The 142142-nt window shown below is 35.0% G+C and overlaps 18 protein-coding genes across 27 annotated transcripts in view; 7 read left to right on the top strand and 11 right to left on the bottom strand.

Moving 5' to 3' along the window:
* The window catches only part of LOC140824233 (serine/threonine-protein phosphatase PP1 isozyme 3), a 5489-nt gene extending 3606 nt beyond the window's left edge, over window positions 1–1883 (top strand). The window contains exons 3-4 of one of the 2 annotated variants that reach the window (XM_073185832.1): window positions 1–68; window positions 1654–1883. The exon at window positions 1–68 is cut by the window's left edge and continues 148 nt beyond it. In XM_073185832.1, the coding sequence (XP_073041933.1) occupies window positions 1–23 (23 nt within the window). In that variant the 3' untranslated portion in view covers window positions 24–68; window positions 1654–1883. Of the gene's footprint in view, window positions 69–1082; window positions 1621–1653 lie in introns of those variants that run through there. The other variant, XM_073185838.1, reaches the window with a different exon arrangement.
* A 676-nt stretch (window positions 1884–2559) lies between these two features.
* On the bottom strand, window positions 2560–5956 carry LOC140824225 (proline transporter 1-like). The gene is made up of 7 exons (XM_073185822.1): window positions 5686–5956; window positions 5354–5578; window positions 5063–5157; window positions 3795–3984; window positions 3586–3710; window positions 3297–3512; window positions 2560–3017 (listed from the first exon to the last, which is right to left on the bottom strand). The coding sequence occupies exons 1-7, from the start codon at window positions 5783–5785 to the stop codon at window positions 2640–2642; spliced, it is 1329 nt and encodes a 442-aa protein (XP_073041923.1). The 5' UTR covers window positions 5786–5956; the 3' UTR covers window positions 2560–2639.
* A 2792-nt stretch (window positions 5957–8748) lies between these two features.
* On the top strand, window positions 8749–9363 carry LOC140823813 (uncharacterized). The gene is made up of 2 exons (XM_073185351.1): window positions 8749–8808; window positions 8974–9363. Exons 1-2 carry the CDS (start codon window positions 8749–8751, stop codon window positions 9361–9363), a joined length of 450 nt encoding a protein of 149 aa, XP_073041452.1.
* Window positions 9364–10728: 1365 nt separating this feature from the next.
* On the top strand, window positions 10729–12125 carry LOC140824220 (ras-related protein Rab2BV-like). The gene is made up of 3 exons (XM_073185817.1): window positions 10729–10836; window positions 10963–11138; window positions 11457–12125. Exons 2-3 carry the CDS (start codon window positions 10974–10976, stop codon window positions 11940–11942), a joined length of 651 nt encoding a protein of 216 aa, XP_073041918.1. The 5' UTR covers window positions 10729–10836; window positions 10963–10973; the 3' UTR covers window positions 11943–12125.
* Window positions 12126–21701: 9576 nt separating this feature from the next.
* Window positions 21702–24940, bottom strand: LOC140824208 (wall-associated receptor kinase-like 20). 2 transcript variants are annotated; one of them, XM_073185811.1, is made up of 3 exons: window positions 24082–24940; window positions 23807–23857; window positions 21702–22909 (listed from the first exon to the last, which is right to left on the bottom strand). In XM_073185811.1, the coding sequence occupies exons 1-3, from the start codon at window positions 24845–24847 to the stop codon at window positions 21858–21860; spliced, it is 1869 nt and encodes a 622-aa protein (XP_073041912.1). In that variant the 5' UTR covers window positions 24848–24940; the 3' UTR covers window positions 21702–21857. The 2 variants fall into 2 exon arrangements, with proteins under 2 accessions (XP_073041912.1, XP_073041907.1); XM_073185806.1 differs by having other exon boundaries at window positions 23807–23863; window positions 24082–24938.
* A 1413-nt stretch (window positions 24941–26353) lies between these two features.
* On the bottom strand, window positions 26354–37093 carry LOC140824199 (phosphoglucan phosphatase DSP4, amyloplastic). Its single transcript, XM_073185798.1, has 14 exons — window positions 36925–37093; window positions 36749–36818; window positions 36621–36659; window positions 35688–35787; window positions 35209–35285; window positions 35051–35127; window positions 34797–34877; window positions 33385–33517; window positions 29732–29791; window positions 29396–29452; window positions 28930–29025; window positions 28296–28355; window positions 26888–26995; window positions 26354–26633 (listed from the first exon to the last, which is right to left on the bottom strand). The coding sequence occupies exons 1-14, from the start codon at window positions 36948–36950 to the stop codon at window positions 26499–26501; spliced, it is 1119 nt and encodes a 372-aa protein (XP_073041899.1). The 5' UTR covers window positions 36951–37093; the 3' UTR covers window positions 26354–26498.
* A 3476-nt stretch (window positions 37094–40569) lies between these two features.
* LOC140810673 (probable membrane-associated kinase regulator 4) lies at window positions 40570–41662 on the bottom strand. Its single transcript, XM_073168544.1, has one exon. The coding sequence runs from the start codon at window positions 41617–41619 to the stop codon at window positions 40642–40644; it is 978 nt and encodes a 325-aa protein (XP_073024645.1). The 5' UTR covers window positions 41620–41662; the 3' UTR covers window positions 40570–40641.
* Window positions 41663–63995: 22333 nt separating this feature from the next.
* LOC140824183 (uncharacterized) lies at window positions 63996–67457 on the bottom strand. Of its 3 annotated transcripts, none has more exons than XM_073185789.1 (7): window positions 67222–67457; window positions 66650–66759; window positions 65257–65468; window positions 65094–65185; window positions 64884–64986; window positions 64634–64776; window positions 63996–64403 (listed from the first exon to the last, which is right to left on the bottom strand). In XM_073185789.1, exons 1-7 carry the CDS (start codon window positions 67420–67422, stop codon window positions 64383–64385), a joined length of 882 nt encoding a protein of 293 aa, XP_073041890.1. In that variant the 5' UTR covers window positions 67423–67457; the 3' UTR covers window positions 63996–64382. The 3 variants fall into 3 exon arrangements, with proteins under 3 accessions (XP_073041890.1, XP_073041885.1, XP_073041881.1); XM_073185784.1 differs by having other exon boundaries at window positions 63999–64407; window positions 65275–65468; XM_073185780.1 differs by having other exon boundaries at window positions 64000–64407.
* A 927-nt stretch (window positions 67458–68384) lies between these two features.
* Window positions 68385–75262, top strand: LOC140824176 (SWR1 complex subunit 2). The gene is given in 13 exon segments (XM_073185773.1): window positions 68385–68671; window positions 68784–68931; window positions 69016–69085; window positions 69448–69519; window positions 69614–69657; window positions 69740–69784; window positions 69786–69993; window positions 71616–71691; window positions 71798–71917; window positions 72054–72122; window positions 72500–72542; window positions 73334–73399; window positions 74754–75262. Coding segments are annotated over 12 exon segments (1053 nt in total). The 5' UTR covers window positions 68385–68671; window positions 68784–68872; the 3' UTR covers window positions 74935–75262.
* Window positions 75263–77060: 1798 nt separating this feature from the next.
* Window positions 77061–94539, top strand: LOC140824159 (phosphatidylinositol-3-phosphatase myotubularin-1-like). 4 transcript variants are annotated; one of them, XM_073185757.1, is made up of 19 exons: window positions 77064–77300; window positions 77437–77505; window positions 79331–79405; window positions 81580–81651; window positions 82153–82222; window positions 82473–82522; window positions 84873–85162; window positions 85270–85343; window positions 85423–85486; window positions 85659–85721; window positions 85969–86068; window positions 86192–86305; window positions 86908–87077; window positions 88565–88649; window positions 89307–89528; window positions 91852–91911; window positions 92003–92067; window positions 92901–93180; window positions 93705–94539. In XM_073185757.1, the coding sequence occupies exons 1-19, from the start codon at window positions 77172–77174 to the stop codon at window positions 94221–94223; spliced, it is 2571 nt and encodes an 856-aa protein (XP_073041858.1). In that variant the 5' UTR covers window positions 77064–77171; the 3' UTR covers window positions 94224–94539. The 4 variants fall into 4 exon arrangements, with proteins under 4 accessions (XP_073041871.1, XP_073041858.1, XP_073041860.1 ...); XM_073185770.1 differs by lacking the exon at window positions 92901–93180 and having other exon boundaries at window positions 77061–77300; window positions 93705–94031; XM_073185759.1 differs by lacking the exons at window positions 77064–77300; window positions 77437–77505 and having other exon boundaries at window positions 79393–79409.
* A 619-nt stretch (window positions 94540–95158) lies between these two features.
* Window positions 95159–99220, bottom strand: LOC140824154 (uncharacterized). The gene is made up of 3 exons (XM_073185753.1): window positions 98982–99220; window positions 97014–97351; window positions 95159–95599 (listed from the first exon to the last, which is right to left on the bottom strand). The coding sequence occupies exons 1-3, from the start codon at window positions 99177–99179 to the stop codon at window positions 95419–95421; spliced, it is 717 nt and encodes a 238-aa protein (XP_073041854.1). The 5' UTR covers window positions 99180–99220; the 3' UTR covers window positions 95159–95418.
* A 656-nt stretch (window positions 99221–99876) lies between these two features.
* Window positions 99877–101987, bottom strand: LOC140824149 (glycosyltransferase BC10-like). Its single transcript, XM_073185748.1, has 2 exons — window positions 100600–101987; window positions 99877–100112 (listed from the first exon to the last, which is right to left on the bottom strand). The coding sequence occupies exon 1, from the start codon at window positions 101693–101695 to the stop codon at window positions 100601–100603; it is 1095 nt and encodes a 364-aa protein (XP_073041849.1). The 5' UTR covers window positions 101696–101987; the 3' UTR covers window positions 99877–100112; window position 100600.
* A 359-nt stretch (window positions 101988–102346) lies between these two features.
* LOC140824140 (UDP-glucosyltransferase 29-like) lies at window positions 102347–104154 on the top strand. Its single transcript, XM_073185741.1, has one exon. The coding sequence runs from the start codon at window positions 102534–102536 to the stop codon at window positions 103950–103952; it is 1419 nt and encodes a 472-aa protein (XP_073041842.1). The 5' UTR covers window positions 102347–102533; the 3' UTR covers window positions 103953–104154.
* A 791-nt stretch (window positions 104155–104945) lies between these two features.
* LOC140824134 (protein GLUTELIN PRECURSOR ACCUMULATION 3) lies at window positions 104946–115335 on the bottom strand. Its single transcript, XM_073185734.1, has 16 exons — window positions 115158–115335; window positions 114917–115014; window positions 113405–113543; window positions 113286–113314; window positions 113100–113196; window positions 112959–113014; window positions 112759–112866; window positions 111983–112039; window positions 111701–111792; window positions 110122–110206; window positions 109290–109442; window positions 108467–108543; window positions 107459–107620; window positions 107262–107374; window positions 105924–106014; window positions 104946–105424 (listed from the first exon to the last, which is right to left on the bottom strand). Exons 1-16 carry the CDS (start codon window positions 115223–115225, stop codon window positions 105329–105331), a joined length of 1521 nt encoding a protein of 506 aa, XP_073041835.1. The 5' UTR covers window positions 115226–115335; the 3' UTR covers window positions 104946–105328.
* A 4940-nt stretch (window positions 115336–120275) lies between these two features.
* LOC140824128 (phytol kinase 1, chloroplastic) lies at window positions 120276–123472 on the bottom strand. The gene is made up of 6 exons (XM_073185728.1): window positions 123049–123472; window positions 121486–121553; window positions 121277–121408; window positions 121072–121187; window positions 120889–121003; window positions 120276–120580 (listed from the first exon to the last, which is right to left on the bottom strand). Exons 1-6 carry the CDS (start codon window positions 123352–123354, stop codon window positions 120394–120396), a joined length of 924 nt encoding a protein of 307 aa, XP_073041829.1. The 5' UTR covers window positions 123355–123472; the 3' UTR covers window positions 120276–120393.
* A 3842-nt stretch (window positions 123473–127314) lies between these two features.
* On the bottom strand, window positions 127315–128944 carry LOC140824122 (beta-D-glucosyl crocetin beta-1,6-glucosyltransferase-like). Its single transcript, XM_073185725.1, has one exon. The coding sequence runs from the start codon at window positions 128904–128906 to the stop codon at window positions 127548–127550; it is 1359 nt and encodes a 452-aa protein (XP_073041826.1). The 5' UTR covers window positions 128907–128944; the 3' UTR covers window positions 127315–127547.
* A 4478-nt stretch (window positions 128945–133422) lies between these two features.
* Window positions 133423–139633, top strand: LOC140824107 (ribonuclease H2 subunit A). Of its 3 annotated transcripts, XM_073185715.1 has the most exons (9): window positions 133423–133599; window positions 133692–133758; window positions 135092–135220; window positions 135305–135392; window positions 135953–136090; window positions 136369–136456; window positions 136540–136660; window positions 136969–137145; window positions 137317–139633. In XM_073185715.1, exons 1-8 carry the CDS (start codon window positions 133563–133565, stop codon window positions 137141–137143), a joined length of 843 nt encoding a protein of 280 aa, XP_073041816.1. In that variant the 5' UTR covers window positions 133423–133562; the 3' UTR covers window positions 137144–137145; window positions 137317–139633. The 3 variants fall into 3 exon arrangements, with proteins under 3 accessions (XP_073041816.1, XP_073041810.1, XP_073041808.1); XM_073185709.1 differs by lacking the exons at window positions 133423–133599; window positions 133692–133758 and adding an exon at window positions 133926–134336 and having other exon boundaries at window positions 135097–135220; window positions 137295–139633; XM_073185707.1 differs by lacking the exons at window positions 133423–133599; window positions 133692–133758 and adding an exon at window positions 133928–134336 and having other exon boundaries at window positions 135097–135220.
* Window positions 139389–140490, bottom strand: LOC140824116 (uncharacterized). Its single transcript, XM_073185720.1, has one exon. It carries the CDS (start codon window positions 140400–140402, stop codon window positions 139641–139643), a length of 762 nt encoding a protein of 253 aa, XP_073041821.1. The 5' UTR covers window positions 140403–140490; the 3' UTR covers window positions 139389–139640.
* Between the last annotated feature and the right edge of the window lie 1652 nt (window positions 140491–142142).

Genomic DNA, 142142 nt, shown 5'->3' with positions numbered 1-142142 from the left:
CCGAAAAGAAAACAAGTTCATGATGTCAACAAAAATGTGACACACATAACCACTTTTGAGTATTCAAGGTCAGCTGAATCTAGTGCTCTAGTTCCTAGTCCTGTTTCTTGTTGTCTTCTCTTTACCCCTCATTTTTTAAGGCAAAATTGTAATTTTTGTCACATATGTTGGTCTCAATGCTATTTTTGTCCCATTAAGTAGTCAAATTTAATCTCAATCCGATATTTTTGCTTTTTATTCAATTTTGTTTTTTTCCTTGAGAGTGCTGATGCAATGCTGGCGTGACTTTTACCATTGATGACATGGCGCTTGGTATTGTCGACATGTCCGACGCCACGTAATCACCCGCGAGAGACTAATCTTGTCAAAATTTGAAAGATACAAAAGTTGCTATTCCGCCTAATTTTAGTGATTTTTCCTCCATCCTTTCTTTTGAATATTTTCCCATCCAGTGATGTTAATTACTATGATGATCTAAATAAAATAAAACTAAACTAAACAAAGTTATCTATCTATTTGCTGCAAAGAAGTTTCAACAATTAATAAAATGTACGGTCACGAAAAAATAAATTTCAATCAAGGTGCCCAACCTTGGTATTAAAAATGTAACAATATTTTTATTAAAAGGATAAGTGCGAAAAAGGTTATGTTAAATCTCTTTTTGTAATATCTATTATAATGAATACTAAAGCTGTTTGATGTAAATTGAAGATGAGGCTCACGCTAAAGTTTTGCAGTTCGCTTCCTCGTATCTCAATAAATGTAAACACCTGAATAGATAGCTCAACTCTTTTGGTATATGGTTCTTAATAAAACATCCAGCTTTCAAAGAATAAGTTGATTTCCTGAGGTTACTGTTTGGGGCTTATCTCTTGCACTTCTCATAACACGGACCTGTTTGTATCTGTTTCCATCTGATGATGATACTGGAACAAAATTCCATATTGTTCTTTATGGTTTTCTAGTATAAAAACTTCTGGATTCTGTTAATAACAAGACGAGCATTCAAAATTATTATTTCTATTGTAGTTATAGTGCCTTGTGGTATAACAGTTAGTCAGTCGTTTCCCTTTTCCTTTAAGGGGCTTTCCTTGGTCTGTTGGGAGATGTGTTGAGGTGGTTGGATGCCTAACATCTACCTAAGTGGATCACTTTGATTTATGAATCTTTATTTGCACCATTGACGCGTGGTACCAGAGCTTATTTCTTCTAATTCTCGCCACCTGCAAACCAAAGGCATTTTGGTGCTTAACGGGAAGGTCATCTCTTCGTCTTGTTTTTTACTACATCTACATTACATTCTCAACCCTGTGATTTAGAGCTCTACTGTTTTGATATTATGTAATGTTGAATGAATTAAGACAGAATGAGTCCATCTTTACTTTCTTAACTTCTATATCTCAGCACTCTTAAGTTGATTCATTCAACCAAGATGGACGCCTGCGACTAAGAGAAATCTGAACTATATTTGATTAACTTTCCGGCGGTTATATTTTTTCGCTGATGTCTTGTTCACCCACTTCTTCAAGAATTCATTAATGTTCATATATTAATGCCCATATGTGGGAAACTATCTCTAGATTTGTGAAAATCATTTCTTTCTCCTTCTACCTGATACCAGGATTCCCCATTAAACCTTGCTACTTGCTGCAGGCGCCGGACTGAGGTAGAAGAACATGCTGCTGCGGCCGGTTCGTGGATACGACTGACTTAGCTTTAATTTTTATGGGTTTGGTGTAGTTGATGAGCTTCCCCAAATTCGAAGATGTAATCTTCTTCCACCCCTCTTAAAAGGGTGTGTTCCTTGTAGATAAAATTTGTTTGGATTGGGTTATGGGAACCAAGACAGTGGCATAACCATGAAAATTGGCATATTTCAATGAGTTCTCGGTGTGTTTTTTTTATTTGCCAAAATATGTACAAGTTTGGACTTGTATCATCTGTTTCACTACCTATTTCAAGCATGAACATTGTGGAATATAAAGGTTTTTTAAAAAATTAAATAATCATTAAATTTATTTAGAATTATAATATGCTAAATTTTTATATTTAAAAATACCTATGTATAATCTTCAGAACGGTATCTATCTTGTTGATGTATTTACCTTTGATCTTAGATTAAGAATTCACCAATTTAGATGTTTGAAAAAATAAATTAGATATGACTAAAATATTTTGTATTATTGTAATTTTTACTTAATATGTTATGCATTAATTTATATTAAAAATGTTCAATGTTAATACTTTAAATTATAATTTTCTAATAACAATTTAATCTAAATTGTAATATTTTAATTATGTTTTGGGTATTCATGTAAAGAAAATAGATTAGTTAATATATTTGAATTAAAAGATAATTTTTTGAAATAACTGAAAAATCCAGTTCTTGATTTTAAGGTAAAACCTTTTAAAATAATCTTATACCTCAAGTTAAATAGGCCGAGTGATATCTTACTCTAAAAACGAGAATGACTCGAATTCGAGTCACCCCGACGCAAATCTAGAAAAAAATAATCCCTTTAATTTATGCATGCTCGTTTCTTGTGCGCCATATCTGTTAATCTTTCTAACATTCCAATTTCATTATCTTTAAAACAGATATGGATGAATGAATCAAAGTTTCATTACAAGAACATAAATTACAAATCTGCAAAAACACTGTAAGTTTTAGAGTCCACAACAATGAGCCTTACTGCAGCAACAGCAGCTGCAACAGACATGCAGCTGAAGAAAATCACATTAAGCCAATGCCAATTCTTCTGCAGAGGAATTAGCTTATTTTTCTTCGCCACGAGATACATGTGGTTAGCAAGAATGAATGTCAGAGGGAATGTGCTGACAGCTCCGGTCAGGCTCATGAAATCTCCCAAGAACGGAAGCAATGCGGCCACCAACGTAGTTATTGCCAAGTAGCCGCCTCTCACGAGGATCCGGAAACTCAGATTGCGTATAGACAGAGCGCTTCCGGTGATTCCATACTTCGTATCCACGTACTCGTACATCGGACTTGCAAAGATCTTAAAAACAAGTAGCAGTTAGTGCATTTTCCGCTAGCATGTTAGCCAATAACAAAGAGCAAGCTAGGATTAAAGCAAAAAAAAAAGCAAACTTACACAATTTTGACTAGTTTAAAAGATCGAAATCCAAAACAGTCCTCTATCCACGTACACACATCGGTTTTCGAAAGGACTCAATCATGCTAAGTTTAGAACTATGAAAAGTTTCAGGCTTTTGCAGATTTTCACGAGAGTGGAAACCAAGAAAAGTAGTAAATTGAATGAAGAAGGGATGCTTACATGCAAAGAGATAACAGTTTGCAGGAAAGCTGAGATATTAGCCAATGTCTTCACCCAAACCGGACCACTCACACTGTTGAGCAAGTAGGTCGATGTACCCGATCCATAAGCCCAGTAACCCATAAACGTGATTGCAAACATCGGAAGAACTCCCACTGTGAACTGAAAATACAGTGCTCTCATCATGTTCTTCACAACTGGTTGCCTAACCGTCGCCTGCCAAATCGTAAGCGTCAGTAATCTAGTCGAGTACACGGTCAGTGCCGGATCACTAGCTTCTATATCTAACCTGTATTTCTGGAAGCATTCCGGTATTGAATGCGAAAACAAGATTTGCAGATGCACCAATCGTCGTAAATATCCTGTTCGTCTTTGATCCTGGGATACCGTAATCTCTGGAAGACGCTTTGGTACCTGATAGAAGACGTATTCTATACACGTTCTTGAATGTATATATTTTGGATCGTGGAGTGTCAAGAATTTGAAAACATGACTTACCATCTTTTAGCGCGAGCCCGAATGCTATAACGATGTAGATGAGACTGAAGAGAGTTGAGAATGCAAGCCAGACCCGGAGTGCTGACAAATGAGGTATAGAAACGGCGAAGAGAGCGCACCCGAACCCGGCTAAGGCGATGAAATATGGAAGCTTCATGTCATTATTGTCCTGGAATAAAACATACACAGCCTGTACGTGCATGTTTCACCACAGTCAATTAATTAATCGAACATAAAATAAAAAAAATATGTACATTTGGGAATTTGTAAATCATTCGAATTTTATTCTAATTTGACATTCCTGAAAAAAAAAATCTTAATCTTATTTACCTTTCAAAAAATAATTAGACAAAAACTTGTGTGAGACGGTCTCACGGATCGTATTTTGTCTCTTATTTGGGTCATCCATGAAAAAGTATTATTTTTTATGATAAAAGTATTACTTTTTATTATGAATATCAGTAAGGTGGACACGTCTCACAGATAAAGAGTCGTGAGACCGTCTCACAAGAGACATACTCAAATAGTTCATCAGAACCATAATTAACCTATGATTTTAATTTTTTCATAATAATGATTAGAAGTTAATAATAATAACAACTTTTATTTTAATTTTTAAATAAATGATAATTTCTTAATTAAAAATAAATTTCATTCCATTAATACCATTATTATTTTAGATTAACTATTATCTGTATACTTTCTATATTATAGCTCAATGCTAGACAGCCCAAAATGATAGCGATGGTATCATGGTATGACCCCTCACCCAATTGTAGTACAGCCGTACCCCTAGCCAAATTGTAGGTAAAATTTTACAAATATAATAAATAATATTTATATTTGAATATAAATCAATTTAATTTATTTTTTTAAAAAAAATAAATTAAACCCCTACACTGTCCAAAGGAAATAGTCAAAAGCTACATTCAAAATATTGTGTTGACTAGACATGTGTTGGATTTGGTCCGACGGCAGCATTTATGTTAGAATAAATTTTCTTAAAAAAGTATGTTCAAATTAAAAATAGAAATATTTTTAATACATATTTCATGTAATATCAGAATTTAGTAACGTAAAAAATATCACGCATGAAATTTGAATATAAAAAAGCTTATTTATTTATGTTTCTATCTTCAAGCCAAAATCCACCAATCAATCCCAAGAAGAATTCAAATCCCTAGGCTAATAAATATATGTGCAATAGTTGACTTGAAGAATCAGTGCTTGTGATTGGGGAAATCAACCAAAACAAAGGGCAAATTTACCTTAAGAGCCTGACCAGCTAAAATAATATATCCCACGTTGATCATGAAAAGATTCACATATTGCAATCCCCATGTCAGCTTATAAGCCTTTCTACCTGCAAACCCAACCAATTAAATCATTCTTCATTCATAATCAAGTCGAAAAAATTACTAAAATCGTTCATATTTAACATAAAAGAATCGATTTATTATATCAAGATCGAATTTTGACAAGTTAATGATTTGCGGAAACGGAAAATACGACATATATATATATATATACATATAAAACCAACATGTAGCTAGAATTACCATAAATGAATCCTGCAAGATCTCTGTATCTAATATGTCTCTTCCCTCCATGTTCATGTAACTTGGCAATAAGAGAATTGGCGTAGAGAGATATGGCGGCGGCCAAGATAAGCCCAATCACGCCGCCAACCCAACCCAGCGGGACCATCACAGTACCGGAATATCCAAGAACATACGCGCTGTTGATCCCAGTGGTCAGCACAAATCCCACTTGGAACCAAGAATCTAACACCCAAAACACACACACATATTCAGACCAATTGAAGTTAAAAAAAAAAAAAATCTGACCAAATAAACGACAGATTTTTTAAAAAACAAAAAACAAAAGAAACCATGGCTGATTTGATGAGCAGTTGCTGGGATTTGAACCGCAGAATCATCGGCAGAATGAGTCTTCCCACCACCAGCACCGGAGCCATCTTCGACATCCATTTTCTTCTTCTTCTTCTACTTCTTCTTGTATTTGTTATATGAACATACGAGAAGGAAAAGGAAATCAAGGGCAGCTGGACCACGTTGATCTCTTCGTATCTCTACTGCTTGATTTAATTCGCTGGCTTTATTTATTTTGACCCGGCAATATAAAAACCCATCAACAGAAGAATAAAATATATTCACATATCATATATATATATATATACGTATATACGTATATATTTTTTGAGAATCAGATATCATATATAGTAAGCTTTGTATAAAATATTCTGAAATTATAAATTATTCAGATGTCATCCTAACAATCAATTAATATTTTATCGTACAAGTGACAATACCGACATATAACTAAGCAGACATTACAAAGATTTGGTTTGGACGTGTGAACAACCAGCCGTGTTTAAATTTGTATGAAGAGGTTGAAAAAGCAAATGACAATTTCAGTTCGTCGGGGCGTTTCGGCGCGTACGCATTTCCATACTAAATTGTTGAAAAATAAAAGATAAATAATTAAAATTTATCCTTTACCAACGAAAAAATAAATATCAACTTCGAGGTATATATTGTCATTTAGGATGGAGCCATTGTCATGGAAAAAAAATTAAAATTTTAAGTAAAATAATTTTTTAAAAGATCCATATTTGGTCTCTTAAGGTTATGTTTGGTAACGACTGAATCGAAAACATTGGAATCGAACAAACTGATTTCTATTTTCGACCAAATGAAACTATTAAAATCGATTCAACCAACTCATAAAACATCGGTTATTTCATTCCGCAACCGAAATAACTATATTTATAAAAAAAAAATTAAATATACTTTTCATATAATTTTTTAAATTCAAACACTTGATAAAATCAAATAAAATAATAAGTTGTGAATAAATATAAGACAAAAACTTGTGTGAGATAGCTCGAGTTTTTTTTTGGAAGAAAAAGTATTTTTTCATTGAAAGATAAAATGCAATTTTTTATAAGTAAGCCTCTCGTTAAATAATTTCATAAATTTATTTTTAAGAGACAAATCAACTTGATTCATGTATATAGTAAAAACAATAATGTAACATAAAAAATAATTTTTTTTTATAAACCGAAACGAAATTACGTGTCTGATTTTACAATAAATTTAAAAGATTCCTCTAAAATTGGGAAAGATATGGTCCAATCATACAGGCTTGTGATTGACGGGACTCATTTCTTACTTGATGGGTTATATATCGCCACGTGACGAGAACGTGCGCCGACCCGCACGAATAATTTTTGGACACAATAAGATCACGAAAATTCCGAGAAGGTGAGTGATTTAATTTCCATTTTTTTATATTTATATTATAATATATATCATTAAAATAAGATATATATTATATACTCGTAATAAAAATTCGATAAATTATGTTTATTCGTACTCGGTAATCTCAACGCATCAATATTTTTGGGATCTCCTTTGACTGAATGGTCCAATCCAATTTTATATTTAATTTTCCTTGTTTTTTAGGCATTTAATTTTCTTTGTTCCGTACATCAAAATTACACATGATGTCGGGGAAGTCGACTCAAATCATTTCTTCAGGAGATTGTATTCGATCTTGGAAATTTAATTATTTTTATTGATTTTTGTAGAGTTTAAAAGTCTAGAAGTATTGAATATAGACTTTTATAAACTTTACAAAAGTTTTGTGGTATGCAAATTAGATTTTTCTAGAGTCATGAAAAGTATAGTGATATTCAAACTTGACTTTTTAAAAATCTATAAAAATCTATAGGTATCCAATATTTCCATAGATTTATAATGATTCTAATATAATTCTCTATGTACAAACCTTAAAACTCTAGGTACAACTATAAAAACTCAAAAATTGTCTTGTACTCACCCTAGAGATTTTAGGTAGACTTTTAATAGAATAAAAAACAACGTTTTCTTATTCTCACCCATATATCTTTCTTTCTCACTCAAAAAACGGTGTTTTCTCCTCTCTAAAGACAAATCAAGGGTTTCTTCAAATGTTAAAGGTATGAATCTTTTCTTGAATTGTTATTGATTTGATAAAAAATATATTATGATGTCTATATATTCAAATCATGGTGAGTTGATGGATTTTCCACGAATCTGAGAGAAAAAAAGATGGCGCCATTTGAAAGAACACTTGAAAATGTATCACCCCATCTGTATACTAGAACGACAAAGATTTGAAAAGATATGAGAAGCTTTTTGGTCGTTGGTATACTAATTTCTTGGAAGGAAATAACGTCGGGGCAACTGGACATTACTCGACCAGGGGAAAATATCTGGTTTTCTATCTTCTCAATAATTATTAACGATTGTTATTACGGATGGGAAAATAAAATGGGATTCATATGTTATAGTTCGTCTTATGTTAGGATATTTTATATTTCAAATAATTATGTGAAATTTTGATAGTAACAATTTTTATGTCCTATCAGTTTTTGATTGATAGTAACAATTTTTATGTCATATCTTTCAATCTTAGCGGATGATTTCACAGTGGTCAGGAATTAGGATATAAAAATCTATTTTAATTTTATATGCATCTATATCTTGGAAGGTGAGGAGGAAATACATCATATGATGATGCTTTGTTTTCTTAAAATAAATTTTTATATGCATCTATTTCTTGCTCCTCACCTTCCAAAATATAATGACATATGAATGAATAATATATATTTGAATACACAACACACACATGTTGTTAGCATATTGTTATATCTTAGCCGATGGTTTTGCAAGATATAACAATACGCTAACAACATGTGTGTGTTTTGCATTCAAATATATATTCTTCATTCATATGTCATTATGATGCCCAAATTTCCTAACAATTTTTGAATAGCCTTGAAAGAAGGCACGTTATCCAGGAGAAAACCAATGCTTCCCAAATCTAGTAGCTTGTAACTTTGATTTAGAATTTATTTATGTGCTCAGTGTGTGGGAAGGATCTGCCCATGATTCAAACATATTGGCAGATGCTTTATCAAGAAATAACGGGCTTAAAGTGCCACAAGGTATGTTTTTTGTTCTATATGCTATGCATCTAAAATTTTTGTAATTTTTCAAGATCATATATGTTATTCATTGGTTACTTGATTCTACAAATAATGTTCGATAGGTAAATTTTTTTTAGTGGATTGTGGATATGCAAATCGACGTCAATTCTTGGCTCCTTTTAGAGGTGTTCGTTATCATCTCCAAAATTCACTGGCCAAGGTCGTCACCCTGAAGATGCAAAAGAGTTGTTCAATCTTCGTCATGCCACTTTGAGAAACGTCATTGAAAGGATATTCGGTATATTTAAATCGCGGTTCAAAATATTCAAAACTGCTCCTCCATTTCCATATACAACACAGGCAGAGCTTGTATTGACTTGTGCCGGATTGCACAATTTTCTTCGAAAGGAGTGTTGGTCTGATGAATTTCCAGTTGAACCAGAGAATGAAGTTCCACAACCTTCATCAGAACAAGTTTACGAGGATAACAATTTTGATCAAATATTTGGCACTGAAGAACAACAACGAGCAAATGCAAATGCATGGAGAGATACTATAGCAAACAGAATGTGAAGTGACGTCGATCATATTTACAATAACAACCTTAGATTTTTTCATGAAAAACTGCTTAAAATTTATCAAATTTCATAATTTTTTGATTAGCTATTTATCTATATTGATTAAATTTATTTATATATGCTTATAAATTTAAATTTTATTGATTAATTATTTATGCATGTTGAATAGACATGGGGATTGAAATTTTAATTTTGTTAAATTGAATTGTGATTTTTTTCATATATTAAACATATTTACTTTTTAAATAAGTAAATTTATTTCAAAATGAAGATGTTATTTATGTTAAATAATTACGAGTTCGAAGAAATGATATATATTGAAATTTTGATTTTGTTAAATTCAATTGTAATTTTTTTTTTGTCAAAAGTCTACAAATATCTATCAAAATCATGTAAAAAGTCTACAAAAGTCCATGGAATTATATTTACAAGAGTAGGTCTCATGTGAGACCGTCTCACGGATATCAATCTGTGAGACGGGTCAACCCTACCCATATTCACCACAAAAAGTAGTACTTTTAGCATAAAAAGCAATACTATTTTATGGATTACCCAAATAAAGATCCGTCTCACAAAATTTGATCCGTGAGACCGTCTCACACAAGTTTTTGCCTACTTACAAATATGTGAGATTCTACAAAAGTCAATAAAAATCTATCAAATCTATGGAAATCTATCATTTAAAAAAAGTCAATGAAAGTCATTAAATCTCTACGTTGAATACACCCCACTTAAATAATTTACGATCCATTTTTTTGTTTTAAGTTTTGGATTTAAAAGCTTAAACCATTTTTCGAATAGAAAATTCGTAAGAGTACTAAAATGTTTATATAAATGCATTGCATTTCATGGTTAAAAAAACATTAAATTTATTATAAATGCACGGTGCATGTGCTATGTTTAATTTACTCTGTCGTTATATGAAACGAAAGGACGTCGGCAGAGGGACAGATATATAGGACTCTCGTGAACAAATTATATATCCTTTTGTTATTTCCATTGTCAAAATACAAAATAATACTTTAGAGTGGATTATGTTTTTTTGTGAGACGGACGGTTTAACGTATCTTTATTTGTGAGACGAGTCAATTTTACTCATATTTACAATAAAAAATATTATTTTTAGCATAAAAATAATATTTTTCAAATAACCATATCACAAAATTGACTTGTAATTTTTTTTGGGTGGAGAATAACTAATTTTGTAGCAATATAATAAGAAAGTTTTAAGAGAGGTGAAAACCAGAGGTTCAAGATCCACTTAATAATCACCCAACATTGGCCATTTAAATTGCTGTTATTACGGTTGGTCAGTTTTGTCTTTGCCAAAAAAATTGAAAATTTACATCTATTTTTCCTCTTACTTCCATCGAACACTTTTCCTTATTTCTTTCTTCTCTATCTCAACAAAAGATTTCTTACAAATTGTATGACAATGATCAACCAGATCAGGACAGGTTGATTAGTGGTGAGTTTGATCCTATTTGTCCATTTCTTTGTTTTCCGACAAACGCAATTCGGGTCTTTTTTTAAAACAAGTTGTTTTGTTTTTGTTTCATTGATAATCATTGATGATATTACTTCTAATTCGTAGGTGGAGGAAGAATGGCGTACAAGGTGGATCATGAGTACGATTACTTGTTCAAGATCGTGCTGATCGGAGATTCCGGTGTCGGAAAATCCAATATTCTGTCGAGATTTACCCGAAACGAATTCTGCTTGGAGTCCAAATCCACTATTGGTGTCGAATTCGCGACCAGAACTCAACAGGTTCATTTCTCCTTTCGTTGTTCAGGTACTTTCATTTCGGATGTAAAATCAGGCAACATTCAAGATTTTCCTGTACCATCTTCAAATTGAAAATCTTGTAATATATATGTATTTTTATTACATTTCATAATTGCCACTCTCACCTTTGTGCCACCTATTTTCTTCATCTATATCTATATCTATATATATAAAAAAGAACATCAACCAACAATATATAATCATAAAGAAATCATGAATTATTAAATAATTTATTAAAAAAATTTTATGTGAAAATGCATGATGCATGTTTTATATTGACTTGTTATTATGTACGTGCAGGTGGAAGGGAAAACAGTCAAGGCACAAATATGGGATACGGCGGGACAAGAGCGCTACCGTGCCATCACGAGTGCCTACTACCGCGGGGCCGTGGGTGCACTCTTGGTGTACGACATAACGAAACGACAAACGTTCGAAAACGTGCAACGATGGCTACGAGAGTTGAGGGACCATGCGGATTCCAACATAGTCATAATGCTCGCGGGTAACAAGTCCGACCTCAACCACCTCCGAGGAGTGGCCGAGCATGACGCTCGCCTTTTCGCCGAGAAAGAAGGCCTCTCGTTCCTGGAGACGTCCGCCCTCGAGGCACATAACGTTGAGAAAGCGTTTCAAACGATTTTACTCGATATCTATCAGATTATTAGCCGAAAGGCGCTAGCGGCACAAGAAGCCGATACCGTTGTCCCCGGACAGGGCACCGCCATCAAGGTTGGGGATTATTCCTCCAACTTCAGTAAGAGAGCTGGCTGTTGTTCTAATTAAAATGACGGATGAATGAAAGAAATTAAGTTTTGGTTACATTCTAGACTATTTAACTGAGTAAAAACATATGGATAATTTTATACAGTAAGAATTTGTAAACTTTTTGTCTGTTTTTGATGTTGCGTTGGTACTGTTACGTTGTCTCTTTTCCATGTTTTTATTTTTATTTGTTATTTTCTTATGATCAAGAATCAAGATGTTTTTACCATTCTGATTAGATTGTATATCCTTCTGTTATTTTCTGTCTTAAATAACAAATAAAATCCTAAGAAAACTAATTAACGAGTACTTAATTTGACTCCTGATCTGCTCTTTCGTAATATTTCTACGAACATATTATCTTAAAAGATCAGAAAATTACAGTCACGATTAATGGCTATGCTTTTGAAATCTTTTGTCCCACAATACAAACATAACCAGCTAAAGCCAGAAAAACAAAAGCAAGAAGAAATTAATTTTACAATTTTCCAAATAATCGTAAATTTCATCCCAAAAGTAAAGTAAAATTGTTGATCCAATAGCTGTTAGTTTATATATATTCTGTTGATGCGGATGGCTTATTGCATGGGAGAACTTATGGGAAAATTTGCGAGCCTAAATTTGAGTAGGCTTGCGATGAAATTATAACAATTGAATCATGTGAAGGCCCCTGCAAAGGAAACTTCTATTGCTAGATCCAGGATTTACTATTTGTTAATTGGTACATTTTGTTAACATTTTATTCGTGACATTTATCAAGTTTCGATTGCTCCTCGTTATAAGCATGTCTTCGACATAAATGCATAACTTTACGTAGGAATTTTGTGTGTATTTGAGGTAAATAAATTTATCACGTTCGTTGATCTTTAAAGTTATTTAACAACATAACTTTGTGAAATTTTCCATGTCATTGCTTAACTGCTTGCTTAAACCCATATAATAATTTAACGGGTTGGCACAATTTCTTTTCTTGAACGTGAACAATTAAAAATTCGGGATGACCTATACGGATCTCTTCTTCTAAGTTCTAACTCATCATTGAAGAATGTTGTTTTGACATTAATTTAGTGTATCTCAAGGTTATGCAGAGCTGCGATAATAATAAGTACACAAATAGAAGTGAGTCTTGAGATTGGTGAGCTGATGTCGAAAAAGGTTAAGACCTTCATTTTGTCTATATCTTTTAGCCACAAGTCGAGCTTTGTATTTTTCAACCAATCTATCAATTTTGTATTTTTTTTCAGAATTCATTTGCATTCCAATGGTTTGATACTCGGTGGAAAATCCATCAATTCCCAAGTGTGGTTTTGAAAAATGAAATCTATTTCAGAGTTGACGGCTGCTTTCTAATATAGTGTCTCAAGGCTAGACAACGCTTCCTGCAAGGACTTTGGTTCATTTTCCAGCATGTAAATGAGAAAATCTAGAGTAAATACTTCGGAGTTTTGGCCATTTTGCTCCGTCTAGGTTCATCTTTCAATATAATGAAATGATGGCTTGATAATTTTTTCTTCAACACGTATCTCACATTTATATGTTGGATCAATATCATATTTAGGAAATAACTCTATATTCATTAAGCATCGCTAAATATTATAATTTAGGTATCTTAAACGAATATGTCATAAATCAGAACAATCAACCAAATAAAGATAATCCTAAATTTTATTTCCGTCAAACTCGTGGTGAATCGTTATTACATTCATTTTGAATAGGCTCTCATCAAGATATTTACTCCCCACAAAATTATCGTTCTTGGTCAATACAAATTTTGACCAATGATGACCCGATACAAGATTCTTCTTTATTTCAGAAACATGTAGCACATCGACAAGAGTCACTTCCATTCCATACGTCACTGTCAAGATCATATTTCCAAGTCCAATGTCTAACATGACAGAATTTCCCATATAGAGCTTTTTCCTATAAATCTGAGTATATGTGGATAACATATCTTTGTCAGAGCATATGTGGCGAGTAGCACTGGTATCAACCCACCACTCATTCGGTTTGTCCACCATATTTGCTTAAAAAATAATTGCTAACAAATCCAATTCAGATAAATCAATTGGCACTGAACTCTCTTGAATCAGGTTGGATTGCTCCTTCCTTTTCTTGGGACGTCTGCATTCCTTCTTCTTGTGGTTCGGTTTCTCACTATATTAGTAATTTCCCTTCAACCTCTTTTGAATTGTTTTTTTTTTTGTTCTTTCCCTACATGAACTTCCTCTTCCTCTTCCTCCCTTTTTTGTCACCTGATTCCACCATATTCACTTTTGTTTTCATCTTCTTGTTGTTGTTTTCACTGTTACGATTGCCGTCTTCTATCCTAAATCTTACAATCACATCCTTTAGACACGTTTTTTTTTGTTGTGCTTCAGATAAATGTTGAAATTCTTCCATAAATGATGGAGTTTCTCAATCACGTACAGAAGTTATTTGAAAGGATTCGATCAAACTCGTCCCGCTGCATGAAATCTCGTGTAAGATTACTTGCAGTTCTTGCACTTGACTTGCAACATATTTGGTGTCTGTCATTTTGAAGTCAAGGAAACATCCAGCGATGAACTTCTTCAGGCTCGTGCGTAGAAAATCACTTTGATTCCATGCTTCAAACATTGTTCTCATGCTAGGTTCGACTTCATCCTCAGGAATGCAGGGGGATCTTCCATGAGAAACCTTTACAAACTCAAGGTTGTGAGATAGAAGAGCATCTTTTGCTGTCATCATTTAAAGTCAATGCCAATGAAATTCTCTGGTTTATCTCCATGTGTCACATGATTATTTGTTGTTGATGTGGAAGATATCTTCAAATATCAATAATATTTTTTGGACAATCGACAACGGTTTCCAAAGACAACGGTTTTATAGAACCATTGTCATTATAAAACTGTTGTCATTGACCCTAAAAACCATTGTCTTTGACTCCCAAAAGATTTTCTTTTGCTTAAAAAATGCCATACGGTTTTAGTGAAAACCGTTGACGTATGTATGTTGTTGATTATTGAATTTCTTGTAGTGTCTCTTGGTGCTTCGGAATGTAACACCATTCTCCCAATATAAAACAATTAAACTTATGATTAAAGCACAATAAACCGCAAGTTCATAAACCAAAAAAAAATTACAAACCCTTTTGATAAAGAATGAAGGAAATATGAGCAACATGAATGCATATTTTCTATTTTATGTTTTATATCTATATTGCATGTTGTGACTACTATATATGTGTTATTTCAATCAGATGAAGCCTTATTGAAGTGCAAAAACTAAATGAAAGCACTTTTTTTCTGAACAGACACTACTGGTGACCCACAACACTTCCCGAGCCACGACACTTTACGAGCGTGGGTGCACTCACCCTTCGAAAAATTGACAGAAAAAATTATCTTGTGGCGCCTCCGTGCCACTTCCCGAACGCATGGGCATTCTCGCGTCGAAAAACACACCTTGAAAAAATTCTTGGTGGCGCAAAGGTGCCCAAAAAATGGTACCCCACGTTGCTATAATATCGCAACTTTTTTTTTCGAGCCTCGGGATTTTCCTCGTATCTTACTTTTCTAATATTCTTTCATTAAGCTTCCCAACATTTTTTTATTGCAAAAACTATTAAATATATTAATGAAGTTTAATTTTTATGGAAAAAAAGGCTGATTATGTCACAGGGATGTTCATTAGACGGTTTAAACTGAAAAAACCGACCGGGCCATAAATTTCGGTTTTTTTTGGTTCGGTTTAAACGGTGTTCTGGTCGGTTATGGTTCGATTTTTTGTACTTTCGGTTTGGTTATCGGTTTTTGAAATTTTAAAACCGAAAAACCGAACCGACCATTTAAAATATAATAAATAATAAAATAATTAATATAAGTAATTTAATAAATAATAAAATAATTAATATAAGTAATTTCATTATGTTTACTATTTTACTGTCTTGTTGATATATAGTTGTGACTTACAATCAGGTTTTTTAAGTTGATCTAATTTATATGAACTTATTCCTTTTCATAATAGGTTGATATTTTAATTTCCCTACGTATGATGATTTTTGTTGCAGGAGTCGATGGATCCAATGCTGAAATTATTCACTGTCAACATATCCAAATTCCAAATTGCTTACGATTGTCATAGCTATATTTTTTATTATTTTATTTTGATGTTTGTGATATACTTAACAAATTGGTTAGAAGAATTATAGCTATGTCTCTGTTTTTATTACTTTATTTTGATTTTTGTAAGATAATCAAAACCAATTTGATTGTGGATTTTTATTATATTTTTTTAAAATTTATAACGTACAACTTCATTTATAACTAAATTTATTACACAAACTGTAATAACCGACTGTAATAATCAAACCGTAATACAAAAAAACCAAACCGGACCGAATTAAAATGGTTTGGTCTAGGATTAGGCATTTGAAAAACCGTAAACCGAAAAACCGAACCGAAGTTTATTACAACCGAACAAAACTAACCGTTTCACACCCCTCATTATGATGTCTTCGTACAAGTGCATGGCTTGTTACATTTGATCCATTCACGATAGGTATCGCAATACATAACGAATTTGTGTGAACTAGAAAAAAAAAAGTTTCAGAAAACTAAACCAAACGGTCGTTGAATTATCGGAGAAAACAAAATCATTTAATTTCATATGTATATCAAATTATTCAAACCAAATTTGCCCGAAAAGGACAGAAATGTGATGCACTGATTTGATTGAATAAATTTGATGCTTCCCATTTTTCTCATATGAACAATACACAATCAATTCTAGTTAGATTCGACATAATTAATTTATTTGATTCTATAATCAAAAAATTTATTTGATTGATTCACGTAACCATTTTTTTCATTTTGGTCAAACAATTTAAATTTATTATATAAAGACATCATTGGCTAGAATTCGTAAGTACGAACTACAAAATTACAGTTACAATGGCTATGCTTTTGAAATCAGTTCTGGTGATCCTTGCAATCGTTGCTCTTACATCGGGTTTCAAATCTCACCACTACTTCATAGCAGCTTTGATAAATAAATTCGATTCGATTCGATTCTATTTGACTCGTCTTTGTTTTTCCAAGATTTGAGTCACACTGTTATCCGATCTAGCTTGTCACTAACTATAACTTTTGTTGTTCCCCGAATAATAGTAATTTTCAACCCAAAGTATATATTCTGTTGATGCAGATTGCTTAGTGGATGGGAGAACTTATGGGATATTTGCGAACTCGATTTCGATTACGATTGCGACGAATCGATGATTGAATCATGCGAAGTCCCGTGCAAGCGCAAAATTGCTTACCCACGAGGTTTCATTTCGAGTGAATGTACAATTCCCTTGACTCCAGCTAAACACCAATGCCAGTGCAAGTACTATTGCTAGATCCAGATGATTCACTATTTCATTGTAAAAACTAGCAAATTAATATATCAATGAAGAAGATTTATTTTTTATGGCTGGTTACGATGATTTTCCATGTATACGTACGAGATTACGTTTTGTTTCCGAATTTTTACGTTAGAGAGCGACGACGACGACATCTCCGGTATCGATTAATTGAATCTTCCGCTCCAGGTATCTTCAAACAGGGGGCTTATTGCTCTTGATTCGATGATCCCCATAGTCTTCGGTGCGACACGAACTTTGTCGACACATATAAATAATGAATACAATAATCAAGATTTTGGTTAGATATTGAAACTATTGCTATGATAATGTAACCAAATTATGTAATCAAAAAATTAATCTGTTATGTACATTTGTAATAAAATTAAGTTCTTTGACCACAACTTTTTTTTTTTTTTACAGATTACCAACATTTATATTTTGACTACACTTTTAGAAATATTATTTAAAGAGGTTTTTGGCCAGAAATTCTATAAACATATATTATCTTAAAAAATATCAGGAAAAGGAAAAATTATTCACTATGACTATGGCTTTGAAGTCTATATTGGTGCTCATTGTACTTGTGACCCTTGCATCAGGTATCATCAACTTTCAGTCTTCCTAGAAAGTTCAGTCATTTTTTCACGTGACGTCGATGTGTTTGTTTCGTGTCACGTACGCACTCCGATTGATTAATTAAAATCGCAAAAGAGATTACCAAAAAAATCTTCTTGTGATTGAATGCAGATTGCAGGTTGGTGCATGGGGGACTTTTTGACAGAATTTGTTCGTTAGAAGTTTTGTATCCATGCAGTCCAAGTCCAGGGGTATACGAGGATTGTCAATTCGCCTGCAAACAAGAATTGCTTAATCCACGCGATTACATTTCGAGTCATTGTGCTCTTTCGACATTCACAATGTATTATTATTGCATGTGTACCTACCATTGCTAGACCCAAATTATGTTATTTTACTATTAAATAAAACATGAAGTAATTTTATAGTATGTATACAATAATAAAATTGAGTTTTACATAATTTTATTTAATTTTTATCTATTTCTAAGGTATTATTATTGTTGTTGTTGTTGTTGTTTTTGTATTATAAATGGATTTATAAATTAATGAAATTATATTTTGACACCGAATAACAATGAATTTAAGACAAAATTAGAGACGAAATTAAATTTGAAGATAAACCATTTGATCGAATTAGAAACTAATTCGTATACGGTTTTATAATCATTCTCTAAAATTAGAAACAGAATCTTTCATCTCCAAAATCAGAGAAATGGATTTTTGAGACGAAATTTTCATTGAAAATTCGTCTTACAAAATTGATTATGATTATTATTATTATTATTATTATTATTAATCTAGTTTATATATTATTAATAATATATTTATATTTTTATTATGTTGAATAAAAAAATACCTTAATTACTTATTTTAGTGCATAATATTTTAGGCTCAAAATAATTTTTTATATTATGATATATTTAATATGAAAATATATAATTATATATATTTTTTGTTATTAATTGAATATAAATAGATTTTAACTTTGATAACATTTTTTTCTAAATATTATTAATATAAAGTTTGAAAAGTAATTTTAACGATTTAGTATTTTTAAAAAGTTTTATTGTGTATTTAAAAATGTAAAAATTATATAGTTTTTTAGCGTGTCTAACACTGATTCGACCCATCGGATTTACAGGATGGGTCTCGAGTTTGACCGAACCCATCCCAGACCCCCAATTGCCATTATATATCTTAGTGAGATATTGTAACGTTCAAACTATATAATTGAATTTGATTTTTTTATGCAATTTTGGAATAAAAGTAATTTATTTACCAAATGTATTAACCCAATTGACTACACAAGGTGTAATATGCTGATTTAATTCGTTTTTTATCCTCTCCTACTATCTCTGCAATATTTCATGCATCAAATTAACATTGAGTATATCTTTTGTGAGACGGTCTCACGAATCTTTATCTGTGATACGGGTCAACCCTACCGATATTCACAATAAAAAATAATACTCTTAGCATAAAAATTTATTTTTTCATGGATGACCTAAATAAGATATATGTCTCACAAAATACGTCACACAAGTTTTTGTCGTTAATATATGGTATTGTTGGCTTTTGATTCTCATTGTTTGGCAAATAAATCTTTATAGATAATTGAAATCATTACACCGAGACATACTCGTGCGACAGAAGATCTCTTCCCATTTTCAAATTTATGGACACAATCGCTAAATATCTACTCAAATGCAGCATAGTCGTTGGATCAGTGGGAGCCCACCCCATATTTTCTGATCCAAGGATTATTAACACACTGCCTAATCAATATATTTATTAATATTAATATTACTATATTCGGAGCAGATTGTCAATATTTATTTATTACTTTGACCAAATTGGGTTCAAAATATTATTTAAAGAGATTATCGGCCTGAAAATTCATAAAACATAAAAGATCAGAAAATTGAAGTCATAAATGGCTGCGCTTTTGAAGTCTGCTTTGCTTGTCATTGTGCTCGTAGCTCTTACGTCAGGTATGATACTAAAATAACATACTTTTGTTCGAGTATAATGGAGCTCGGTTTTTATATCTACTTTGATGTTAGATGGACTATATAAATTATTAGTTTAAACTAATTTTTTTTTAAAAAAATCTTTTTTTACGTAAAATATATTAAAATAATTGGATCTGGAACACGGGTTCGGCTAGTTCGGCTAGCACCATCCGTGGGGCGAAACAATTGGCATGCCGCATGTGGTTCGTGTGTTCTGGCTAGCATCGCCTATCGATCAAGCCATTAGATAACACATAAAATTTTTGGGGAAAATCTACATGAAATTGTATTTAAATTTTGAATGGTACTTCAAGATCAAGGACTATAATAAGCTTGCTCACTCCTATAATCCCACCACACGAAAGAACGATAAAAAGAAGGGAAAATGAATTTTATTAATAATTTTTCGGACAATCGTCGTTAATTTCAACCCAAAACATAAAGATTTTAAAATCTTTGGATTTTTATCGTTTAAAATTTTCCATCCACTCGTGGTTTAATTTTATTTATTTAAATTGGGAGATCGTTTCAAATATGAGATCTTGATGACAGAAAAAATCATCGTCTTTTTTTCGTTGATACAGATCACTTAGTGCATGGGAGAACTTATGGGAAGATTTGCACTGCTAATATTTTGTATCCATGCAAGGAAGAGATGACTGAATCATGCGACGAGCCCTGCAAGAATGCCATTAGTCACGGATCGTTTGCATTTATTTCGAGCGAATGTTTACTTGCGACATCATCAAAAGATCATTACTGCCATTGTAGCTTCTATTGCTAGGAAATCAGTGAATTACTGGACTAAAATAATGTTATCTTGTTGATTGTTTTAATAAAATTTGTTTTTGTGTCGTGATCCAATGTTTTTTTTTTCCGATTTTGGCTTTTGATGTTGTCAAAATTCAGTTTTATTATGTTATATTTGGTTTTATTGCAATTAAACTTTTATAGACATTATGTTAATGTTACATCAATGCAACTTTAAGGTGGTGCTGATATGTGTAGTGTCACATCATAACTCTAATTGGGAAAAAATAAAATTTCAAAAATTAGAAGAGACGTTGACTAAAACTGAATTTGATAAGATGTATGACGATCAAAATCGCAAAATAACAAAATTACCGAACCGAGAATGCAGTTTTCCCACCCCATTGTTGAAAAGATGACTATGGCGATACTTTGACGTCTATAATGTATCTTTGTGAAGTATGAATTTGTAAATTTCAATGTCACAAATAATGAAATATTCATTGTTTAGGATTCAATTGTATAATATTTAAATAATAATATTTGTTGGCGTAAATTAAGCACCAAATTTGGTGATGCGCAAAATATTATTTTTAAAAAATAATAATGTTCTAAATACTAAAGTTATCTATTATTATTATGTATATTGCAAATTAATTTTATTGTTCATCATTTAAATTCTTTTAACAACAATCTACTAAATAATTGATAGCAAAAATATTATTTCTAAAAATATAATATAATATTTTTTACTTACTAAAAATATAATATAATTGAATAAACATCCTAAATTGACTCTATATTAATATTAAATATATTTATGTTCAAAACTATAACTTATTATATATGTGCTTTTTTTTCTACTCTATATAAAATAGTTGGTGTAATTTTAAAATCTCTAAAATATTTCTATTTCTTTTTTTTAGCTCCAATTATTTTTTTCCATTAAAAATTAATTTATGTAAAAAAAAATCAATTAATTTTTAAAAATTAGAAAATTTTAAATTTTTTGAGTACTTGTAGGTGAAAAAAAGTGACTGGACACCGGAACTAAACACATAATGTTACAAGGAAGAAACCCAAATGTCCATAAAAATACATACTAGCAAACCAAACCAAACCAAAACAAAGTAAAAGGGTCAAAGAGAAGCAAAGTACATCCATTCGCATATAAAATTAACCCGCAGACATAAATCTATCTGATATTTTACATATCTGCGGCCTTGGCAGTTGCAATACTGATGATGTATTCGATCTCCTCCGTCACCTCTTTCATGGATGGCCGGTTTTGCCGACGTTCTTCTAAGCATCCGATCGCCAGAAAACCAATTGCCTTCATGGTTTCCAGCTCTACCTTGCTAGCTCCCTCTTTCAGCAATGGATCAGCAGCATCCATGATCCTATCCTCTTCCACCAATCTCTGCACATAAACCGCCAGATTCACATCATCTGTTGGTCTGTTGAAATCAATCGCTTTCTGGGATGTCAAGAGCTCCAATAAAACGACCCCAAAACTGTATACATCACTCTTGTCAGTTAGCTGATAGTTCCTGTAGTATTCAGGGTCAAGGTATCCAAGAGTGCCCTGAGCACAAGTGGATACGTGGCTCAGATCCGTGTGAGCTAAACGAGACAGCCCGAAATCAGAAACCTTTGCGTTTAGTTTTTCATCTAGTAAGATGTTGCTAGACTTCACATCACGGTGGTAGATTGGTGGAGCTGCAGCGAAATGGAGGTAGGCTAGTCCCTCAGCAGTTGCGTGGGCGACGCTGAGACGATGATTCCATGAAAGAAGACCCCTGTTGGGGCCTTGTAAATGGTCCAGGAGAGTTCCATTAGGAACATATTCGTAAACCATCAGTGGCTGCTCGAGCTCAACGCAACAACCAAGGAGCCCCACAAGGCTCTTGTGATTCACTTGACATAGTATCCGTACTTCATTGAGAACTTGATCGGTGCCTTTCGTGTTACCAAGCTTCGCACATTTTACCGCAACAACCGTTCCATCTTGAAGAATACCTTTGTACACTTCACCATAGCCGCCGACTCCAAGAAGCAGGTCCTTGGAAAAGTTATTTGTGGCCTTCTTTATTTCTTTCCCACTGAAGATTTTCGCAAATTTGCCGCCACCTGAATTAAGGATCTCTTCGCGCTCTCGAGTAATACGTTCTTGCTCCTCTTTGATGCGACGGTGGCGCTTGTAGACGAAAAATCCAATCAGTGCTGATACGAGTGCCACGCTTAGGCCTGAAGTTAAGCCTGCACATTCAACATTTATCAATGGATCAAAAATCATCACCTCATTGATATATTAGACAATTAACAACAATCCAATCATGAATTTTCATCTTTTATTCAAAAATTTCATGTCAAAATATATTCTTTTAAATTTTATAATTATAATTTATTGCACAAGCATCGTGTGTTTCCATTGCAAGATTAACACGTATTACAGATAAAGATCCGTGAGATCGTCTCACAAAAGATTTACTTCTTTCTTTTTACATAAATAAATTTAATGTGTGAATAATTTTCAAAGTAGATTGACCGTAGATGACAACCTGATAACCGCGTTTTTTTAGTCAATCACGCAACATACAAAACTACATAGGTCCACAATTAAAATAACATTATTTCTTTTATTAATTATTCCTTATAAATATATAATACAACGTAATATTATTTATATTTTGAGGCAAGAAAAATTCACAACATATTTTTAAAAAAATAAAAAACTATAGAAATAGAATATTATCATTCCGAAGTTCTAACTAAAATATTAGTAGTACAAATATATAAATTAATATTAGATACATTCATAAATTTTCTAAAATAAATTTATTTTCTCGGTCTAAACTTAGGTAAATGAAATAAATTAATAATTTCGATAAATTAATAAAATAATAATTTTACTATATTCGTTGATATAATTTTTATTATTATATGTTTGTTATTTCATGCATGTCATGTTATTATTAAATTTCTATATTTTTTTCTTTTTTTTTTACAATTTTAATTATTTCGTTTATATATACATGTATATCGACAAATATATCAATATCATATTAACGTCACGTCGACACAAAAAATAATTAAAATTATATTAAAAAAAATGTGAAATTTGATAACTTAAAAATAAAATAAAGTAGAGCGTACCCGCAATCAGGGCAGTTCTGTCTTTACCACAGCCATCTGAGTCTCCACACGCTGGCTCTGAGTACCAAAACGAAGCAAGAAAATCAAATCAACACACAGCAAACGAAATGAAATAGATCGATAATGTGAATTCTCAAAATTATAAAAAAATAAAATAATAAACTAATAATTTTTTTATATATAATAAACAAATAATTTTGATTTTAGTATTTCATATTAAAAATATAAATTTTACCATAAAACAGGAAATTAATATTTAAAATATAAAATCTCACCTTGAGCACAGACTCCTCCAACTGGATCCCATCGCAATCCAGAATTGCAGAAGCATCTGCGGATCCCCTCATTCGAGTTCGGGTCCGGCCCACACGCGGAACCCGACCCGCAATCACCCTGGCCGCCACACGTCGGCTCTCTCGGCAATAGCCATTCCAATTCCACGCCAGGCTGCGGCCACTGGCTAGCCGGCAGGTCGTAGTCCAGGTTCACGAAGCTCCGGTACGCCTGGCACCCCGAATCCCTGACCTGTATCCGGTACGCCGTCGTGGATCCCCCCGCACCGAAAGCGCAGCAGAGGCGCGCGTCGGCGCAGTCGCGCCCTGCGCTGGTCCCGTTGGCGTACACGTGGCAGAGGCTGTTGGAGGAGCAGTTCAGAGGCGAGCGGATAAGGCTTTCGGAGCAGTTGAGGTATAAGATGGTGTTGCTGCCGGTGATGTTGAAGGGCGCGGACGCGTTGAGCTGGAGGCCGTTGGAGGAGAAATCCCGCGTGATGCAGGTGTTGGGGACGAAGGGAGCGGGGGAGATCACGAGGCGTTGCGTGTCCGGGGAAATGGAGGTGATCGGGTATGTATTGTTGATGGAGTCGAATAAGAGTGTGGAGGAGGCGTTGCAGCGGACTTTGTATTCGGGATCACCGCAGCTGGGGTCGGTGCTCAGTGGGTAGGGGACGGCGGTGGAACCACAAGGAGGACAGGGACTAAGGGAGAGTGCGCATGGTAGCAGAGCCGCCGCGAGGAGGAGGAGGAGGAGTGGATTGGCCATGATGGCTGTTGGGATTACTGGAAAGAGACGGGGGGACTGAATTTAATATGTGCGTGTATTGACTTTATTTTAATTTTGGAAGTTGGGAAGAAAATTAGGCTGAGAGAATATATTTATTACTTTCTACTTGATTTCTTTCCCATCTTTTCACACTTGTTGATTTTGTTCGTGAGATATAATTTTTATTTGTGAGATAGATTAATTCTATAATAAATATTAATATTTTTAGTATAAAAATTAATATTTTTTATGGATGACTTAAATAAAATATTCGTTAACAAAATATGACCCGTGAGTCCGTCTCACATAAGTTTTTATTTTTTATATTTTTATAATTCCAACTATTGAATCGAATGATCAGTCAATAATAATCTAATAAATCCAAATAGCAAAAGACGTGACCTGAATCCATTAACTATGTTAAAATGATCTTCAAAAACAAAATTACTTGAACAGTAAAACGAAAGTTTACTTCGAGAAGACTTGTAGCTCTAATTTATCGACTTTCTCAAAGACTATATTAAATAAAATCAAATTTCATATCATTCGAAATGCCAGCTTCATTTTTAGTTATATAACAAAACCCATAATTTTATTACATTTTTTTAATATAAAAAACATTTTCATTAGGAGTCAGCTTACTGCTTACCTAACCAAATGAATAGACAGTGTAAAAAATTACACAACTTTAGTTGACTTCATTCCTTCTAGAAGACCCAAAAAGTCTTCCTCATTTATTATTAAACTCGTGTAAACGACTTATTAGAGGTTAGAATTTTCAAAGATCCTATAATCTTATTTTATTATTATTATTTGATTTTAAATTATTTCGATACTTTCGGTAAGTGGATGGATATTTCAAATCAATTTCTTCTAAATTTAAACTCTACTAGTGATAATAAATGTGATGGATTAAAAATTAATAATAGTATCATTCAAAATTTCAAATTTTAAACACATTTATTTAAAATAATTATGAGAATTTCAAATACATCGTTTATCATTTTAAAAAAATGTGTATCTAAATCAATTTCTTTGATATATAACAAAATGAGGTTGCGTTTTCCGAATGGTGGGGCCGTCAAATCTCCACACGATTTATTTCTTCCATTCAGACGGCCGTAGTCTTCCTCAACAAAGATTACTCTATCATCTCTTTCTTCCTTTTCCCTTTTTTAAAATTTTAAATTTTGAAATATTATTATATATATATATATATATATATATATATATATTATTTCAAAATTTAAATCAATATATTTGATCATACAACTTCTATTAATCTTCTATATAGAGACAATTATTAATCCTCGACAATCATTTTTTTCCGATAAATGCATTATCTTGAGATTTGTGAGAATTAAACATGTGGTATTGGCTATGATTTAGAGAAGTAATTTGAATCAATATAAGACTGATTACTCTGATTGAATCCAAGAGTTAAAAATAACTCTTGGATACTACAGGACCCTGAATATAATAACTATTTTTCAGAAAAGTGTTGACTTCTACAAGCAATTTATTTTGGTGATTAAAAAAAACAGGGGGCGTGATGTTCTGTTCATTGCCCATAATGTTATATTATACAGTGTATGAACAAAGTTGTATAATTTTACATTTTGTAGTGATTATTACACTCACCGATTTGCAGTCAATCAGCTTCATCTGGGAAGGCTTCAAGAAATTGTCTGATAATGAGCCTTTCGTTCGGCGAAAGATCAGATTCATCATTTGTTAGTCTAGCGCGAATTGCAGCACTCTCGTTATTGCGTTGATCATCGGAAACCTGCATATCACAGCAGGCTCGTGGTCATTCTTAACGAACCAACACCGAATAATCAGGCAACGTGATAGGATATGATTTTCGAGTACACTTGTCAAGAAAAGTCTATTCTTTTTAATCTGATGCAACAATCTAATATAAAATAACAAATGCGTGCAAAACAGAAAATAATTTAACAATCTCAGGATTTTCTTTTAGATTCAAGAAGAATTTTGGGAACTTTAAGAGATTTGCACATTTGGCTAAAAATGACGCACCTGAACATAGTTGTTGACGTGGCCATCCTTGTTGGGACCAATGACAGGTTCGTACTCATTGCACATCCATTCACCATCCACAATATACTTGTATTCATAATGTCCTTCCTGTCCAAAGCAAGAGCTTGAGCACTTATCGGCTACTAATCCAGAATGCATCCATATTTTCTCTCCCAATTTTTTTTATGAATTATGACACTTAATGGACAAACAAGAGTTAAATCAGATAAAAGGCGATGTCATCTACATAAATTTATCCATAAAATTCATTCCCATGCTTGGAACATCACCAAGAGTTTCTCTTGGGAATTATAATGCGTGCAATGTGGTGGAAATCTTTGATAATATTCAACCAAACAAAATAAAATTCAAGGTCGATAAACATCATTAAAAATAAAAAATATTGGGAAGTGATCTAAGATCGGGATCGATACAACGATTAGCCCTATTGTGTACTGGAATCACATCAGGATGTTCTGAAGAATATAATCCAAAAGCAAGGGCCAAATATTTATTAAATATGGAATTGGTTGCTCGGTGATGGATAACATGATAAAAAAAATCCTATTGATCTCCCACAAGTTTAGAATTTACTATGCATTGTTATTTCTTGGTTATTAGAGAATTATTAACGAGGCCCTGGTCTGTCTCACTATATAAAGAGGCTCTTAATTCATGTGTATAGTTATGAGATTTTTAGGTGTGTCCTGCAGTCCTGCTGAATATAGCAGATCCTTATCGACTCAGAGGATCAGGTGCAATGTCAGGTCTCATTAATCTTTGTTCTTTTTCTTTTGTGTTTTATTTTGTCCAAATAATCTTTGTTCTTTTCTTTTGTGTTTTATGTTGTCCCAATAAATATTTTTCAGATACAGTTAACAATTCTCTTGTGAGAAAAAGTAAATCACTATACTGCAGAAGACCAAACAATTTTCTAGTACCATTTTATGAGGTAATGCAGAAGATAAGCTCATTAAGAATTAACAATATCTAGCAAAAAAGAGCTTAAATCGGGTATCCGCGAGCAGTCAAAAGGCATACATGTGTCAAAGGTAAAACCAGAAAAATTGCAGGTCACAGGGACTTCGAAAACCCACATGCAATAGAAAATTCAAACCTTCAACAGCATGAATTCCTTGTGCTAAACTGAAAATCTGTCTCAAATCTAATGGGATGAAAAGTCACCCAATTTCATCAAATAGATGGTATAAGAACCTGTTTATAATACCATGACTTTACTATCTCTATCTATCCATGTAGAAAACTGTTCAAAGATTAATTCACATATTGAAAGCACACAGCATTAGGTTTGAAGGGGGAAAAAGAAGTTCCTTAAGCATTAAAAACAATTTCATTTAAAAGCACTAATACAGTTTACAAGCTTAAAAATATAGAACAACGTACTTACAGGCAATTCCCTATGGAGATTCCATAAACCGTGTTCTTCATCATACGACAAAGGTATTCTCTGCATAGGAGGAACAGTACATTAAATTGCGAGTGGAAGACTTCCAAGAATCATAAAAAAAACATTTTTATGCATAAAACGAGTTAAGCATTCAAAATGCGAAATGGAACTAAAACATAGAATAATAGTAAAGTTTAATGGTGGATCAGACTTCGGAAAAAAACATGTAGGCGTAACTATGGTAGTAATGAAAGTGAAATAGCTTGCAAATAAATAATAGTTAAATCACCAGATTTGGCATCAACACTATTGTATGAAAAAGGAACTCAATATACTGCAGATTATTCTACTCATAATTGATGCTAGGTTCAGAGAACAAAGCATATAACTAAAACAATAAACATTATGAATCAGTAGAGTAATGTAAGCAAGGACTTGGTCATAAATATAGCTAAATCATAAGTTTTAAATAAGACATGATTCTCAGCGACCAAGAAAAGTTGAGTTGCATTTTATATATTCAAATTTAACAGCAATTGGGTATCATGTTGTATCTCACAGGAAACATTCATTTACAACTAGTTCTCCACAATTTCCAGAGTATTTGTTACTAGAAAGTCAGAGAGGCAACTACCTGACCCCATCCAATGTCGAGTCCAGAGATTTCCACTGATGAATTATTCTCTCCATACCACGTTAATTTCACAGGCTTCTTTATAAGGCCTGTAAGCTTTAAACAAAAGGAAGCTTGCGTTGGAATTTCATGGAAGAGGTTTAGCACTATTTGGACTCTTAATTAGAAAGGTAAGAACAAAGTACAGATGCAAAACAAACAGCTCCAATGACCATTAAAGGACTCCGAGTGTAATACCACAAGTCACATCATGAAGAACTTCAATAAAAACAGCTTCTGCATCGGAAGAGGAATAGAAATAGAGAACACACCAGAAAAGCTACAGAAACTGTCATGCCAAATTTTTTAAGTGATATACCACTTCAACAGTTATGGCTTCATGCTTGACATTAGCTTTATCAATAAATTTTTTATGTTTTTCAGACTGATTTAATACAATTAATGGACAAGGGAAACAAGGACTCACAATATCAGCAGTTGCACTTTTGATGGCATCTAACTTTGGAAAGCAAGGGCGCTTACTCTGCGAACAAGTGGAAAAGATATATTTAACATCTTCGTTCATACAGATATCCTCTTAGAAAATCCTGAGATGATTTTATGACCCTTCAAAATAATTTTTAAGATGTGTAATGAAGCTTTGAAAACATAATCAAGAGGATGATCAGCCAAATGAGTGCCACTGATGATTTCACAAAATAAATCTTGCTTGGGAAACTGAGATGTAATAAATTATTTGTGGTGATGATATTAGTCAATAATAGATAAGTACTGAGACAAAACATGAAAAATAAAATAATACCATAAGTAGTTTATGTGCTTCACTCAGCTTATAGTCTAGGATCCAAAACATGTAAGCCAACTGCACATAAAACAAAAAACTTGTTACATTCTTCATGCAAGTCAATTGGTGTTAGATTTTAGATACAAATATTGTTTGATGTTAGATGGTAAATACTCTTTATCAGTTGGAAAAGGGGAATAGAAATAACCATGCATTCTTCGTTAACGGCTATGTTGCATGGATACGGATACGAGTATCGTATCGAATATGATACGGATACGGCGACACGTCAAATTTTGAAAATATAAGACACGATACAGCTAGGATACGACAATCATTAAAATTATATATATATATATATATATATATATATATATATATAAATTTAGTATTGAAAAGTAAAAATTATGGAGATAGATTTAATATTTCATTAATCATAATATCTTAATTACAAAATATTAAATGTAAAATCCATCTTAAGCAAGGAAAAAGAAATCAAACATCCATATCGGTTGAATTGAGAGCCGCTTATGTAGAAATGGAATGTAAGAGATGGACAAATGTATTTAGGGATTTAAAAGCCCAACCCAATTTATTTTAAATTAATTATTTCCTTTTAGTCCCTAGAAATTTTAATTTTTTTTAATTAACCCCTACAACTTTTAAATATTTGCAATTTTGCCCAAACGTATCCGAAAAACGCATCCATGGCGTGTCCAAAACGTATCCGGATGGTCAACCCTAAACAAAGTCAACGATACGGATTTTGAGGTATCCGACACGCGTATCCGCGTGTCGTATCCGTATCCGATACTTCAGAAAAAAAATTTAAAGTATTCGTGCTACATAGGTTAACGGGGTTGAATTCTTAACTATAAACATCATAAAGAATCAAAAATAGTGGAAAACCAATTGAAACCGAACATCTAGATTCTCTCTCATTGAATTCTCATTATAAATGTGTGCTTGATTCTAATTTGCTTTTAAATAATTGATCAAAAACTATTCTGAATTTCTAAATAAAGTTGAGATTATTTTAATTAAAGTAATTGATATATTTTTAATAACACACTTCTTGTGATAACAATACTTTATTCATCATAATGCACTTAAGAGCAAAAAGCACACAACAATATTATCTACCAAAAAAAATAATTGTCAGGATTTTTGTAACATAAAAGAACAAAAATGTTGTAACTTGTAAGATACATTTCATGCGGCTATAACCTTTCTAAAGCATTATCATAGAACACTTTTCATTTATGGGTGGGCAGTTGGTAACTAATTTGAACTTGAGAACTCCCCATACCTTGACCATGATACTATGTTGAACAAATGACGAATTCAAAGTTTAAGCTGTAAAAGATATAAAACATTTGATCTTTATTATTCCTCTTAACAAATTTCTACGAGGTTTAGGAAAAGAAATTTGTTCAATCAATGCGTGGAACTATCTGTCTGTTCACCTATAAATAAATAAATATAAATATACGTAGATATATTCTTATGTAGGATATATGAGGTTGAAAGAATTTAAGGCAACTCTTATGCTATCCGAACATGGATGTCATTTCAGAAATGCTTAGATCAGGACTAATAAAAGGTGTAATATGTAAGCCAAAAGAAAAAGAAGGGGGAGAAGCCCCAGCGAAGAATGGGCAGGTTGATAGGACAGAAAATGGAATACAACATGTAAGTAAGCATGTATCTTAACTAGAGAGATGTCGACTTTGAAGGAATATCAATGCCATTGCCTTCCCCCAAAACCCCAAACAAAAGGAAAATATAAAGAGTATGAAATGGAGGAATGAGGGTTATGTCAGCAAACTAACAGCAGTTAGTTTTTTAGGAGTAAAGTTGCATCGATTTTTAGTGTAAAATAGTGTGATGTGAAACTTAGGTGACTGAATAAACTATTTCCTAGTTCGACTAGGTGACTGAAATATCTGAAAGAGAAGATAGAGTGCCCTACTGGGAATTTCAAGGCCTGATTTGATTTTTATTCATTCATATATTTGTCAAGGAGAACAGGAAAGAAACTTGTGGATAGGGCTAGTAACTTGATTTGAAGAAATGAGCCAGATTAATTAAAAGCAGAAGGTTTAGCTAAACTTGACGGGGCAGATTTCTTTTGATCTCATGAATAAAAAATATTCACAAAAGTTGGTAGACCAACAATGGGAATATTAGGAATTAATGGAATAATAGGTGTATTAAAATATCTATTTTAGATAAGTGCAAAAATTACTCAAATTTCTATTCTTCCAGAAATAATTAATCAAACTCGTATCCTAGACAACGACTTGTATTACAAACTAAATTGCACCTATTCTCATCAACTTCAATTAATTTATTTAAAAAAACCACCAGTCGGGCAGGGTCAAGACTTAACATGGAGCCAACCAACATAAAATAAATTCAGAAAGCACACAGGGTCTTGAGCATGACTTCCATAAAAAAGATACAGATTGAAGGAAAGTGAAGAACAAAAAGACAGCACAGTGGGCCAAGAGTGCTATCGAGAGATGGAAAGTTTGCACAGAAAATTTTGGAAAAGGTCATGAATTTAATGACTTGAAAATGCCACACTGTTCCAACTTTTGCCAAATAAAGGGAGATCAATAAATGTGAATAGAATAAATAATTGAAGTACAGTCGATGCAATAAAAAGATGTCCAGATTTAGGCAATTTAAGAACTAAAAGCAAACTGCCATACTGAGGTGTCATAGGGGTGACATTGAAGGGTATAGCAATGCCCCCGCTAGGAAGTTTGGTTCTGCAAAGAAATAAGAGTTTTCAAGGAGTTCAACCTCACTTATTTGCCTAGTTAAAATTGTCCGGTATAACCAGAGTGTGCCGACGGGAGGATTATTTGCAAGAAAAAAAGTAGTATCACTTAAATCAGTGTGCGGGATGGAAGTGTTGGGAGAAAATGACCCACGAGGAATGGTTGCGGCTGAACTAGAAAAGGCAGAGCCAGAATAGTAGCAGAAGGCAGCATGAAATTGTTGAATGCTTTGATGTTGAAGGAGTTGCAACCAGGATCAAGGCATGGAAGAGCCACAGGGGGCCACCCAAAAGAGACAAGTGGACAAGAGATTAACACCTGCAAATGATGACAGCTGGGGATGCACAAGCCGCATGAGATGGTAAAGGGATGTGTTACAGGCTTAAATATATTGGCTCACTCTATTATTTCTATTGTAAAGAATATACTAGATGCAATAACTTGGGTAAGGGGAAGGGTTTTGGAAGGGAGATGGAAATAATATAAGGGGGAGTTTGTTGGAGGGAAAAACATTCTGGCTTATATTTTTATGTCGAAGGCTAGCTTTAGCTAGGGCAAGTAGAGAGAGTACTTTCCTTGTGAGAGGGGGCAGGGATAGAAAATCTTTTCTTCTTCTCTGTTTTTGGTTTTGTTATTGTAATTGGAAAAGTGTCATTTTGTGTTCATAACTCAATGTTAATATGTTAAATATCATGTTTTTCAAATTATTGTCTACAACACTACACAGGGAGATTTTGTCTTTCTTTATTTCTTTCTTTTTTAAAGGCCTCCTTCAAGCCCTCCTACCATCACCCCAGAAAGAAAAAATAACAGGAAGGAAAGTGATACTGATTCTAAAGATTTTTAATACATAAGAACTGAGAAGGCCTGAAATGCACATACAGCAGTTGCAGGAGCTCTTCCAAGACCAGCAGTACAATGTATATAGGTCACACCTCCATTCCGATTAATGGCCTTTTGCAGTTTACTTACCACTGCAGGTAGCCGGGTTCTCAGATCAAAGGCATCAAAATCCCTGCTTAAAAGTAAATAAAGGTATAACTGAGCATAAAAATGCACTAATGTTGAAAATTATGCACAGGTCAAGTGATTTCCATGCGAGTAGAGTAGTTTCTTAGATGTGCCAATGTTCCACTACAATATTTAGCCAAATACAACCACACTTGGACATGTTTGTTCCCATTCTACCGTCTTACTACATAACCAGTATTTTTCCACCATCCGCAGTGTTCTAAAAGGCGCCGCCTAGCACCGCCTAGGCGGCGCCGAGGCGGTGGGCGGTTGCCCACCGCCTCGATTTTTGTCTGGGCGACGGGGCTGGGCGCTGCCACATTAAGCGGCCGCCTAGGCGGCCTGGGCGCCGCCTAGGCAGGATGGTCGCCGCCTGGGCGGATAGCGCCTAGGCAGATTTGTTTTTAAAAAAAAAAATTGGGCCTTTAAAATTTTACTTTTTATCCAATGTTCAATGTTTTCAAATGGGCCTAAGAGAGGAATGAGAAGCACCACCACGAAGAAGAATTTGTATCGGATGAAGAGGAGGAAGACGCCATGGATTTTGAGTTTGAATCTGATACAGAAAAAGTGTTGGAAGAATATGGAGATGAACAAGAAGAAATAGATGTTTAGACTTAATATCTATATATTTTGTCGGAAAATGTTGAAGTATCATGGACGATACGAAGGTTGTAGCAAACATATGATAGTGATTGACCAATATCTGTAATATATAAAAACGTATTAATATATATATACTAAATATTATTAATTTATTATTGCATAGAAAATCATAGTTTTAGACATAAAAGTTGTATTTTATAGTAAAACTCGTATATGTCACAAGATTTTTGGGCTTAAAAAAAAACCGCTTAGGCGGCCGCCTAGGCCCCGCCTAAACGCCTAGGCGCTAGGCGGTAAGTGACCGCCCGCCTACCGCCTACCGCTTTTTAGAACACTGACCATCCGTCACATTACAAGAACCGAGATAAAATTTACCAGCAGCAAAGCTACCATCCCAGGTTGTGATTTTCCTACAGAGGAAAGATTCAATTTACTCCTAAATGAAATCCCTTTGTAAGACGCTAGATAAAGAAACTATGGTACAATAATTGCACATTTAGAAAAGAAAATAAAGAACCGAAAATACTTGTAGCCAAGGAGAAAAATTAATTTCACATACTATTTCAGGAAATCAAGTTTCAGCTACTCCAAAAGTTTCAAAAGTGATGTTCACCAACTTAATGAATGAAAATAATAGCATTAGAATCTCTTCAGAATAATATAGTTTTGTCACCGACCTAATTTCAGCACGCAAGTGTTGAATGTCACCACATTTGTTGGCATATTCACGAATGGAAGCAATATCAACCCCAAAGTATCTGAAGAGATGGTTTTAAGGGCAAAAAATTAGCAGTGAAACTCATTCCAAGAAAAGGGGGATTAATCCATGTCAAAAGCTTCTTAAGCACAATTAGCAGGATCATCCATTGATTATCTATACCGTCAATAAATTTTCAGCGCTGAAGTAAATAAAAAAGGCTAGTTTGTGTACTCAAGATCTGAATCCTGTTGTAAGCAAAATATAGTTTTTACTCCAATGCTGCGAAGCTTGTCAACATCCTCCGGAGTCTGCCAAATTCCAAGTGAAAAAAATCAGGGAACTTCTAGGAAATACAGCCATCTCCACCTTAGAGAGCTAATAGTTATCACCTGTAGGCATGACCCCACAATAAGATCTGGCAGAATGAAGTTATAGTTCATTCCAAGTTCATGCCTATAAGTTAAAACTGTATCCACAAGAATTACAATGTTATTGTCAGCCAATGTATGACTTTAAGATACGGTGATATAAATCAGTAGCAGAGATTAATTATGTGTATACATCAACAAAACTTTAAGGTAGTATTCCAACTAGGGTACAGGTTTGAATATAGGTCACAAAGAAAACTAATGCAGATAATTTGCCACCACAAAAGCAAAAAACATGAAGAAATCACTTCATGATCCAACAAAACAGACAGACTGCACGGGTGAAGTTGATAAGAAGCAGTGGCCACAGTATGTAAACTAAGAAAACGGGCAAGCACCTAATAGCTTTTGTTTCAACATGTTAGTTAACATTTAAGACGTTCTGAAGCATTCCCTTTCGCAACAAAAACTAGTGTACATCAAATAGATTCTGTGTTTACCAGCTCCCATAGCTGCAGTCATGTCTTCGCTATATGTTTCAGATTTTTCTTCCATCTTAGATGCGTTGCTTTCTGTACTTGGTGCAGAACCAGACACGGCCTAAAAATTGTTTTGCCAACAAGAGATTTCAAAGAAAAGATTCTGCATCTTGTTGCACAGTTAAATGAAATTTGAAATAACAACAAAGCCAGAAAAGAGGCAAAAGTGTATTCAGCATGTACTGCTAAACCAAGTACGACTCCACCTTGAAAATGAAAAAAGAAAAATTAAAGGAGGTTAATGCCTACTCGCACACCTAATAGATTAATCTTTTGGATGAAGCATGCTATTTAGTTTCAACACGGAACACTGACGCTCATGTTGCAAATAAACACGACAGAAGAGGCCATGTAGTTTTAAGTATTCACATCGTAGTTGAATTACAGTTCATGCAGCCAAATTTGATAGGTATATGAAAGCTGATCAAATTACAGTAAGGATGTAAGCTTGATGGGCAATATCGTTAAAAAGGGCTACACATAAGCGATTGCAAGATGATAGTTAAGATTGGGAGGTTACCCCCCAAAAAGATAGTCTTTTAGCTTGATGACCCAAGTTTTAAGTGCTAAGAAACGACCTAGTTTGCCATGTATCAGACTCCAGTATGAGGCAAACCCGTGCAACCTATTGGGAACGAAGCTCAACTTTGAATTTTCAGAAGACAAAATTCAATCAATAAAAGATTTTGGCATTTTGCAGGATATAAAAAGATTAAAGTAAACAACCTCAAACAGATCTTCATAATATTTAGCAACAAAAGCTGTTTCATCATGAAAAGCAAAAAGAGATATATGAAAAAGAAGAATCTAATCTGTAACTCGAGATTAAAATTACATCAAACTCAAGAAATCACGCGCAAAAAAAAAACCCTTTCCTCAACAACCAAATCTTACCTTGACCACAGCAACTCGGGACCTAGACAAATTCGTTCCCTGAATCCAAACAATAATCAAGAAAGAGTAACATCAACTCTCATCACACTCACACACACACACACACATATTATATATTTCAGTTTTACCAGCAAAGTAACACGGCATGAGGGATTTCCTAAACGGGTTTTGAAGCTCTGCATTGGCAGAAGCAGGGATCTGAAAAGCCAGTGATTAACGCATATCACAGATTAATCATCAATGAGAAAATGAAAACTATAAAGATGATGAATGTTATTAAGAGTGAAGAATCAGAGTACAAAACCTCGGGAGATGCTGAAGGCAAGCCATCCCAGAAAGCAGTCAGTGCAGCTGAGTGAAAATGTTCGGTGATCCAACAAAAAATAGAAGGAAAAAAAAAATCTTTTGGGATATTCTCTGGATTTCGATCAAAAGAAACCAAACCTCGGTTTGCGTGACTGCGTGATTGGTACGTATTTATGGGAAACATAAATTATTTATCAATTAAATACAGAATTAATATAACTTTTTATCATGAATGAAAAGAGGAAAAATACGTTTTCTAATTGAGGAGAAAAATATATATGAGACGGTCTCAAATATTGTATTTTGTCAGACAGATTTTTTTATTATGAATATTAGTAGGGTTGGGTTTATTCAACTCACAGAATAAAGATTCATAAGATCTTTTTACAAAAGTCCTATTCTCAGACTTGTTAGTCGATTTATAATATGTTATTTTTTATTTTAATAATTTATTTATCTTTTATACATCGTCGTAAAATGATAATGTGTCCAAAAAAAATTTTGTTACGACAATACACATAATTATCATATATGATGTCATGTTAACATAAAGTTGAAAAAAAAATGATAGATTAAAATAATAAAATGACCACCAATTATATGTCAATAATGGAAAAACAAGCGACTTACATTAATAAACATTTAATTTCCCCAAAATGCAAAAAATAGGGAGAAAAAACTTTGAGCACACTTAAATATATCAAAATAATACTTACCAATAGATGTGGGAAAAAAATAGGATACTAACTAATAGTAAGTTCAACAATATTTATTTATTTTTTAAAACTTAAGTTAAAAAAATAAACAAAACCAAAGACTTAATTTTAATTAAATTAATAAATAAAAGGTGAGTTTAAAGTGACAGATAAATATGTTAAATATTTGTTAAATAAATCAGAAACAACTATTGATGTAAGAGATTAATATAGTTCAGTATCTAACTACATTATGTTTGTAATATAATTTAAGATAAGATAGTTTTTGTAACCTCTAAAAAAATATTATTAGATTTTATTTCACAACGACTCTCTCAAATAATGGAAGTGAAAAACATTGTATAATTCACCTGAAACTTTTTTAGATTAATTCATACTCGAAATGTAGAACTAATAAATCTATTTTATCAGTTTTAAAAAATCTATTTTATAACATTTAACGATACCATAGGATTAATTAGATAAAAACATATTGATTATCAATCAATTTTCATTTTCACCCAAAACTCACCCAAAAAAATGAACTACTTTGCTCCATCTTCCAAGGCCTTTTTTTAATATTTTGAAGCAAATCTTAATCTATTTATTATCAATCTGGAGAGAACTAACCCAATTATCCACACACGAAATCATATGAGTAGGTCGATACGATGAACATTCGTAGTTAATAATAATATTTTTTTACATAAAAATAATATTTTATTATTTTTTTACGATTCAAACCGGGTCGAGATCTGCACAAAATTGACATGGAAAACCGTCTCATATAAATTCTTATAAAATAATAATAAAGTATTGTTCAAACCATTAAAATGAAATCACAAAACAATAAAAAAAAAAAAACTAAGAGAAGTGTCGGTGTTGGGTACTGGAATCTCCGAATTCCTTCTTTTAAGGCCGCCTAAGATTATTGAAAAGTAAATACAATAAAAAATATCTATAGATTGGCTTGTCAACTTCTCTAGAGACTACACTTGGCTTTCGATCATACTTGAGCAGAAGAAGAAATAAAAAAAAATTTAATCCAATATTAGGGAAGGAGAATGAATTGAGATTTGTGTTCTCCTCTCATTTTCTATACTAATTAGTTAATTATGGTCTATAAATTGGTGATATGATCCGGGTGAATAGGGTGAGTTGGGTCGGTCAATCCACCAAATCTGATAAGAAGTTGATGAGGGAAAAATGAGCAGCAAGATATATTTCAAGTTGAGAGTATCCCTGCAATGATGTCCTGAAAACAAGAAGACAAACACGTGAATGAGTGCCGGAGTGGTGTCCGGCATAACCATTTTTATGCTTAAGTCAGCAGGTGAAGATGAAGAAAATCAATGTAGTTTTTTAGAGAACAAAAACGCCACCGGTGTATATATATGTGAATATATGTGTATCTATATTAATTTAATGCAAAGCAAACATGCTATTTATAGGAAGGAAATCCATGATCACTTTGTCTTCAATGTCCACTTACTAATTAAGGCAAGATGGTTGTTCATAACCTTTTGTCTTTTTCTAATAACTTCTCTCACACGTCAAATTTCTGTGATTTTGACGGTAATGATTACCAAAATAAGGTATCACATACTTGCGCACTCGAGTGCAGTGCTACTATCGAGGTAACCCGAGTAGAAAGTCATTATCCGAGAACTTTTCTAGAAGCCTGGACTTCTATAGCCGGGTATATGCCCGGCTGATAATAGTCCGGTGAGATGATGTCTCAGACATAGATTTGCTAGCTATTTGTCAGATTAGCTCAAAAATTCTCGTAACCTGATCCATGACCCCATATCATCTGTTACACAAGACCCAGGCCTCCCCGGCTATCACCAATTTGTTTTATAAGTAAATCAAAAACTTATTATGACTCGATATTTTTCGTGCTTACGGGTTCACTTTATATTTTAAGTATTTTAATTTTTATCCAGTATTTTTGTAGTTTGATCTTCTTTTGGACGTTGAGGAGTTACTAATTTGAAAGTTTTGCATATGATTAGATGTAAAAATTGCTATAATAGAAAATTTTATTATGTGCTGGCACTTATATCATATTAGGTTGCATCAACGAGAGTTTCATAATTTAAACAAAAAGAATTTTGACTATCATAATTCTCGATTGAAAAAGAAATGTTTTGACGGCTAGATTATACAGATTTAATATATATTTTCGCTTTTGAATCAACTATATGACTGAGTAGTGTTTATGTAATTTTTTCAAATATTCATTGACTTATTAGTTATTGATGTAATATATTGTTTTCAATATATTTATATATATATTTAATGTATTTTTTATTCGCAATAAAATGGACGATTTTTAATTTTTTTGCCTCACGGAACATAGGTACGACTATGATAATAACGTCTTTATTTTGATAATTATTGTGGATATATTCGGTTATATTTAAGTTTGAACCCTTAACAGAAGTGTAAGAACATAAATATATGTCTACTAAAAGGAGAATAAAGCTCTATTAGCCGGAAGTTGAACATAATTATTGAATGATAGGGTAGACATCCAGCTGAGCACAAGAAACATCAGAATACATTATAAGCAGGTGATGGCACAATCAAATCATGCGATCATGCCATGTTTGCATATAGAATCACTCAACTTGCTCTGATACCACTTAAATATAACGATGAAGTTCACAACAGAAGTATTGATTGATAGGGTAGTCATCCAGTTGGGCACAATAAACATTAGAGAACATTATAAGCAGCTGACGTCATAGTCAAATCGTGCGATCGTATCCTGTTTGTATTTAAAATCACTCGACATGCTCTAATACCACTTAAATATAGCGATGAAGTTCACAATAAATGACTGATGCAAATCGATTGACTAATTATCTCAAAATTCATGTTAATCAATGAACAACATTAATTTCTAGACAGAACTTTGTATTTATACAAAATTTGAGGTTATTCAAATAAACATGTTTCATAGTATTCTTCGACTATCTCAACAGTTGTTTAAAATTTTTATTAATGCATAGTTTTCAACCCCTGCAACGTCCCGTTCTTTCCTGGTCATCGAAAACGACTTGGGAAGAAGCTGGCATTGGACAAAGTATCTGTTCACCAGCAATACTTTTAGAAGGAGGCTGGTTTTGAGATCGTTTACAATGAGCAATCGCGGCCTGGATCGAGTTCTCGAGCTCCAAGTTTGGGCCGCAGCTGTTCTTGACACCAGCGGACCTGGAATAATCAGACATGGAACTAGCCGACTTCGATAGCCTTTTGAAGGCCCCGGAGAACGATCTCCTGTGACCTGCTTGACCATCTTCTGTTACATTGTTCTCTTTGTTACTTAAAGATGGCATCATCTTTTTGTTACTGCATTTAACCGCCTGGATTTGCCCGAACGGTGGCGCTACGTTCTTGGTGGTACCTCTCTCACTATCTCTGGTCTTTGGAAGTGATTTCTTCGCATCCGCAGCAGCAGCAGAAGATTCGTAGGAGCAACCGGATTTGGTAAACAGAGATTTAAGAAAAGCCCGTTTGAGCTTCGAACCGATACTCGACGACTGTTTGATCAGCTTCAACCGTTTGGTCCAAGAATACTTCTTCTCCTCGAACGATGTCGAGTATTCAAGGAAATACTCATTCCGGTTCAGCTCTCCACTAACTTGGCAAGACTCCACAGGCGAGACGTTGCATGATTCGAATGGCGAGTTGGCTGTGGAAGTGTTGGATGCAGAGAACAGTGGAGTACTAAAGGATTCATTGTCGAATTCGTAGCTCGACTTAGAAGACGTTTGGAGGATTTTGTCAAGCATCTGGAGGCGAGGTGGGAGATGAAGAGGGAGGAGTTTTCCCATGTAGAAGAGCTGATCAGCTGAACAGATAGCGGCGCGATTCGTCTCCGAGGAATCGGCGAAACTTTGGAACTCAAATTCTTTGTTGGAGTGGCACAATATGGTGGCTAATGGATCAACTTCTATGTTAATGTATTCATGATCTTGTACTGACTCCATTGTTGAGCCTTTTTCAAGAACACTCGTAAAATAAAGTTAGAACTCAAAGGCTGCAGGGGTTATAGCATTATATAATATATGAGCTTTGATTTAACCGAGGAAAATATATCTTCTTTTGGCATTTGAAATGACAAAGTAGCTTAGGAGGGATTGTTTCGCTTTCTACTGTTTGACTTTTTATGAATAGTTGGATTTCCATCTCTCAATTCTAATAAGAAAATTCACATTATTAGTTTTTAAAAAACAGAGAAAGAAATGGCATACATATATTTATATTGAGCCATGACGAATAAGAGTTTTCGGGTTTACGCAACAAATACGAAAATAGATGACACAAGTTGTTGTACGAGTCGATCGTAGATACTCATTGTAACCTGACGTGAGATGAGATATCACAAAAATAATATCACTGAGAATTTTATGTACTCTTCAAAACATTGCACCATATTATTTAAAACGTATCTATACTTCTATAATATTTATATTATTAAATTTGAGGTATCTACAATAACTAATTTTGATATAACGTCAAATTTTAAAAATACCAACCATATTCGTCTAAAATTATCAAATCACTCAATTTTTATTTGATAAAAATGTTACAAAAATCTATTTCCGTAAATGATTACATCATTTTTAATATAAATTTTTTATAAGAAAATATTAACTTAAAAATAACAAAAAAATTAATACAAAAATATCGCATGTATGCACATAACGTATGCAAAAAGTGGCTAGTATATTCCTAAAGTGAGAAGACAATATATATATAATTGGTTTCATTTTCCAAATACAATCTCACTATTATTTCTATACTAAAAAGAATAATATATTAAACTTTGGAGTAAATAAATTGCTTCAATATCATACATTTAATATACACTAAATTATATTTTATATTAAAATTATGTCATTTATGATCTTGTTCAAAGAAATAAACCTTTGAAAAATCCAAGGGCCAAAGTTTCCTAATTTTGAAATTGATTTAACATAATTTTACTTTAATGACGTGACCGCAAGTAAAATGTGGCGATTTTGTTATCGTAATTGAGAATTAATTAATAATTTGTTTATTTTTTAATGGCAAAAACTTGTGTGAGACGGTCTCACGGGTCGTATCTGTGAGACGGATATCTTATTTAGGTCACTCATGCAAAAGTATTACTTTTTATGCTAAAAGTATTATTTTTTATTGTGAATATGGGTAGGGTTGACCCGTCTCACAGATTATGATCCGTGAGACGGTCTCACATAAGACGTACTCTTTTTTAATTTATAAAGTGAGTTGGCAACACAAATCTCCACTATCCATGATTTAAGGATGCAAAAATCAAATCATTGAAAACATAACATTAATGCTACTTATAATACTAATCCCAAGTCCTCCAATCTACGGTTCTTTGGCAAAATAAATCAAATAAATTTCCGTACGAGTGAGGAAAAAGTGGATTGAATGGGCAGATTGTAAGATGCAAATATGACAAAATCACATGTTTTATGATAATTTATAATACTGAGAAACTATTATGAAATAAATAATAATAAATAAGAAAGAAACTTTTATAAAAGGAAATAATAATATATTTATTTAAAGAAACCCAATACTTTGCTAGTTTTGTGCCCATAAAAAAATAATAAATGGAAAGGGAAATGAGACATTTAAGTTTCCTTTCCCCAATATAATAATAATGATGAGAATTATTATTATTATTATGTATGGAGTGATTTGTCGTATTATTACCAGTACAAGTGTGGATGATGCAAATGCACTAGTCAACACTTTCTCATATATTGATCGAAATAAAAATTTGTGTGAGACGGTCTCACGGGTCATATTTTGTAAGAGGAGTCTCTTATTTTGAGTTATTCATGAAAAAATATTATTTTTTATGCTAAGAGTATTACTTTTCATTGTGAATATCGATAGGATTGACCCGTTTCACAAATAAATATTCGTGAGACAGTATCACAAGAGACATACTGATCATTGATCTAATATTGGAAATTTATATTACAAATATAATAGATAATGTCGAGGACGGATCTAGCTCATGTCAGCTCTGAGTTTTAGTTCACCCCAAATTTTTATTATTAGGTTTTTCACTTAGCTCAACACTCTTTTCACGCTCAAAGCTCAGCTCGTCTATTCGATTATATGGCACAATTTTATTGAACAATACAATGTAATGATTTTTTTGTATTATATAAAATTTAATACATTTTTTGGTAATAATATATGATTCATTATATTAAGTTCAAACTCGTGTCAGTTCTAATTTTTGGATCCGTCCTTGACACCGTAATAACAAAATTATTATATACCATTTGCACGAGTAGGCTTGATTTTAATAAAAAAATATATGTATATATATACCACAACTTTACCTACTTCGTTACTGGATTCCAGGATCTAGTCGTTTGTTCACTCTGTTTTTCTACTGTACCCATAAAATTTTTGTCCTCACACACAAAAAAGGGGATCACTCATTTGTTTTATGCGATAATTAAAAGGTCAGATTAAAATTAATTGTCCCCATAAAACAAAAACTACATATGTTAGAAAAGTACTTCATATTTTGATTTTTTTTTTCCAGACATACATAATTAGGAACATACAAGTTTACATTTAACTCTTATATGAACAGACACTTGTTCAATTAAAAAAGTTGTACCCATTTTTTCACTCAAAATGTACTCTCGTGACATATACATTACAAATCATGCATTTAATTAATTAATCGATAGACTTATATGTGAACATCGATGTAATGACAAAAAATAAAATAATCTCTAAATCGCCACCCGAAAGTTATTTACTATCAAATATAAATAGACTAAACTATTTTATATGAAGACTGTTGGTTTCATATCATATAATGAAGACATGTTAGATAAAACGTATTCACGATGTTCGAGTAAGTGGAACAGTGTGTGAACAGTTGACTAATAATTGACAGAAGTTCTATTCTCCTTACGAACATCATTTGAGGCAAGTCTGTCACACAAGACTCGTCTAGTGTGGTTTACCTGTTAGCGTAGTTGCATGTTATCGTGTTAGTCCCCAGGATTACACAGTGCGTACTACTGGATGGTGACTGCAGTTTCAACATCATAAAAAATAGATAAAATAGATTGAACTCACATGAGAATTGAATTCAAACTTTTGTATCTGATTTCACAAAATTTGATATTTTATTTATGTGTTTATATTCTCATATTAAACACATTTTTTTTATAAATAAAAAGATCACAAATTACTATTGGCCAAGAGTGTAGAATCTTTCCCAACTCTAAAAAGAAACGAAAGGACACCACAATTAGTGCCACGAGGAATACATATTGACCCACAAATACCACAAATTCTGGATGGTACAAGCCATAGTGCTCTCCCCTCTCTTTTTCAATAAATATCACAAATAGTGCAATTTATTACTATATTATTCAATTTCTTCATTACTTTAACATTCTAGAAATTTTTTATAAACAATAAAATCTTTATAAAAATGTTACTAAATCACATATCAAATATTATATATATAAAAAATCGATCGTTCGAACGTAACAATGTAATATCAATTTTTTTATAATTGGCAACCAAGATATAGACCCTTTGCAGAATTTATGTGAAAATTGAAACTTTACATAGCCATCACATATTTCAACTCCACCTAAATTTGTAACCTGTTTTGTATACACTCGGAAGCCCCTACCAATTATGATATCCTTAAAAAGTAGAGCAAAATTAAACATTACAAGTGTAAAGAATTTTCACTTGTAAAGTGTGTGTTTTCCTCATAGGTGACACACAATTTTGATAAATTAATATAATATATAGTTTTGCTATTACGTGTAAAACTTGACAGGGAACTCTAAAACACATAAATAAAATATAATGGAAAGGCTTCTTTTTCACTTTTTCCAAAAAAAAAAAAAAAAAAAAAGTCCACTTTTATAAAAGTTGCACCACCAAAGAATAATATTAGATTTTATGTTGTATTTGAACTTAACGATTTCAAATTATTAATAACAAAGTTATTGGTTTCTTTAGGTAAATCTACTTGACAATGAATTTCAAATCTCAACAAGTTATTTGTAGTCATTTTGATGGATTTCAGGTTTTTCTTTCAAACTCCAACAAATCAAAATCTTTCGATCTAAATATAACATTAGTGATCACATATAATTTACGTCAAATATTGTCGCTTATGTTTTTAACATAATATCCAAAATTCACTTTGCATAAAATCAATTGTGTTTTCATGACAAAAAAATGATAAATTATGGTGATGCAATATGGATAATCTAGAGATCTAAGACCACAATGACGATTTATATTAACTGATAAACCCACACGACAATTCGCGTCCATGAATTTTTGACTTTTTTTAAAAACTTCTTTGAGTTATTAATTATAATTAATAATTTTTTTAGTTATTTTTATAATATACTATATGATGTGATCCGGGTAAAATGGATGAGCAGTGTCGGGTGCTCCACCGGGTCAAATCAAGAATTTATAGTGTTGTTTAGGAAAATGAGCAAGGTAGATGGCTTCGATCGTGACCTGCAAACAATGAAAGGAACTCGTGAATGGGCGCCGGAAGGGTGTCCGGCGTGACCACTCCGATGCTTAAGTCAGCAGGGTTGTCGAGAGGGAACTTAAAGCAATATGTATGGATGCTTGAGAGTGAAGAAATTTCAGACCTGTAGAATGTCAACGATACCTGCTATTTGAAGAGAAGCTAGGGCTACCTTGATGCGCGTGCTCACCTACTACCTGTACCCTCGGACGTTGACGGCCTGTCGGGTCCCTTTCTACCCGATAGCTTCGTGGGTACTCCAAGAATAAGGGACGTTGACTGTATGTCCAGTCCCTTTCTTCTCCATATTTTCGGGGATACGTTCAGGCGGAAGACGTTGACTTCCCGCCCAGTCGCTTTCTGCCTTACAATCTGTAAGATCCTCTAAATAAGTTACTCGAGTATTGAGCCCTCGGCTTCAGCATGAAAGCCCGGTCCCTAGTTGCTCGGGAGGTAAGTAAATACCCGGTCATGCATGAAGCGCCCAGTCGCGTGGGTAACAATCGCCCTCCCGGTTTCTATAGGGGCTACTCAATGACATTTTCCGGGTCCTCCAGGACCCGAGCCCTTATAGGGATATCACCACCCATCCCTAAAATAGTCGGGCTAGAGTCTCACTCGCTGTCCCGATTGGTGTGAAATAATTCACGGTGTATAATAGCATCAGAGCCTTTAAATATCCCGTAGAAGAGATGTCACGCCTGGATGATTTGTCTCCCGGACCCTAATGAATTGTTATCCAGCCCCTCTGGATGTTGCATTCGTTATAATGAGATGCACCCACAATTAATTCCTACTAGAAAACGCTCCACATCTCGAGAAATGGATAAGTCTGACACCTCGACCACTGTGCACGTCTTTTCCCCTCCCGGCACAATTTCCAAAATTTATCTCAACCGTTCAGGCATCTTGAAGATCAACGGTCATTATTAATTTGTTCTTATTATAAATAGGGCCTTACCGATCCGTCATCATACCAGCAAAGTGTTGTTAGGAAGATACAATGGCAGGTGCTAGCAATCCCAGCGTCCCTGATCTGGCGGAAGAGTTCATGAATGCATCCTCAGAGAGGCATAAGACGGAAATAGAGGAGGAGGTCTTTCACAAAATTCTCGCCTTCTGGGAGGCACTGCAGGAGTTACAGCTTCTCTACTACTGCGGTGAGGCTAATACTCCTCGGCTTCTGGCGAAATTGGAGAAGTATCGGGAGTATCTAAATATTTCCGAGTTGGGGGATCCTTTTGAAGAGGACCGCATGTACGAACTGATGCTTCGAAAAGAGAGGAACACTCTCAACGATATCACTGACGCCAAGGGCTATGAAGGAAGGGCTACACGAGAAGTGAGACGTTGGATGTTCCTGTGGAAAGCCTTCGTAGAGGAGGCATATTTCGATGTAATTCGAAGTAATTTCGTTAAATAAAATTATTATCCGAGTTTACTGTCTTTTACCATTTTATCTGATGCATATCCCACGGACTGTCTGACTCGACTGACAAGATTAACTACTAATAAGTAACGAACGGAGACGTGAGGATTTCGTACTAATAAAACTAAAAGGGCGCCCGAGCTCCGCATTTCTCGGGTTTACAACAATATGCTGGGACCTCGAATCTCCCGGTCTTAAGATAAAATGTCGAGGCCTTAAACCTCCCGGACTCAAGAGAAAATGCCGGGGCCTTAAACCTCCCGGACTCAATACAAATATTACCACGCTTACCCGGATATCCCGATTGTTGCGATAACAGGTGTAAGCCTTAACTCCTTCCTGGAGACGCTTCGTATTTCGGGAAAGAAATAAGTCTAACGCCTCGATAACCACGTGCGTCCTTTCCTCTTCTGCCGATTAATACTTTAGTACCTTGATATTCGTAACAGTCCCTTCGCCTACCTCGATAATAAATGCTACGTGCCTATAAATACAGGAAGGCAATGGGAGATAAGAGATAATACCTTCGGCATGGCAAGTTCGAGCGAATCTACGGTCTGCAGTGGCATCTACGTTCCAGCGCCCAATACCCTACCTCCTCACCTGGAGGATCTGAAGAGGACCATTGAGGAGTTGGTCTTGTCGAAGGTGATGTCCACTTGGCATAAGATTCAAGATCTTAATGCCACGCTCCGAGAGGGTTTGGCCTTTACTCGGGCACAAAGAGCGGTGGCGAGGAGGTACAAAAGGGAGCTCGAAGTCAACCATGTTGCCGAGCTCGCTACTGATGAAGTCCTGCTTCATGCGATGCTGCTGAAGGAAGGGCGTCAACTGGGAAAGATTTCCTCCTCTGAGTCCTTTAACCTCGCCCAGTCTCCTGAACTAACCCACTGGATCCATGAGTGGCAACATGTCGTAGGTGTACTAATAATTGGTGCTAGGCATGAGCGATTCCTTTATGAATAAAATCTGCTTACTTGTTTCATTCTCTTCTTTGCACGTTAATTAATGATAAACCGGGTGTAATTCATAAATGCGCGATTGAATCTCCCAGAACAAAAATCTCACCTACTTTAAACAAAGCACTAGAGCTTTGTTTGGAAGAAAATGTCGGGGCCTCGAATTTCCCGGACCGAAAATAACGTGCCGGGTCTTAAACCTCCCGAACTTAGAATGATATGCCGGGGCCTCAAACCTCCCGGACTTAGAATGATATGCCGGGGCCTCAAATCTCCCGGACTTAGAATGATATGCCGGGGCCTCAAACCTCCCGGACTTAGAATTATATGCCGGGGCCTCAAACCTACCGGACTATTCACGTGGTATCCGGATGATATACAGCTCATCGTTAAAACTCTCACCGAATGAGAACGTTCCGTATTCCCAGATGTATCAGTCGGGCGCCTTGGTAACCGTCAATGCCCCTTCACCTTCTTAGCACAATTTTCAAGGAATATCCTGACCGCCCACGTGTTTAGATTCGATGGCTTCGATTAACTTTTTCCTTTGACTCATAGAGGGGACGATTCCGCTGGCTGGGACCCTTGTATTTCCTCCACATTTAAAAACGTTCACCTATAAATAAGGGGGGATAGATGTAAAGTGACTCTCAATTCAAAATGTCGAATTCAAGCGGTTCCAGTGCCTGCAGCAGTACACATGTCCTGGTGACCCCGGAGATGCGTCCTCATGTGGAGGAACTGAAGAGGGAAATCGAGGAACATATATGGGCGAAGGTCATGGCCGTGCGGGACAAGGTTCATGACTTGGATTATACCTATCGCAATCGCTTGGCCACTACTCGAGCGCAAAGAGCCAGAGCGAGGAAGTATATCCGAGAATTCGTAGTAGACCGGGTGACCGATCTAGTTGACGATGAAGTTCTGCTGCACATGATGCTGTGGAAAGAGTGGCATGCCCTGGACAAGATAATGAAGAATGAATTCTTCATTGACCTCCGCATTCACGAATTAACTAATTGGATAACGGAGTGGCAGGATTCTGTATCTAACATAATGGATCCCATAACTTTTCGCCGCTATTTTATGTAATGGAAATTTTATCGACTTCTATCGCTTTACTCTTCTGCAAATAAATCTTGTGCGAATTTATGCGGACCGAATCAATAGACTTACAGTTATTTGTAATAACCTGATCCCCCCGAACTTAAAATATAATCCCGAGCTATCGAACCTTTTGACTATAACAAGATGCCGGGGTCTCGGATTATTCGGACTTAGAAATCTCCGTCCTGGGTCTCTAGGTTCCCGAGCTATGAAACGAACTTGCCGAGTTCTCCTAAACCTCCCGGCCTATCCACACGTTACTACAACGACACATGTTCATCTATCCCGACGGCTAGTAATGTTTCGTATTCCGAGGAGATAAAACATCATGACATCTCGATCTGTGTAACTGTCTTTTCGTTCTGCCCGTCGCAACTTTCGAGGCGCATCGAAACCGCACACGCGTTCACTCAATCGACGGTTCCGATCATTCCCCATCTCCTATATATAGCGACCCTAGGTTTTCCCAAAAATCACTTTCAAATCAGCATTCTCGGCGAAGCCCTTGCAAATTCTCTTCTCGCAGTTCCGGCATTCAAAGTTTCCTTGCTCCGACGATCTTCCACCGCATTTGTAAGTTTTTTCTTTTCCTTATGTCTAATTCTACTTCTTTTACTTCCGGGGCCAATGCTCGAGGTTCGTCAGGGTATGAATCCGCCGCCCTTCGTTCTGATTCGTCTCCTTCTCCTACTTCTCGTCGTCCTTCTACCCAGACTGTCCAAAAACCTATCATCTTAAAACCCCAATCTTCCTCGAGACCTTCTAAACCTTCTTCTTCGGGCATATCCCGGATCCCAAAAAAGGATAAGGGTAAGGGTAAAGCCCGGGCTTCCGACCACCCTTTAACCGAGGCCCCCGAGATTCCATGGTTCTCTTCTCTGAAAAGCTCCCTGCGACCCGGAGCAGAAAAAGAACTTCGAACCCTAGGGGTCATTCCTTCTTCTTATCCTATTCTTATACCCGGACCTTCTGATCGGGCGGATCAACCCCCCTCGGGTTATATTACCTTTTTTCGAGACCAACTCCGCAACGGTCTTCGATTTCCCATTGCTCCGTTCTACATCGAGGTTGCCAAATTTTTTGGTGTACCTATCAATCAATTTCATCCCAACTCTTTCCGGATCATGGCTTCGGTTTTTGTTCTCTTCCGTACGCATGATCTGGTAATAAATTCCAAAGTTCTGCATTATTTCTTTATTTGTAGATTAGGAGATAATGCCTTTTCCCTTTCTGCTCGGCTTAATGCCCGCTTTCTTGATGACATCCCTTCCTCTCAAAAGGGGTGGAAAGGAAGATATTTTTTCATTCGTCTCCCGGGTTCTCTTGATTGTTCAACCGAGTTCCTCCCTTCTCTTCCTCAACAGCCAGAACTTCCTCAGGCGTACAAATCTGAAGAATTTTACATCCGAAGCCTCGCCCTGGTAGAGGGTAGAAAGTTTTCTTCCTCCGTCCTTATTGCCCAAGAACAACTGGTTGCTTATCATTTAAGTGCCCGGGTTGAGGACCCGATTGAGCAAGTGATTGATGAAGTTGCTGGCTCGGGCCATCAACCTGGTAACTTTCCTTTACATGTTGTGCGATTGCTCCCTGACTTTGTATTTGCATTTGGATTTTACCCTTGCCTGCTCCTTATGCAGATTTAATGGAAGAGGCTTTTGCCAAAAGATGGGCAGCCGAGAAAGCGGCCAAGGAGAAGAAAAGGGCAGCCCGAAAGGCCGCTGCTGAAAAGAGAGCGGAGGATGTGGCTGCTCGGGCGAAGGAGACGGCCCGGGTGCAATTTGAACTTAAGAGAACGGCGCCTGAATCCAGGGAGGATGATGAGGACCTCCTCCCCCTTAGCCAAAGGCCAAGAAGAGTTACGACCATCCCGGTGGTGACTCTCAGCGAGGATGATCAAGCGGGAGGCCAGGCTTCCTTTCAAGCGATTCAGTCAGACACGCCTCCCCTTATGCGCGATGACCAGGCACCCCTCCAAGAACCTTCACAGGAACCTCTCCAAGGGCCTCTCCCAGAATCCTTCCAGGGGCCTCTCCCAGAATTTTTCCAGGGGCCCTTCCTCCCTTCGCAGCCCAGCGGGTCTGTCTTCTCCACCGAGGGAGCCTCCCGGGTTGGGGCAGACTTCCTCAAGCGAATGCTCCTTCCTACTGACCAGGCCTTCCTGAAGAGCATGCCGCCAACCCCTCGATGCCTGGGTGGCTTGAACAAACTTCTGGCTGTAAGCTTCTTTCTTCCCCTATCTTCTCTCCCCTTTTTTTTTTATATGACCTTGCCAACCCTGCCTTCTCTCTGAAAAATAGGGTGCACATATGTTAATGTCAGCCTATGAAGATGTGTCCTCCTTAGCCAACCACCAGGCTCCCCAACTCCGGGTCTTCCAAGAGACGAACGAGCTTATTCAAGCGGAGCTTGCTCAATTGAAGGGATTCCATTCGGAGACAGTGGCAACCCTTCAAGGCTCTGTGGAGTCTGCTCAGGCGGAGCTGGCCAAAGCCCGGGAGGAATTAAATGAAAGTCACATCAGGGAGGAAACTCTTCAAAGGCATCAGTCGATTCTTGATCGCAAGAACGCCTCCCTGATAGATGCCATAGAAGAACAAATGTCCCGGGCTGAAAGAGCCGAGAAGGCTCTAGCCGAGTCTGAGCGCCAAAAAGAGCAACTGCGGACTTCCTTCCTGGAATCCTCAGAATTCAAGGCGGCCGTTGAGAATCGAGCTTATCCTTTCTTTAAGACTGGCTTCAAAAGATGCCTTCAATAATTCCAGGAAGCCGAGCTTATCCCCAAGGATAGAACCAACTTTCCAGACTTCGGGCTAGCCATTGCATCTCTTGCAGGAGCCGGGGTGGGAGGCAACGAGGGTACATCCGAAGAGGAGGACGGAGAGGAACCGGTAGAGGAGGAGAAACAGGAGGAGTCCGTAGAGGGGGAGGAAGAAGAAAAACCTGGAGAGGGAGAAGCAGGGCAAATAGAGAAGCCGACAGAGGAGGCGAAAGAGCCAGAAAACAGCCCTCTGCTGATATAGAATAGGCTTGTCCTCTTTTCATTTTTAAGTTCACTCCCTGCCTTCGGGCTTTGTAGTAATGGAATATTTTCTTTCCTTTTATCCTTCTTCGCAATATTTACAAAAATTCAGTACTCGTTCCTTATATGATCAGGACATTCTCGTTCTAACAAATCTAACAATTTTCCAAGTGTTGAGAACTAACTAAGATACCAAATCATGTGAACGGGTATTAGCCTTCCGCACTTTAAATGGATATCTGCGATGTGAATGCCTGGAACGAACGGACACTTAAAAGGATGTAGTGCTCTGGGTTTATGAGGAGCCAAGGTGCGGAACTTTAAGCCGGGGAACAGGTCTCGGGGCTTTGGAATGGTCGAGGTACGGAGCCCCGAGCCAGGGAGTAGAACCCTGGGCTTATGTAGAACTAAGGTACGGAACCTTAGACCGGGGAACAGGTCCCGGGACTTTGGAATGGTCGAGGTACGGAGCCCCGAGCCAGGGAGTAGAACCCTGGGCTTATGTAGAACTAAGGTACGGAACCTTAGGCCGGGGAACAGGTCCCGGGACTTTGGAATGGTCGAGGTACGGAGCCCCGAGCCAGGGAGTAGAACCCTGGGCTTATGTAGAACTAAGGTACGGAACCTTAGGCCGGGGAACAGGTCCCGGGACTTTGGAATGGTCGAGGTACGGAGCCCCGAGCCAGGGAGTAGAACACTGGGCTTATGTAGAACTAAGGTACGGAACCTTAGGCCGGGGAACAGGTCCCGGGACTTTGGAATGGTCGAGGTACGGAGCCCCGAGCCAGGGAGTAGAACCCTGGGCTTATGTCTCCTCAGTTTTACACAATATCACTTATAGTAGGCAAAAGAATGAGGAAAACGATCCTTTATTATTTCTTCAAAGTGAAAATTACAGCTGTACATTGGCTAAGCGTAATATTTCTTCAAATGAAGTACATTCCAAGGTCTCTTAAGAAGTTTACCCTGAGCATCTTCTAGGTAAAAGGATCCTGAACTGACTCTCTTAATGATTTTGTAAGGCCCCTCCCATCGAGCTTCGAGCTTGCCCACGTCCCCAGCTGGATTAACCTTCTTCATCACCAAGTCCCCTATCTGCAAGTCTCGAACTCGGACCTTTTTGTTGTAGGATTTCATGACCCGGTTTCGATATGCCTCCATCCGGATCATGGCTTGGTCCCTCTTTTCTTCTAATAGATCCAGTTCTAATGCACGGCTACCCTCATTGTTGCTCGGGTAAGATTCTACCCGGGCAGATGTTTGACCGATCTCAACAGGAAGGATGGCCTCAGATCCATACACCAAGCTGAATGGAGTTTCTTGGGTAGGTGCCCGAGGAGTAGTCCTGTATGCCCATAGTACACTGGGTAATTCTTCTACCCAGTCCTTCCCTTTGCTTTGCAGTCTGGTCTTTAAAGCCTGCACAATGATTCTGTTTACAACTTCTGTCTGCCCATTGGCCTGAGGGTACGCAACGGAAGTGAAGGACTGGGTGATCTTCATTTCCTGGCACCAAGACGTTATTTCTTTTCCTTGAAACTGTCTCCCATTATCCGAGATCAATCGCCGGGGTATGCCGAAGCGACATACTATATTCTTCCATAAGAATTTCAAAACCTCTTGCTCGGTGATTTTAGCCAAGGGCTCGGCTTCCACCCATTTGGAGAAGTAATCCACAGCCACCAACAGGAATTTTTTTTGGGCCCGAGCAACTGGCAATGGGCCGACTATATCCATACCCCACTGATCAAAAGGACAAGACGCCCAAATAGGCTTCATAGGAGTGGCTGGGCTATGCTGAAAGTTGGAATGATGTTGACAGCTTTCACAAGTTCGGACCACTCGAGCTGAATCATGGTGAAGAGTCGGCCACCAGAACCCGGCTAGCATCGCTTTCCGAGCTAGAGATGTCCCCCCCAAATGCTCACCACAGCATCCTTCATGAATCTCTTGAAGAACATAAATCTCTTCCTTCCCGCTCAAACACTTCAACAATGGTCCCTGGAATGATCTCCTGTATAAGATATTATTTAAGAGAACAAACCTGGGGGCTTGTCTTTTTATTTTCTGTGCTCGAGCTCTCTCCTCGGGCAATTCATTGTCCCGAATGAATTTGATCAGAGGGGTCATCCAAGAATCCTCGGGTATTGTCAACATTTCTTCTTCTTCAATAGTTAAAACTGCTCGGGAAACAAATAAAACCTCCCGGGTGCTGTCTTCCGACAAAGAAGCAGCCATTTTTGCTAGGGCATCAGCCTCTCCATTTTCTTCTCGGGGTATCTGTTCGATGCTCCAATCCACAAACACTACTGTCTGGGCTTTGATGAGATGCAAATATTTGAGCATTTTGTCGTCCTTGACCTCATACGTGCCCTTGATCTGCTGAGTAATCAACTGTGAATCGGAATACAATATAATACTAGCCGCTCCAATTTCTCGGGCAGCCCGGACGCCGGCTAGAACAGCCTCATATTCTGCTTCATTATTTGTTACCCTGGAACCAATTTTGACTGCCAATTTAATCTTCTCTCCCGATGGGGAGATTATCACGACTCCTACTCCACATCCAACCAGGCAAGAAGCCCCGTCTACAAACACCCTTCATCTTTCTTCCTCAGCAGGTTGAATCATCTCAGATAGGAAATCGGATAAAGCCTGCGCTTTTATGGCCAACCGGGGCTTATACTCAATATCGTATTCCCCCAATTCCACATTCCATTTGATCATCCGCCCAGATACTTCAGAATGTGTCATAATTCTTCCAAGCGGGCTGTTAGTAAGAACGATAATAGGATGCGATAGAAAATAAGGCCGCAATTTCCGGGCAGTCACAACTAAAGCCAAGGCCATCTTCTCCACTTCACTATACCGCAGCTCGGGACCTCTTAGGGCGTGACTGACATAATAGACATGCTTTTGATCCGAGCCTTCTTCTTTTATTAGGACAGAGCTGACAGCATATTCAGTAGTGGATAAATAGACAAACAATTTATCCCCGGGCTCAGGCTTTACCAGAACTGGAAGCTCAGCTAGATGCTTTTTAAGATCTTGGAAAGCTTGCTCGCACTTGTCATCCCATCCGAATTTTTGGGCTTTTCTGAGAACCTGAAAGAAAGGATAACTTCTGTGGGCTGACCGAGATATAAACCGAGATAGGGAGGCAATCCTCCCGGTCAGCTTCTGCACTTCTTTGACAGATCGGGGAGAAGGCATACATAAGACGGACTTCACTTTTTCTTGGTTGACCTCGATCCCCCGCTCTGTCACTATAAAGACCAAGAACTTACCACTCTTGACTCTGAAAATACATTTAGCGGGATTGAGCTTGATCCCATAAGATGTCAGAGTGGTAAAGGTTTCTTCCAAATCATCGATAAAATTCATCACCTCTTTTGACTTTCCCAAAATATCGTCCACATAAACCTCCAGATTCCTTCCCAGCTGCTTCTCAAAGACTTTATCCATTAAACGCTGATATGTGGCCCCTGCATTTTTCAACCCGAAAGGCATCACAACATAACAAAATGTACCTCCCGAGGTGATGAAACTGGCCTTATCTTGATCATTTTTTGCTAAGGGAATTTGATGATATCCCTGATAGGCGTCCATTAAACTGAGCAGCTCGAAGCCCGAGGTGGAATCCACCAACTGGTCAATCCGGGGCAATGGGTAATGATCCTTGGGACAAGCCTTATTGAGTTCCCGAAAATCAACACACATCCTCCATTTCCCGGCAGCTTTGGGTACCAGCACCACATTCGAGAGCCATGTAGGAAATTGTACCTCCCGGATGTGGCCGGCTTGCAGCAACTCTTTCACCTGTTCCTCAATAACTTTGTCTTTCTCGGGACCAAAGTGTCTCTTCTTCTGTTTGATCGGGCGAGCTCCCGGGTGGATATATCGAGGTCTCGGGCCACCTGGATCTGTCGGTCTGGTCCTATCTCCACAGCTTCCTGTTCTTCCTCTGCCACAAAGTGGACTTCTCCTTTCTCCACTCCACCCTTCCAAACTTCCTCCACCCTGGGTTTCTTCCCCTCCTTTTTTGATTTGCCCTGATCTGCCCGGATACCTTCCACATAACATTTTCGGGAAGAGGGTTGATCTCCACGAACTTCTCCCACCTGGTTCCCCACTGGAAATTTGATCTTTTGATGATAAGTAGATGCTACTGCCCTCAACTCATTCATGGCCGGCCTCCCCAGAATGATATTGTAAGATGATGGGGAGTCCACCACTGTGAAGGTGGTCATGACCGTTTTCTTGATGTCCCGGGAGCCTAGAGTGAGTGGCAGAACAATTTCTCCCTCCGGATAAACTGCATGTCCCGCAAAACCAAAAAGGGCAGTCTCCACAGCTTCCAACTTAAACCCTTGCAAATCCATCTGCACTAAGGCATCTTTGAAAATCACATTGACTGAACTGCCGGAATCCACGAAGACTCTCAGGATGTCGTAATTGGCCACCCGGGCTTGGATAACCAAAGCGTCATTGTGGGGCATGTTTATTCCCTTCAGGTCCTCCGGGCCAAAACTGATCACGACCTCTTTCCTTCTAGATCCCTCCACCTCCAGACACTCCCGCCTACTTCTTGATTTCCTGGCCCGATTTGAATCTCCATCGGTGGATCCTCCCGATATCATCTTAATCACTCCAGCAACAAGGGACGAAGGGCTCCTCTTCTCAGGTTCCGGCTCCCTCCTCCTACCCATATGATTTCTCGGGTTGTTTCTTGAGTCTACTCGAGCATGAGATACTGGCGGCCGGGGGGTCCAAGGTGGACCTCTCGACCTTTTGGTGTACTGGTCATGCCCCTGGTTGGTGGGTGGGACATAACTTCTTTTCAAAGCCTTACAATTCTCGGTGTTATGCTGACACACACCATGCCTGGTGCAAAATCCACTTTTCCCGGGTTGGGACAGCTGATGACTGGGAATCGGATCCCTACTGCATTCCTGCACTTCTCTTTCTCGGATAATTTTCAAAGGCACATGCGGGGAAAAGTGCCCTGGATTACCCCGCCGTGGTCCCCTCTCCTCGGGCTTAGGTGCCCGGTCCCCTCTTTCCTTCCTGATGGCTTCCCTCTTTTGTTTCTGGGCTTCTTCCATATTGATATACTTCTCTGCCCTAGACAGCAAATCCTCAAAATCTTCAGGCACTTTTTTCGTTAATGACTTGAAGAACTCACTCTCTTTTAGGCCTTGAGTGAAGGCAGTAGTTTTTGTCTCTGCAGCACAAGTTGGCACATCCAAGGCCACTTTGTTAAACCTCTTGATATACATCCTCAAACTTTCCTCCGGTCCCTGTCTCACTTCGAACAAACTGAAAGCAGTTTTCTTATATTTCTTACTGCTGCTGAAATGGTGTAAGAAGGCTTTCTGAAAATCCTCAAATGATTTAATACTCAATGGAGCCAATCCGTCAAACCATCTCTGAGCTGAGTCCACCAGCGTGGTTAAAAACACTTTACACTTGATCCTATCAGTGTAACAGTGCAGCATAGCCATATTCTCGAACCTGGCCAGGTGTTCTTCCGGGTCCTCGTTTCCATCATACGCCCTTACTTTAGCAGATTTAAAGTTTCCAGGAAGAGGTTCCCGGATGATAGCCTCAGCAAACGGGCGTCCTTTGACAGACGTCCGAGAAGAACCACGATTTTCCAGCTGTCCTTCCAGGACTTTCATTTTCTGTTTTAACTCCAGCATTTCCTCGACCATCGTTGGTGACTTAGAACCAGCAGAGGATTCCTCCACTTCTCCCCTCTTCTCCTCCTCCCTCAATTCTTGCTGCTGCTCCTGCTCTTTTTCTGGTTCTTTCTCGAGTGGTATATCATGGTGGGAAGCTTCCCGCCTGACCATAGCTCTCTCTATGGCTTCGTTAATGCGTCTATCAAACTCCGCTGGAGTCATAGTGATATGATCGGGAGGGGCGTCCTCTTGTCTTGAATGATTCGCGTCAACTCCCTGGACCCGGGAAGTGTTCTGGTTAGTTTTCCTCGTGTGAGCCATATCAACGCCTTAGTCTCAACTTCCCACAGACGGCGCCAATGATGTGATCCGGGTAAAATGGATGAGCAGGGTCGGGTGCTCCACCGGGTCAAATCAAGAATTTATAGTGTTGTTTAGGAAAATGAGCAAGGTAGATGGCTTCGATCGTGACCTGCAAACAATGAAAGGAACTCGTGAATGGGCGCCGGAAGGGTGTCCGGCGTGACCACTCCGATGCTTAAGTCAGCAGGGTTGTCGAGAGGGAACTTAAAGCAATATGTATGGATGCTTGAGAGTGAAGAAATTTCAGACCTGTAAAATGTCAACGATACCTGCTATTTGAAGAGAAGCTAGGGCTACCTTGATGCGCGTGCTCACCTACTACCTGTACCCTCGGACGTTGACGGCCTGTCGGGTCCCTTTCTACCCGATAGTTTCGTGGGTACTCCAAGAATAAGGGACGTTGACTGCATGTCCAGTCCCTTTCTTCTCCATATTTTCGGGGATACGTTCAGGCGGAAGACGTTGACTTCCCGCCAAGTCGCTTTCTGCCTTACAATCTGTAAGATCCTCTAAGTAAGTTACTCGAGTATTGAGCCCTCGGCTTCAGCATGAAAGCCCGGTCCCTAGTTGCTCGGGAGGTAAGTAAATACCCGGTCATGCATGAAGCGCCCAGTCGCGTGAGTAACAATCGCCCTCCCGGTTTCTATAGGGGCTACTCAATGACATTTCCCGGGTCCTCCAGGACCCGAGCCCTTATAGGGGTATCACCACTATAATAAGTTCTTATAATAATTTTTATCTAATAAAAGAAGGGGTATTTTTGTTTGTCTATTTAAATGATCCATGTAGTTATTCTAAGGTAGTATGTTGGGTTTTTTTTATAATTAATGTAAAAAAAATAATTTCAAAAATAATTTTTTTAAAAAAAATATTTGCAAAACTAGTTTAATCCGCGCTTACAAAACGCGGACGCTCCACGTGGATGAACGTCCAGGCTTAGATATATTATTATTCATTATTATTTATTATTATTTTATTATTATTTTATTATTTAATATTATTTATTATTATTTTGTGATGTTACGTAAGTTTATAATTATTATTTACTAGTATTTAACCCGTGCGATGCACGGGATGATATTATTAAAAATTAGTGAAAAGTGAATAAATATTTAAATTTTTAAAAATAATACAATTATAAAAAATAAAAATAAAAACTATTTTTTCACTAATTTTAAAATTTTTCTTATATACCACGCATGTCGATTAATTTTTTTGGTTTAATAATCACTATACTATATCAAAATTTTAGATCGTGTTAGCCTAAGGCAATAACATGATGTTTATCGTGTTTAGTGTATTGATGTCGGCCATCAACCTTAATACATATTGTATTATTTATTTTTCGAGAAGCTATATATTATTATTTTTTAACATGTGATAAGAAAATATTTTTAAATCACATTCAATAAAATTAATAAAAAATACTTTTTTTAAAATTCAGTAATTTCGTCTAAATCCACATTCACAAACAATTTTGTGACATGACACGTGTTTGACACATTTGAATGATAACAATAATTTTTTCATCAATATCTTTATCCAAATGGGTTGTGATTTAATTTACAAAATCTTTTCGTAATATACACAACATCCTATTACTCCGAAAGAAAAATGAAACATTTGATCATAAGTAGATTATGCATAAATCATAAAAGTTATTTTATTAACATTTACTACATGTATTCCAAAATAATGTCAACAAATTTTAAAAGGTGTCTTCTAATAAGATGTTTGCTTACTTTAGAATTGATTTAATCATTTCTCTTACGGGACATTATACTATCATGTATCCGTGAACTTTGTAATATAAAAGAAAATTATCACATCAGTAATAAATAATAATTAAAATTTTGTATAAATAGAAGAATAATATTTTTTATTTCTTGAAAATTATTGTAATATAAAAGAAAATTATCAAACTTAATGTCTCGTTGTTTCCATATATAGGTATTTCATAACAACGAACAAATCTAATTTAAACGAACATTACATCTTGAAAGGATTCAACTCATATATGGTGCTGAAAATAAGATTCATTTCAGAATTCAATTTTGGAATAGATAAATTTAATAAGATAAATTTTAATAAAATTGGTTTCTAATATAATATGCAATATTGTATTATTTATAATTTAAAATTCAAATAACACATCTCAAGGGACAAAAAAAAGTATACGTTGGATGTTTTTGACAGAATTACAACATACATTAACTCTTTCAAATTATGGAAATCCGAATTGCATACATGGAGTGTCAAACATTTCTGATTATTGAGGGTAATATACATGTGTATCGAAAGTAATTTAATGTCCATTTGAAATTCTTTTGAATCTATCTCTTTTAATTTTCTTGTTCTATCTTATTTGAATTTTTAAGGAGACAAATCAAGATATACAATATACATATGATTTCTGGAAGAAAACTACAATGCAATAATTCTTTAAAATTAAGGTAATTTCGAAATAATATGTATTTGGGATAAAAAATTTATGATTATTAAATAGTACATTAATGTCCACTGGAATACTTTATTGTAATGATAATTTTTAACACTCAACCAATTTTATTTTCAGAAAATTTAAATAAAATAATTAAATATATTATTTCTTTTTTAGTAAGTATTTTGAGAAATAAATTACTTAAAATAGCAAAATTTATTTTTGGATGATTTACTTCATGAATGATATTGAACATTGCAATCAGTTTTATTTTAAATTTATTTATATAGTTTTACTTAAACTGATTGATATAATTAATGCAAATTTTTTTAATAATGTTTACTTTTTCAATATAGTTTAGTGTTAATTTGAGTAAAAAAATAAAAAAATATTTAATACATAAATTATATTTGAATTAATATAAAAATTAATTAAATTCAAAATTGAATTAAATGAATTGATATAATCAATGCAAACAATAATTGAAGTGATCATTTATTGCAGTGCACATATTTCAATATTGATGATAAATCTTTCCTTTTATAGAAATGACATTTTGGCGGGAAATTACTATTTTTGGCAAAAACTCTGCTTTTATATATATATATAGATTAGTATTTTAAATAATTAATTTAATAAAAATATATTATTATTATTTATTATAATTTTAATTATTAATTTAATTAGAATGAAAAATATAAATATTTATAATATATGTTAATTATTAAATATTTTGTATTATTTGGTTGGGTGATTGAAAGATTAGAGATACGAGAAGATTGAAAAAAAAACGTACATAAAATCAATATTTTAAAATTTGAGAGGATGGAAAAATATATTTATTGTTTCATTTTAAATTGTTGTTCCATTTTAAAAATATGAGATTATTAAAATATGAGTGAATTGAAAAATATTTTTTTATTTTTAAATTATTATTTCAAGAAAACGTACATAAAATCAATTGGTCAAAAGGATATTTTAGGAAGACCAATTTCGAATTCTCTCAAAATTATATAAACACATATTTCATAAAAAAAATTAATTGTAAAACATATAATTATATATAATCGGTTTATTATTATTAACAGATTTATTAAATAAATCAATTTATAAAAATAAGAAGACCAAAAGTGAAGGAAGCAAGCAAGTATTAATAATTACTTGTATAATATATTAATATTGTATTTTTATGTTGTGATTAATATTTTATTTTAATGTTTTGATTGAAATTCAATTAATAATAAGAGCTTAAATAGAAAATAAACAATGTACATTTACAAATAGAATGAAAATATTGTAATTCAATGTAAGTTTTATCGATAATATATGTTAAAATTAAACATCTTATTGGTATATTAATGAAAGACTAATATTTTTATTTTCCTTAATTTCTCCCTTCAATTCTCTCATAACTCTAATTTTTCAATCATCAAACCAAATAATACAAAATATTTAATAATTAACATATATTATAAATATTTATATTTTCTATTTTTCATTCGAATTAAATTAAATAAATAATAATAATAATGATAATTATATATTTATAAATATACTTTCACGCCGTTCGAGTTTTTATGTTGCGATTGAAATAAAATTAATAATAATAACTTAAATAGAAAATAAACAATGTAAATTTAATAATAGCATGAAAATATTATAATAATAGAATGAAAATATTATAATACAATGTAAGTTTCATCGATATTATATGTTAAAATTAAACCTCTTATTGGTGTTTTGGTGAAAGATTATTATTTTTATTATCCTTAATTTTCTCACTTCAATCTTCTCATATCTTTTTAATTTTCTCATTTCAATCTTCTCATATCTCTAATTTTTCAATCACCTAATCAAATAATACAAAATATTTAATAATTAACATATATTATAAATATTTATATTTTATATTTTTTATTCGAATTAAATTAATAATTAAAAAATAATAATAATAATATATTCGAATTAAATTAATTATTTAAAATAATAAAAATAATAATAATAAAGAAGTTACGTACGATCACAAAATAATAATAAATAATATTAAATAATAATATAATAATAAATAATATTAAATAATAATAATAAAATAATAATATATCTACGTGGAAGCGTGGACGCTCGTCCACGTGGAGCGTTCGCGCTTTATAACTAGGATTAAATTAGTTTTACAAATATATTTTTTAAAAATTATTTTTGAAATTAAATTTTTTTTTACATTAATTATAGAAAAAACCCGTAGTGTGTTGCGTTATGACCTAACACAAAAGTAGTACCATAACACAAAATCTAGAGATGGTCTCACGAATCTTTATCTGTGAGACGGGTCAAATCCATCGATATTCACAATAAAAAGTAATATTTTTTCATGGATGATCTAAAAAAGAGATCAGTCTCACAAAATACGACACGTGAGATAGTCTCACACAAGTTTTTGCCCAAAATCTAAAAATCCAAAATAATTTAGCCCAAATTTAATTTTGCACTTGTGAGGTTCGCATAGCTAGATTAAAACTGACATGACCTCATACAAATATCCCGTTAATAGTGTAGAATAGTATAATGAAATTGAAAGAGACTTTTATTACAAAAATATATATACATTGGGATTTCGTATCATAATTTACGAAAATTCATAGTCATATATCCCTAAATTTATTTATTTTTTTGTTGGCGATATATCAATTTTTTTTAATAATATAAAACAAGGTGATTCCGCCAACTTGAACCAATGTTTTTTTTACAGCGGGCTTGATGAATGAAAACCACGACAATAAAGAAACTGTACGAATTTTAGATTTTTTAATCAATAACCAACATTTTGTCCATCTGATTCATCATACAATCATTTAAAATCAATCAATCCATTGATTGCATCTATAGAAAATGCACTGCCAACATTGAAATATCTAACAAAATACAAGAACAAAGTCAATTAATAGAGAAATCTGCTGGTAACAAACCAGAAACAAACTGTCAAATGGGCTTGGACAAAACAAAACAGTTCAAGTGGCAGGTCTCTCTTGCACACGGGCATTTCCTTGTTGCGCTCGATGAAGCAGGCGTAAGCGGGAAAGGAGTTGATAAAGAGGTTGGCTACTATCAACACCACTTAGGCTTTTGAAACTTCCCATGAACCCACACTCGTTTCATGACCTTCCCATTCTTGCGGTTTACTGACTTCACACAGCAGTATTCAAGTTCTACCTACAATAAAAGAGATTAAGTCCCGTCATCGTGAAGAACAAAAGTGCTTTCAGGAGTTTAAACTACCGTGTTTTCAATGGTTGTTAAAGAATGTCATTTCAATTTGTACAAGACAATCGAGCACATTAACGGCACTTCCAGTATTAGCCAACCCTCATTTCTATGATTTTTACAAAAAAAAAGGTGCTACACTTCTACTAAACAAGTGTCTTTACAAGGATTATACCACGATGAAGCCAGCAGCAGAAGTTAAGTTTCTCACAGCATCCAAGCAGAAGAAATAAGAGCGCGTTCCATCTGATCGCAAGTACTCTCTATAACCAACTCTTTGTTCAGGTTTAAATCGAAGCATAGTCATATCATAAAGACCTGATGTCATCACAAACAATCATGTCATCAGGTTCATACAGCCCCGGACAGGGCAGAAACCCACCATGGAATGAAATTTTCAAATAATCCCTTTTGTAAGCCGTTACCATAATCCCTGAACAAAATCAGCCCCCCCGGCTTTAGAGCAGAAAAGCAATGAGCAATGGCCTTAGGCATCCCGTGAAATGGTAAAGCGGATAAAGTAAATACCTGCCACATAAATGTAGATAAAATTTTCCTACTCTAACAAACTTAGATATATATTTGGGTTGTGTAGGCAACAATTGACAGAACATATAAATGAAACTGTAATGTACCATAGTAATGAAATCCACTCCTCCAATGCAACATTTATTTTCGCCAAAGTTGGATGGATTGAGGCCATTTATCTTATTACTGCTGCTTGCACCTGGATAATCCCCAAAGTAGAGTCACTTATCACCAAGTTTATTAAAAAGTTGATAATAAAGCATTTGACACCTGGAAATCCAAAATTACATGTCTGCGAGAAACTTTTTGAGCAACTTTTGCAGGCCAACCACGATGGAAATCCAAATGTTGAAAAATCGCATTGGAACGGATAGAAACGACTTTTATTAGAGATTGAGTTAGTATCACCAATTACATCTTTAGCCCTCTCAAGAGCTTCATTACTGCAATCACAGGCATATATAGTGATGCTATCCTGTCCACTGCAAGAAAAGGAACAAAAATTCAGAAAAAATTAACAGGCGAACAGAAAGAACTCCATTAATGTAAAATTAATAAATAATTCTTGAGAAGAAATACCTTACGAATAACTAAAAAATGCAAAATAACATATAATGAACACCACAAAAAAATGTGTCGATTTAGGTGAAAGCTGAAAATTAACGAATTGTCAATGCAATTTTGTCTAATTAAACTAACATAAAAGAGAGAAAATTTGTTAAAAGAAACATGCTTGTTATGACCTAGAGATAATACAATGCTTCGTACTGATCTACTTATGAAGTCAGAAATATATTTGTGTAGTGATATATCAGCATGTCTTGGTCATGTTTTTGTTCTAATTATTGAACAGACTTGATAAATTGGCGTGATTGTTTGAATTTTCTTTCTGAACATAGCATTTCCATCTTTAATCCGTTAGATGAATTATAAAATAGATACTAAAAAAAAAATCAAGTTTAAGATGCCAAGCACGATTCGAGTAACTTAATAATAGTATCTGCTACAATGCCAAATGTAATCTCATCGAGTTCATTATTATGTGACCCAGAGCACTTGCTAGTACAAATGGTGTATTAAAAATTATGTGTTAGACACACACACATATGAACATACATATACATATCAATCATGAATTTCTATGACAATATAACAACTGCGCTCTGTCTTCCAGTATTTAATTAAAATCCATTTTGTCCAGTGAACATATTCAGTTTATTTTTCCAATTCAATGAGTTCTGACGTTGACATAGAGATAATTTCAATAGATTCTTTAGAAAAAAGTTTGAAATTGCACATTGTAATCCATATTTTTAAAATATAAAATAATGTTTGCAGTTTGGGATCAAATAATTTTTATGTGTACCACTTTAATATGAGTGATGTCAAATTTTATAAATATTCTTCTTATGATTTTGATTTCGACTATGATTAGAGTAATTTCCAATGTAAATAACAGTTCAAAAGAACTGATACCCCTGTTGGTTGGGCTCAGTATGTGACCATGATTTGCCTAAATCTCATCACACATTGACCAAGTGAAGTAACCACTTATCGAAGGCTGCCACTAATAAGGGGTTAGTTTGCTGACAGGGAGTTCTAAAAATTGGAAGACCAAAACAGCAAATGTAGATGATGGAAAAGAATCAAGATTCAAGCTTACCGCAGTATCGGTAACACTGTACTTCCATTACCACAACCCAATTCCAAAACCTTTGAATCATCCTTGCAAGATGCTAACTCTGGAAATTCTTTCAACAAGTATCGCCTCTCCTGCATACAATGACTATTTAACATAAGCATCAACCCAAGGAAATTAAAAACTAAAACAAATGGAATGACCGAGCTTGAAATCATACACAAAGATGGGGTTAAGGTGATGAAAAAGAGAAGGTAAGTCCTATCAAAATCTCTCAGCAGGGACGAATTAAATTTACCACCTAGCCAATCAGTAACAAGCAGATGATCGTCTAACATATTGTAGAACAAAGACAAACTCATTAAACAAATGCCACAAACAAGAAGGAAATACTCTGTCAACAAGAAATAATTCAAGCCAGTGATGATGACTCAATGTGTGGAATTCCCTGAGGCTTAGCAGAGACAACCAATTAACAAAAAACCCATGATCCATAACGCAAGAAATTCCTCATCAAAACCTTTAACGGTTACCAGATTGATGAAAATGTTCTAACAACGATTCATGAAAACAGCCCATGATCCAATTTCGCATACCTGGAAGAACTTGCCAGTGGAGTGACGATAATGAAACTTTTCCCAAGCTTCGGAATCATGGTTTTGACTAGCTGTGTCTTCCGAAGAGCAAGGGAGCAAGTGGAATCGAAGGGATGGATCGCTTTCGACTTCTTCTTTGAATTGATCCCACTCGAAATCTTTGGAGAAGTAACTCTGGGCTTGGCAATTACTTCTGCTCATTGTTGGTTGGGGAACTCAAGATTGTGCATTTTAGCTGGTTTACTATGAATGAGTTAAATTTATATTTTGTTATTATAAATTTTCACTCTTTTTTTAATTTGTAAATTAGATTTTTTTATTTTAATTTTTAGATAGAAATAGTAAAAAATACAAAAAAAAATAGATTAAATTTGAAAACATTAAAAAATTATAATAACAAAAACTATATATATACACCAAAAATTACAATAATTTTATTATTATATTTCATTTTGTAAATAATTTATCAAGGTATTGAGTCTAAATATATTAATATAGTTTGCATTATATAATTTACATTTTTTATCCTAAATATCATACTATACAAATAAAGCAAAACTAATTAAAATTTTAAAGTAATTGATGCATTTTTTGAAATATTAAAATTTATATATGTGTGTATGTGTGGTGTGTGAATGTGTGATTTAAATAAGTTATGCTTGTAGTCATATTGAATTATGAGAAAATATTTTTGCGATATAATAATATATATCAAGCTATTTTGATTTTCAAATATTAAAATAAGATTTTATATAATTTATAAGTCTAACAACAATATTTATTTAAAGACTTTATAATATAAGCTCGGTCAATGTGCTTTTATTTGTAGATAAAAATTATAAAATTACACATTTACATAAAAAATAAATATGAAAACATATAAATATATATTACACCATTTACATCTAAGTAAAAATTATCTGTAATATTGCATTTCACTGTGTTATATTTATTTCGTTTTGTAATTTTATTATTTTTTCGAATGAGAGTTAACGAAACAACTATATAAATTCATAAATTTTGTTTTTAGTCATTTATATTTAATTTTTTGTGATTTTATATCGTATATTATTTAATTATTTTAATTAAATTTTAATAATGATTTTATCGAAATTATTTTTAATTTATCACTTCGACACATTAATTAATGCCACGTGATTACGAGAAGTCGAGGAAAATTTCACGCAGCAATTAGCACCGGCTGAGTAACTTACGAGAATATAGCAGCACAGAAGAACTGCCGTTATCCAAAAGGAGTAGGGTTTTGGCAATTTGCATGTAGGGTTCATGATTATGTGTGCATTTCTGTTTTGATTATTTACCTCCCAGATTCAGAATCACTCCCCTTATCCCACTGTTGAGAAATTCAGCCGCCGGAAAACGCTACTGAAAAGGACGGTGTGTGAAGAATATTTTCGGGTGATGGCAATGGACCAATAGGCTGTGTCGGGTATTATAATGGAAGGCAGCTTTTGAATTTGATTTTGTCAAATGAAATCTTTTCACATTTGTATTCTCATTCAGATACGATGGATTACATGTGATGTTACTTTTTGTTTCAGTCAAGAAAGAGAGAAATTCGTGTGACAAACGTTTTCTGTACATTTGTTCTGTTAGAGTGTTGAAGATTTTATTTAACGTGGTGAAGTCGATGGATCTGCAACAGCATGTTTTCCTCGATCCTGCCTCTCGGGGAACCAGAGGCAAACGGTGGGTTGAGAAGTGTTGTATGCTCTAATTTTTGTATGCGCCTAACTGGGCTGAATTGAGACTCATTTGAAAATTATGTGCCAGGATGACGAAGTTGCTTGATGATGAACTTGAAGAGGACGAGGTCTTCTGGAATCAAGACGCTCTCAAAGAGGTAATGTATGGTGGAAAACTTGGTTTTGCCATCAAATAGTTTCCAGGTGGTTGGTTTTATCGGGTGCCTGAGGATTATCATGTTGCACAACCTCAAAATGAGGTTTTGCTTCGTGCTATTGAGATTATTTTGAGGAAAACGCAAAAACGACAACCATGGTGATATTAGGCATGACTAAGGAAACAATGTGTTATGAGTGAAGGCGCTTAGCCGTTGGAGTCAATAGAGACATAAATTTATTTGGACATTTATATTGGTGAAGACTGAAGAGCTTGTTCTGCCTGATTATTGCATGAGACAATTATTTGTATTCATCCTCCCAAATTCTTATTGGACTGAGTTTTCTCTGAAATTATTTCCAGGAGGAGAATGATGTCGAATATGAGGAAGAAGCAGAGGTTGCTGATGTTTATGATAGTGATTTTGATGACGATGTAAGCTCTATATTTTCATGAGGTCGTCGTTTTCATCCTCATCTGTTTACCATTCTACTTAATTTTTAATTTGAATTGGTACGCTCTATTACAGGAGCCTGAGGCAGATGCAGAAGTGGAAAATGAACCAGATGAGAGGTCTGTCTCTTTATTCTTCAATATAAAGTGAAGTACACCTTATTTCTGTATATTCTGACTTGCTCAAATTTTTTATGAGAAGGACAAGGACAAAAAAGAAATTGATATTTCCAGGAAAGCCAGCCCCTGAAGAAGAAGAAAAACAAGGTGCTGTCCAAGATAGAAAAGGCACCTGAAGATGAGAAAATTTCAGAGCAGTCCACTCCTGATGAACATCATGAAGTTCCTGATGATGCTGAGATGGAGAAAATAGTTAGAAAATCAACCAGAACTTCTGTCATTATCCGGCAAGCCGAGAGGGATGCGATACGTGCAGCATTGCAATCTACTACGAAGGTATTGTTTTAGTTTATGATAAAGCTCTTTAGCATAGGTAACCAAACTGCTGTACGGAATGAACAAGAATTCAATTGTGATAATTTTCCAAAGGTAATTTTGTGTGGTGCAGCATTTAGTTTCGCGTGGTCGAAAAAGAGCCTGTTGAATATGATGCTTAATATTTGATGTACAAATCGGTGGAAACTCAACTCTCAAGAAACATTTGGTGTTAAAAACTCGGAAATATGTTGTCTTTGAAAAAATTCACAGGCACAGGTTTGTAAAAATGCACGACTAAATATTCTCATTGTATAGACTAACTGGAAAATTACAAGGACTTTTGTGAAGGTCTAAACATGAGATCCTGACGTGATTTCTAGCCATTCTTAAAAACGAAGTGTTGGAAACCTGTCTTCTTCATTATTATTGTTGGAGAAAGAAGGAATCTTATGAAGTATTTGACCACATCAAAGGAATTCTCAATTTCACGAAATAATGGAGTCAAAATGGATGATTGTGCTTGGTCTTTGCTTTTGTTTGATGATTGATTTTTTTTTAAAAATAAAGAAATCCGAAAGGATGATTCTTGTCTTTTGCTTATTCTTGGGTTGCATTGAAAAGTATGTTTTTTGTGTGTGTGTGTGTGTGTGTTGTCATCTACGTCATGATTTTAGAGTGAAAAATGTCTATTACATGATTTTTAAGCAGAAATTGAAAGTAGTGAAAATGAACAGTTGGGGCATATACCCAGGGCTCTTGTACATTTGTGGGTATTAGTGTCATGCCTTATTACTCAACCACGATTGTTCCACCCTTAACTCCTACCTCCGAAATCAATCACTTCTTTGTACCTTGTATGTCATGCCCACCTTGGCAACTCTAATGTTGATCTGAACTTGCTTTTGGAATATCGAGTACCATACTAATCTTATAATGAGGAAATTTCTGATAATTCTTCATCTTTAAAGTTTGGCAATGTTTGCTGGTTTCTATGTGATCTGGTGGTGTACATCCAACATCAAAAGCTACCTTATAAATCAGCAGAAAGTCCTGTTGCTCTGCAAAAAGAATCCGTTACATATATAACTGTGAGAAATTAGTCATTGCTATAAAACTACTCTACCGGTTTTTATTCTTATTTTTGTCCTGTAATCGTTCCCTACGTTTCAATTAGAATCTGTTTCTAAATGTTGAAATTATATCCATAAATGGGTGCAAGATTCACACCACATCTATAAAATCAACAAGCATGTCTGTAAGTCTAATTATGGCATAGAGTCTATTTACAGGAGGCTTAAAACTCTATGCGTTGTGCATCCTTAGGGCTTATTGACCAAAGAAAACTACGGTTTCTCATGTGAACCTATGATAAAATGGCTCTCTCTTCTCATCGTGTCATTGCCTATCTATCATTTACTTTCTTGTTCCATCAATTAGCACAGTTTGAGTTTGGCATTGTTATCAATACTGGTCCGGCAAGAACTTATGTGGTTTACATAGCAACATTTCTATTGTTATCTGTCTATTTTACTTTCAAATTATATTATCTTCAAAAACTTGTTTTAACTCAGCATGGGTATGTAAAGAATTGACAAACCCTAAAATGACCATTACTTGATGAACATATTTTTAACTTCCAGCCAATTAAAAAGAAAAAGGAAGGTGAGGAGAAAAGGATGTCCCAAGAAGAGATGCTTCTGGAAGCTGCTCAAACAGGTGCATTTCATGATATTCTGCGTAAAAGATTTTATTTATTTTGTCGAAGTGACCGTGTTAGCTTAATTCTACTTTTCAGTTGTATTTCATTAAAAAATTTATGCAGAGATTATGAATTTGAGAAACTTGGAGAGGGTATTAGCAAGAGAAGAAGAAGTGAAGAAAAGAGCTATTGTGCATAAACAAGTTTATAGTGGTCCCAAGATACAGTATCTTTCTAAAGATGGCAAGCCTCTTCTCTCTTCACTTCAAATGTCTTCACATCCATTTTTCCCCGTGCACAATTTTGTAGTTCAAGTATTGTTATTGGTTTTTGCTCAACATTTCTATTGATTGAATAGTAAATGGGACATTTATTATAGGTTCTTCATATCTAAATTTCACGGGTGGCTCATCATTTCCGTCAGAGATTTCAACCACTTCTATTCCATGTAAGAGAAAAATGCCCATGTTTTTAGCACGTATACTCTATATTAGTTTAACGCTCACATTCATAATGTCCTTGTGCTTAGCTTTAAGCATGTTACCTGCAGCAAAATTCAGTATTCTACAGTTTGCTATGTCTTAAGTCTTAACTGTCTAAGCAAATGGTGAGCTTAATTACTTGAAAAATCGTGAAAAGTACTTGTAAGTGTTATCTGTCTACTCACACCCTCTAGACCATTCACGCTGCTCATTTCCAGACCAACAGATTGCATTTCGACAATTACCTAGATTTGCCATTATTAACTTTTACTTACAGGTCAAAAGTTACTTCTGCTTCCTAGTCCTATTATGAGTTACTAATTTTATATTCTGATATTTCCAGATCCAGAGAAGGCATTCTGTGTCATTACTGGGCTGCCGGCCATGTAAGTATTTGCCTTTTATGAACTCAGAAAGCTGCATTGTATTCCATACAGATGGTGTGGTGTTTGTAAAGCCTATATTGCCTTGTATGACGTTTGCCCTAATTAGGTGTGTAAACAGTTATCAAGAATCAACCTATAAGCATCACCTCATTTTCATGTTCATCATCATTCGGATGGAGAAACTTGATGTTGGTGATCAATTAGTCATTCTTAAGTAAATTGGAGATGGAAGTCAGGCTTCTTTGAAAACAGACCTAATTGCTCCAATGAATGAAATTGTATACTAAAGACGAGAAAAATTCCGTGTTTGGTTCATTTATCCTGTGAACATGCTCAAATTGTCTTTCGTGAACAAACACAAGTTGTCTTGGGGAGCTTGGTTAGCTCAACCTTGCCTTGGCTGATAATGATAGGCATCTAGTATGTATGTTCTTTTTTCCTTGGCACATCTAAGGATCTAAGGGAAAGTGTTTGGGAAAGCCTGAATGTATGACAACTCATATTAGCACTAATTTAAAGACCTTTTCAAAGTATCGTTGAATACCATGAAGAGATAAACGGTATAATGTAGCAATTGAAAAAATATATCGATGCCATGTAGACACCTTTTCTTTGTATGTTCCTCTGTTACCATACAACTTCATCGGGTCATAATCACCCAAAGGCTATATCCTCATGTACTATCAGGTTCCTATAACTTCATTTTACCTTGAATATGCTTGTTTTTGCTATTAGATTCATCTGCTGCAACGAATTTTATAAAAATGTATTTTTACTCACTAAAATTCCAGTTACCGTGATCCGAAGACTCAATTACCTTATGCCACTAAAGAAGCATTCAAGATCATCCATGAACGGTTAGAAAATTTTCATCTTTTACGAATTTTTGTTTCCACGAGTTTTGTGTAACAAGAATATGTTTGCTTACCATTAAAATGCTGTGAGAAACTTTGCAATTGCTGGGTACAAATATTTTTATTCCATGTGATTGGAATGAGAAAAGTCATTAACAGTGTTATTTGTTCCTTACTTCTGTATGGCTGGCTATATGTATACACTTGATTATGTTTCTTGTTTTGTGTTAATGAATCCCAATGGATAATAAATTAGGAATAATTGAAATTTATTATAGTTATCTTTATTTGCTTGCTTATTTTAACTTTAAACTTAGACAACTTCTTTACTCAATATTATGAAACCAGATGTATTCTTAGGCAATTAATATACTAAATTTATATTTCCATGAAATTGTGCTTTTACCTTGTTCAGCCCTTAATTACTTGGTATTTTGTATGGGCCTTAAAATATGTTTGTGTGTTATTCTGTCAGATTAAGCAAACTTATAATGGTGTTGATTAAAAAATTTATATTGATAAGAAGGGAAGGGGAAGACAAGGAAGCATGAGTGTTAAAATTGGATACGTTAATCAACATTTGTAATCCAAGTTCCAAGGCAAGAATATAGATAAGAAGGGAAAGGGAAGATGTGGAAGCTCAAATGTCAAAATTAGATATGTTAATTAACATTTTTAATCAGAGTTCAAGACAAGAATAGAGTCGCAGTTTTTCAAATAGGATCCATTGCAAAAACTTTTCTGAACCATACGGTAATATGATATACATGCATCGGGGAAGAGCAAAAACTAGAACTTTTTTGGTATTTATTCACGAAAAATGGGACCGAGAAAAATTAAACAAGCTCTATGAAAAAATAATCTGTCTTATCTTCTTTTGTGAACCTGTTTGCTCCTATGTCACATAGATTATTGAAATGCTCTGTTCTGCAACAAAAAGTGAATCATGATGAGAAATAGTGATTTTCAGCTTCACATTGTTTTTTAAAAAACAAAATTCAGAATGTATGGTGAAAAAAGTGGAGCCACAAAACTTCCAAATACACAATGATGACTTAACTTTAGTTATAATTTGTATTAAGTAATTTTAATTTATCCTTTTATCTAGCCAATCTAATATGTTCCAACTCTTGGACGGTTTTCACATTGGTGCACTTGCACCCACACCTTCGTTAGTTGGTTGTTCAGCTTAGCTCCTTATCATAGCCCTTTGTAGTTTCTGTTGTAGTGCAAGTTCAATCACTTCCTCTAGCCACTGCTGGCGCGCATACTTGAAAACGAGCCCATGTATTCGGTGCAACAAGAAGTGAATCATGAAGTTTTGCAAAGAACTTAAACCTTCTCTTCTGTATTGTAGGTTTGCAGGAGAGAGGAGCTGCAGTAAGGACCGTGGGGCATTGGTGGGACTACTGTCCGATGCAACTTTTGAACGGAAGAGAAAGAGATCCATCATTCCTCACCACAGGGACATGTCTTCCTTTCCTCATCCTGCTCGTTTCCGAAGAATTCCTGCACTTGAAATTCAAGACTCGGACTAACCAAGATGCCCGAATATGTCGATATGTATACACACACACAAACTAGTTCGTGCATCGCGTGTTAGGCTGAATGCTGTTGATCATTTGTCATTTATTCATTTAAACTATACACACTGTCACACACACATTTATATAAATTGATCTCTTGCCATGGGCACCCAGCCATGAGGCAGCCATGACCACTTTATTTTTTAAAAAAACGTGATCGTTATTGATCCAGATACATGTTTTCTTCGAATAGTTCATCTCGTCATTGCACATGTTTTCCTTCAAATAACGCATCGATGTTGCTTGCGGCACATACTGAACAAGCTGTGGAGAATCGTATTGTTGTGTTGGAGAAGTTTTAATTTTTTAAAAAATAAAAGTGACAGTGACGCCACATGGGTTGGGTGCTCATGACCGCCCACAAGCTGTTGTCACGGGTCATATTTGTGAGACGGTTCTCTTATTTGGGTTGTTCATGAAAAAGTATTATTTTTTATGTCAAATGTATTACTTTTTATTGTGAATATGGGTAGGGTTGATCCGTCTCACAGATTAAGATCCGTGAAACGGTCTCATATGAGACTCACTCTTAAAATTATTATTTTTCTTTGTTATTGAATTTAGAAATCAGGTGCTTCTCATTGGTTGCTCACTTGCTCTGGTGATGTAACGAAAGATTATAACAAAAAGTATTAGCACATATAATACCAGTTCTTTTTTAAAGATATAGTAAATACTTAGTCTTGTTGATATAATTTTTTTTTATCTCCAAAGTATTTATTATTTTTAATTTTATTATGAAGAACAGTAGAACTACAAATTTCAAATGAAATTCCAAAAGAACCAAAATCCGAGATGTATTTGTTCTCAATAATTGTATAGTTCATTTTGAGATGATTATTTTTTTTAATGAATGAGACAGTTTTTACTCTCAAGACATACTACATTGTCAAAAGCTTCTCCATATTTATTATTAGTTACTCTGCACACGCGATGCGTGTGTGTACAGTTTTTTTATCATTATTGATAGACTAAAGTGAAATTTGATAAATTATGGAAGAACTAAATTGATATTTGAATTGTTGAAATAAAAAAAAAAGTAAAAATAAAAGTGTGCGTTGAAATTGAAAAACAAAAACAAAAAACAAAAGTGTAATATTGGTATGATATAATAGTAAAATTGGAAGAAAAAATTTGTGTCATTATTATGTGGTTACTATCATGTTTTCAGCTTTAATAAAATAAGATAATGAATTAAGAAGAGTTTTACTATATATTTTTAGTTTATTTTTAATCCCTTTTTATTTTCATCCTCAGAGCTAATACAATATATGTTTTTATATTATTTTTCTTGTTTATATATATAATTTGAATGAAATTTTACCGACTTTCCTTGACGCAGGCAAAATGCACAAAGTTCTATCAATTTGGACAATTGCCTTATTTGGAGTTTTTGGGTGATCTCGGCTTGTCATGGTTTTGTTCATGCCTGTTTTTGCACTTCGTCCATCGTCATGTTTCACTTTTGAATATTTGCATTTACTGACTTTGAAAATTTTAAAAGTACTTTGAATCAAAAGTTACATACATTTCTTTTTGGAAAAAAATGCACATAAATGAATTAAAATTAATCCACTTAAATAAGTTTTGAAATTTAATATTTTTTTTTGAAATAAAAAAATAAAATTAAGGCAAATTATCAATTTTAATTATGTATGCAAGTGTGCGATATTTTTAGTGTTGTATGTTTCGATTAATCAATTACAGTTTTGTAATTATGTATTTTTTATACTTTTAGTCATTCTTGTCAAAATAATGTAACTAAATAGCTAATCATTGTTAAAATTTATTATTAGATTATTGAACACGTGCATATCTCGATAAATTTATTTAATTACGTATTTATAAAAGTTTAACAGTTATTTCAGGAAAAAGTTTAACAATATTATTGATTATTTAATTAAATAATTTTAGTTTGAAATGACTAAAAATAATTTTAAAAATATAATTTACATGGCTTTTTTTTTTTTTTATTCAAATAAACTTTAATAACTAAAAATATCACATTGGTTATTAAAATTGGTATTTTGTCTAAGATGTATTAAAATTCTAATATAATATATAATTTCAAGAAAATCATCTCAGTTCGCTTTCGGAAAACTTGCTGGTCGAAGAGAAACGGTTGGTCTGACGTCACTCGATTACCTGCGTTTGACAGAGATCGGTTTTCTCAAATCACCCCCACAAAAATGTCTGTACCCAGAAGTCGATCGGCGCGGCGGACACCGCCCACTAGAGATCATGAGGCTAGACTCACGGAGTCGGAAAGGATCGAAGGCGCCGGTAGTTGGGACGCCATTGAGTGGACCAAAGTTGATGTATGTAATGATTCACTCTTTTCACTAATCCCTCATTAGGGTTTGATTAGTCCATGGGGTCGCCATTTCGTGCCCGAGAAAAACTCTTCAATCGGGATTGATTGTTTTCTTTCTTTTGTTTTGAGTGATGCTGCAGCCTGTTTCGAGGTCTGTTCCTCAAGGATTACGACAATTCTTGCTTGAAGCGGAGCAAGTCATAGTGGAGGTACATGATTATATATGTTGATCGGTGTTTCACGGGTGAACTTTTGTTGGATTGTTGGTTATTCCTTCTTTGTTTTCTGGTTTTAAACTGTTAGGAAATAGGCGACGGGTTTGAAGCTTTGCCTTACATAATTCTTGAAATAATTGTCAATGGAACCTGTAAATGTTGTTTATTCAATAGTCTATGGGAGATTGATAGACCCATTCCATGTTTGCACTTATAAGAGATTTTCGGGAAGGGATTGAAATTAAGGCTATTTTCAAATTTTGAGATTAAAGAAATCAACCGCAAACAGATCATGCATAAATTTTGTAATTTGGCCTAGTGTATGAAAAACACGAGAGGAACAGTCCTAGGCACTGGGTGAAGTGCTCTACTAAAGTTGCCACTTAAGAGAGCTTCAAATGCACGATGAGTTTGTATAATTGCTTTATGCTCATGACTATTTATTTATACTTCATGAATGTTGAGGTTTGAGTATAGCACCTAGTGAATTTCTCTAGGATAACGCACGTGTCTGGGCTTGAATCTTGGGCCCAGGCTCCATGGCACTGCTTCATCTTGCACCTTCAATAGATTTGGTTATATGGCCTATGTAGATGAGACTATTGCTATACTGATCGGATGTATGTTATAATTTTGGATATATAGAATATAAGAGGATGTTATGGTGGAGATTAAATATGGATAAAACAACGGTTACTCAAGGGTGACTTGCGGTGTTTCATTTGTTATATTTGGAATGTGTGGATATTTTTTTATTCTATCTTTCTTGGCTCAGATGGAGAAAGCATGTTAACACGAGGGTGCCTAGAAGCTGTAGGTTGTTAATGAACTTTACATGTTTACCATTAATTTCGTGAATATTAGATCTCAAGTACTTTATGAGGCCTATGGTATTATGAAATTTGTCACTTTTTATAGTCCATTATTATTAATTGACTATTCCTCACTTCCTTTCATTAACTTTTCAATAGCTTTTACTTTCGGGTTCTAGAAAGTAGAATGAATTGTGTTGAATTTGCATGAATTTTTGTAGGGAATTAATTCATTTGCATGATCTTGTAATTATATCAGCAATTCACTAGTTTCATGGACGATTGATTATCTTATCATTTATTTACATAATCTTTCTTGGAATGATGCAATTTGATGATTAAGTGATGGATATTTTGAGTTGTAGACTCGATATGACCATTAAACTATGGTATTATCTAAATGTTTAGTGCGTACAAGTAATGATATACAACATTTATGATAACATTCAGAATGACTACAATGCCCTTATTTTAAAATTCATAACTGGAAGTCCAATTTCTAATCACGATTTACATATGTTTACCTTACTCGACTCCTCGTTTCGAGTTCAATTTGTATTTCATTCTTCGATTAAATTCCATTTTCCATTCAATCTGCAATTTTTTTCCACCCCCTTTCTATTAGCTTATATCACAGACCACTTTTTTTTTTTTTTTTGAAGTATTAGCTTCCTCAGCGCTTGGATTGTTGGGTGCGTGAGCCCCTCATCACAGACAATTTATTTAACTGATGTCGATCTGCATTAGCGCTGACATGTTATCGAAGATCTGGTATCCTGTAGCTGTGTGTTTAAATTGATTGGTGATTTTGGATTAAGAGTCTAAGTCGAAACTTATATATATTGTGTTTGCTTGAGTTTAACGGCATAGAAATTGTCAGCGCTAATGTATTCTGGCTTATGTTTGATGACATCAATAAATGGAACATATGATTGTAGATTTAATATTTTGTTAGCATTTAAATATGAATATGTAGAGGATGACTGAGATTTGAAATTTTCCTCCAGGGTTATGGCGTTGTTCTTGTGAATATTGATGAAGCTGGAACATTATTCGTTACGAACTTCCGTCTTCTTTTCCTTGTGAGTAAGGCATTATTAAATATGTCCCTATGTTCATTTTTTTAACTCCTGTATAGTAAGCATGGGGTAATTTTCCTGGGTTTGAAAAATCTTACAAGGTTGTGAACCAATGCATTAATGTTATGCATTGTTTAAAAAAGGTAATGACGGCCATGTTTAAAGGAATGCTTTATTAAATTGAATTTCATAACAATAAATTAAAACCTATGAAAAATCGTAGCTGATTTTTTTCCTGTTCATTTTCACAACTTTAGAGTCTTTATTATTATTATTATTATTATTATTTTGGCTAGTATCTTCCATTTTTCCTTTACAAGAAAATTTTTGGCATATTTTTGGTTCGATACAGTATTTTAAAAGACGCCGCCGAGGACCGAGGTGGTTGCTCACCGCCTCGATTTTTAGAAGCCGTGTAGGCGGCCGTCTAATGTAATATATAGAATTTTTTTTATTTTATTTTTTAAAAAGATTCTATGACATATTTTTCAATCAATTTATATCGCATAAAAAGGAAGAATGTGTCATTGATTTTAAATATGAATATGATATAGAGGAATTATTGGAGAAATACGAAAGTAAACAAGAAAAATTAGATATTTAAGTAAAAAAATAGGCGGTGGGTGGCCGCTCGCCTAACCATTCTACTTTTTAGAACACTGGTTAGATTGGATGTTTGATATCATTTCATGGTGTGGTCATGATATTAGTCAGGACTCGGGCATCTTTTTTTTTTTTTTTACAAAGGCTATTTATGGAGAATATGAGCCATGTAAGTGCTCAATCTACTGGTGGTATGTGTGAAAGTAAGTGTAAGGGAAGACAGTACATGGAGTTGTAAATTTTTTCATTAAATTTATTATTATGAAATCAACCAGAATGATTTTTATCATAGAAATTAAAGGACCTAAACCATTAAAGAGAAGATTGAATAAGTTGAATGAATTATAAAAATATGAAGAAATACTAATTTATGTATAAGGTTATTCTTCCTTAAACACGATAAGTTTGTTTAATGTTTGGCTGGATCACTACTAATATCTAAGAGAACTCAAAATTATAGCTTTTATTGTCAAAAATCATATAGGTATGACTGATATCAGATTGATGGCCAATCATCAAATGCAGAATCCTATAAGGCACTTTCATAGTTTTCTTTCTTCTCATTCTTTTTTGCTCATGATCAAATTTTTTTACCTCCTTGTTCCTACATTGTGCAGAGCATAAACTAGTTAAATGAAAGTAGAAGACAATGTTTATTTAAAGCATAATTATAGTTAAAAAGATGCGCATATGTTATGAACTTATCATAAAAGCTTGTTAATACCTTTCTGACTGAAATTTCTGAAATCCTGGGTTTCGAGCATCACAAAATAGATAAAATCCATTTTCACAGAGAGATGCATTATCTTCTATGTAAATGCCCCTTCAGATGTTGGTTCTTATAGATGGTGCACAGTCAACTGCAAATACAATTGAAGTGTATTGATGGCTAGAGTTGGCCAAGATTTTTCATACAATAACATTTAAACTTTGTGTGACAATTTTTTCGAAAACTATCATCCTAATCATTGTTTTTTCCTGTTTGGTTTCTACTTGCAATTACTTAATAATAATATCAACCACATTCATTGGGTCATTTTAGCTTGCCTGTGCTGTTCTTGGTATCCAATGTCAAGGGCTTGATGTTTCTTCTTGGGGTAAATGCTCACGGTTTTCCATTGAGGAAGTTATGCTCGGCCTGTGTGCCACTATTTGAGTAGCTTGCTTTGATGGTGATTGGTGTCCAGCTAACAGAATCATGTTCATTTCCTAGTCCCATTTTCAATAATTTTAAGATGTGTTAATTTCTTTGTATGCTGATGGGCAGCCTTCCATTAATTACATCTGAGCAAGTTGACGTATGCTCATTCATATAATCCATTATTATTTTTATCATGCCATCACTGTTGAAAGGAAATTTATACTTGCGGTTGTTTATTCGTGGTTAGGACTTGGTTGAATTTTAATATAAAATAGCTACAAGAACGAAACACACTAGCTTTTTTCATTTCCATTAGGAATGGAAATGTTATGTGCTTTGAGAATCTGAACTTTTTTGACAAGCAATTTTTTGCAAATTTTTAGTTTTATTTTTGCCCATATTTTTTTCCTTGATTTGACTTCTCCTTTTCTAGAGTGATCAATCTAGAAACATAATAGGACTCGGCACCATACCGTTGGCGACGATAGAGAAGTTTGGAAAAATGGTTAGTTGTTTATTTTTCTCTTACTTTAGCTGTAGACCATAATTTGCATATGCTTTGCTTAGTGTTCTATCTGTTGCTTAGCACTCTTTCTTGTTGCAGAAGCTTCTGAATTTTTTTAGTTCTTTCTCCTCTGTTTCTCGTTGGTTAAATTAATTGTTATTTGTTAAGTTGATATTTCTCCATTTGGGAAAGGAGGGGTGGGTGCTGGATTGGAAGTTGGCTTTAAAGAAACAATGACACTACTTTTGGGTGGATAAGTTTCTCTTCTAACTTCAGGGAATTTTATTTAGATTTCACGGCATACGTACACATATGTATTCTTTATAAAAAATGTTTACGTATTGTCTCGGATGCAATGAGACTTATGTTTTGGCTTTACATTGTTGACCCCTCTGTCCATGTTGTTTGTATGATTACTTTTGGTTTATCACGGCTTTAAGATTACCTTACTTCCCAAGATTATAATGTTTATGATTACGAGCACTTTTTTCTTTGCTGAAGATTACGAAGGTTCCATCAGGCCCCAAGCAGCCTGAAAAAACTCCATCGCAACGGTTGCTTCAGGTCATTGGTATGCTTCATCCTTTTCTCATTTTAAAAATGATAAGCCAGTTGTTAATGGGCTGATTATATTTATGAGTCAGTGAAAGCACTCTTTGAAGAGAAAAGTAGCTGAATGTTTTGTGGCAATTTGTTTATGTATTAGGATGACTCAAATTGCCCAAATAACTCATCCATATATTATTTGTCTACCAGTTGATTTTTAGGTTATGGTGCTGCTGATTGTTGTGACAAATTTACTGATTTTACTATGATTGCAGGCAAAGACATGAGAATCATTGTATTTGGATTTCGGCCTCGAACAAAACAGGCAAGTCGTTCTGATGATGGAAAGTTCATATTCTTTTTTATTTCCGAATCTTGCTCCTTGTAGCTATGCAGTTCATATACTTGATATACAGACTTGTTTGAAATGTAATATATTGACGAATAATATTCTCAAAAGCATTATATATTTATGCACCAGGTTCATTTACTTTTCATTTCAAATCTGATATGGTTTGCAGAGAACTCATAACATGTGAACAAAAAAAGGAGAAAGAAAACAATCCCTTCATGGGGCATGTTCAAGTATGTTTTGGCATTCAAAGATTATTCATTGCCATATAGGTCAAAAAAAATACTGTTTGTGTGCTACTGTGCCCTTGTCTTGATATCTGATTTCTTCTAAAGGTTATCACTGACCTTTACCCAGAGAAATCAAATGAACAAAAGTTGTATTCTCTGTAGATCTTAATTATGTAATACTGATTATTTCAGACATGCCTTAGAAATTTATTTTTAGAATATTGTAGTTGAAGTGTTTGAATCAGCGTTATGTTTCCTGTCAAAAAAAAAAGTGTTTGAATCAGCGTTCACATCAGGGTTTTTTAAACACCTAGCAAAACATGTTCTTGAGCACAATATAGATTGATGTATAACTTTGATGGTTCATAATTGGGGAGCTGACTAACTATCCAAGTTGGGGATTTTGACGAATCTAATTAATCGGCATACTAATCATAGTTTCACATTCATTCATCGAACTAGAGTTTGATTTCGGGCAATCAGGCTCCATTATTATTGGTTCTAACATAATTTTGATCTCCGTCAAGAAGTTGCTCTATGGTTCAAGCTGGTGAGTCGTTGATTTAAATATTTTTATAAAATTTTGAAGCTAACAAACGACTCTCGAATCATTGAACAAATTTTTTTGACTCAAAGTTATCTCAAAATCTATTCAAATTTGTTAATTGTATTTGAGCCCAATTGTTTCTTTGCACTTAGCCACTTGTTATTTAAATAATCAGAATTCTTATAAATGAAATGATGTGTATTAAACATGTAATCAACTATATAATTCAAACTTTAGTGCGCAATAGTTTTAACAGAAAACGTGATGCTATGCCTGACTTAGTTTCTCCCGTACCTGAAAGTATTTTCTAGGTATATGCTTGAAGAAGTTTATTGGATAAAGCAATCTATATTTGATCTTCCTTTGATGGAATGATTCTCTACTGTAGTTGTAACTTTGCAATAAAGTTTCTAGGTTTGCCGGTGTCAAGTTAAATAACTTTTTACTGATTTTATGAACCTGTAATTTTTGGATGAATGAATAATTACTATTTATATTAGTGGTGTCAAATTGAACAAGTATAAATACATTTAAATGGATGGGGGCTGCATTAAAAAAACGGTCTGCTGAGGAAAACACATTTTCGAGAAAAAAAGGAATATAAATGAAACAAGTTTTTGATTTTTAAGGAAAGAAAATGGGGTTGAAAAAAAACACAAAAGTAGCCCTACTAATACCATTTTAAGATATAAAAAAAGGCACAGTGCTTAAACTATTATTTTCTGACTTTTTTTTGCATTCTTAGCTAGGTCTGTTCTCTCACTTTTCATATGCTTCCCCCTAATTCTGGGTAAATGAAATTCTTTGGTTTTCGGTTGTCGTTGCTTTGAACTATTTTGACAAGATATTCAATATACGAGTTGTATGTGAATTTCCAGCTGCAGTATATATTGAAAACATTAAGAAAACACATTCACCAAGTCAGGCATCAGCCTGAGAGGAAAGCTATATTTATAATGTTATATTGGTGTAGCAATGTTATGAGGTCAAAGAAATTATATGTAATTTATCAATTCAAATATAACTTGTTTCTAAACAATCTAATAATGCTATGAATTGAAATAATTTTGGTTTAAACTCTCATTAAACTTTACCGGCAAATGTCCTTCAGAGTCCTAGGGCTTTGTATCATGAAACTGTATCTTACATTTAGCGAGAAAATTTTCAATTGTTTTGGTGCAAAGTTGATACTTCTCAATACAGTATCGTGTTTCTGACTCTTTTGTTCAGCCTGAACCTGCACGATATGAACTCGGTGAGCAAATTAAATTTGAGAAAATTTGTTGAAGATGTGGTTAACCATGTATATTTATCACACTAGCTTACTCATTTACTTCATTTAGTTGTTCGTATTTATGTTAGTTGAATTCTATTGGGCAGTTTAACTGTTGGTATTGGACTTCAATATGTCATCATTTTCCCTTGTTAGAATTTGCATTCATTTTTTTCAGTCTTTTCCTTGTTAAATTTCTCCAATAGTCTTAAATACCACTCCAAATTATATGTTTTAAATGTAATCCTGTTGTGAAATACGGCGTCTTTGCAGAGGCATGCTGTGTTTGATGCATTAATAAGATGCACTAGGCTAGCCAGATTCTGGGATCTTTATGCTTTTTCCTCTGGACCATCAAGATTCAGTAACACAAACCCTAAGCTGCGGCTAGTGGATGAGTATCTCCGGCTTCTCAGATTAAGGTCACATCATGCTACACTCGGAACAATTGAAGATGGTTCGTTCACTTTTTCTAATGAATGGTGGAGGATAAGCAAAGTGAATTCTAGCTATACAATGTGCTCAACCTATCCATTTGCGCTGCTTTTTCCTAACTCTATCAGGTAAGGTACTCTGCCTGCTGCTTTTGTTTGTCCTGTGAAGTCTATTCAGGAGTAACACATAATGCTGCATGCTGTTGTACTGGTACTTGCTTGGTTGCTATCATTAGCGATGAAGAAATACAGCAGGCTTGTTCCTTTCGTGCACGATGTAGATTGCCAGTAATTTCATGGTGTGATCCCGGTATGTGCTATTTCAGTTTCAAAATTAATTTTTTAAATTCTTAATGTCTTGTTTAATTTTTTTGGATGATGAGCTGTAGGAACTGGAGCTGTCCTTGCACGTTCTTCCCAACCGCTGGTTGGACTCATGATGAATATGAGAAGGTGAATTAAGATAAGTGAAGTAATGTAGCTTCTATGGTTTTTGTTGTTTTAGAATCTTTGAGGAGATGTGACTGTAAACAATGTTGGATTAATAAGCATATGGAATGTAACTCATGGTCTTATTTCCTTTGATAATGTTCCTGAGTCCATGTCCCTATGAACTCATATGCAGCAATGCTGATGAGAAGCTAGTCGCTGCACTCTGTACTCAACTTGCAGGAACGAAGGACCGTAGGTAGTCCTATTTTCATTTTGTTTTTATTTTAATGCTAATTCTTGCAGTAATTTTTATTATTAAAAATCCCTTTTGGCTTCCTTCATTGCTAATGTCTTGATTGCATTCTACCACAATACATCTTGATACCCAAGCAACTGAATGTCCCAACAAATCAAATTTCACTTACATATTATCATGATGCAGGTCGCAGATCAAATATCAGCTTTTTGAAGATTATACTGATGAAGTTGTAATTTTCATTTAGGAAATTATATATTGCTGATGCAAGACCCAGGAAAAATGCTTTAGCAAATGGAGCAATGGGAGGTGGATCCGAGTCATCTTCTAATTATTTTCAATCTGAGGTCCGTATTTGTTCGAGATTTTAAACTATGCATCTCAATATCATAAGAATTTTTGGTTTTTGGCTGGTAATTCTCTCTTCCAATTTTGTTGATATCACATTATTTCACGTTGAGTGCTTTCAGATCGTTTTCTTTGGGATAGATAACATACATGCTATGAGAGAGAGCCTTGCTCGGCTCAGGGACTATGTAGATACTCATGGCTCCAATTCATCTGATGGAATGTCTTCATTTTTGGTATGTTTCTGCTTCCTGCATGCATTCTTGATCCTACCTTTACCACTTAATTTCTTTCCGAGTCAAAGTGGTGCCTTTATGTGTAGTCAAATATCTGTTTTTTAGCCGTCAGACTAGGAATATCCAGTTTCACTTGTACACCTCTCAGACATCCACGTTATCCTTTAATAACATCCACGTTATCCTTTAATGGTATCAATTTCTAACTCTAAACTTAACCACCCAATGTTTCCCCAAATTTATGCAACTAAACCTTGGACCTCATCACTCCTGATTCCATATAATTACAGAAGCACAACATAAAAATAAATTATGGTGCTAATGGATGATCCTCCCCACCCATTTAGCTGGTGCTTCTGGAAAATATTTTTCTGGGTTGTTGGACTACGAGAAAGAAGCAATTCTTGCTGCTCAATAAGTTTTGCGACAGCCCAAGAAATGACAGTTTTTTTAACCTTTCTTAGTTATCTTACTTCACTTTTAGATGTTACGATAAATCAACCACTCATCTGGCTATTGTAAAAGTGATGCCTAAGCTGGAATTTCTGTATGCTGATAATTAATATAGTTTTTTACTCATTCCTTTGCCTTTTGATTGATAGAGGCATGGTGGATGGACTTGGGGAGGGGGTAATCTCAGCAGTATGTCCGCTTCTGTCTCAACTCTTGGGGATAGTGGTTGGTTGATTCATGTTCAAAGTGTTTTGGCTGGTTCTGCTTGGATTGCTGCACGGGTTGCTCTAGAATCAGCAACAGTTCTCGTTCATTGTAGGTGAGGATATCATGACCGTTATTTCCTAGTTATAGTCATAAGCAGGAAAAGATTCTATTATGTTAACCAAGGCAGAACTCTCTTGACGAAAAACGTGATGTTACATATATGACAAAGACTTGTGAATTGGACCAGTCCTTAGTTGCCTTTTAAATTTATGCTTATTTTTCCACTTGTGTGGCGATTCTTTTTTGGATTTAGTACCCTCTTAGGATTGATAGATTTAAAAAAATCCATTATTTTAATTTACTTACGTTGTTTGGATTGACAAAATTCAACTAAATTTCAAATTCACTATATGTTAAGTTAAATGATTTCCATTGTAATTGTAGTGGATTTCAAAAACACCCAGGTGGATTTCGTTTGAAATTCATTCCTTAAATCCTTCCCGAAATCAAATCATTTCCTCCAAATCAAATCTATCAATCCAAACACAATTGTAGATGTAAAAGGATGAATTACTTGCTAACCTAATCCATATTCTTCATATATTTATGCGTACAAAAACTTTTCGTAGATCGTGTTGATGTATAGACATGTTCGATGGTGAAAGCCCAACTCTGGACTGGTTGTGTCTATTTTTGCATTGCTTCACTTTATGCTTGCTTACCTTCTCTGACTCGGTTATAAACATTCATTGACTTTTTAAATAACCTGTTTTGTAACTTGCAAGTTGCATTGACTATTTGGCACAACTTTGTAGTGTTGAGGCGGGACTTACAATTATGCATATAGTGGGTAATGGAGCACTCTTAACCTACTGGAGTGAACTGCTGGATTATTCCATTGAGGATTGTTTTGAAAAATGGATGGTTATTTTGAGAAAATGATTCATCATTTTCATGAATCAGACATTGGATTAACGAGGCCGGTTAATTCATGGAGTGTAAGATATTGATATAGAATTAATGTTTTTGTATTCATGAACCTCTAATAAACTTAAATCACCTTGCTTGCTCTCAACTATTATAAAAACATTGCGAATATGATTCATCATTTTCATGAATCAGACATTGGATTAACGAGGCCGGTTAATTCTTGGAGTGTAAGATGTTGAGATAGAATTAATGTTTTTGTATTCATGAACCTCTAATAAACTTGAATCACCTTGCTTGCTCTCAACTATTATAAAAACATTGCGAAACGGATACTATCTTATTTGTTGATATACCACCAGTATGGAAGTATTTCTCTCTATGTGCATTTCAATCTGTTTATATCGGATCTGAATGATGTGCATATTAATTTGTGTAACTGGTGCAAGAGCAACAGTGTAATTTATATTCTGGAATCAGGCTGAAATTTCAGATCTCGCCTCTAATCTATATCATTTATTCCTTGCTGTATTATGACAACTGACATTAATCTGCTTCTTCGGATGGAGCTTGTGTTCCTTTGGTGCTTGTGACCATGATAGTTATTATTTATAGATAGTAAATCCTACATGTTGTGTTTTCATTTTTACTAAATGTTACAAAAATATTCAGTGATGGATGGGATAGAACAACTCAATTGGTCTCCCTTGCAAGCTTGCTTCTTGATCCATACTATAGGACAATTAAAGGTTTCCAGGTATGAGCTTTGTGCCCCTGGATCTTCTTCATTTTTATGTGTTATTTTTTCTTATCTAAATTTTTTTTCCTTTCAAGTGGCTTAAACATTATCTTATATGCTGTAGCTTTTGAACTATAACTAAACATGCTATTTGATCTGTTCTTCGCCTCTTTCTCAAAATTTTGTCAGACATTTTGTGCTACTACATATATTTTAATACTGAATTGATGAAATAAAACAATATGTTGATGGAAAAAAACAGTATGAGGAATAAGAACCTAACCAACAAGATTTTTAATACTGAATTGATGAAATAAAACAATATGTTGATGGAAAAAAACAGTACGAGGAATAAGAACCTAACCAACAAGATTTAGGTTATGAAATATAATTGTAAGTGATCAATAAACTAAGAAAATTTTGTATGACAACCCTTAAACATATGAAGATTTTTCACAAGAACAGTGCTGTTAACGAGAGAGAAAACCTCCCTCGCGGCTATCAAATTTTAGAACCCCGAAAGACAATAAAAATAAGAGCATTGTATGACCAAAAGTTGATGTCTTTAGTTGTACTTTTCAAGCAATTATAGTGAAATTTAGAGGCTTAGATTTGCTATAATTACTGTTGGATGCTAGCTTTAGTAACTGGGCTCAATCTTTTCCTTTAATTCAGGCACTTGTAGAAAAAGATTGGCTCGCTTTTGGTCATCCATTTTCAGATCGTCTGGGAATTCCATCTGTATCTGGGACTGGAAGTGTTCCTCTTGAATTATCACGGCAGGCTTCTACAGGGAGTATCCCATCTTCCCCAATGCGCCAATCGTCTGGATCTTTTGCATCTCAGTCGCAGTCTTCTTCGCATGGTCAAAATAGTTACTCACCAATCTTTCTGCAGGTACATTTTCTAGAAAAATTTTGGGCTGCTAATCATCCTACTGACTTATTTAAAGTCTTTCAAGGAAATACTTATATGCCATATTACTTTTTCGTGAACTTCTAGAATATGTTAGCCCCGCTTGAATATTTTAAAACATCTGTTACCAAGTGAATCTTCTTTTGAATCTAGTCACAGCAGGGAGAATTGTTTTTCCATATAGTAAGCAGAAGATATAGAAGGTTCTGCTGGTTAGCACTTTGGATGCGTTAATTGTTCAAATAAATGTGCAACAAGCTAACTGTAAACTGTGAGACATATTTCTGTAAAGCAATCATTTTTCAGTCAATAATATTGTATTTTGTGGCAATCTTTGTACTGACAAAAATGCATATGCAAAGATAAAAATATCCTGAGATTGCTATGATCAGTTGGAATTTATTAATGTACTTAGTAATAATTATGAAACACTCTATTTATGACTGTAATCTCTAAATTTTGTTTCTTGTTACTTTGGTTTGTTGCCGCTGAATTTCATTAGCATCGATGGAGACATTAGCATTCACTAATGGGTGCACATATGGTATGAGATCAAAATGACCCTTACTGGAAAATTCTCTTTGTGGTTCTTGTTAATCAAATAGAGAATTTTTGGTTATGGTTGTGCGCCATTTACCCTATTGGAATTCCCCATGTATCGAAACTGACAGGAACCGAAAAGTTGAACTTCTTCACTCTTCAACCCGGGGGTATTCAATTTCTTTTTAAAACACAATTCATACAAATGATTAAACCATTTACAAGGATTCAAATTTTGTCACGACATCTGTTACGAAGAAAACCTGCAGATAATTTTCAAATAACGTAATTGCAACTGTAGAACTCCTAATAGTTTTCTAAAGAATCTCCCGATTAATCCGCAAAAAAAGTAAAGATCACCAAGTTCATACTTGATACTAGACAAATATTTGTTTTGTTACGTATAGGCTAGTTTTAATCAGATCGGAAAACTGGTTGTCAGTACAAATAATTTGAACATTACATGTAAATAAAGAACTTACCAAGAAATCAAATCATGGATGGTTGTGCTTGTGGACGTGAGCTAGTGGCAATGGTGCGGGAGATGTAGTTTATGTACAAGATTAAATTAAAATCTTTTTTGTATTAAATCCATTATAAGTCACATTGCATGTATTTTCCTTGTATAGGGTAAATTTTATTTGGAAATGTTTCAATTAAACTTGTACCTTACACACTATGAATAAGATTCTGTTATTGAGATCAATACACATTATTTTTTGCACCTTAAGGCCTAATATACATCACCCACGCTGCTGCCACTATATTGATTTTTACACGCACAGACATTGCTGTTATTCTCCAGCGAGTTTTTGGTTTGTGTACCATACTGAATTTATATATGGTTTCGATCAGTTTTTTGAGACGGTTAAAAATAGCTTATACCAACTTGGTGATCTCTCCTTGTGCACGGATCTGACAGGAAGATTCTGACAGAAAAGCAGGTCAAAAGTTGTGATCGCAATCGATTAGAAAATTGTTTGTGGCTCTTCCCACGATAGATGTCGTGACATAAATTCAAAATCCTTTACATGGTATATTTATTTGTATGATCGTATTTTAGAAGGGATTACCCTTGGTTGACAAAATGGAAAGTTTTAATTTTCTGTTATGTACTGATTTTATACACGTGGCTCAATGTTGTCTTCATTTTTTCAGAATCGACCACATTTACTTTAGTGTGGACCATGGCATACTTGTCATGTTGGGTTGGAATATAATACCTAATCGGGTGAAAAGGTCATTTACCAGCATGTAGACTTTACTAAGAGTGTGAAGACTGGTGTGATCGTAGATTTGAAAGCATTCTGTTATGTCTTGAAGTGGTCTACTCATATTATTTTATGGTTTCCTGTTTAGTTAATAAAAGCACTTGTGGCACACCATTTAGCGAAGTTATGGTTATGTCCATGACACGTGTGCATACCATAAAAGTGGGAATTTTGATCACAGTGTTAAATGCAACTAGATCAGTCTTCCATATTTGTTTGTATACTAATATTATTTTTCTAATTATCGATCTATAGTTTGTAAATTACATATTTGATGGAATTTTGTTCATACATCTAGATTTTAGTGTTAGTGCCCTTAACATTAATGAGTGCCCCTGACTTTTCTCTTTATGCCTAGAATCCATGCTTATTATCTCATGCGTCTTTAAATATACAGTTTCTTGGTTAAAAATAGAGTTCAGCAGTCAAACATCTAAGAAATATATTAAAAGCTTTTTGCTCGTTGGTTATTAATTCAACTTTTACCCCTGCAGTGGATTGATTGTGTTTCACAATTGTTGCGAATCTATCCTTTTGCGTTTGAGTTTTCCTCGGTATGTATCTTTATTTGATGTATTGTGACAGTCCTATTTCTTTAACAGTCAGCTTAATATTGCTTGATTAATCTTGCTGCTGTTATTTCAGATTTTCCTTGTTGATTTATTGGATTGCATGCTCTCCGGCCGATTTGGGAACTTCTTCTGTAACAGGTATTGATCACTACCCTGGTTTTACAATTGATATAATATGAATACTCTGTTCCCTGCTATGTTTTTATACTTGTTTTAATGAAAAATTAGACCACAGATTGAGCTAAAGTATGCAGAATAATTATTTTAACAATCTTTAAACTGAATTCAGTTTAATATAATTGATGCAAATTGACGTTTAACTGTGATCTAGTAGCTAGCATATTTGCTCAGACCAATTCTCTAATAGTTACTTTTGTGTGAATTGAACCCAAGACAATGTAAAGGATGTGAATATTTAATATTGTATTAATATTGTTGTTGTGGATAGAACGTCGAACACCGACATAGGGGTTAACTACCAATCATTATAGGCGCCGTTGGAAATTCTTATCTCATGCTAATTTTCATGTCATGGAACGTTGGTAGACTGCAGATAAACTTTGTTTATTACTTCAACCACAACAACTTTCATCTTGGGAAACTTTTTCTCAGGCTTTTGATCTGTAGGTTAATTTCTCTGTTTAAGCTTATTAATTTCTGATTCGACAATCAGTCAAACAATCCCAAATTTTGTTATACTATCAGTGAATCTCATATTTTTAGTAGCACCATAGCACTTAATGATATCTGTGGAGATCGGTATAATTTATAGATCCTTTTGAAGCAATTACAATGCTCCACATTATCAGATTTTGGAGCCCATTGTTGTTTGCACTTGCCTCAGATGTACAACCCTGTGTCCATCTTTTTGTTTGTCCAGTAGTTGGATGACAAGGGAACAAGTATTGTTAAAATTTATTTTATCATTTTGGATGACCTCTCTAAATGGTTTTTCTTTAACGTCCCTTTAGTGATAAAGAAAGGCAGGAAGCTGGTATTTATGATTCATGTGCGTGCTTGTGGATTTATTTGGCTGATTTACGGGCATCAGAGGAAATGTCTCATGGGCATTTAAACCACTTTTTTGATCCATCAAAACTTAAAGGTCCATTACTCCCCCCTGCTGCATCTTTAGCCCCAACTCTCTGGCCTCAGTTCCACCTTCGATGGGCTTGTCCATCGGAAGCACAAGCAGGGGAGTTTGAAGCACACTGTCGGAACATGTCTATGAAAATCTCCGAGTTGCAGAAGGTAATTAAATTGATTTTCCCCCTGAACCATAAGTTTCAGTTTGTTTAGGTTGGAGCGTATGACAGATTCTGTGAGTCCTAGATACTGTTTCTTTCTATCTCTCCATCCTTCCTCACCTCTTCCCCCAATTCATCTCTCCAGCCCACACCATTCCCGGGTGTGTGCACCGGCTGTTGTGGTGGGTTTTTGAATGCATGACTTTTTCTCTTTTTGTGACAATATTACAAGTACACTGATGCTCAGATTTTTACTGGGGGATAATCAGCAAATTCCACCAACCCTAGATATATTTCTGTATGTTAATAGATTGTTTTGATTATAAAATTGAAGGTCGTGTGTCATGGAACATTAAAACGAAATATAAGATTAGTTTTAGGGTGAATTTTTGAATGTTACGTCACAATAATTGTATGTCTCTGTTGGTAGCCCAATATTCAGCGAGGGTTTGACTTAGCCAGACACAAAAATTAAGTATCTAATAAATTCTTTGGTAAGAATAGTTGGATAATTTTAAACGTTCTTAGGCAAAAGAGTTGGCAGAGGCGAAAGCGGAACAGGCAACAGCTGCAATGGAGTCTTTGGCAGCCGAGCTACAAAACGAGAAGCTCAACAGCAGTTTAAGCAGGGATTGGGCTTGGAAAGCCAGGAAGGAAACTACAGCTATAAGACGAGCAGTACAATCACTTGGTTGCAAGATCCACTTCTCAGAAGATGGTGATTGCATTGTGGGAATCGAAAGCAGCCACATGGATACTCCTCAACAGACAGCATTCTCACCATCAGAAACGCAAACTGGTGAGTTTTTACAGCATGAAAAGAAGCCAAATCTTTCTGCCTCTGTTTCTCTTGAGTCGGACACCATTCCGATGAATCCAGTGACTCGTGTATGTGAGTCTTTATGCCCCTTGCGCACCGGAGATGGAGGCTGTAGGTGGCCTGATGCTGGTTGTGCTCAATTTGGAAGTCAATTTGTTGGTTTTAAGGCAAATTTTGATGCATTCGACCGGCTCTCTATTTACGACAGCTATTTTCAGTCAGAGTAGAAGCTGAAGCTTTTAAATAAGCCTCAGATGTGGGATGCCCTTTGGCCCTGATGTAGGGCTGAATTTTTTTTACTGAGTTTGAACAAAGTTTTGTAGGCAAAAGATGCTACCATGAGAGAGATCTCTACAATGAGTCGAAATTACTCGAATATGACAGCAACTGTGGATGGACCTGTGTATTCGATACTGGCATCTTTAGTACGTATATACATAGAGCGACAGAGTTAGTCTCGACGACCAGACACAATTTCTGGAGATCTTCGTGAATACCATTGGAACAAGTCACCTATTTTGGAAATTCATTGAGATATAAATAAGAAGTTCTGCACATCAAACGGCTGATGATGCCACCATTCATTCTCGGATAACAAAATAATTTGTACAGTTCTTGATTCATTACTGTCAGCTCTAACTGCTGTTGTCTATGGTCATATCAATAACACTCAGACTTACATTGCTACTTTTAAATTTGTGCACTAATATCTAAAGACTTCAAATTATGTGTTTGAGAAACTGTCCAGTGTAGATGAGGAAAAATATATTGTATGATAGTATACAAAATAAATTAATTTTATAACCAGCAAGGAATTAAGACAAATATGTCTTCAGAGAAATACCAGAATTATCTTGTAACTTTACTCCTTTTTAACGTGGTGGATGTTCTGTTAGTCCTTTCTCGTAGTTTTGGAATGCCACTAGTTTCCTAGTAATGAAGTGGTTTTTACTTTTTTAGCGTGTGATATATCCCTATGTTTATTATATTTTAATGCAGATAATGGTGATGATATTAATGTAGATTGTGTAGATAAATGAATGATATATACATATATAAAAGCGACACTCCTTCCAAATATAGGGAAGGTTAATGGTTCGATACGCCCCCCATTCCCCAGCACTTTAAAACTCTCCAAAAAGAAATGCAAAATCTATGTCGATGAAAAGGAAAAGCGTTTTCCCATACGAGAAATTGCTCAGGCTTCTGAGTCCTGTCAAGATTAAGTGAAACATTCTAATATTTCTGTATCAAGTCAAAACACGCGGTGTGCTATTTCAGGAACAAAACACTAATAAACAGAGACAAGATGTTTAATTCATAGATTCAATATATTCTTGAAAATTGCTGTCGTTTGAAGAAGCAGAATCTTCCAACCGTCCCAACTCCTTCTCAATCATAAAACCATTTTGAAATCCACAATTAAGCTGGTAAAGTTCTTTGGTTCTCATTTACAAATAGGCCAACAGTTTTGAACCAGCGCATGAGATCCCTGTGATCTTTCACATAAAGCCAAGCTTGTAGAAATGGAAAAAGGCTCTCATTTATCCCTCGTTCTTCAATGTAACCATGAAGAGCATCTCGAAGCTTCTCATCGACTTCTCTGCCAATTGTTTATACATGTACGATACGTCATTTAAGACAATGCCCTGAAGTTCTACCATAAGTTTCAAGATTCTATTGATAGAATAGAATGAAGATTTAGAAAAGCATGTCAAAATCAAAGCATTAATGGTGAAATAGCCACTGCACCAACAGAATAGGCTTTCACAACTCAAAAAATAACATAAAAGGTTACAGCATGTAATGGTACAAAACGGAAATTAAGATGGCAAAACAACCTCGCAGCCAAAAGACAGAATCAGGCACACATCCCTAGAGCCTAAGAGCAACGTAAAAGATGACCCCGAGCCTATCGAATTGAAAGGGATAATATTCTACAACATAGACATGAAAAAATTATCTCATAATGAGGCTACAACTTGTGAGAGACGGATTTTATAACCTTTAAGGTGCCTATCTGCGACTTACGATTCTACCTAAAAAGAGAAATTTCAACAGAAATGTGTCCAATAACTCCTACAGCTGGTTCGTCACGGTTCCCTTCTTAGCACTTAAGCAAAAGGCTTATACAATTGAATGCAGTGGTTTGGAGAGAGTTTATGTATTGCCTGTAAATGTCAAGTTGCCTATATCAATGATTTCGCATGCTACTGGGCCTTCAAAACCAATTATACTGGTGGCAAAGATACAGGATAATTATGATGCAGCTTGTGTAACGGAGAGGGAGGAAGACAAGCAAAATACAACACAAGAACATTTTTCAAAAGTTTTAATCCAAGGATGTTTTTCAACTTCAGACTGTTTTAGTAAGTAATGGACCAGCTGTGGTATCAACATCTCATAAGAGATGTTTGAAAGCTGAAAACCATTGAGCAAGACAGCAAGGTAGTAGTTACCTGAGTTTTTATTTATATTTCTTTTCAAATGTGCATGAACTTTAACCCTTGGGAAGCAGTAGCTCCAATAAAGTACAATATAAAGACTTTTGAAAATTATTTTCTTTTGCCTTTCCTTTATCATTGTTTCATGCGCTAGTCCCAAAATATTATATCAAAATCTTTTGCTAGTCTATTTGTTACAACCCTTGGGCAGAAGTGCAGTACAAACCCCCAAACTGCTAGCCATTTGGGGGGAGGGTGCTTTAGAGGTTATAAACCCACAAGTCAAGCCTTTCACGACCGATGTGAGACAAACCATGAGAAGTTACAGTATTGAATTCTTAAAACTAAAGAATTTATTTCTAGTTACATCTGACAAATACAGAATCACAACATTCAAGTGACAATAAAATACGGTGGAGCCACTAACCAAAAGATTTTAACAAAGTTATTCTGTATGATGAAGCAAGACCATCAGGAGTTGAAATAAACAAACTCAATCACCTTGCCCTGCAGCATAACTGATTTAAAACAAAAGCCTGAAGAATTAACATTTTAAAAAGGATATCAACTTACTCAAAAACAGGGCCATTGTATTTAGTTGGTACCACAAGAAATCCTGAAGTGTCTGCTTTTGGTCTCATCGAAACTGAGTGAATACCTAAAGCATCTGGATACAGCCCACAGAGAAAATGCAAAGACTCCTCTAGCCCTTGTTTAGAAATATCAACATGAAGAAATAACTGATTGACGTCACCATCACCGTTGTCATCTCTATATTCCCCAGGAACAATGTCTATTAGTCGCATTACTGATAAACTGATCTCCTCATCTTGGAACATACGTTTCAGAACAGGACCTCCACTATCAAGTGCCCCCTTTACAACAGTATATGGAGAAGGGGGGCTAATTTTCTGTAGAATATGAAGGAGCGCGCAAGATTAGTGAGTCAGACACACAAACTCAGGTACTTCATACAATAAGAATCTCAAAATCATTGGTAAAATTACTAATATTTGATAAGCAAATACACAAATGGCAATCCTCGTGCATGTGCCCACAAAATCAATGGATTACGCTACTTATCTTTCAGACGAATAAACTGGTTTACTCCAGTTCATCACATATCACAGAGACAGTAGTACTTTAAAGTTACAGGTTGAGTTCCATCTAGTATTTCAGGGTTTGTAATATAAGGTGTACTGCACCAAGTCAGGCTTTAGTTTAAATGAGCAATAGGTAAACATTTGCAGGTTCGCGGGTATAACCACCAAAACGCAAGCTGCAAGCAAGACAACATAGAAGAAAAGCAAGAATTTATCCAACATCTCAAAAAGCCCCTAGACACCAAAAAGAAAAAGAAAACCAAGTAATAGATGTTTCAATGCGCAGATAATCCAATTTTTCCCCTATATACATTAACGCAAACAAAATCTCCTTCACAGATTTTTAGAATTTCGCTTGCAAAAAAAACTAACTAAAAATATCATCTTCTAAAACCATTTAGTTCTTCTCATATAATCTGATGATACCAAATCTTTCCTGGGTTCGGTCTGGTGAGCTTGCACTTTAGATCAACAATGTTTGGGCCGGGGCGGATGGAACACTACCGGTTTGTATGAAACTAGTAGGTATTGGAAGGTGCCGAGAATTTTTCCGGCATGATCACTCCGATTTTTGATTGGGTTTTTGTGTCTTTAGAAAAAGGAATGGGAGAATGCCCTCTGAAATAATTCTCAAGAAAGTCTTATATCCTGAATGCCCTTCACCATGAAAATGTACACGATATTAATAGTGGTTGAGGGGACTTCTTACCATATTGAGCCGAAGTCTATTTTAGGTAAATTTCCTTATAAAATTAAACTCTTCTCCGATCACTGCAAGTTAGGGCCGGACCTCTCGCCACCTCTAATCACATGGAGAAATTCCGGCCTGATCCCTTGTCGCCTCTAATCACACGGCGAGATCCTGGCACATTCAAGGCTCATTTACGCCTTTTATTTTTGACAAAGTTATTAAGATATAGGCAGATTACATGGGCTTGAGATTCGTAATATAGGCATCTGTGTTTGACAAGAGCTTGCTCCGTATTAATTGGACATGATACCAATGGTTTGGCTCGGCCACCGGGGCTCGGCCGAGCACTATCCCGGGCTAGGCCGAGCACTAGCTCGGCCGAGCACTAGCTCGGCCGAGCACTACCGAGCTCGGCCGAGCACCAGCTCGGCCGAGCACAGGGCTCGGCAGCTCGGCCGTGCCCTATCCCGAGCTCGGCCGAGCAGAGGGCTCGGCCAAGATAGCCGTGCACTAGCTCGGCCGAGCAGCTCGGCCGAGCACAGGGTTCGGCCGAGATAGCCGAGCACAGGGCTCGGCCGAGATAGCCGAGCACTAAGGAGACGAGAGATGATCGGCCGGGCATAGGACTCGAGCACGGTCAAATATTGAGGGCATCATAATCATTTACTCAAAACAGCTTGAGTGGCTCTGAGCATTTTGTAATATTACAAACAAACAAAAACATGAGCTGTAGATTGAGATAATTACGGGTGGAGGAGTCATTTTGGAGACTTCAGCGTAGTGATCTTTAAGTGAGCGTAGGATCATGGAGTTAACGGCCTCCGTGCCGGTGGAGGATGGCCACGATGCTATTGCGCCCCAGTGACGGTGTGCCAAAGGGTGTGAGAATCTGTGGCGGATTACTCCGCCTCCTCCGCCGCCGCAAACCAGAGCCTTTCTCCACATTTTCCAAGTGGTAAAACTGAGTTTCAACTTTTTAGCCAAAAACTCGACGCTTAACGGGGCGTTAAATTCGGACCGGAAACGGTCTCGCCGAGCCGGTTCGGGATCGAACGCAAACCCATAGGAATATGGGTGGGTTTGGTTTACCCTACACAATTTTTTATGTAGGATTTTTTAAAATAATTAATTGTGAATTTCTGAAATCTGAACATGGTTTTTTACTTTAATAATTAAATCACTCAAGTCAGCATAAGTTTTTAGATCTAGTTTAGAAGTATCCCCTTATACATCATTTCCTCCCTTGATAGATTGTCATCGCTTTAGTTTCTTGTTTTAGGGCTTGTTTTTGAATGCAAATACGTTCTTGAAATTTGAAAGTTTCAACTTCAGTAAATATAAATTTATTTTTTCCCATATTGTTTGTAAATTTTATCTTAGAAAAAAACTTGTGTGAGACGGTCTCATGGGATCGTATTTGTGAAACGGATATTTTATTTGTGTCATCTATGAAAAAGTATTATTTTTTGTGCTAAAAATATTACTTTTTATTGTGAATATGGGTAAGGTTGACCACTCTCACAAATTAGGATCCGTGAGACGGTATCTTTATCTTTTATATAATGTTGTTTCAAATTCAAAGTAATTACGAAAATAAATTCAAAGATAAAGGTAGTTTATATAGCACATCAACCACAAAGTGGTAGACTGATCGAAATAGAATATATATGTATATATATACAAGGTAGGATAATGAAATGGGGAGCTGGCGGGAGAAGCAAATGGGAGATTCCCTATTCTTCGAAAGTTGAATGAATAGATACAAGGAAAACAGAGTAGACGTGATCTCTTGGTGGCTCAACTCCACTCTAAGTCCGCCCCGTCGCCGCCTATGTACACGCACACCACCGTAAGCTTCATCTATTGCTCACAATTTACCTGCGAAGAGATCCCCATTGTTATAAAAACGATTGGATACACGAAGAACAACAGACAATATTTCGTATAAAAACGTCTTAGAACACTTTGATACTTCAAACACCAATAGAAATAAATATCAGACAAGGATTTGTCAAGTTTATCATCCATGTAATAAGTTGGAAATTATTTCAGAAATAGAATCTTGCATTTCTAAAGAGATTATTTTTCATAAAAGTGATCTTCCCCAAACGTTGGAACCAAGAACCAGAAATAGAAAGGTGGCATCATCTTAGCACCAAAGAAATCAGAAGGCAAAAAGATAGAAACTTTTGAAAATCAGAGTTAATGGCGAGTGATTAAATCAATTCTCGTCATATTTATTTAAACATGTAATGCAATCTGGTACATTATATTATGCTGTTTTAACAAATTCATGTAGAGAAAATGTTATTTTTCAAAATTTCTCATCTCAAACTCAAAGTTAAAGAGGAAGATCAATGCTTGCCTCAGTCACTGAAAATGACCTTCTCCGCGATATCCAGCAACGGCTGCAAGCACTCTGGTGAAAATTTCCTCGCAAACATGTATGAATAACTCGAATTCGACGTCCGTAGCTCGTCGATGAGAGTGGAGGAAACCTCAACATGCCTGTAGGTATGCGGATGACCACCTATACTACCAGTCCAATCGACCCTTGTGAGAGTATGATGAGTGCATCCATCGGGATCCTCCATCGACAAAAGGGTTGGAAAATAATGCTCCTCCGGATAACAAGAATCGACCTTCAAGCACGGCAGCCTAAACTTGCGCCACAATCTCCGATCCCTTATCACCACCAGCGCGTGTTGCCGGGTTAGAACGAAGAACTGTGATCCAATCCGAAACCGATCGAATGGAACCTCCGGCAACATTGCATTTTTGCCCCTGGCTACGTATCTGTCCCACAGTTGGGGCTCGTGGGATAATATTTCGATGAAGCTACGGTACATAGGTGTGGATGGAGATGGATCAGCGATAGGTTTGAGGAAAAGGGAGTTGTACATGAATTTGAAGGAGTGCAGAGGGATGCAGTGTTGGGAAACGAGGGCGAAGTAAGAATTCAAAGGGTCGTCGAGGAGAGCGGTGGCCAGGAGGCGCCGGGCGGCGGAGACGAGGGACGGGGTGGCGCGTTGGGTCTTCTTGGCTGCGATGAAACGTCCAGAGAAAACCCCCTCCGGGGGCGTGATCTTGGACGATGGATCAGCGTGAATGTAGATGTTGTACAGGGGCTCGTTGTTCCGGAAGAAGAGCTGCCAAAGGGGTGCGAAATGAAGATCAGTGTTGGTGAGGAAGAGGAACGCGATCTTTGGCTTGGCGTTGCCGGTCCCGAGGTGGGATACGGCGGCGGGGCCGCCGAGGGACGCTAAGGTAGCGCGGCGGAAGAGGGCGAGGTCGTCGAGCTCGTCGGGGAGGGAGATTTCGACGTGTCTCGGCGGCAGAATCCGTGGGACAAAGAGGAAAAGCAACGGGAACGAGAGCAGGAGAGCGAATGAGAGGACGAATGGCGTGTTGAACATAGCAGCCTCGATCTTCCTTGATGACGATGAAGACGACGATTGCATGAAAAATCTTACCGATGTTGATCGATTCCCCACGTATAAACGGATCTTTCAATCTGTGTAGATATACAGATTAATTTGTATGTATAATATCAACGTAAAAAGTAACAGATGGCACGAATTTTCTGAGAACCATAAGGATTATGGAAGAACGAAGGGCTGTTTATGGTGTAAAAATAGCGTTACGATTGTTGTTGGAGAAGAAGATTGATGATGGAATGAAGAAGGCTTTGGTTCTTTCTTTTTCTTTTTCTTTTTCTTTTTCTTTCCCATTTTCTTTTAAGGTTGATGTATCCAAGGAAACTGTCCCATTTAGTATTTTGTAGGAAAAGAGAAACGTGCGATAACTATATTTATGTCGGGGTCTTTATTTTCTAATACGTCAAATTTATATCATATTTTCAAATGTTGTTCAATATTAATTACATATGTTTAGTGATAATAATTTTCAGAAAATGGACTGAAAAAACAAATTTATTATACTAAGACCAACATTAGACCAATTAAGTGGTCGAAACCAAAACAGATTAATTTTCAGGATTAATTTTTATATTTTCTCTAAAATTTATCTAAAAATATGAAGTATCAAAATGTAATTTTCAATATCTAAATGTAAATAAAATAATAAACAAAAATTAAAGACACCTTGCCACCTTCCTTCCAGCTTCAACTCCACCTGGCTTTCATGCATTCCTTTTGCAAATTGCAAGAGCCACGTTTCATACCATATATCAGTAGTTTATCCATTTCTGCTTCTGTTTACAAATCTTAGTTTTCTTGTTTCATCTTTCCTCAGTATCCTCAAAAGTTTCGATTAAATTAACGATCTGAAGAGTGATTTATGGATACCAGAAAGAGGAGCATCAGAATTCTGATGTTTCCATGGTTGGCTTATGGCCATATCTCGCCATTTCTGCAACTAGCTAAATCTCTCACAAACCGAAACTTCATCGTCTACATGGCTTCTTCGCAGATAAACCTCGCTTCCATCAGAGGAAAGCTCTCAGAAAAAGACTCGGTTTCGATCAAATTGGTTGATCTTCATATCCCAACAAGCCCTGATCTTCCGTCTCATTACCACACCACCAATGGCTTACCTCCCCACCTCATGCCAGCTCTCAAGAAAGCTATGGACTTGTCCAGGCCACGCATCTCCACCCTCCTCAGAACGCTCAAGCCAGACTTGGTTATATACGATTTCCTCCACCCATCGGTGCCGGAAGAAGCTGCAGCGCATAATATCCCAGCGGTGCTGTTTCTGAGTCCGGGCGCTGCATCATCTTCTTATTTCGTGCACCATTGTTTCGAAAAGCCCGCTTCGGACTACCCTTTCCCGGGTATATACTTCCGAGAGAGCGAGTGTGGCAGGTACTCTTTTGTCCCGAAGTCCACAGGAATCGAGGCTAGTGATTTTGAAAGATTGAGGGAATGTGTAAACCGTTCTTGCCAAATCGTGCTAATCAAGTCATTTCGAGAGATAGAGGGGAAGTATATTGACTATCTCTCCTTCATAACTGGAAAGAAATTTGTCCCGGTGGGCACTCTGTTTCAGTGTCCAGAAACGAGTGAGAATCATGAGCATGACAAGTTCATCAAATGGCTGGACGGGAAAAGTGAAGGGTCCACTGTTTTCGCTTCATTCGGAAGCGAGTACTTCTTGAAAGAAAGCGAAGTGAAAGAGATAGCACTCGGGCTGGAGAAAAGTGGCGCTAATTTCATATTGGTTTTAAGGTCTCCACAAGGGCAGGGAACCGAGATCCAAGAAATACTCCCGAAAGGGTTTGCTGACAGAGTTGGCGAGAGGGGAATGGTGGTCGAAGGATGGGCACCACAAGCAAGAATCTTGTCACATCCGAGCGTTGGAGGGTTCTTGAGTCACTGTGGATGGAGTTCAGTGATGGAAGGGATTCATTGTTCTGTGCCTATCATCGCGGTTCCGATGCATCTTGATCAGCCATTGAATGCTAGGTTGGTGGAGGAGGTGGGCATTGGTGAGGAAGTTGTGAGGAATAGATCACAAGGGAATCTTGACAGAGGGGAGATTGCTAGAGTTATTGGGAAGGTGGTGGTGGAGGAAAGTGGGCAGAGCTTGAAGTTGAAAGTGAGGGAATTGAGTGAAAAGATGAGGGAGAAAGGGGAGGAAGAGGTTGATGTGGTTGCGGAGGAATTGGTCAGATTGTGTGGGCTTCAACTTTTGCCTTCAAATTCTATGGAAGGACACGAGTTTTTCATTTATGGGCATGAATTTGCTGTTAAATAGAGATAGTATCCAATCCGACTTGGTCCAAAGCGTACTACATTTTTTTCTCAAATCCAAGCTTGTAGGCAAAAGATTGGGAAAGTATATTTTTGGTAAAGTTTTCTTTTTGATAGTGGGTCAATTATGGTTCAATTATGTCGTATCACAGAAAATATAATGTGATGTCTTTACGTGTATGATGTAAGCTCAAAACTTTAATGAAAACGAGAGTGTTGGTTGGATTGAATCGTGCCAATTATATGCCCAGAAACATTTGGCCTTTTATACATGGTTGTAAAATAGCTTGTGATACATTAAACTAGAAAGGTGAAGCAACACAAATAGTATGATTTTATCTTGTATTACTATTTAGCACAAAAAAGTTACAAAGTGAGTCGAAATATTTTTGTTTCTTTTTCCTGGTTTATGGTCCAATAATATAAATAATTTGCATCACTGTCATTTATGGTCTTTACTCATTCGAAAGTAATGTGTGTTGGATTTATGAGTCAAGTTAGTGAGATAATTGAGGGAGTATTGTTGCAGAGAAATAAATTGTATCGGTTGGAATGATGATTGGAAATATAGTTCATGGTATTTAGATTGTTGCACGGTTTAAACAATTAGACGTAAAATTATACAATTTTTTCTAAACGGTGAGGCCAGAGAAATAAAATTTAGAGACGAAAAAAAATGTATTACACATTTTAGAGAAGGAAAACAAATTTTAAGTATAGAAATGAAAATAATATAATTATTTATTGTCTGCTACTCTTTAAAGAAAATGGCAGCCTCCCCCCACTGGCACGTCTCTGTCCTTCAGATAAATTTGACATTTACTCATTTGACATGAAAATGTGGGGAAAATAAAATAAAATATATTCATGCTCTTCTGATATTTTCCATTTTTTCCCTAATACTTGCAGTTGATGAACCAAGTTGAAATTCAGGATGGAGTTGGAAGAGTTCAGCATGAGAAAAAAAAACATGTGATGGATCATGACAAGCAAGAGATAACGCAACCTAAGGTGGACGTTGCCATTGAGGTCGAGGAGAGATTGCTCAAAAGGGAATTCAAAAACAGTGTGCCCACTTCAGAATGTCTAAAATATACTTGGAATTTTAATATTGTCCTGTCTGTCTATATTTTTTCGTCTATCGAATGCGAAAGGCTGTAACATGGAAGTGTGCTTTCGTTCCTAGGAATGTATGATTACGCATGCAGTGTGGTGGTTCAATCCAAACACATCAACTACGAAGGGAACGTTGAAACACAAATATTTACTCAGAATGATGCATGCTACTGGTCCTTGAATTTATAAGCAAACGGTTCAACTTCCATTCTTCATTTGAGGTTTAGCTGTTTAAAAACCAGTCTCCAGCCTGTTCCTACGCAATCAGGCTTCAAACACTGCCGTGTCTGCTGAAACACTTGTAGATGATACAAGCTCTTTGTACTCCGCTAACAGATTTGGGATGTCGCTTAAACGCAACTAAGATTCAGATAAACAATTGCGTATTAGACTATGAAATATAGAGAGACATAAAACTGAATCATTCAATCATACAAATAGTTTCCAGCACTTTCTAGTTTAGAAATGTTTTTCTTCCTTGATGGGTGTAAATAGGGGTTGGCCAAACTTAGCAATCTAGCTCAATCACGGTAGTTTGTACATAATAGTCAATGTGGGTACAATATTTTCATAACTAGTGCCACCTCGTTCATTCTCAACATGGAATACACAGATCTAAATTTGTAAGTTAAAGTTTCAATTTTGCACCATTTCCAACAATTCTACTGGCCTCTCATTGGAAATAAACAAAACCATGTAACCAAACAAGTCTACGAAACTCGAAAAAAGATTCACATAGCTGATGGAAATATACAGTCACATTACATATTTTAACTGACAAAAATTAACTAAAAATGATTTGTATAAACATGAAATCATTCGCAACCATGCTGCCAATAAGAGTTGTAGTGTCTCATACCTGAGCAGCATCTTTAACATGATAGAAGCTGTAAACTCTATTTCCAGGAAAACCAGATTCCATAAGCATTAGATTGGATCCAACCTTCTTTCTGTCACAGAATTAAACATGTCAAATTCTACCAGTAAATCAGACTTGTTTTTACACTTGTTTTTTTTTTACGCTGGTGGCGGATTTAACCTAGGACTTCCCACTATGGGGAGGATTCGTGCCACACTACCCAATGTGCCATGGCATAAGTACGTCAGATTTCATAGGTACTATATAAACTAGTACATGACATCCAAACAACTGAATAACTTGTTCTTGGAAAATTTCTTCACAGCAAGAGTGAAATCATTGCAGGTAAAACATTTATCCTAACCAGCATTAGTCAGATCCGTTGATGGTTAGATCAATTGGATGTAACTTCTAGCTACCTAGCAAACGTTGGGTATAAGGGGGTATATCTTCCAAGTTCTAGCATCAGAATTCTGGTAACATGAAATATTGCGGTCATCAGAATCATTGGGAGGCCCACTCAATGATTAGATTGTTACGTTGTAATAGAATGTTAGCTGTCGTATTACGGTCACAAATTACATGCTAAGCTGCTCCAGTTTGATTTGTTAACCACATGCAAGAAGACCAATGCAAACTTTTCGACATTTCTTAAGAATTGTGTTAAGTATGATTTGAGCTTATGTAATCAGTTTTCTAATCTCTGATTAAGTTTGAGATTTTTTTAGCTCATGCACTTTCTTTATGTCAACTTTATGAATATTTTTGCACCTGGTAAGCACACCTCACAACCTTCACCAGCATTTCTTTGGCCTAAACCTCGGAATATGCTCAGTTACAGCTGCTGAATTATGGGCCCTGTACCATGGCTTGATGATAGCATGGATGGAGGACCATAGGAAGGTGGCTGTCACAGTGGACCCCTCTGCGGTGGTTACCTTAGTTTCGCGGGAACTGGATGAACGACCAGGCCCCTCACCCAGCTGTGGTCAGAGCCACGGGGCGATATTTTAAGTAATCTCAACATTGGAAGATTGGATGAACGACCAGGCCCCCGCCCAGCTGTGGTCAGAGCTACAGAGCGATATTTTAAGTAATCTCAACATTGTAATCTTCCAATTTACAAAAATCCCCCGTCACTTCTTTTTAGTTGTCTTATTTCCTCGAGAATAAAAAAGGAAACCATAAAACTCTGAGAAATTTCAACAACTTTTCTGTGGAATTCTAAAATCAGTTTTATTATTTCTAAGGACTGGACTGATTCCAATGCGACTTCGTCCACCACAGAAATTTTTAAATTCATATTATACTACGAAAAGTCGAATAGTACAATCTCACATATGATGGCGGGCGATCAAACGCTGATAGTCATGCAATAATGGGCTAAGCTCCTTCAATGTAATAGACTGTGGAGAGGACTTCATCCAATGGTCTCGAAGTGCTTGCGCAGCCTATTGTAAAACAAATGTCAGCAAACATGACAGGTATTTTGTCACATGTCGGAGTCTAACAAGATAAATTATATGCTGAAAAACCTGAATGTTATTTGCAGTGGTGTCACCAACAACTATTGACCTGAGCTGGATAAAATCTTCGTCTTCCATTTCATCTAAGATGGGTTTCGGGTTAGAAAGAGAAATCGAAATTTCTAATCGTTTATGCAACTCTAACATCATAGGTATTTCGTTTTGGTCTTCCTGCGAGAACAGACAGAAAATTGGCACATCATTTATCCTTGTCTCACACAGAAAAATTATGCATGAACTTTAGTCCTAGAACTTCTAAGGTTGAGAAAGAGCAGCTTGGTGCAGCTTGACTTTGATCTCAGGCTCCCCTAGCGAGGAAGTGGAACCACAAGTTCCAAGCACTTGTTCCAGCAAACGGAACTTAATTTCAGCTCCATGATACATTTAAACCATTTTAAAGGACAATTTGAAACACTCGTCTGATTTCAAAATGGGTAACCATTCCCTTTAAATTTTCTCGTAGAGTGATTGAAAGAATTATGTTGTTTCACACAAAGAGAATTGTTGTCAACTTATTAAACATGACTTCAGTAATTTGAGAATAATTGAGCATTTAATTTCAAACAATGCCGAATGAAAACAAGAAATCCATATTCCATAAGGTTGCCAAATAACTTGGATGATGACGTCCATACAAGTGTTGGTGTCAGCATAGGCCATCATTCAGGTATGATAGAGTTGTAATGCACTAGTTATTCCACATGCTCGCAAAATTTGAAAAGAAACCAGAGGCTGCAAGGCACTTTTGTGTACATAATAAAAATATACATCACATTGATGTAGATGCTATTTTTTTTAAAAAAAAAACTATATCACTAAAAAACACACTTTCCTAAGTATACACCCAGAAGTTAATTTTTTTAAACAAGCAACAATATGATGTAGATTTGGGCTTCCTGATCCCGACTCCTGTTAAGAATTTCATCATAGGACCAGGATAGAGAGCTTGTGCTCACAAGGTTAAAATAAGAGGCATATTTAAGAGGAAGAATATATTTCCATGACAATTGACATTACCTGTGAGCCCATGGTTGTATTACTTTCTGAAATAACGTCTGACGGATATGTTGCCAACCTCTTCGCAATAGGGTCATCTGCAAGGAAACATAATCCACGTAAAACCACTAGCACAGTCTGATGGAGAAGCCGAATTTATAATTACTAAAAATACATTGACCACTCTGGAGTGCGAATAGAGGGTTATCCGATGTCAAAAAAATGACATTTTGACCATGGTTTCCACTTAAGGTGCGAGCAAGAGGATCTGCTAGTGAGTAAATCACGCGTAAGCTTGTTAAAGGCTGAATAGAGCTCGGTTTGAACTGGAACACAAAATACTCACCCCCTTGTTACTTCATTCACTAATATTTTGTTACTATTATAATTTTTCATGAATCGACTATTTTGACAACTAAGTCTGTAAGAACATGGAGAGTAGTTCAAACATTTTTAAGTTTTCGAAAAATAATTTGAGCTTTTTGGGGTCAAGTTTGTGCAACTCAACACACATGTGGGTAGAGTTTGTGTATGACAATAGACTACTCAAACAAGTTCCAGCTAACCATTGAAAAACTTTAGCCAAGCTAGAAAAACCAAGTGAATAACAAAAAATAAGATTCAATTACTAATACTCTAGCAGGTTTTATCGTTTACAAAGCACAAGGGTCTAATATTTAAGAACAGATCCTAGTTCTACTAGATCATTGATGAATGAATAGATCATGGCTTTACTAATTCAAAAGCTTATAATAATATACAGATCAAACATGAATGGAAATGATTCAGATTGAGAGTTTTAACCACAAAACAATGCCAATAGTCATATAACAGAACCACGAACCATCTGGTACAAGCCACCAAAGATCGCCAAATGTTGATTTTCCATCAAAACCACCAAATAGTAAATACCGTGAACCAGCACTGTTCATTGAATGATACGCTCGAGCAGAAGGCGGTTCATTGTTAATTGGCAACAGTGTCCACTGTACAGACACTGCATGCAATTGAAAAAATATAACCATGAAAATTTGTGTTTACGAAAAAATGAATAATCAAAATAAAGGAAGAATCAACTAACTTTGATCGGTCACATGAATTTCATATAGTGACTTCCACATGTCTTCTATTAAATGATAAATGTAAAGTGCATGGATGAGAACATCCGCAGAACAATAGCAGTTCATGACAAGACTAAAGCGCATGTATCTGATTATTCAGATAGACTCGCCAATAATATTTGAGCACCTCAGGTTCCCCACCTGGGAAGAAGATGTCCTATTCTTAGACTAGAGATTTCATGGCCAGAAGAATTGAAGAGTAGTGATTGTGCTTATAGATCATATATGGGCTAATGCATACATGATCTTGAAAGAACAAGGTAAATTTGTGCGCAATATTGTGCTTAATATTTTTATTCAAGTTCAACCTTCAATGTAATTGAACATGGCCGATTATGAACCATGCAAAAACAGTTCAATGAAATAAGAAAAATAAAATGATAGATATAAAAACTTGGAAGATGGAGAAAAAGTCACGTAGCAGTAAATCCAAATATAAAAATGCAATTTTATCGTGGAAGACATAAAGCACTTACCCCTGTCCAAACAACAGTCATTGTAATAAACGTAAAATATAAAAATGCAATTTTATCGTGGAAGACATAAAGCACTTACCCCTGTCCAAAACAACACAGTCATTGTAATAAACGTCATAACGGCTCAACCAACCACCAGTCCCATGTCCCCCGAATAACAAAAGCTGCAAACAGTAAACGAAAACTAGTAACTTGCAATGATATGAGTGAGAGCAATAATTAATTCATATAAAACTACTTTACCATTGAGTGTGCACGTCACAAATAACTAATACTTCTTGAGTCGCATAGTAACTCTATTATTTCATGGCTGCTTTATCATAATGTTGAACAATATACTTGTATGTGTGTTATGTTTACACCATATGGGCTGACACAGGTCAAGTGAGAAACCGAGGCCAGAGTGCTATCCCGTAAGACTATACAATTGTTCCATGACAAACTGAACAATTCAATAAATTTCTTCTATAGAGAATCCAGACCTTTCTTTAGCCTGCCAACATTCTTCTCCATAAAGTTCTTATTCCATTCTGAATTCGCTTTCTTTTTGTTGCATCAACTTTTCCCTCCCCAACAGTAAATGCAATTTCATGGATTGGAAGGATAGAGCAAGTACCATTGCAACAATCTCATTCTAGTGGCAGCTGGACTTTTGTTCTACTTGTTTATTTCCTAAGAAAATAAAATTTCCTTTAAAAACAAACCTACAAACTAACCCCGGGTTTGTTAGTTGCTGCCACTTCAGTGTTGACTTCGAAAATTTTATATTTGACAAGTCTTGACAAATATTTTTCTAGGAAATGCCCACTATTAACATCTTCTTGATAGATAAATGGCAAAAAAATACAATTCCAAATCTAAGTTGACATATCTAAATCTAAGAAAAAAAATAAAATAAATGAATTAATAAAAAAATCAACACAACTAAGGGGATCCTCATTGAATCCATCTAAATTGAAAAGTTTAGCGAGAATTTTCTATATATTTTCATCAACTGAACCTCTGAGGAGTGAGATGAAATGAAGACAAATATAAATGTTCTCTCTGAAAATTGTGCAAACATAGGATAATATGCCTTTAGTTTGACAATGCATCCAGTCAAAACATTAACATATTGAAAGTTGATATGCTCAGATAGAATGTAATTATCCATATAAATTGCGATAATTAGCATGTCGAAGCTACAAAAATAAGTCATGTTAGCTACAAATTGAATGTAAATTTTCATGTTTTATTACCCATCTTCTCGTGAAACCACAATTTGCATTTCCCATGAGTTAGTAAGCAAAACTTTTGAACATTTCAACAAGATGTGCAGCTATCAAGTAAATGAAAGGAGTAAGTATCTATCAATCTCTATCTTACTGCCCTCATAACTCAAAACTCTTACTGTCCTCATAACCCAAAACAGATTATTAATCAGAAGTTACAAACTCGCAAGACTCCTTTGAATGACAAATTCCCTTCTAGATCTTCAATATGGTACTCCTTTCGTTCAGATTGTGGAATACAGTCCAAATAAGAGGTTTCATTTAACATAAACCGCTAAGTATGACCAAATTTTTTTGTTGAGATGGATTTCGTTGGGTTTCAATTAAAAGTCTAATTCGCTAACAAATTGAATATGCCGTCAATAAATATTAAATGAGTTCACATACATAGTACCCTCCAGATGTAATTGTGTGTCCACAACGGGCCGAAGGTGCTTGCCCTGGAAGCTTCAATTGGGTCCAACCAGGAGCTTCATTCTCTTCCTTCCACAAGAAAGTCATACAATTACTTGATAGCATGTCAAGTAAAGAGAATCCACAGTTCGAACCATGGATATTACTACTTTGATACATAACAAGTTTTTTCCATTCCTACAGAATGCCAAGAATAAAGCTTTTTTTATTGCTTCTGCTAAATGAGAGTATTAAGAAAAAGAGCTTAAGATATACCTTCTTCAATAAGGCCCTTTAAAGCCCATAGATCACCCATAATTGGTCCTCCACCACCTGCAATAGTTCGAAAGATAATTAAAATCCAGAAAGATGCATTCAAGCGCATTAAAATATTATCATTTTCAGTTGCCAATTTGAGATGCGAGGAAAACATGATTTTTTTGTGCATCATGATATTCCCCTTTTGACTTTGAAGTTATGGCCAAAGAATAAGGAGAGTTATGTCATGCAAATTTTAAAAGCAAATTTTTACTTTAGGAAATAAGTGTACATTTGTGTACATCCCGATAAAATTGTAAGATCCAAACATGGAGAGAGGAACATTGGAACAGTGAGTCCAATACAAAAATGGACAGCAAATAATTCGCCATATTTTTTCTTTGATGAGAATTGAAGCAAACATAAGCTTAGAAGTGATAGCTTGAAATATTAGAAATCAGTGAAAAACTAAGGCTTTAGGTGAATCACATAAGTACCATCTATTTTATTGAGGTGGTCACCAAAAGTGAGAAACTATTTTCTTTCTAAGCTAGACTCCAATCACAGTCCATTAAACACTATGGAAGCGTGAATTCTCAGACATCACAAAAATTCATCTTTTATTCAGGTGGTCACCAGAGTAAGATCTAGGTTAGATCCCAATAACAGTCAATCAAACAACAGAAGAGTGTTCCATACTCAAATGATTATGTTTCCTTAATTCTTAAGAAAAAAGATTGTTTAACAAAGAAAACTTTGCCCACCTTAGTAGCAATTAAAGAATGCAAAATTACCTCTGCCACCATACACGAGCAAGCGCTTCTCAATCATCGTGACAGAATGGCCACATCTTGGTGGAGGTAAAGTCCCGGAAACTGATAACTCCATCCACTCGAGTGAAACTGTTCCAAGAAAAAATCAAATTTTAAGGAAACTAGAATTCAAATAAAATATGATAAAACAGAAGAATAAAGTGAAACTAAAATAAAATTACTTGTGTCTAAGATGTAGACATCTGAGAGCCACTTCTTGCCATCCCACCCACCATACCTGCATTCACTCAAGTTTATCGAACCCAAAACATAGGACAAAGCCAAATGAATAATCATATAAAAGAGAGAAAAAAAATTCCTACATCACAATTTTACGGTTTCCAACAGGTGAAGCAGCTGCAAAATCCCTTGACGAGGGTAAATCACCAAAACTTGTGAGTTCTGACCATTGCCATATATCTGTCACCGAGAGGACATCAGCAAAAAGCCTTTGCGTATTTAGCTCCCATCATTGTAAAGTATCTAATATGGCACTAATGGAAGCTTACCAGTATCTAAGACCCAAAAATCACCCAACCTGTAAATCAAAAACTTTCTGGTAAACAAAACAATTCTAGACAAGCTTTAGTGATTAACAAGATACAGAAAACGAAATGCAGCATAATACCTATTGCCACCAAGCCTTCCACCAAAAATGAACATATGACAATCAATTGCGACCGCAATATGAAAAGCACGTGGGCTCGGGCCCAGTTGTCCATCAGATCCACTGCCTGTGCACTTCGGCTGAAACCATAATTTTTTCTCTGCGGGGTGCAACATCAAAAATATATTTACATATCAATTTACATTACAAAGATACTGATTCAAATGTTTGAAAATAACAACTTTTAGATCATCTTATTCTAGCAGAATCATAATAAGGCTCCTAGTACTCCATAACCAGATGATAACGGTATCTAAAGCGGACAAAGAATTTAGTTTACATTTGTCATCCCTGAAACCAAGTAAATTCCACCCACCTCGCCAAAGCCCCATGTAAACTATATACTTTTCCTCGCAAACAGATAATGGGACAGAACCATGGTTCGCCGGAACGGTTGCGGTGCTTGGAACGGCAACGACCGTTCCAGTTCCAATGTTATGTTGCGGAACGGTTGCGGAACGGTTGTATAAAAAAATTAATAATTTCAAAAAATTGGTAAAAAAAATGTAAATATAAATTACATCATACTAAAAAATAAAATATATAAAGTTATTACAAATTAATAGATCAATACAAAACTATTTTACAATAATAGCACAATAAGAAAATACACACTAAAAATTATAACATACCAAAGCTAATACCATGAAGAGTGACGCGGAGGAGCGAAATCATTGTTATATTCTTCATCACTATCTCGTAGATTAAATTGATTTCGAACATTTAGATATTGACGTGATTGTCCATAGGAATATTGATTAGATTGAGATGACGAAATATCATTAGAATGGGATGATTGATTTTGTAATAGTGTTTCGTCACGACGATTATAGTATCCGAATCCACGATACACAGTAGAACTATCAGCTGTACTTGAAGATCTATACTCAGGACCATGACGTCCAACACCACGCCATATAGATGATGAAGATTCATTGTATCTATCATCAATATACTGAGACGACCCATAATCAAATCCACGATGTCTAATTCCATGTGTACCAGATGTTGAAAAATCAAATGATCTATCAAAAGAATCGTGTGTGGAATTATGATTACCCTGATATCCATATCCACCTGATTGATATCAGGTCGGATCATACGCAATATGCACGACTTTCCGGGCGCATAGCGGCGGTTTTGGTAAAACCGTCGCTAGTAACGACGGTTCAAAACAAATCCGTCGCAACTTGCGTTCCGTTCCGCTTTCCCGTTATGCGGCCGATAAAACGCCACATAACGCCGCTACAATACAATAAACGATTTGGCCTGGAACTTTGGAACGGTGGCCACCGTTCCCGTTCCGTTCCGCCCGTTATGCGGCCGTTCCGGCGAACCATGGACAGAACAGCCGATATTTATGCATAACTAGAAATACAAATCAGGGTCACAACGCAACCCACAAAAATGCAAATTTTAAGTATCCGAAAAGATACTAATGGATTCAGACAGCATGTGAGATCATAAAATTACCAATGTCATAAACAGTGACATCGTTGAGGAATTTCTTGTCCACTAAACCACCGAAAAATACGATCTTTGACTTGCCGATGTTTACAGCAGTGTGGCCGCTGCAATTACCAACAAATTTCAATATTATCACTGAAATATTTATCAATCCATCCACGCGGTTAACTTGTTATGAACATCAAATTATACAAGAACTACAGAATCAAGTGGGAAAACTTGTAACAAGGAAAAGAGAGAATCGCGCCTTCTCGGCTGAGGGATGGATCCAGTGAAATCGGAAGCAGAAGCTCGAACCCAATAATGGGTCCTCATTCCTTGATTAAATTGATTCCTCAGAGTCCAGCTCGTGAAAAAATATATGAATAGTCACAACTTCGGCCAGCTCATAGATTACCGGGTAAAACCATAAATCGACCACAAAAAAAAAAAAAAAAACATTTTAACACTCAAATTCGACTGAAGTCGATTATATTCGAAATTAAAAAATTTAATATTTTTTGTTGTGATTTGAACCAATGCTGGAGTTTGATCAAAATTGAACATCAAAATATACTTATTTAATATATAATTATATTATATTAATAAAATATCAAAATTTATCGTCGTTCACGAATTATTCAAATAAAACAATTTATGATCGTATATGACTCGAAAAAAATTCGAATATATTCGAGTTCAACTCAAAAGAATAATTTCGAATAAGAATCAAATATTTTTTAGTTTTCTTGAAAAAATCACAATTTGACTCGATCATTTATAATCTTAGTTCATATACAAATCTGAAATTAAAACGGTTTCAATTTTATTTTTCCCTAAAAAGCTTTATTAGCACACAAGAACGAGAGTAAAATAAAAAATAATAACAAAATATTGAATTAAGACCTCCAAAATTACATTAAAACATGTTTGTTTTAACATAAGGTTAATCTATTTTATCTTGATTCTTGCTGAATTTCACAAGAATGTCATTATGTTTTTGACAGAATGCTATGAGTAGTAAATCTGAATGTAGTTAAAAAAAGTGAGATTTCGAAGTGCATGAATTTACCGGATCGTTGTATGGTTAAATCAATCGAATTGAACTAAATGTTAAGGAAAATTAAAGTCTAAAATCCGAGCTAGAGCTTGATTCTACACTCAAATAGTTAAATATACGAATTCGAGCTCACTCAAAATATATTATTAGAAAACACAAGTTCAAAAAAATTGAAATATATTAAGTTAATATACTTTAATATAATTATATTATATTAACAAAATATTCTAATATATAAGGTCATAGTAATTAATTATGGATGAAAATATCTCAAAACATAAATTTCAGAAAATATCTTAAATTTGATTTATATTTATTACAACCCGCCTCGATTCGCACCAATCCAAATGAACCACAAATTGTAGTCTTGATTTTTGGTGGTCAATGATACGATCATATTGAACATCAAACATTCGGTCGTACCAGAAAAACAACTGTCCATCTTTATTTTCTATAATAAAAAAAAATTGGAAGCTTTGATTTTTTTTTTATCTACAAAATCTACAGTGTACATTTTATTTTAAATTTAGTAGATACTATTTCATTTAGGAGATTGAAATAATTATCTAAACTATCTTATATTACTATTATTACAATATAATTTATAAGTGATACGGCGGAATTACCTAGATCTCATGGTATATTCACAAATGATAATATCACCTTTGATAAAAAATAAGATCTTAAATTTAAATTATTATTTTAATTAATTATCAAAGAGTCTTACAAAAGAAATGTTTTCCAAGTTCTTCATTTAAATAAAATTTCTAAATTTGTTAACATATAAATTATTAAACACAGAAACATATTCTACGAAAAACCGATATATAAACATAGAACAGGTACACAAGATTACTGATAGTTTATCCAAGCTACCATTTTCCCCCCAATCAGTCAAACTATTGTTTGAATTATGAATGCAATTCTTCCCAACACCAGTCAAAGATATTGTTCATTTGGTCACTATATATATTTTTTCAATCCATAATAAAATTAGGAGAATGCATGAATTTATACATGGTAGCCAAATCTCTATATAAAGTGTCAAATTTCATTGAGCAATCGTCACAAAAAGGAGCACGGAGGGCTGCGCGGGGAGAGTTCGAACAGAGTCCGAATACGATCTAATGGAAAAGGTCAGATATAATTAGTTTTTCCCCACAAAAACATGTCATCGATCATGTCTTTATAATTCTAGTCATTTATAAACTAAACTTCGTCTCAAAAGAGAAACAAATTTGGAGTTGTTGTGTGTAGCTGATAATTTTATGAAATTTGTTGTTTAGTCAGTTCTTACTTGTGTATGAGAATCAATAATTCGAGCAAATACTTAGTATTGTTGATGAAATCTTATGTTGTAGATTTACAGAGTCCAATTTGGGGAAGAAAAACAAAAAGGATTACTATTGTTTTGTTAGATATCTAGAAGATCAAACGAGTTGTTCCGATCAATATTAGAAATAAATCGTGCGGTGCAATATAACATCGTTTGTTCTCTGGTTTTCAAACAAAAATAGTTTTTCTTTTGTCCCTTTTTCTTTCCAATGGATTTGTAACGAAACGACATGAGAATTGATTCAATCAACAAATAAGTCATTGTGCTTGGATTATTGAGGCTCATACGGGAGTAGAGTTTATTAGCCAACAAATTATCTCATATAAAATGTTAGCCACACCGACTTCAAAATTGATTTTTAAGAATTATGATCGACACGGGTATATATGTATTTAATTTCCTTTTACTTGTCGGCAAACGTAATTGGATGGTTTAGTCGATAAAGTTGAATGAGGTTAGAACACATTCATTTACGTAGAAATTCAAAAGACGCGTTTTTAACGTGTATTCACTATTCACACATACAAGAGGCTCTATAAATAGAGCTCTCTCCTCTCATTCTGAAATCATCTATTCTTCGAGTTTTTCTCATCCTATAGCATTTGAGTGTTAGTTTTATAATATTTGTGAGGTGTTTTGTTTTCCTGTATTAAGAAAGTGTGTGTTCTCTTTGGAAACACAGTGAGTAAGTTGTACACCATAAAATATTATAGTGGAAATCTTTTCATCTTACCCATGGTTTTTACCCTAATAATTTTAGGATTTTTTCACGTAAATCTTGGTGTCCAATTTATTCTTTATTTTTATATTTATTATCTCAAATTACCGTATGTAGGACCAACATTACTTACATTATTGGGCGGCCATTTTTGTGGGAGCTATCAAAATGAGACATCGTGTCCCAATCTCCCTATTAAATTGATACCGAATTGACATGTTACAAAAACTTCAATCCAACTTAATCTATTTCGAGCTAAAGATTAGACAGATCAACTCATCATTTTTATTAAAAAAAAAACACAACAAATTTAATATCATTCTTCAAATATAATTGGACAAGTGATTGAACTGATCTATTTTAAAATAATGGTTCAACTTGTCAGACCGACTTCACCGGACAGTCGGACAGGAACACTTTTATAATATATAAAACAATATAATAATATATCAAATAACATATTTAAATTTTAAAAAATATTAAATGTTTACATAAATAATAATAAAAATATTTATCAAAATTTAAAATCAAACAAAAACATACATATAATCAAAATATAAAACATAATTACATATATTTTTTTAAAAAAAATTACAAATAAAATAGACTCTTTTACTACTAAAATAATATGTTTAACAAAGTTCAAAATTCAAATAAATCACACCCATACATGTATATAACAAAAAAAATTAATATTTTAAATATAAGATACAATTAAATTCTAAAAAAATTATAAAAAAAATATAGTGAATCGATTTGATCGATTTTGACCCGTTATCGGTTCCCAGTCAAACCGTCTATTTCGGTCCAGTTTCATTTTGAAAACACTGATTCCACCAAAATTTTGGCACAGAGTTTTTGAATTCCTTGACAGACAAAAACATAAATTATGAAAACATATGCATTCATATGTATTTATGTATATTTAATTTCCTTTTACTTGTCGGCAAACGTAATTGGATGGTTTGGTCGATAAAGTTGAATGAGGTTAGCACACATTCATTTACGTAGAAATTGAAAAGACGCATTTTTAACGTGTATTCACATATACAAGAGGCTCTATAAATAGAGCCCTCTCATCTCATTCTGAAATCATCTATTCTTCGAGTTTTTCTCATCCTATAGCATTTGAATGTTTAGTTCTATAATATTTGTGAGGTGTTTTGTTCTTCTGTATTAAGAAAGTGTGTGTTCTCTTTGGAAACACAGTGAGTAAGTTGTACACCATAAAATATTATAGTAGAAATCTTTTCATCTTGCCCATGGTTTTTACCCTAATAATTTTAGGAGTTTTTCACGTAAATCTTGGTGCCCTATTTATTCTTTATTTTCATATTTATTATCTCAAATTACCGTATGTAGGACCAACATTACTTACATTATTGGGCGGCCATTTTTGTGGGAGCTATCAAAATGAGACATCGTGTCCCAATCTCCCTATTAAATTGATACTGAATTGACATGTTAGAAAAACTTCAATCCAACTTAATCTATTTCGAGCTAAAGATTAGACAGATCAACTCATCATTTTTATAAAAAGAAAAAAACAAATTTAATATCATTCCTCAAATATAGTCTTAATATTCTTGATAAAAGTTCTCAAATATTTGATGAAATTAACTCTTCACGAGACTAAAAATATCGAGCACATATTGGAGCTACCAATGACACGTCTAAAAATATTACTAAAACGCTCAACACACATATATCCATTTTTTTTTATTAAATATGAATGAGAATATTATCTAAATCTAATTTTTTTTTAAAAAGATGGTATATCTTTTTGAAATTTTCTCATCTATAACGGGATATAAATTTTATGATAGTCTTTGCTTCTGATATAAAATCTCATAATTTAATTTTTTTTTTCTACACTCCTACTTTGATTTTTATACACAAGAAACGAGATTCGAATTAGCTGAATCACACATATAAATCACATATATACACATAATATTTTCCTTCTCAAACTTCTTTTCAAAAAAAATATATATTTTTCAAATAATTAAATTATGTGAACGCACACGGTTAGTAGTTGTATATAACGAGAGAGACCGGAATGAATAACAAATGTAGTATCTTGTTATTTTTCAAGAATTCTATAGTATCTAAGAATGCATTTCAAGAACATTACTTTAGCAAAAATAATAACGTTCATTTGGCACTTAAATAATTGAACATATATTATTGTAAAATCATATGATAGTGTGGATTTTAGTTTAACTGAGCAATATCGACGAAATTTTCTAAAAAGTTGAAAACTCAATTATAAGTGAAATGATGGGAATATATTAAATATATGTGTTCAGATATGGTAGATCGATACAAACAAGTGTACCTTCGAAAAAAGGATAAAGAGGAGAAAAGGAACCAGCGTCTTGTTCCAATTGCTAGTAACCGAAAACCAAAGCTGCTGCCATCATGCTGGCCAACGGAACTGAAATGTTGTCGTCCATGGTTTCCGTGATCGGCAACGATTCCACCACAGTTGCCACAAGAGAAATTAAAGCAACCCTTTCTAGGGTCCACATGCCGTCAAGTTTAATGTAACCAAAGGCCGAAAAATAGTAGAGCATACTGTAATGTAGGTAAAATGTCAAATTTAATATCATAGAGAGAATAAGCAAGTTCCTCCTACCCCTTTTTGAGCATGTATTGAAATATATATTCGAGCAGCTAAGGTGAAGCGTTGGATATTTTTAGATATAATGATAGTTACAAGGTGGTGGTGGTATATCAGTAGCTGAAGCAAAAGTGTAGTTTGACAAAAACAAAAGGTCGTATTTAGAAAAATTAGGCATTATTTGGTGATTTCTCATAAAGAAAAAAGGAGAATAGATAGATAATGACAAGAAAATGAAAGGCTTGAACATCTTTATACGCACCATATGGAAACCAAGAAACCTAAGAGAAACATGGATACGCTACCGGCCCAACTCTTCTGTTGATTGTAAGGAATTTTAAGTGTGCCAAATCTTCTTCCCATTATGTCAGCGATGCCTGCGTCTCAGCAAGTTGTAAGAGTTGCACAAAAGAACGTTGAAAAAATTAAAAGGCAGAGCTCTCACCATCACCTCCGCACATCATCGCCAGTGAAATCATTCCAATAGGTGAATCACGCCAGAAAACGATTGCACATAAAATCAACACAAGAACATAAAAAAGAGGACCTCTAAGCAATTCCCTGCAAAGAAAAACTGAATTATTTACCAAAGTTTTTCTTGTTATCTAATGATAACCTTCAAAAAAGACAAAATGAGAAGTGAGAATTACTCAGGCTTTCCTTGTCGTGTAACTGATTTTATGAGTCCTTCATCTGGAACCAAGGAAAGGCCATGTATCAAAAGCCTCAAGCAATTAATAGAAGGCACTAACGAAGCAAAATAGCGAGCCCCTGTTGATGTACTAATCTAAGATCAAATGATCAGCTGAAGTATTCGAGGAGATACGGACTGCAAAATATTTGATGGCACAGTAGATACCTGAAAATTGGCCACGACGCCAGAAAAAGCAGCCCAGAGAGTATATGAACCAGTTTCCGACTCAAATTCTGTTAGAAGAGTTGGGAAATTCATGATGGACACATGAGAGAAAGGCAAGTAAAGTGCTATTACAACAAAACTGTTTACTGCTGCAAACTGAAGTTTTGAATACAAAGCATTGTGTTGATAATATAAACACGTTCTGCATGGAATGCCACGGATTCAGCCATGACATTTCCTCGTTCATATTTTGAACAAATTGATTATCATCCCTCTCACCAAAAAAAAAAATCATATTCACTGCCACTGAAATTGGACCTTATAATTTGAAACATAAAAAAGTATGCATCAAATTTCAACTATATGCAAAGCAACTTTCATGCTTACATTTCCACAGATGAAACGGAAAATTCACCTCATGCAAATAATGTATTTAAAAGTTTCATTGTTTCACATAATTTCATTTATCTGTTTTTTTTTCCCAAGATACTGTTGATCACTTATTCCACACACAATATTCACCATTGACAGATTTTTCCTATCTCAATCACAAATGAATGCAAATATTAGTACAAATAAGAGGGAGTCGAAGGCTTATTTGCATTTCATTTGACTGTTAGACGTATAGATCAAGGTTTCAATGGAAACCAACTTCCACATGGCACAGGTTTGACAATTGGTATGTTGGTATTTTAAAAAACAGTCTACATATTAAAGTAAGAACCAATAAATCAAAGAATATTTGACCAATTGATAAGAATTGAGATTCAAATTTCTCAAATGCAACAGCTAACTCTCAGCTTTTGACTGTTCTCCACATATCTAGCAGAAGGGACTTACTTGAACTAAAACATAGAGATATAACAGTGGCATTCAAAGCATATTAATCGTAAAATTTCCACACTGACAAAATGTGTGTCCGTTCACAAAAGTTTAAATTGTAACATCCTAGTAATTTACCAAGTGATTCCTTCTAATATTTGCAAATTTCTAAAATCTGTTCAACTTGGTTTGGAGGATTAGGTACAGTTGAATGGATTAGCTCTGCTATAACCAAAGAAGAAGACAACATATTGATTTTCTATGCTTTGGCATGATGTACACAACTCTAAAGCAGAATTTTACACATCTTTGTGTCAATACTTTAATATGAAGATACACATTTCTGCTTATAGAATATTTCAGTGAACAAAAGAAAATAATAAATTGCAGACCACTCTTCTTTTTCTATACTTGGAAAGTGCATAGAAAACAGAGAAAACAAATAGAATGAATCGTTTCAGAAATGGACTGAAGTGATTCAGGAATAATGCAACTGGTACCGGTTATTGACTGTTGGTTAGTTCATATCCTTTTTTATGCAATCCCCACCCCTTTCCCTATATTTATGTTACCAAATCTAGATCATTTAATTCCTATACAAAGATTCTTTTTTTTTCTTCTTTTTTTCGATTAATATACTCATCCACTATTACATCGAACACAAAACAGGCAACATTTCACGGTACACAAATGAGTGAGTGCATGGGGAAGCACAACCGAAAGGGAGGACAAAAAAAAGACCTGCTCGATAATGTTGCGCCGAGTGAGGCTATCGAAAGTGGAGACAAGACCATAAGCACCGGCGACGACCAACGCGGTGGCCCCGGCGTCCTGTAGAACATCTCCGCCAGCTCCCACTCCGGGAAGCAACGCGGCGATGGGGCGACGACGAACATTGAAACGCTTCGCTACGACGCGTTCGGGAAGGACCTTGAGAAACAGAGTGATAGTCGAGGAAGGGGCTGCCACGCGGCGCCGGGATTCGGCGTAGGACAAGGTCCCGACAGCAGCCGGCGCTCGGGCGCTCGGTATTCCGACGTAGGCCATTCTATCTCGTCCCCCTTTTCGACGTGATGTATGTGTAATGGTAACGATGATTAAAGATTTTGTCGACTGCGACACATTTCAGTCGAGGTGGAGACCACGTAAAATGTGAGCTACCAATTAATTCAGTAACTTTTTTTTATACTACACAATATTTATTATATAAATCAGATAAAACTGATAATTTGAACATATACTAACGACCGAATCACATGCGATACGGGTATGTAAAAAGAAACATTAAAAAATGCGAGGCACTTCCTGCACAGTGAAAGAATTCCAGGTGTTTTCCAGATTAGCATTTGAAGTGTGACCAGAAAAGGCAGAGAAGGTCACGAGAAGTTTGCTTCATAATGTGTTGGATAATTATTAATTAGGAAAAAAAAAATCTGTCCACTTAGTTTCGTTTTTCTCATATTATTGAGATTTGATGGATTCAAATTACGATCGTCTTGGTGCAATTTTTTATATTGAATATTGGAATTGCATAATAACTTGACGTGGAGTATGCATTTGTGATTCATTTGAATTTGTGAAATTTAAAATAAATTGTTTCGAAAGTCATCTAATTTCCGATATCCATCTAATCCAATCGATCGTAGTCGTCACTAATTTGTATGGTTGGTGATATATTAATACTAATAACCTATCCGATGATGCTGATAGAACAATTCCCGATGGATGGGGCCCGATATTGCTTCAGTGATTGATTGTACCCCACAAGTTACAATTAAGTCACGAACCATTATGGCCACATGATACTTTATTAAAATTTCATTTACGTATTCTACATGGTATTGACTATGTGTTCGAGATCGAAAGAAAATATAATTTTTATTTTAAATTGATTTTCTTAATATTATTTTTTTTATTTGATTGAGTATAATATTTAATTATGATTTTGTCTTTTTAGATAATTATGTTAAGATTTTATTGTGATATAATATTTTCCTTAAATCTAATTTCATTCTTAGTACGATTGTGTGAAATATTGGGTTTGTTTTTTAGATATTATATTTATGATAAAGATCTTGAAGATATGATATTATTGGTTTAAGTCTTGATTTCTTTATTTTGTAGATTTTTTTGTGAGATGAAATAATTATAAATAAGAGATATGGAGATTAAAAAAGAGTAGAGAGAGACGAAGAGAAATTCAGAGAGTTTTAGTGGAGGATTTTTTTTTTTTTTTGTGGGAAAGTTTTCGTGTAAGGTTCTTGGATTTCTTCGTGGGAAAGTTTTCGTGGTGGTCTCTTCTCTCGATCACATATTCACTCACTTGTGCATGTTCAGAATTTCAGAGAAAATCATTTTCAAGAGACGTGCTGTGTTTGAAGAGTGGTGATCAGGTGTTGCTGTGAATGTTGGGAACATCTCCAGACAACATGTGAAGAAGTTGACTGAAGATTGTTTTCGTGGATTCCCTTTTGGCTCACGTTTCGCTTTCTTGTTTTAGTTTTTATTATTGTTATTTGTTTTAGAAAGCATTTGTTTTCTCAACTCGTTGAGAAAATTGATTTTTGTGAAAATTACTAGTGATAGGTTTTTGTAAACGGTTTGGTTTTCTAGTGATTAATTTTTTGCCATAAGGCACCGCACAAGTATTTATACTTGTGCAAATTTAACATTGTCCATCTATTTATTTAAAGTCAATTTGTGTTACAAAATATATTATTCCGTTGTATGTTATCCGAGATGTTGTAACATCTGAAACAATATTTAATTCTGATAAAAAACAAATTCTCTGTTTTACAACCTATACTAATATTTTTATTATTTTTAGCATCTGTCGGACAAAATAACTCTAACAGATATGTGTTTATGAATGACGTGTTCGTGGAAATCCATATTTTGTCTGGTGCCAAAAAAATGCGAGGTGGTTTTATTCGATTGGGGAATCGGAGCGGCAAAATCTACTCTTTAAGTCAGATTATGGTTATTTTTGTAGATAATCCACGTCTTCATTAGAAAACCATCCAAATTGAACTGAAGTTACGAAAATAAGTGACTACTTTAATTGAATTTGACTATTAAAATTATAGTGATGAAATTCCACCGAGATTTGTACCACTTTAACATGCAATAAGACAGTTAAATGTTGGGGCAGAGCTGTCACCCATCTTTGTCCCAAATACCACCCCGGGCCGGATGGCGGCCGTTGTGCTCGCCACTGGCGTAGTCAGAATTATTTTTTCCGGTGGACAGAATATTTTTAAATATTAATTTGAACTTCATAAATAGAAATAAAAATGAAGTCAAAGGAACATACCAAATTCTTATTTAAGTCGAATTTTACGATTTTTCAATACATCAAACTTGTTTATGATAAATTTTGTATCAATACCCAGAGCAATATCCTCTCTATATAAACAACCATGGTATTGGCCTAAAGGTCATTTTCCATTTCATTACGAAGTGTCGTCTTAATGAGTTTCATACCTGAAAAAGCTCGTTATGTAGTTGCTGTAGAAACTGGAAGAGTCAAAACCAATCGTAAAAGCTCGTTCACTTTCAACCTTAGAAAAGTTAAAATCCTCATTGTTCACTTCACAACTTGTACTCTTATTCCACTTTGTATACTTCTGGGGCTAGTTTTGTACATACTTCACATAAAACTACACAACTGTAGGTTTCCCATTTGATAGAGAACAACAAAAGTTGAAGCATCAATCACCATATTAACATAATATTTACAAATCATAATCTATATTATTGATAAAAATAAATTTGAAATACAAACTTAGAAGAAATTTTGTTTCTTCAATTTTTCCCAAGCTTTCTCGTCTGAGTGGCTGTTTTTTTTCTTCCAACAATAATGATTTACAATCTACACCTAATAACCTTTTGAATTGGGCTTTAAATCTACACATTTAATTACAAATTTAAATTGAGCTTTAAACATATTGGACTTTAAAATTCAATGCACTTTTTTTTTGTGAAGTGGGCTTTAAATATGTATGCCTAGATTTAAAATATAAAAATATCTGCTGGGCTTAAGCCCAGCTTTGCCCATGTTGTCCTACGCCCCTGGTGCTCGCCGGGAGTACGCTGAAGCAGTGTCATGCACAGCCTGCTCGTGCGCATCCTGTGCTTGTGGGCTGCCTATCAGCAATAGGTGACAGACTATATTTATTAAGGTGAGTGGCAAAAACGTTCGTAAAATGTGGGTTGGCATATTTGACTAATAATTCAGAAAGAAGACAGAAGACACGTCTTCACACTGAACAAGGTGCTCTATAAATAGAGATTTCATCTCCTTGTTCTAAAATCATCTCTTCTTCGAGTTTACTTTCATCTTATAACATCTGAGTGCTTAGTTCTATAAAATTTATGAAGTGTTTTGTTCTTATGTATTAAGATAGTGTGTTCTTTTTGAAAACACAATGTGTGAGTTGTACCATAAAATATTATAGTGAAAATCTTTTCATCTTGTCCGTGATTTTTACTCCTAATAATTTTTAGTGGTTTTCACGTAAATCTCGGTATCCAGTTTATTATTTATTTTCATATCTATTATCTCAAATTATCGTACGTAAGACTAACAATACCATGGGTTTGTCAGTTTGTCACCACCTTCAGCGTTCTTGCCGAAGGGTAACAACGTGAAGCTGATGCCCAATGGTCGTGCAAGCGCGATATGGTTTTTTAGAAAAAATAAAAAAAGTTCTCAATTATGTAATTTCAACTTACTGGACAATTTTGGTACATGTGGGATAAAATTGGTACACCATTTCGTTCATAACATAAATTAAATGTATAATATATGATAAATGTGATTATAAAATAGTTTATTTACCCACCAATATTGAGTAGTTTGTGTATGAATATTTGATGGTATACGAAGATTTCATTTCCATCAAGTAAACATCAGTCAAGTCACAATGCAAACCATGTTCGTGCTCCACCAAAGTAGAAACAAGTACATGTTGGTAATTTTATGTATGTACCGAATGAATCGTTTGTGGGAATAGACAATGAAAAATTTATTACATATGAATTATAAATCAATACACATGAACCATATGTCGGATGACTCATATCCTTAACGTCAAATGATACATAATAATTCAAGTTTCAAGGATGTCTCTTCCGTAAAACAAATGAAATATATATCATATGCATTTAAAAATAAAAAGAGAGATTTATCATTTAAACTTTCTGATAACCGTGACTTTCCTCGTCAAATAAACCATTTCTCATCGACACTTCTTCCCACAAAGTTCTTGCAACTTGTGCACAACTCCGTCCATTTCTTCTCTGCTTCTTGCTTTCATCTTATACGCATGTTCTTTAGCCCTTCTCCTCAAATTATCCCCATTTTCCTTGCCTAAAACACATTGTATCGTTCTTGAAATCTCTCTTCTCTGAAGACTCCCATTCTCATCTCTCTTCACCTCCACACCAACACCAAGTTCTACCACAAGCTTAGCATTCATCGGCTGATCGAGATGCATCGGTATGGCTATAATCGGGACCCCGAAATCTATACTTTCAATCAATGAATTCCAACCACAATGGCTCACAAATCCACCTATGCTCGAGGTGTTCAGAATCTTGGCTTGTGGCGCCCATTTTTCAACTATCTTCCCCTTGTCTCCGACCCTTTCAAGAAACCCTTTGGGCAATACCTCTTGTATCTCCATTTCCTCTCCTTTTGGAAATCTTATAACCCATATGAAGTTCGCGTTGCTTAGCTCCAACCCATGAGCTATTTCCTCGATATCTTTCTTGTCCAAGAAATACTCACTCCCAAACGACACGAAAACAGTCGAACGTTCTTCTTTCCTTTCAAGCCATTTTATGACCTCGACCCCCTCATCTCCACTAGTAATCGAATCCTGAATCATCGCACCAACAGGTATGAGTTCCATTTTGATCAGTTCAGACAAATAATCCACATACTTCCCTTCTATTTCTCTAGAAGTGTTCACAAAGATGACCTCTTGACCTCTTCTCCGATCAAGGAGTTCAGCATGATCGGGATCTTTCTCCTCGTTCTTATACGATTCCGCGTTCCTCCTGACCAGGGAGAGCTCAAAATCTGTGAGACGAATCTCCGGATAGGGGTACTCCACCCCCGGATGATTCATAAAATGAGAGAAATACGAGAACATGGTCGCACCAGAAGTGAAAAACGAAGCCGCCGGGATGTTGTGACGAGACGCTACGACTCCCGCCCATGTCAGAATGATATCATAAAGCACCAAGTCCGGCTGCAGATCTTTCAAGAGATCTGAGAGACGGGGTTTCGAAGATTGCAAGGCTTTTCTCAGAGTGTGATGTCGATTGATCGGAAGGCCGTTGGTTGTGTGGCAGTGCGGGGGAAGTTCAGGCGAAGAAGGAAGATGAAGCTCCACTAGGTGGACGTGATTCGAGTATTTTTCTGGGATTTTACCCTTAAACGAATTCAGATTCACGGGAGTTGAACAGAGATATGTCTGAAAATTGTAGTCAGAGAGCTTCTTGGCAAGTTCTAGGAATGGAGAAATATGGCCTTGAGCCAGCCATGGAAGCATGAAAACCTTCGGACTCTCTCTCTCTGTACCCATTCTCATTTCTCGTAACAAACGAATTCTTGAATTCGGTCCTCTATATATATATATATATATATATATATATATATAAAAGTTTTGAAATGGGACACCTGATTTAATGGGATTTGTTCGATATTATATTGGATTTGGTGATCATAATGATGTAAATTAAATTTAATTAATATTTTCTTTTATTACATATTGAGCAGATATTTATTAATTCGAAACTTTAATGTGATATATATTGAAAAAAATCCATAAACCGTATAATTTATAAGCGAAAACGTACCTAAAGTTATATTTTTGGATTTTTCAAATACATCTTGATCTTCTAAATCTACACGTTTTTTCTTTCAAAAAATTCTTTAGTTTTTTCTTCTAAATTATTTTCTTAATGTGAAAGAGAAAAGAGAACGTGATAGAACATGACCTGTGGATCATAATCCATATATATAGATAATGTTTATCATTATTTTTTGATATTTCTGCTTTAGTTTATCATAAAAACAGAAATTACACTCATATCTTTACATATTAAAAGCTCACAATCTATTAGATACATTAAAGTCCAACAACCTGAAACCTTAGTTGATCACTTTTTTTCTTAACTTAATAAACAATCCATAACACATAATTATTCATATATAAGTCTATATAAATAAAATTGATCTAATAATATAAATCACAAATATTAGACACTTTCTATTATTATATTTTGTGTCTGTATTATAGTCACTGTAGGTTGATATTATTGGATGTGACCATATTACACTTGAAAATTGAGAAAATAATACTTTGTTTGCGCCGCGTGGTGAGGCTGAGTAATCTATGTTGACAAATTATTATCTTACGTGTTTTTTTGGGTTTTTCTATTATTAATTTTTCGAAAAAATCAAAACTAATTTGACCGTAAATGCTATGCAAAAAAAAAAAAAAAATGCAAAACGCTATCAGCAGTAATGAATGCCGTAAAATATTTTTACAGCTTCTGCTTATAATAGCAACAGACGTTTATGTAGCAACATCCGCGGCCTCTGGTCGGATCTGTTCCTATTACGGTGGACGCTCACTTCGTCAGTGTCACAGTTTTGCCGGTCTCGTTGCATTCAAGACAAAAACGTGTGTGAGACGATCTTATAGATCGTATTTGTGAGATGAATCTATTATCTGGGTCATCCATGAAAAAATATTACTTTTTAATGTGAATATAGATATGGTCGATCCGTCTCACAGAATATGATCCATGAGATGGTCTCACATGATACCCGCTCTGCATTCAAAGTCGCAATTCTTGGAAAACAGCTTCTTCTTCAGCACGATTCTCGAGTTTAATATGCAGAATTAATGCGTTAAAGTTGTGTCCTTTTACTTTCAAAATCTATAGAACTATGTGAATACCAAGCATTTTTCCTCACAATTTTTAAATCTAATTTTCTTTGCGTTCTGTTCACTTCCAAAATTATGTTATCAATTTGTTTAAATTTTATCTATATCCAATTTTTTTCTTGAAATGATTATTAGTAATGTATTTTGGTGGTTATGTTATTAACGTTAATGGATCAATGGAATATAGTGTTTCTTATAATAGACCGATCGAATTATTATGATCTATTACTTTGATAGAGTTCGTTTAAGTTGTGCATAAAATGTTAGGATCTATCAAATGTAGTTTATTATCAAGTTGCCGACAAAATATTCATTCATAGAAAGATCGTCGTGTTGTGTAGTCATAGACAAATGATCACTTTTAAAATGTGATGATGATGATACAAATCCCAACAAGTCGAGACATATATGTTGTCATTATCTAAGTGTATGTAAAACATCCATTCTAGTCACTAGGTCACCAACAAATGTTATAACCTAAATATTTTGTAACGTGACAATTGCTTCACCACATCTAAAAATTATACATGTGTCTCGCATCCTCATCGTTCAACGATATCATTAATCAAATGATTGTCAAACACTCGAATGTCACATTGTAAAATCTCATATGATTTAAGTATGCAATTAAATGATTGTGTAAATAATCCCAACATATAACATCCAAATCGGATTGTCTCTCAACATATAACATTCGAACCAGATTGTCTGATCGCTTAATTCTTACAATATCATCAATAGTTTATTTCGAAACAGTTGATGAAATATGTGTCGCTAGTAAGTAGAAGACAATGTGAGATTTTGTTCTTTCAATTTTCTCTAATTATAAAATAAATTATCAAAATAATAAGTTTATACAAAATATTTTAACAAAAAGCGAAATAATAAACATAAAATTAAAACCTAAAAAATTATTAAGAATAAATAAAAAATATGCTCAAATATTTATTAATGAACACAAACTTCCAACTTCTTGTTAGCTAAAAATTACAACTTCTGCTGGCAGCTGTATATAGCAGCTGTCACCAACTATACAGCTGCAGCTGGACAAACTATTGGTGGTTTATTTTAATTTTTGTTTTTTTTAAAAAAAATTAAAAAATAATAATAATAATAATAATAATAATAATAATAATAATAATAATAATAATAATAAATCTATGTTTCTCGATGGTTCAGTATTAATTAATTTTGGACAACCTGATACTATTTGAGTACCACACTTTTCTTGCTTTGTTGTAAGAAATGATTTTTTTTATTTAATTAGAATATTTGACATTCATCGACAGGAGATGCGACACATCGATTAAAAAATAATCGATGGAAAATGGGACACTTTGGTTAAAAAAATCTTCGGACATGTGTAATTATTTAGTTTTGGTGAGATAAACAATTGACACATGGCTTCAAAATAAATAAATATTTTTCATAAATAAATTTATATAGAATATGTAAACAATCCAATCATCTATAATATTTATATATTATTATATTATTAAATTTGAGATATTTACAATACAATATCTAATTTTTAGTTTTTTTGTCTGTTTTAATAATTATATATATATTATAAAATGTTAAAAATTTAATATAAATCATTAGCTGATCAGTGGATAGAGTTTTTGTTTCTTATCAAATCGCAAGTTCGATTTTCGGGTCATTTTTCTTCTTTTTTTTCTATTTATTTTTTTAATTTATATATCAAAATAACAGTGCTGTCTTTCATCATTTCTTATAATTACATTTTGATCATCATTTAAATATAAATCAAATGAATTATAAAAAAACATTATACTACATTAGTTTATATTATGTTGTCCGGTTAATTTAAAATTTCTTGTTTAAAAAACAATAAATAAAATGCCTTGTTTCGTTACGATGTAAATTAGGTGTGGCCTAGGAATCCTCGAGCAAACATAAAAAAATATTTAATCTTGAGAGTTAGTTTATGCTGAAGTATGGAGTAACATTTTCCTTCGGTTTTAATACATGTTTTTTTAATGACGACTGAATTAACACTGATATATTTAGTGTATATTGAGTATAACATAATGTTAATCAGATAAATTGAACTGAACAAATCATTTACAATATGTTTAGCCGGTCATCTTGTAAATTCTACATATTTTTATTTTCAATTCAAATGAACAATTCACCGTATCATATTATAAATATATTAAAAATATACACGAAGTAAACTAGTTCCGATATCTAGGGGGGGGAAAGCCAATTCTATATTGCTAAATATTGAGTACACGAAGTATTCGATCCCGATTCAAAGCAGCAAAATAGTTAAATATTTCTTACTTTAATTGACTTGAATTTGATCGTAAGGTTGAAGCATGGTAATACCAAAAGAAAGCATAAACTCGAATTCGAACATGAATTGACCTGAAAATAGAGAACTCAAACTCGAACTCAAAATAACTCGTGTAACATGATTTTTTTTTTTGCAACATTTTTTTAACATAATAATTATACAACACACATAATAATAGGAATAATAATATTTTAATTCAAACATATAATAATAAAATATCTTCAAAAAAATCTTCAATATGACAAAATAATTTTCAATTTTCAAGTGACAAAAAGTCTACGATGACAGCAACTTAAAAAAAGTAACAAAATACTTTTCAATTTTCAAGCAACAAAAAGTCTACAAAGACCACCACCTAAGAAAAGTACAAAAAAGGAGTTATAGGCATAAAAGATGAGTTGGGCTTTTATTTAGTTATAATAGGTTTTGTGTGAGACGATCTCACATATCAGTATTTTATGAGACATATCTCTTATTTGGATCATCCATGAAAAAGTATTACTTTTTATGCTAAGAATATTACTTTTTATTGTGAATATCAGTGAGATTGACCCGTCTCACATATAAAGACTCGTGATACTGTCTTTCAAAAGACATACTTTTAGTTTAAAAACCACAAATGCTAAAACAAAAATTTAAAAGAAGCTGGCATGTGTAACATATATATGCTTTTTAAAAAAAGATGGGTCAAGTGAGTTCGGGTTACTGGTGACCTGATAATTTTTTCAGTTCAACCCCAACTCATATGAAAAAAATAGCGGGCTTGAATTCGAGTCCGACCCATTTTGACCCGAAAATCACAAACCAAAACCTAGTATATTTCGTGTCGGGTCTGCGAGCCGGGTTTGGGTTTAAAAGGAACGAAAAACCCTTATTTTGCTGTGGCGGAAAACACCGAGAGGACTGAACAAAGAAGATGGGTTCGGAGAAGACGACGTCCGCCGCCGAAATGGGCATCGAAGCCTTGCATTATGGGCATCGACGAAGCGGGGCGTGGCCCTGTATTAGGTACTTAAAAATACCTTCGCGCGCGCAACCGCTTTGGAATTTGTCATTCAGTTGTTGATCTCATCATTTTATGGAATTAATCTAATCTGCAGGACCAATGGTGTACGGATGCTTGTACTGTGCAAAATCGTACCAGAAAACTCTCTCCACATTGAATTTGCTGGTTTTTTTCTTTCTAATCCTTTTACCCTGCGACAATTTTTCAATCACCTTATTTTACTTCTTTTGTGAATATTTGTTTTATATGAATGCTTTTCTCTTGAGGTTGTGTCTAAAGTACGGAACTGTCTTGTAAGTTATGGAGAAGTTGGTAATCATTTATGCCATTTATGCCTAGAGTGCCTAAAGGATTTGTTTTTCAATGATTAGTACGCAATGTATAAATTACACGCAAGTGTTTGTTTTATTATTGGATCAGGTGATGGTTGTTGCTTGTTCTCTAGTAGAATGTGCAGATTTATGCTACCGTGTAGGTTATAAGAGAAAAAGATGTTAAAGTAATTGTTATTCTATGTTTTGACATGGGCAAGATAGACAGTTTTCATCCAATTCTCGTCGGGGATCTTCTTTTATTGAATTCTTGTGCCTAATAGCTTGCTGAATCACTTAGGGAGTAGGCTTGGAATCAGCGCACAGGTTTAAGTAGTTACACTATGTTGATCTCATGATCCTAGGAGTAAACATCCTACGTATTGTTTCATGTCGATTGTCGCCTCTTAGAATCCTGATGATTGGCAGTAAGCAGTATCTTTGAATGGCTCATCTAGACCAACTAGACTCGTGTAGAACATAATGGGTGCTGCATGTTTGACAACATAAATTGGAACCATCTTGGTGTTCATTACTCTAGTTGGAGGATAACACCTACGGCGATGCAATAGCTTTTGTATAGCTCGACACTCTTGCTGAGTTAATTACTGGTGTTTGAAACAATCTGTCACTCGACCATATGCAAAAATACAAATGGATTTCTTCTCATCATTATGTTTCTCTGTGATGTTTGTTGTTTCGACCCTCTTGCTGAGTTAATTACCGGTGTTTGAAAAATCGTCACTCGATCATATGCACAAATACAAATGGATTTCTTCTCACCATTTTAGATGTTTCTCTGTGATGTTATGTTTGTTGTTCCCATAATTTATGGGTTTCAATAACTATTAGAGGGAGTATTACAATTTATGTTTATATTTTACTAGCCGTGATTAAAAGTAAGAATCACATGCTTTTATACCACAGTTGTCGAGCAAAGCACTTGCATCATGATTTGGAATACTGGTAGTTTAGTTGCTTTCCTTTCTTTGGTCTTTTGAAGAAAAAACTAAGGTTAGATTTCTATAAACAAATTAGACCCTGATACATTTCCTTTATTTTTTCCCCTTGAAATGCACATTTTTTTATGGTAACTCTCTTCTGACTGATTTACAAAGCTATTTCTTTGATTTGACAATATATGTTACTTTTTCCAATTCAAAATTTCCATTTTGTTTGTCCATGTAGATTCAAAAACTCTAAAGGAAGAGAAGAGGGAAGAATTATTCGAGAATTTGAAGGCTGATGAATCAATTGGATGGGATGCTGATGTCATAGACCCTCGAGAGCTATCTCACAAAATGTTGAAGAAGTTAGCACTGAAAATAATGTTATATTATTACAAGTGAGATATCAGAACTACTCCATGACATAGTTTTGCCTTGATTTTCTGCAGAGAAAAGATAAACCTAAATGAAATATCGCATGATTCTGCAATTGGCCTTATTAACAATGTTTTGAACTTGGGTGTTCTTCTAACTGAGGTAAGTATCTTTTAGTTTTTATAGCTGATTAAGTTCAATTTGAGATGTAGTTGTGTTTGAACGAGATTTGCAGGTTTGAATTTACTGCTCTCTCTTCAGAGATAACATTTCTGGATTGATTTCATAAAATACCATGTTAGATGGTTCAAGTTTGGGCCTCTGGAAACTTATGATAATGAAGCAGAATAATGAGAGCCATGGTAGGAAATACAGTCTAAACCTAGGCATTGTTGTACGATCTAGTCAAATTACACAAATCTTTTTATTATCAAACCATATCTAAGGTTGTGCTAGCCATAGATATTTTGCCTATGTCCTACAAAATTAGTTCAACACAATGTGTTGCACAAGGAGTTCAAGACAAATGCTTACCTCCAAGACTTTTTCCTAAGATTGATTTGACATTGAATTCTATAAAATTGTCCAAAACCCAATGATTTTCACATAAAGGGATTTCAGAACTGATTTTAATCCTATAATATCATATTCAGAGTACCTAGCATTTTGAAGATTCACCATTTAAACTTGCTCACTGCCCTGAAATTTTGCTCGTGTAACAGGTTTATTTGGATACAGTTGGAGATGCGGAAAAGTATAGAGTGAAGCTTTCGGAAATATTTCGAAATATCAAATTCGTTGTTGCAAAGAAAGCTGATAGTCTATATCCAGTTGTAAGCGGCGCAAGTATTGTAGCAAAGGTGGCTCTCTACCTTTTTTGTTTTTATATTAGAAGATTTTCCATTATTTGTGTTTATTTTGTAAAGGGAGGTGCAATTTTATCATACATTATATCAGACCTCTTCTCTTCAAAAGTTGTGACTACTTAACCTTGCAATACATGGTGTCTGACAGACCGTTTTGGCCTATTTATTGCTGTTCAAATAGTATGCCTGATCTCTCTGTTCTCTCTTTCCTGCTGCAATTTGAAGTTAAGTTTACTAGGTTATATTCAGTTACGTAAAGTTTTGCATTTCAGGTCACAAGGGACAGAGCTTTGCGAGATTGGGTGCTAGATGAAACTGCTGAGCACCTGCATAGGAATTTTGGATCTGGGTACCCTGGAGGTTAGTTCTCCTTCAGGTCTTCTCGATTTTTATGATTGGTTTATTCATTTTCAATAATGTTTGAACATATGACTACTTTCCAGATCCAGGGACAAAGGCCTGGCTAGCAGATCATACGCATTCAGTTTTTGGATTCCCAACATTGGTTCGCTTTAGTTGGGGAACATGCACATCATATTCTAAAGATTTTGTTGAAGTCTTGTGGTTAGTCTCTGATCGACCCATGAAAGTAGCCAATAAAAATAATTTCCTTTATCTTTTTCTCTTGGCTCGATAAATGATCAAGGCTGTCTCAGCATTCTACATACTTGACCAAAATTTTAAACATTAGCATATTGTTAAAATCTTCACATATGAGTTGTACGGCAGTTTTGGTTATTTGGTGTCTCTACGTTTGTGTCTGTCACTTTGATGGATAAAGGAAACTTTTATGATCTGGAATCAAAAGGATGCTGTTATCGATATGAAGCAGAGTGCAAAATTTGACAAGTTCTTTCCCATGGCTGTGACAGGGAGTCTGATGCCACTGAACAGGATGGAAATGGAAAAACCGACAAGCGACAAATGAAACTCACCAGCATCGGGCTTTCTTCATCAAAGAGAAAAAGCGAAGAAATTGAATCGAGTGGGAAAAGCAGTTGCAAATTTTTCCAGTCTCGTAAACTCAAGCTGCTTTCTAATTTCTAATAGTAAGTTGCTTCTCGTGCTGATTACAAGCTGTTTCTAAAGCTGATAGACAATTTTTTCATGCATTCTCTACACTGTTCCTCTCCAGGATTTTAACCAAATGAATTATTTGATGAAAGCATCACGTAGTTAACCTGTATTTACATTGAAGGAAGCTTCTGCTGTATCTACAGAATAGTATTTGACCAACAATAATGGCGTAACTGGCACCCTTTTTGGTGGATCGACTTGGTACTTAGCATGCAGATAAAAATGTGAGCCCTGCACCACGAACAACTTCCAGATCAAAAAAGAAATATAATACTTCTCCACAACTCTTTCATTTACGTGGTATTTATGATGAATTAGTGTAGGCTCAACCGTGTGAAGCAATTACCTAAGCTTTATGGCGTGTTGTATTTTAGTCGATCTTACCTCTACCAATTCCTTGTGGAAACCAGAGGAGGGGGATTGTTGGGTTGTTCAAATAGCAATGATGTTCATGGTCTTCTTTATGAGGCTACGTGACATTAATCAAAACGTTATGTGATGTGATGAAGTGTGACCTGTTGTAACGAGTCTCAATTTTTGTGTGCATGTGAGAAAAACGCTATTGATGCCCGGACAATTATTTCATTTGCTTTTAAAGCTACGGATGGAAATCCAATTGTGAAGTTCCTTATATGTGGGTATGGAGACGTAATATCGACACAAGCTTTGGAATATTGGAGCATTCGGTAGCAAATAGTGATTTACATGCTTAAACTTCGTGATTGGGTTGCGCTAGAAATTGAGTAAAATTTTCAATTAGTTATGAATTGAATCAAAATGTCAATTTTTATCCGTTTGCAACCATTTTATACCCAGTTTTATGTTTTCATACCGTGTTTCAGTTTATCTTTCATGGATCCTCTACATCGGCCATCTATACATCATCCCATAATCCCAGTAAGAAAAAGACAAATGGGATGAATAATTCAAGCTTTAAAGCGTTATTGTTCAATGAACCACGTCCAAGTAAAGCAAGCATTAAAACAAGGTCCAATTGCTTAAACTTGTTTCAATGAATGAGAAGTGTCAATTAAGCATGGAGGGATATATGGTACACGGATGACAGGATGCAGATATTCAGAATACATCACACCTTGTCTTAATATTTCAGTACCAACCTTTGGAGAGGTAACATCATTTCTACCTCACTATTAAACGAAATAAGTCTAATTTTCAGTTATCAAACACTTGACTTCTCTTCAGAAGTTGTGTCGTTGATTTTGATTACCGTCTGTTGGCTAATTTGCCTTCGCTGGATAGTGTATCCAACGCTCATCTTCTGATGCGTTGTTACCATTCATCTTCTTTCCCATTTGTTGGTTTATATGTTTATTTAATTAAAGAGGATAGCACAAGGATATGGGCAAGATTAATATATCGATTTTGACGAGGCATCTTATCATACAAGACAAATAGGTTATCCTAACGAGACTTAAATGCAAAAGGAACTATCTACAAAAACGTTTGCCTCGTGCAGCATACAAGTCCATTCAAAACCTATTTCCATGAGCATTGTTTGAAACAAATACATATATTTATTAGGTTTTATCTATTTTCATCATTTCAATCACTCACAAGGTAAACAATCAGAAAAAAACTATTCATCACGGACAACAAGCTACATCAATGATCAGATATCACACAAGCTAATCACAAGAAGGCTTGGACAAAGTCCACGTAAATGTCAAGTTTCGACCTCAAGAATGATGAATGGCCAAGATCATTCAAAACAGATGTAACATGCTGTAGAGACCAGATATCCTTTGCCATTTCATGTTTTATCTCATATCCACGTATAAATATTTAGCATCCATGAAACAAATTGTTGTTTTGCTTGTTATGGCTAGTAGAAAGACAAGATGCAGTTAGACAAACACAGGGGCTATCCGATTGAAAGTGCTGAGAGAAACTGCATGATAGAGTCTAAATATCTGAAGATAAACTTCATCAAATAAATCCAATATATACTTTACAACCTATTAAATGACAATAAAATAAATAGTCATTAGTCTGTAAATGCAAATAATTCTTATTGCTTGCATTTTATTTCGATTTCAAGATTCCTAAATGAAAGTGCCTTGATCTTTGGAAGCCTGCCAATAACGGGGCATCGTATCAAAGCCCAATACACACCATTAGTGTGTATTATCACAACAGACATAAATGATGAGAAAATTCATCATGGAAAAGAGAAAAAACAATTCTCTAGCCTGGATGATCAACATATGTTTATTCATTTGGTGTTCCATTACATCTCCATCTAGGATCTAAGTTCTAACTCCACATTCCATCAACCATCAATTATCAAACATCTGAATTGGAACGGACCACCACAATACCTCACAGAATTCCTATTCAATTTCTATCAGCCAATCAAACTCTTGCAATAAAAGAAACTAATACAACAAATCGAGCACTAAAACAAGAAATCATCAAACACCATGCCATGAATAAAAAGTTGCTTATTTCAGAAAATTACAAGCAGGGAGAAAAGCATGTAAATCAAGAAACAAGCATACGTAATGAGGCCTCTGTGTTCATCCCCGCAATTGGCCAGCTCTACCACCAATCGCGTGCAGACCCGTGTGGCCCAGATCACGAACACCCCGGTGATCACCATGATCAACACTCCACCCTGCGGCAGAAAAAGAGTAACAGCAGACAGAATCACTATAGGTAGCATACAGTATCCAATCACGCTGAGACATGTGTACATGTCAAGATTCCCGTTTTTCCCCTCGAGCATATTGAAAACGACGTATAGAAACATCGAAGCCATTGTCACCCATCCAAGGATGATCCCGAAATGAAGTTTCCCAGCGAGGAGCTGGAAGAGTCCGAACGCCATCAGAAAGAGGAAAGGTCCCGATAGATCTGCGTCTTCGTGGAGATTGTGGTTGATTTTGAAAGGATTGATGATGGCGAGGGTCTTCTGGTAAATCTGCTTGGTGTTTATACCTAGTTCTTCGAGGAGCGGCGGCTCGTCCTCGAAGGAAGTCCCGGATGATCCAATATTGGAGGGGAAGTGGGGAGCGGCGGAGAAAGAGGTGGAAGCGGCGGCGGAATTGACGTCGAATGAGATGAAGGGGAGGTTGGGGTTCGAAGATCGAGGCGGTTGGAAAGGGGTGGTAGGGACGCGGCGCTTCTGGACTACGGCGGCGGCGGTGGTGCCGCCAGGATTCCCGCCGGAGGGGAAAACCACCGGTGGCACGTTGAATTCCCTCGACATTAGTGGTGAGATCTGGTTAGGGTTTTTTTCCCTAATATAATATATCTCCTGAATTTGTGTATTGCTTGAATATTGTGAATGCTTAGGAACGACGGCATTGGGGACTATATATAGTGTAATTAACTTTATTTAATATTAAATAATCAAATTTATCAAATTCCAATTATTATTATTATTATTATTATAATGTGCATAATCTATATGTTTATTAATCAATTTGTTTTTTTGTAACCGTGGGTTTTTATATTACATAGTCAAATTATACAAAACTACACGAGTCTTTGTTTAAAAAATAATAAGATTTTAAAATTAGGTTATAGTTACAATTATTTTCTCGTTCGAATTAATATTGTTTTTATAGGTCTCGACTTGAACCAGTTCGCTAAATTAATAATTTAGACAAATTAATAAGATAATAATGCTCTAAAGTTGAAACATAATTTTTTGAAGTCATTGTTTGATCCTAACGACAATCGAGGAAGGTGCTAGTCGAGGCTTACCTGAAATCCGCGTGGGAGGTAGTGAAAACTCTGTGTGAGTCGCTTCAGGAGGACACGAGTGACATGGCTAAGTTGAGACAGACGGTCGACGCGGCCAAGGAATCGATCAGAAGATATTTGAACGATTGGAGGGGGCAAAACATAGTATCCAATGATGAGGTTTATATGTGGATCCATGCATGTTTGGTTCAAGTTGGAGTATAATAATTGTCTTTAATGAGTAAATCAACCGAAACATGGTATTTGAGCTGCTGTATGATTTAAAATATTTGAGTTGTACTATTAGAATCACCTATAATTTTTAGTAAAGTGACAAAACTCGATCATAATAATTTACATTGAAGTCAATGCCACATATTTGATTCTCATTGCAAGGAGTAGAATTATTGTAATGAAATCGAAACGTGTTGTTTGAGATGTTGTATGATTTAAAATATTTGAATTATATTATACTATTACAACAGTCCACAAATTATAATTTTGTAAAACGACAAACGCTCTTGTGATGATTTGGTGTTTGACCGTGTTGCAGGAATCGTATGTGATGATCGAGAAAGCCATAAGGTCTCCGTCCAAACTTGTATTGGAAGGCTGGGCCTGTGCGCTTCCGGAGGATGCGAGGGCTGATATATTGAGCAACTTGTCAACAATTTGTGTGAGCTTCCAGTTCCATATGAATATAAAGGGAGGGACCCTAATCGTAGAGCAACAAGAGTGATATGTCAGCAGAATATTATATAAATAATATTTATCAAAAAATTTATTTGATCATTTCTCCACTAATTCGATGCACCTCCGTCGCATCAAGTAAAACGAATCAATACCCATTCGAATTTGCTTCACTCAACGGTGAACGTCGTGGCCAAAAATGGGATTTTGAGGTTTGTAAGTTACAGGGTGGAGAAATTGAGGCGTGAAGGATTTAAAATTTTGAAATTATATTGAAAGGGGAATGGGGCAGGACAAAGTTGAGAGGGGCGTGTGCCCCCTTGACTCCGCCCTCCCGCCGTCGCACCACACTATGAAGAATATAACGAGATAGATAAACCATCAAGATGATAAAATAAAATAAAATCAATTAAATTTGATCACATTTCATTATTTATGGATTCCATTTTTAAAATTCTTCTCAGGTCTAAAAAACTAGTAGATCTTGTTAGATGGTTTCACAAATCTTTATCTGTGAGACATGTCAAACTTATCGATATTCACAATAAAAGTAATACTCTTAGCATAAAAA

Source organism: Primulina eburnea, chromosome 1 (genome assembly GCF_022965805.1).
Source record: "Primulina eburnea isolate SZY01 chromosome 1, ASM2296580v1, whole genome shotgun sequence".
NCBI classification, from domain to species: Eukaryota; Viridiplantae; Streptophyta; class Magnoliopsida; order Lamiales; family Gesneriaceae; genus Primulina; species Primulina eburnea.
The sequence above is the reverse complement of the archived record's forward strand: the minus strand, read 5'-3'. Positions and strand labels throughout refer to the sequence as shown.

Coding starts and splice junctions, on each gene's coding strand:
- LOC140824199 (XM_073185798.1), bottom strand. CDS start 36,950: ATGGCTTGCCTTCAGCATCTCCCGAG. Junction 26,996..28,295: donor ATCTCCATAGGGAATTGCCT/GTAAGTACGTTG, acceptor TGCTTTGGACAG/GAAGGACATTATGAATACAA. Junction 26,634..26,887: donor ACGTCAACAACTATGTTCAG/GTGCGTCATTTT, acceptor TGTGATATGCAG/GTTTCCGATGATCAACGCAA.
- LOC140824122 (XM_073185725.1), bottom strand. CDS start 128,906: ATGAGAATGGGTACAGAGAGAGAGAGTCCGAAGGTTTTCATGCTTCCA.
- LOC140824128 (XM_073185728.1), bottom strand. CDS start 123,354: ATGGCCTACGTCGGAATACCGAGCGCCCGAGCGCCGGCTGCTGTCGGG. Junction 121,409..121,485: donor GCGTCGTGGCCAATTTTCAG/GTATCTACTGTG, acceptor ATCTTAGATTAG/TACATCAACAGGGGCTCGCT. Junction 120,581..120,888: donor GGTTTCTTGGTTTCCATATG/GTGCGTATAAAG, acceptor CCTACATTACAG/TATGCTCTACTATTTTTCGG.
- LOC140823813 (XM_073185351.1), top strand. CDS start 8,749: ATGATTCAAACATATTGGCAGATGCTTTATCAAGAAATAACGGGCTTA. Junction 8,809..8,973: donor CGGGCTTAAAGTGCCACAAG/GTATGTTTTTTG, acceptor GGCTCCTTTTAG/AGGTGTTCGTTATCATCTCC.
- LOC140824134 (XM_073185734.1), bottom strand. CDS start 115,225: ATGAGGACCCATTATTGGGTTCGAGCTTCTGCTTCCGATTTCACTGGA. Junction 113,315..113,404: donor GGAAGGCTTGGTGGCAATAG/GTATTATGCTGC, acceptor TTTGATTTACAG/GTTGGGTGATTTTTGGGTCT. Junction 113,015..113,099: donor GGAAACCGTAAAATTGTGAT/GTAGGAATTTTT, acceptor GAGTGAATGCAG/GTATGGTGGGTGGGATGGCA.
- LOC140824107 (XM_073185715.1), top strand. CDS start 133,563: ATGGGCATCGACGAAGCGGGGCGTGGCCCTGTATTAG. Junction 135,393..135,952: donor TGGGTGTTCTTCTAACTGAG/GTAAGTATCTTT, acceptor CTCGTGTAACAG/GTTTATTTGGATACAGTTGG. Junction 136,661..136,968: donor GATTTTGTTGAAGTCTTGTG/GTTAGTCTCTGA, acceptor TGGCTGTGACAG/GGAGTCTGATGCCACTGAAC.
- LOC140810673 (XM_073168544.1), bottom strand. CDS start 41,619: ATGGAGTCAGTACAAGATCATGAATACATTAACATAGAAGTTGATCCA.
- LOC140824208 (XM_073185806.1), bottom strand. CDS start 24,847: ATGGCCAATCCACTCCTCCTCCTCCTCCTCGCGGCGGCTCTGCTACCA. Junction 23,864..24,081: donor TGGAGGAGTCTGTGCTCAAG/GTGAGATTTTAT, acceptor TTTGGTACTCAG/AGCCAGCGTGTGGAGACTCA. Junction 22,910..23,806: donor CAGAACTGCCCTGATTGCGG/GTACGCTCTACT, acceptor TTGAATGTGCAG/GCTTAACTTCAGGCCTAAGC.
- LOC140824220 (XM_073185817.1), top strand. CDS start 10,974: ATGGCGTACAAGGTGGATCATGAGTACGATTACTTGTTCAAGATCGTG. Junction 11,139..11,456: donor TCGCGACCAGAACTCAACAG/GTTCATTTCTCC, acceptor ATGTACGTGCAG/GTGGAAGGGAAAACAGTCAA.
- LOC140824159 (XM_073185757.1), top strand. CDS start 77,172: ATGTCTGTACCCAGAAGTCGATCGGCGCGGCGGACACCGCCCACTAGA. Junction 85,722..85,968: donor GCAGGAACGAAGGACCGTAG/GTAGTCCTATTT, acceptor ATTTTCATTTAG/GAAATTATATATTGCTGATG. Junction 86,306..86,907: donor ATGGAATGTCTTCATTTTTG/GTATGTTTCTGC, acceptor TTTGATTGATAG/AGGCATGGTGGATGGACTTG.
- LOC140824183 (XM_073185780.1), bottom strand. CDS start 67,422: ATGAGCAGAAGTAATTGCCAAGCCCAGAGTTACTTCTCCAAAGATTTC. Junction 65,469..66,649: donor ACAGTGTTACCGATACTGCG/GTAAGCTTGAAT, acceptor CTTTTCTTGCAG/TGGACAGGATAGCATCACTA. Junction 64,987..65,093: donor GAGTGGATTTCATTACTATG/GTACATTACAGT, acceptor TTTATGTGGCAG/GTATTTACTTTATCCGCTTT.
- LOC140824154 (XM_073185753.1), bottom strand. CDS start 99,179: ATGTGGAGAAAGGCTCTGGTTTGCGGCGGCGGAGGAGGCGGAGTAATC. Junction 97,352..98,981: donor CCAAAATGACTCCTCCACCC/GTAATTATCTCA, acceptor CATATTCTACAG/AAAATTAGCCCCCCTTCTCC. Junction 95,600..97,013: donor TACAATGGCCCTGTTTTTGA/GTAAGTTGATAT, acceptor AACAATTGGCAG/AGAAGTCGATGAGAAGCTTC.
- LOC140824116 (XM_073185720.1), bottom strand. CDS start 140,402: ATGTCGAGGGAATTCAACGTGCCACCGGTGGTTTTCCCCTCCGGCGGG.
- LOC140824149 (XM_073185748.1), bottom strand. CDS start 101,695: ATGCAATCGTCGTCTTCATCGTCATCAAGGAAGATCGAGGCTGCTATG.
- LOC140824140 (XM_073185741.1), top strand. CDS start 102,534: ATGGATACCAGAAAGAGGAGCATCAGAATTCTGATGTTTCCATGGTTG.
- LOC140824225 (XM_073185822.1), bottom strand. CDS start 5,785: ATGGATGTCGAAGATGGCTCCGGTGCTGGTGGTGGGAAGACTCATTCT. Junction 3,985..5,062: donor TAGCTGGTCAGGCTCTTAAG/GTAAATTTGCCC, acceptor ATGCACGTACAG/GCTGTGTATGTTTTATTCCA. Junction 3,513..3,585: donor GAATGCTTCCAGAAATACAG/GTTAGATATAGA, acceptor ACGATTTGGCAG/GCGACGGTTAGGCAACCAGT.